The following is a 141405-nucleotide window of genomic DNA, read 5'->3' on the forward strand; positions in this document are numbered from 1 at the left end:
ATTGGGGAGTTTTTATGAAATAAAATTAATTATTATATAATTCCTCTATAAACGCTTAGTTTTAGTCCAACTATTCCGGTTTAGTAAAAATATTTTCTTTTCATTTTTCAACAAAAATATTTGGAGTCGACACACAGTGAAGGAGGGAAACTGATTCCTGAAGGTGACCATTCGGCGAAAGCCGGAACACAGTGAAGGGAGAAGGTTGCAACCACCACTTGCGAGCGTGTGGTTGGACGAAGGCCGAGGAGGCAAGAAGTCCGTAAAACGCGATAAAAGCTCCGGAAGGTGACCAGTCGACAAAAGGTATACTGTTGATTTATGATTTGAATTATTTAGAAGTTGTACGGAAGCATGTTGGGCCTGATTATGTCTTAATTGAATCATGATAATTTGAACATAAAACGGTTTATTGATGGATTTGTTGAGGATTTGTTGAGGGGTAGTTTTGGCATGAATGATGAGTTGGATATGGTTGATAGGGGTTTTGTGAAAGTGGGTATTTTTGATAGATAAGTTATGAAGGTGGGTATTTTAAATTTTGACCCATCTTGAAAAGGGTTTGGCTGGTTTCGAGGTGAAATCCCAGTTCTTGAAATTTGTCGACAAGATTGAATTTTTGTGAGAATACTTTTTGTTGAGCTGAGAAATGGCAGCTGAGGAAGAGAAAAACAGTGATTTCTATGCTGTTATGGGGCTGAAGAAAGAATGCACGCCAGCTGAGCTGAGAAATGCCTACAAGAAACTTGCAATGGTTAGAATTTGCAATTACTAACTTTTTCTTTAAGTTTATGTTTTATACTAGTTATTAGTATTTGCAAGTTGAAATAAGATTTTTGAAACATAAGGTATATAGAGGTGTGGGATTTCGTGGAATATTGATTTCAAGAAAAGATTACTTCTTTTGATGCTGCTAACAAAAGGTCATGAATCATGGTGATATGAATAAATTGCAGTTTATGCATGAAGATCGTGATAAAATTTCTTTTGCTGATCTAAGTGATGGGGGTGTTTGTTTACATGTTTATGAATTGAGCTTTGTCTTTGTTTTTTGCTTTTTTTTTTGTGTGGTAGAAATGGCATCCGGATCGTTGCAGTGCTTCTGCAAATCAAAAGTTTGTGGAAGAGGCAAAGAAAAAATTTCAAGATATTCAGCAAGCTTATTCTGGTATTTGGAGCTTCATTTTTCTTGCTTTCTCTATCTTGATTTCTAGAAAATGTGATGTTTTAGAATAAATCGTGTAAATCTTTGGATGATGGGAACGTATTCTGGGAAAAAGAAGAAAATTTGGGGCTGAATTCCTTACTCTTCACTTATTATGGAGTGCTTTTTGTAGAAAGATTTTATTGTCAATAATCACAATGCATATTTCATTTTATGATTAATAATTGATGATTTGTTCTTGATTATTTTCTGAGACTTTAACATGATAGCAAGTGCACATATTCTTGTATGATGATTGGACTCACAAGATGCTTATGTTATTAGTTCTTTCGGATGCAAACAAAAGGTTTCTGTACGATGTAGGAGTCTATAACAGCGATGATGATGATGACGAAAATGTGAGTTCTAATTATGCTACTGCCCATTTCACCTCACCCTAACTCCTCTTTAATTCAAGAGACTGCTCTCTTACTTAGTGTTTTGGGGTTGCGTTTTCTTTCTACCCCGTCTCCGGAAGGAGGCGAGACCTTTGCAAAACCCTTCTAATCCATCTTGGTTTGCATTCTACCAATCAGGCCTGCTTCTATGACATTTTTATTATTCATATTGGTATTGGAGGTTAAGATAAATTGTTGTCATTGGTGAAGGTTCCCTTAAACAATTGATTAGATCATCTTATTTAGTAGCCAGTGTAACCTCAAGAAAATGTGGAAATGGCACTTAATTTAGATCTATGCCTCAAAAGAAATGGTGGCGAATAAGGATCATAAGAAAAGAAAATGGAAAATGGCACTTTAGATCTATGCTTCAATTTACACTTGTTGTGTCAGTTCTTCAATTAAAATGAATATCTTTTATTTCATTTGCTTGAAGATTGATTTAGTTTTCGTATATGATGCAGGGTATGGGTGATTTCTTGAATGAAATGGCAACAATGATGAACCAAAATAAGTCAAATGTGAGTTCTTTTTACCATTCTTCTTATATGTTGTATCCAATGCCCTAATATTCCCCTCCCAAATTAGCTTATGCAATTTTTGGCCAACTCCAACCTATCGTCTAGCGCCAATTCATAGGTTCACATTGCATTAACTATTGGATGCCATCTGTATATTTTCTTTTCTTGGATGGCTATATGTCTAAGTTGTGAAAATATAGTGACATCTGTCTATATGATTGACAGGAAAGTAGAAACGAGAGTTTTGAAGATCTGCAAGTTCTCTTTCAGGAGTTATTCCAGAGTGACACTGATACCTTCGGCTCTTCTTCTCGTTCAACCACTCCTCCCACGTGTGTCTCATCCCAAGATTCTTGCAGTGAGACATCAAGCACCTCGAACAAGAGGAACTCCTCCGAGATGAGCTCTAGAAAGTTCACCACTGAAGCCACACGACCCGAGGGATTCTGCATAAGGGTATGCATGCAAATCAATCGTGTTTCACATACATCTACTTGATTACTCCCTTGTTTGGACACTGGGATTCATTTGGTGATTCTTTGCAACAAAGACAGGCGGAGCATCAGCAAAACGCAGGGAGAGCATCCGGAGAAAGAATGCCAAGAAGGGCCAGAGGTAGCAGCAGGCGGGATGGCCGGAAACAGAAGATCTCGAGTGGTCACGATGTCTCATCTAGAGGCATATCTGCCTAGATATGCTGCACTGCAACATCAAGCTCTGGTATGGTTGGAAGTTTTGTTATACTGAGCTCTAACATTTGCCTAATCCTACATATTATATACTCAACAAATTGAGATGCGAATTCCGCACTCGTTTGTGTTTGAAGCTGTGATGTGCTAAGTGTCTCTTGGCATATTGTTAGTTGATTTTGTGTTTCATGTTTATTTTCTTCGCTTGTATTTGTGTATGGACGCATTTGAAGTTCATATGTATTGATGATCAAGCTTTCTTCTTCTTTTCTATCTGTTGATTTATTATGTTTCTGTTTCTACTTCTTTCAGTTTTGCCCTTTTACTTTTAGGATCTTTTGTTTTCAATCATATTACTTTTAGGATCTTTATGCTAACAAAAATGTGTACATTGGTTTCTTAGAAAATAGATAAATAAAAATTGCTCGGGTCACAATTTATCGCAAAAATAATAAAAATTACTCTTTTCGTCCCACGAAACTTGACACGTATTCTTTTTTGGACCGTTACACGAATCTTGACACATTTCCAAATAAGGTAATAATTAGTGTAAAAATAAAGGGGTCTTAATTATATTATCTCTTATAATTTATCACTTTATTACCTTATTTCTTATACTTTATCACTTTTATACTTTATTGCCTACACTGCTACACATTTAAATCATTAATTTACAACTTCTTAATTCATGTGTCGAAACCAAACGTGTCAAAATTCATGGGATGGAGGGAGTAATTCACGTAATGTATAAATAAGAAAAATGTGTACATTGGTTGGATAATAGTACGTGTAATTTGTGAATATTGCCATAAAATCAATATATAACAGAAGTTATGGGTAAATACTAAATACATTGTTGTGAATTTTGCATTAATTCTACTTTTTCTTTTTTGAGAAAAGTATTAATTATACTTTTAGTATATTGTATAACATCCGAACAAAAAATTTGGTAGGATTTTGCATATGATAGATGTCTAATGTCGTTTACATTATGCTTAGTCATAAACTAGTTAAATAAGAAAAAAAGTTATTTAATCTTTTAAATAGAAAAATAATTTGTATTACTTCATGTAATTATTTTTATAATTAATTGTATTTAAACATAAAATAAAAATAAAAAATATATTAAAAAATACTAGTTATAATAAGAAAAATACAGTAGAATAGTTATTTCTCTATTTAAAAAAACTAATTAGATGAATCAAATTTTTTGTGATTAGTAATGCGGCATCATGTATTCATTTATTTCGAAATGTTACTTGATCAAATCTTATATTTTGACATTTTTTAGTTTTGCTCAATTTGTGTTGCCAATTACTCTTATTTGTTTTTTATACTCCTAGAAATCGGTCTCAAAAAAAAAAAAAGAATTATTGACCGGTGTTGGCTTTATGTCACCGACACGTCGCCTTGGTTTCTGGATTCTTCAATCCGAAAAGGTAGTGGGCCCCAGGGATCAACAAGTTGCAGTAGTTTAGTCTAGAACTTTGCTTTATTCCACATTTCAGCCCACTTGCATTTTTCTTTAATTACATATCAACCCCCACTTGCACCTTCATCTTGTACAAATTTATTGTCATTCACTCCAACTTGGACGACTCCGATACTGTGTTGTGTTTTGACTTTTGCAACAAATGGTCAATCAAATAACGTAAAATAACATATTGAAATGTAACATTACTCTCAATATTATCAACTTATTTATTTATTACTCCCTCCGTCCACAAAAAAGAGTTCCATTTGGGACTCGGCACGAGTTTTAAGAAAGTTGTTAAAGTAGGTGTAAGTGGAGAGAGAAGAAAATTTATAGGGGTAGTGTTAATAACAATTTTAATTGATTAATCCTTTATTAATGAATTTCAACAACAAATTCAAATCCAACAAGAAATGAATTTCAGCAGCAAATTCAAACAAAATCAACAAATCGATTCCACTAACAAATTTAGAAAATTCATAACAACAAATTTCAACAACAAATCAATTCCACCAAAAAATTTAAGAAATTCCTAACAACAAATTTTAGCAACAAATCGATTCCACAACAAATTTAAGAAATTACAGTAAAAAATTCAATCAAATTCAACATAAAGCACAAACAAAGAAGAATGAGCAAGGCGGTGATTTGGGGAAGGCGGGAGGTGGCGATTTGAGGGAGGCAGTGATTTGGGGAAGGCGGTGATTTGGGGAAGGCGGGAGGTGGCGATTTGAGGGAGGCTTGCTTTGAGGGAGGCGACGGCCCCTTAGCGTGAATAGGAAGAATGAGCAAGGCGGCGAGATCAGTGGCTGAAAGCACAAACGAAGAAGAAGAAGAAGGTTTAGGCTTTAGAGGCGGTTACCTGAGAAATAGAGAGAGCGAGGGATTAAGGGCGACGCAGAGAGAGGCGGTCAGCGGCGGCGTTGCTGTGTGGCCTCCGGTCTCTTTCTTCCTCGTCACCATAGTTCAAGAGGTAGTGCGAGAGCGAGGGACTTGCAAGCTCCCAGCGGCGGCGCCGTCGTCCTCGTCGGCGGAGGAGGCATTTGCCCTAGGCTTGGAGCGCTTGGTCCAATAGCAGCGGCGCCGGCAATCTCTTTTGCTCAAGAGTCGAGAATAAGAGAATAGATAGGGATTTTCGAAATTGGAAGATTTAAAAAATTAGGATTAGTGTTAATTAAGGAATTAAGTGGATTATTTTTAATTATTGAGGTAGATGAACTAATGGCAAAATAATGTAAATATTGAAGTCTATAGAGGGTAAAATTGTACCAAAAGTGAAACAGGACTCTTTTTGGTGGACAAAAAAAAAGAGGAGAAACATGACTCTTTTTCGTGGACGGAGGGAGTATATCATATATGGTCCATCACAATTTTTTTTATTATTCACTAAATCACTATTTTTAAGGGTGAGACTTTTTCTTTTCTCACAATATACACTCAACTATTTTTGTTTGCACTGATTTCAAAAGAACCATTTCCATACATTGATAGTTTGAGTCTCTGCATTAGTGTATGAGATACTAAAAAAGGATGAGTATGGTGAATAGGTATAAAGAATTACAGATAGAGCTTATAAACTTACCTAATTTGAATATTTTAATTTTATTTTCATGAAAAAAATATTTATCTTTTCAATGAGTCCTTTAGTCTTATAAAGGTTACCGGCATATGAGGATCGAGAGGTGTCAGCTCAAAACTTTTGGTTTAAAGATTTAGTTAGTGAAGCCCATTGCATGGTACTTCTTTTAAGAAAAAAGACAATGATCACCTTAAATGAATTATTCACCCGAGTTAATTGACTTTAATTGTTGCCTCTAACGAAAGAGCAGTGTTATTTGGATAAAATTTATCCGGATAAAAAAAGATTAAATACTTTAAAAATTAATTTATTTAAAAGATTTGGTTCAAATTTGAAAGGAATTTAGTTACTTCTATTGTTTTCTCAACATTGTAAATTTTTTGTAATTTTGTAACAATTTTTTAAATTTTAATTATTTTTTTTTTGCAGTTTTTATACTTTAAAAATAATAATAATTCAAAAAGTTATTAAAAAATTACAATGTGGTTGGTGAGGAGCAATATATGCAGAGTAGGGAGAGAGTACAAATCAGAGGAACCACTCTCATCAGAGGAGCCGTATGGGTCAGAAGAACCATTTATACCAGAAGGATTTCATCCATCAGAGGAATGACTCTAGCCAGAGGAGTCATCCGCACCAGAGAAGTCATTCTTGACAGAGGAGCCCTCTCCTCCAGAGAAATCATCCGCGCCGGAAAGGTCACCATCGTCAGGGAGGTCATCGTCATCAGAAAAGTCAACTCCATCAGAGAAGTCACTACCGCCAGAGGAGTTCTTCATGACAGAGAAGACGTGTTTATCAGAGGAGTTCTTCATGACAGAGAAGACGTGTTTACCAGAGGAGTCCCTCATGCCAGAGATGTCAATATCACCAGAGAAGACGCCTTCGCCAGAGAAGACATTTCCATCAGAGGAGCCAATAAACGCGCGGGAAGGTCTCCCGCGTATTATCGAAATTACCAACGTACCCTTCCACCACGCAGGACGCATGCACCGAAGATGTTTTTACTATTTTACCCCTCCGCTTGTAAATCTATAAATAGGGTCCGAGCTCGTGTATTATTTCTTACGCTATCTCTTATTTTCCAAATACAACAGTCATTTTTCTCTCGTATTAAGTTTCCGATCATTCTACTTCGCTCCTTCCGATCAGTCCCAATAGGTATAGTTTACTGTTTCATCGTATAGTTTTAGGTGTTGGTTTCGTTAAACACCAACTGGCGCCGTCTGTGGGAAAAAATGGGCTAAGGCGTGAGAATTCCACCCCCTGCGTATGCAGATCCGGAATCGTCGCCGGATTTGCATGCGTAGGTCCCAATTACGCCATCATTCGGAGGTTTCAAGTTATTGTAGATCAGTTTTTATGTTTTCGTGCAAATTTACTTACAAGTTCGGGAGATCTACGTTCAATTGTGTTTTTGTGCATGGGGAAAAGGTGGCGACGGTTATAAATTATGAATTAGGGAAAATTTACGTTTCTTCACTGTGGATCGGGGTAATTATGGGCAAATGTGAGTTTCCTTTGGAGAATGGAGAGATTATTCGTAGATCTAACGGTTTTATCGGTGAATTATGGAATTTTAGCTCTGTTTTTGCTTAATGATTGGCTCTGTGTTGGGGATTTGTGGGTTTGCAGCGATAGGGTGTTAGTTAGCACTCCATTTTGGTTATGATTGGGCTTGCGTGGTTGATCTGTGAGTGTTTGTTGTTCGCGGATGGTGCTTATCAGTATTTTCCATGTTTTTATGGTTAATCCTCGTGTTTTATCGGTGGATCGGGGAATGGTGTTTTGTTTCCGTTATGATGAGGCTGATACTGTTAATTTACTGGTATTTTTCATTTAAGAAGGATGTTTATCAGTGTTTCCATGGTTTCTATGGTTAGTCTTCGTTGTGCTTGGGCTCGTGTGGTTAAATCTGTGGGTCTTCTCCGTTTAAGGTTGATAATTACCGTTACTTCATTTGCCTGAATGACAAATCTTCGTTCTATACCGTTGGATCGGAGTTGCTGCCCTGTTTTTGTTATGTTGGCTCTGTGCTGGGGGTTTATAGACGCTTTTCGTTTAAGGGAGGGGGTTTATGGGCGTTTTCCATGATTTTCGTGGTTAATCTTCGATTTCGGTGATTGAATTGGGAAGTTATGCTTTGATCCTGATGTATTGGAGTTCTTTGTTGCGGATTTATGGGTTTTTGTGGTTAATCGTCGATGTCGAGAGTATTTATTGTCGTTGATACAAGAGTTTTACCTCAATAATATGATGATTAAACACTTTGTCTTAGTTATGGTGAGATCCATATTGTTGTTTTGTGAATGATCTTCACTTATGGGAAACGATTATTCATGCTTCTCCATGTTTTCCTTGACTAATCTTCGAAATTATTAGCTTCGTCTCTTACATAATTCCTTTTCTTATCATGTTTAATGCAATCGTGCTAACGTATCTTCTGGTGGTAGCTCTGTTTGTATTTATCCCTGGGTATTTTGCGTCTGTTGAAGTTTTATTGAGGGCTCTGTTTTCTCAATCTATACTCTGGGTTTATTTCCCCGAGTGTAGAATTACTTGGAAGGGAATTTTTTAACGGTCTCTGCACCGGAAGCCGGGATTTCTTATTGGATTTCTTACATTGGGACCCCAATCGGTAACAAGGGGTTTATTCTTTCGTCGTTAGAATAGCTTCTCACTTTGTTTATGTGTAGGTACCATGGGATCATCAGATGCACACCGCAACCTAGAAAGGGAGTTCGACTCCGCTGCTCTCACCACTGAGATGCCACCTTCATTGTTCCCGGGCCTCCAGGGCAATGCTACCTTCACTGCCCCACCAGGGTTTCAGGCTATCCCCGCCACTCCGTTGACAGGGTTGAATGCAAGCCTCCAGAGATCTGCTCTGGTGACTCCAGGATCTGACATGCCATGCTTAACCCCCGCGTCTGGAGCGGGACAAATCACGTTTGGATCGATGGAACAGATGATGGCGCTGCTTCACTACTCCGCTGTGCGTCAGGCACTAGGAACTCCCATGTTGTCCGCTGTTCCCACTGTAGCTCCACTGGTGGGAACGGCTACTCTGCAGGGCGCTGAGGCCCCACCTCCCGCTGCTCAGGAGGTAAACACTTTAGCAATCAACAAACAAGCTGCGGTGCCTCTGGAAGTACAAGGGGACCCTGCTGACAGGGAAGTGGAAAGAAGACCAGAGGGGAGCCGGGTCAGACTTAACAGTGTGGTGAGAAAGGAGAGGGTTGACGAGTCTGATAGTCAATCCGTCTCTTTGGTGTTCGAGGAAGAGAGACCGAGGGAGAAAGCTCGGCTAAAAAACCAAGTGTCTCAGCTAAAACATCAACTCCAGGATCTGGAGGAATCACTGAGGGAGAAATCCCGAAGGGAGGACAGGGAACAAAGGTCAGGAAAATCGCACCGGGTGGAAAAGTCCCATCGATCGGAAAAATCACGCTACACAGAGAGGTCAGAGGAAAGAGAGCCGGAGTATTCCTCTGGCAGACATGAATATAGAGTCCACAAGCGCCACGCTCATGAAGTACCCAGGGACAGAAGGGAACAGGGGAGGCATAAGGGGGACAAGAGAGCTAAGACATCGAGGTTCCACCCGATCCACAACCGCAGTCCTTTCTCGGACGATATTTTGGCAGATGCCTTACCTAGAAGCTACAAGCCCATCTCACTGGATTACGATGGCACTACCGATCCGGAGGTACACCTCAATCGGTTTGAAGGGTTGGTTACGTTGCACATGTACACGGAGGGCATCAAGTGCCGGATCTTCTCCACTACCCTTACTGGACCAGCCCAGTTATGGTTTGGGACGCTGCCCCCAAATTCCATTCACTCTTTCGAAGAATTACAGACTCGTTTTTTGCGTCAGTTCGCGAGTTCACGGAGGGTAGGGAAATCAGCCCTTTCGCTGATGGATATTAAGCAGGAGCAAGGAGAAACGCTTCGGGAGTACACAGCAAGGTTTAATCTTGCTGCTCTGGAGGTGCCAGAGGCAGAATCGCAAATTAAAAACTGCGCCTATGTCAGAGGACTCAGGCCAGGAATCTTTTTTGACGAATTACAAATTCGACCAGCAAGGGATTTTGATGACATCATGGCAAGGCTGCCGGGGTATCTACAGTTGGAGGACGCCAAAATGGCGAGGAAGGTGGAAAATGAGAAACACAGAGTCAAGAAAGCTGAGGAAGCACCCGAACGACAAAGACAGCAAGATAGGGCCCCATTCAGAGGGTTGCCTCCTAGGGTACTCCCACCCCAGGGAGGAATGCCATCTAATCAACAGCGCACAGTGAATGAAGTAACGCGGTTTACCGAATACACGCCCTTGATTAAACCACAAGAAGAAATTTTTCATCTAATAAAGGATCAGCCGTTCTTTAGGGCACCAGGGACCTACCGGACTGGGCCGCCGCAGGAAGGGCCTAACAATAAGTTGTGTGAATATCACAATTCCTTCGGGCATTACACGAAATATTGTGGACATCTTAAGCACCAATTGGAGTTATTGGTGCGCCAGGGGTGTCTCGACCACTTCATTGACAGGGGAAATGAAGGTCAGAGGAGGACTGATCAGAGGGATCAGCGGGATCAGAGAGATCAGCGAGATCAGAGGGATCAAAGAAATAACCGGGATCAGCGACGAGAGCAGGGGAACAACAACAGAGATCGCAGGCTCGATGATAACCAGGATAATCGCAGAGAAGGGGCAGATAGACAAAATCTTCCTCCCCCCCCATATAGAAGGGAAGTTCACATGATTTGTGGGGAAAACGGGATGCCCACATCAAATAGGGCTAAAAAGCAAGTCGTCAGAGCAGTCAAAGCAGGGTATTATCCTAAACGGGTCATGGAAGTCACCAGCGCGGCAGAGGAGCCGGCAATCACTTTTGGAGCAGAGGATATACGCACATTAATGTATCCACATGATGATGCGCTGGTCATCACGGCAGACATCGCCGGCTGCATTATTCACCGTATTTTCGTGGATTCGGGCAGCGCTGTAAACATCTTGTACAAGGAATGTCTCCAAAATATGGGAATTAACGCTCATGTTGAGCCGACAAATGCTCCTCTGTTTGGGTTTGGAGGAGAGATGGTCATGCCCCTAGGGTATGTAGAGCTGCCGTTGATCCTTGGCAGTACAGTGGCGGGCAACAAAACAAGGATGGTACGTTTCTTAGTGGTGGATATGCCCAAACCCTCGTACAATGTCATACTCGGCCGGCCCGCCTTGACGGCGTTCAAGGCGGTTATCTCTTTGTTTCACCTAAAAATGAAGTTTCCAATCGAGGGTGGAAGAGTGGGAGAAGTTTGTGGCGATCAGACGACATCAAAAGCATGCCACGTGCAAATGCTCACACAGTCAGCAGGGCAGAAAAGGGAAAGATGGACAGAGGGGGCGAACGCCCGGAAGAGGGGGAAAGTGGGCGAGGTGCATGCCCCAGCAGAGGAGCGCCAAGAGTTGGCGGATTTATTAAAAGACAGAGACTCCACAGAGAAAACCGCGCTGGTGTCCACTAGCGATGTTTGCAATATGATAGAGTTATTTCCAGGGAAAGAGGGTTTCCAAACTAAGATTGGATCGGCCATGAGTGATCAAGTCAGAGAGGAGCTCATTGGTTGTCTCCGGCGAAATGCGGATGTATTCGCTTTCAGCACCGCAGATTTGAAGGGAATCAATAGAGGGTTGGCAGAGCATTGCCTCAACGTGGACCCTAAGGTCAAGCCGGTAAAGCAACGGACAAGGAATTTTGGGGCTGAAAAGGACGCGGCCATCAGAGAGCAGGTCTATGAACTATTGAAAGCTGGGCATATTGTGGAAGTGCAATACCCAGAGTGGATCTCAAACGCAGTGATGGTACCCAAGAAGACAAACACCTGGAGAATGTGCGTGGACTTCCGAGATTTGAACGCCGCTTGTCCGAAGGACCATTATCCTCTGCCGAGGATTGACCAATTGGTGGACTCCACTTCAGGATGTGCTTTATTATCCATGATGGATGCGTACCAAGGGTATCATCAGGTAAAGATGAACAGGGGAGACATCGCCAAAACGGCCTTTGCCGTCTGTTGTGGCGTATATGGGTGGAAGAGTATGCCGTTCGGTTTGAAGAATGCAGGAGCCACATATCAGCGGATGATGGAGAAAATTTTCAAAGAACAGCTTGCTAAGAATATCTCAGTATACGTAGACGATATGCTCGTACGGAGTAACAGGGCAGAGGACCATGTGGCGGATCTGGAAGAAATCTTCACGGTAGTCAGAGATCACAGACTCATGTTGAACCCAGCCAAGTGCACTTTTGGGGTCACAACAGGGAAATTCTTGGGGTATAAAGTCACACCAACAGGGATTGAGGTCAACGCCGACAAGGTCAAAGCTATTTTGGAAATGACACCGCCTAGAGGAATCAAGGAGGTGCAGACTCTGAACGGGCGTATCACTGCCTTAAGCAGGTTTATATCGAGATCGGCAGAACGGAGCATGCCGTTTTTCAAAGTACTGAGGAAGGGAACCAAGTATTTGTGGACAGAGGAATGCCGCGCGGCGTTTGAGGATCTTAAAGTATACTTAGCAAAACTCCCAACTCTGACCAAGCCAGTTCCGGGAGAAACGTTGTATCTATACATAGCTATGGGGGAGGAGTCAATCAGCTCTGTGCTAATCAGAGAGGAGGGAAGTCATCAGAGACCCATCTATTTTGTCAGCAGAATTATTCAGGGCCCTGAGCTCAACTACACAGAGATCGAGAAGGCGGCTCTGGCGGTCATGATCACGGCAAGAAAGCTGAGGCCTTATTTCCTTTCACATCGAGTGGTGGTACGCACGTCTTTACCTTTTAAACAAGTTTTGGGGCGCGCGGATTTGTCGGGAAGAATGGTCAAATGGGCTGTGGAACTAGGGGAATATGATGTAGAGTACGAGCCACGAACGGCGATCAAGGCGCAGGCATTGGCAGACTTCATACAAGAAACAACTCGTCGTCCCATACCAGAGTTCTGGGTGGCTTATGTGGATGGGTCAGTGACAAAAGAGGGGTGCGGAATCGGGGTTTATATTACTTCGCCAGGTTATGGGACATACCAGTTCGCCATCAAATTCACCTGTCGGTTATCTAACAATGAGGCGGAGTATGAGGCCGTGGTCAGAGGGGCTCATATCCTGTCAGAGCTTAAAGCTGAGTGTGTCATTATAAAGACAGACTCCCAGTTGGTTGCACAACAATTCTCGGGAAGTTACAGTGTCAAGGATCAGAGGATGAAGGCGTACCATACCAAAATTAGCGAAATGAAAGAAAAATTCATGGAGTTTAAGCTCGAACAGATTTCTCGGGAGGAGAACACGAAGGCCGACCTACTGGCGCGCATGGCTAGCGCAGTAGAGCAAACTTGGAGCGACGAGATCATTTTACTCTGTGATACCAGAGAGATGGAAACTTCGCAGGTGTTCTCGGTAGAGATCAGAGATGATTGGCGGGCTCCGATTATACACTTTCTGAAGACAGGGGAACGACTAAGCAGAGAATCCAACCAAAGGGCCCGCTATGAAAATTACTGCCTAATCAATGATCAACTCTTCAAAAGATCTTTTACTCAACCTCTGCTAAAATGTTTATCGCCAGAGGAAGCTAACTTTGCTCTGAAAGAGATTCATGCAGGTTGCTGCGGCGGGCACACTGGATTTCGAGACCTTGTACGCAAGATCATTCGGGCAGGTTTTTACTGGCCTCACATCAACCAGGAAGCCAGAGAGTTTGTCCGCAAGTGTGAAGCTTGCCAGCGGCATGCCGGGAAAATCAACATACCAGGGGAGCCCATGGGTGTAATGTACGCCGCTTGTCCGTTTGATAAATGGGGCATTGATATAGTTGGGAAGCTGCCTACAGCACCTGGAGGGAAATGCTTTCTCATTGTGGCAGTGGACTATTTTTCCAAATGGGTCGAAGCTGAGGCCGTGAGCAAGATCGATGAAGTTACAGTGGAACGTTTTATCTGGAGGAATATCTGCTGCAGATTCGGAGTGCCACTCATCATCGTGTCTGATAATGGGACTCAATTTACAGGGCAACGGGTTGCGGACTTCTGCGATCGAATGGATATCACACAGCGTTTTGTCTCGGTGGCTCATCCACAGGCAAATGGACAAGTAGAATTGGCTAATAGGACCATATGTGAGGGCATCAAGAAGAGGCTAAATCAGAGCAGAGGGAAGTGGGTGGAGGAGCTGGATACCGTTCTTTGGGCTTACCGAACTAGTCCAAAAACGGCGACAGGGGAGGCACCATTCACACTGGTGTATGGATCCAATGCGGTGATACCAGCAGAGGCACGACTAGAATCATACCGGATTACCACGTACGACACTGAGCACAATGAGGAGCTCCGCCGAGCAGAGCTGGACTTGGTGGAGGCACAGAGGGAGGAAGCCCGTGTTAGAGCGGCCAAGTACAAAGGCATTATCAAAGCGGGATATGATAAACGGGTCAGAGTGAGGAAATTGTCGAAGGGAGATTTGGTTCTCAAGCGAGCTGATGCATTAAAGGCGGTGGGTAAGTTCGAAGCCAATTGGGAAGGGCCATACATCGTCACAGAGGTTTTGGGAGGCGGTGCGTACATATTGTCGGATTCAGACGGCAGAGCTCTACCCAGACCATGGAATATAAACACACTCAAAAAGTTCTATGTATAACTGCTTCTTAGCAGGAGTAATCACTTGTAGACCGGATACTCTTTTTCCCCACAGGGGTTTTAACGAGGTCCGGGGCCATAATATCAATAAAACAGATATGTGGTTCTAGGGAATTCCCTGGTGTTGTGTTTGTTTATTTCAATTTTTGTTTTCTTACATTACATATGCTACCTAACATGTTCGTGCAGAGCACTGCACATGTCACCAGAGGGGGGAGTAGGGTGTATACCCATAATCCTCAATTTTTAAATTCAAAATGCAAACTGCTTCTTAGCAGGACAAGGGAGAAAAAAATACAAAAACTGCTTCTTAGCAGGCCAAAGGGAAAACAAGCATCAGGGATGGACGTCTCTCTTTCCACGATCCAACACTCCGAGTTCTTCTTCGTGGCTGGGACACGCTCACCTTTCAGATCTACTCCAACTCTACTCTGTGTATGCAGAATACCAAGAAAAACAACAAGTCAAAATGCCAAAAAGAAAGAATACAGAGGAGGAACAAACTAGAGGCCAGATCTGAGGAGCCAACGCTCAGATCCGGAAACCCAACGCCCAGATCTGGGAAATCAACGTCTAGATCTGAGGAGCCTGGTTATAAAACACTCAAGCAAGGGAACTCCACTCGTTACAACCACAAAGTTAGAGATCTACACCAGAAGCACAGGGGAAAAGGCGGAGCCCTCGGGGATGTGAGTGTTTAGAGGGGAAATTCCCTTACTTGAGTGCCTTACAACCGATCTAGGGAGGCAAAACATCAACAGATCCAGGGTTTGAAGGATCGGAAGAGGATATATATAGAAGCGATACTGGGATCAAGAAATGGGCCAAGGGGTAATGGGCCCGCATGAGCTTATGGGTCGGAGAAGGGAGTAAGAAATAATTGGGCCAACATGTTCATAACAGAGTATTGCACATGTCACCAGAGGGGGGAGTAGGGTGTATACCCGTAGGTCCCAATTTTTAAATTCAAAAATTGCTTCTCAGCAAGATTAGGGCAAACCAGAGGAATTACGCTCCACCAGAGCAGAGGGGTCATGCTCAACCAGAACAGAGGTTGCTGACAATCGTAAGCCGCGAAAGTTGGTTGTGCCGCCCGGGCCCTCCATGCTCCGCGCAGAGATAGCACTTAATCATAAGCCGCGAAAGTTGGTTGCACCCCCCCGGGTTTTCCATGCTCCGCGCAGAGGTTGCTTTAACCGTAAGCCACGAAAGTTGGTCGCACCCCCCGGGTTTTCCATGCTCCGTGCAGGGTGTTCCTGTCAATCGTAAGCCGCGAAAGTTGGTTGTGCCGCCCGGGCCCTCCATGCTCCGCGCAGAGATAGCACTTAATCATAAGCCGCGAAAGTTGGTTGCACCCCCCGGGTTTTCCATGCTCCGCGCAGAGGTTGCTTTAACCGTAAGCCACGAAAGTTGGTGGCACCCCCCGGGTCCTCCATGCTCCGTGCAGGGTGTTCTTTCAATCGTAAGCCGCGAAAGTTGGTCGTGCCAACCGGGCCTTCCATGCTCCGCGCAGAGGTGGCACATAATCGTAAGCCGCGAAAGTTGGTTACACCCCCCGGGTCTTCCATGCTCCGCGCAGAGGTTGTCCTTAACCGTAAGTCACGAGAGGTGGTGTGCACCCCCCGGGTCTGCCAAGCCTCGTGCAGGGTGTCCACTTAACCGTAAGCCATGGAAGGTGGTGTGCATCCCCCGGGTCTGCCAAACTCCGTGCAGGGTGGACCTTTAACCGTAAGCCACGAAAGTTGGTCGCACCCCCCGGGTCTTCCATGCTCCGTGCAGGGGGTTACTATTCAATCGTAAGCCGCGAAAGTTGGTCGCGCCATCCGGGCCTTCCATGCTCCGCGCAGAGGTGGCACATAATCATAAGCCGCGAAAGTTGGTTACACCCCCCGGGTCCTCCATGCTCCGCGCAGAGGTTGTCCTTAACCGTAAGTCACGAGAGGTGGTGTGCACCCCCCGGGTCTACCAAGCCTCGTGCAGGGTGTTCATTTAATCGTAAGCCGTGAAAGTTGGTCGTGCCACCCGGGCCTTCCATGCTCCACGCAGAGGGTTACTATTTAATCGTAAGCCGTGAAAGTTGGTCGTGCCACCCGGGCCTTCCATGCTCCACGCAGAGGGTTACTATTTAATCGTAAGCCGTGAAAGTTGGTCGCGCCACCCGGGCCTTCCATGCTCCACGCAGAGGGTTACTATTTAATCGTAAGCCGCGAAAGTTGGTTGCACCCTCCGGGTCTTCCATGCTCCGCGCAGAGTGCTCAAGCATGGATGGGAAGCAGCATGGATGGGAAGCACGAAATCGCCAGCAAAGAAATCAACCAAATCCTCGTCAGAGGAGGCGGTGAAATCCTTCCTAGAAGAGTTAACCAAATCCTCGTCAGAGGAGGCGGTGAAATCCTTCCTAGAAGAGTTAACCAAATCCTCGCCAGAGAGGTCATCACAATCCTCGCCAGAGGAGTCATCTCAATCCTCGCCAGAGGAGTCGTCACAATCCTCGCCAGAGGAGTCATCTCAATCCTCGCCAGAGGAGTCATCTCAATCCTCGCCAGAGGAGTCATCACAATCCTCGCCAGAGGAGTCATCTCAATCCTCGCCAGAGGAGTCATCTCAATCCTCGCCAGAGGAGTCATCATAATCCTCGCCAGAGGAGTCATCACAATCCTCGCCAGAGGAGTCATCACAATCCTCGCCAGAGGAGTCATCTCAATCCTCGCCAGAGGAGTCGTCACGATCCTCGCCAGAGGAGTCGTCTCAATCCGCAGAAGAGGAGTCATCACAAGAAATTAAAGCAATTCCAAGGGAGGGGATTAGAGAAGCATCAACAACAATCATAATAAACCAATTCAAATCAACAGGGGAAAGACGGAAATATAAACCCCACCTCAACAGGCAGCGAAAACAACACAAATAACAGAGATAAAAGAAGCAAGGAGGTGAACGAAATTTCATTAAAGCACGCTCAAGAAGCAAAGCTGTACATCAAAAACCGGCGGTAAGTGTTTAATTGGTACAAATTAAAGAGTTACAAAATTCTCTTTTGGTAAAGTCAGGAGAGAAAGGGGAAACATCAAGAGGGAGGAACAGGGGCAGCTTGGGCAACAGCAGAGGAGACGGGAGCAGAGGCAGAGGGAGCCCGGGAAGGAACACCACTTGCAGAAGCATGACCCGAAATAGTTTTCTCTGAGAACACGGGCAACAGGCCAGTCTCCTTCGCTTGGGGAAGACGAACTCCCAAATCCAACAACGGTGCAGCCTCCTGCACATACAGATCCTCATTCTGGTACAGATTGAACAGCTGTTCCACCGCGGCAGAGGAAGAGGCAGAGTCGGTGAAGGCAGAAGCCGCTAAGTCAGAGGGCAGGGGAGGCTCCAGGCCGAACTGAGAAAATGTTCGGAACTCTCGCCAGAGGGATCCCGCAGCCGGTTCACAAAGCGCGCCAGGGTAGCAGAGAACGCAGGCGCATATATGGGAGCAGAAGGTAGCAAGTCAGATCCAATCCCAAGAGAAAAATAGGGAATGGCTTTCTCTAGCACCGGGTACCACCACTCTGGCTTCTCTGGAGAATGCGCAGGGATCCCCATCCGCTTATTTATCTCCTCATCCTGGAGATTATCCATCAGGGCTTTGAAATTCAAAGTGGCAAGTTGCTCCGGGGTGGCCCCCGCCATCTCCAATGCCTTGGAAGCTGTTTGCTCTATCACATAAGCAAAGAGGGGTCCAAAATCCGCCAAATACTCGGGAGTCTTTTTGAAAGCATCCAGAGTACCTTCCAGCATCAACCCCAGGAAATGTTGACCCCGTGGAGACAAGAAATATTCCAGGCGTTGATCTCGAGCCCCCAGAACGAACGCGCGGTTCTGAGCTTCCACAAGTATCCTCTTCCAACCCCGCCTGGCTTCCCTGTAGTCTCTTTCATAACCAGCTTTGAACTTGACTAAGCTTTCGTGGCTCTCCTTTGTGGCTCTCAACAACTCGGAGGCCAAGGATGCTCTCTCCACCTCCACCTGAGCTAATTTATCTTTCAGATCAGCGATCTCCACTTCAGCTTTACTCAGACGCTCTACTACCCCGGCGACATCATCATCACGCTTGGCGATGTCCGCCTGTTCCTTCTCCCGTTCTTTCTCAGCCATTTCGTAGTCATGGATGCATTTAACAGCCCCCCACATCCCTGACTCCACCTGCAAGAAGATAAAATGGGTTCCAACAAAACCATAAAAAGGTTAGTAATTTAAAAAATTCTTAATAAAGAGCATAACATGCAGGATACCTGAAGAGCCAACCGGCAGAGCTGAGTAGCTAAAGCCGGTCGGGTCAGCTTCCCCATCTTCTCTTGGTCCTTTGAATGGACACGAGCTATCAAGGCGTCAATCAATTCCTGCCCCGATAAGCTCGAAATCGGTCCAGGAACAAGATCCTCTGGTTCGTCAGCCGAGGGCATTGCAGCTTTGCCCTTACCCTTTCCACCGACAGAGGGGAGAACCTTGGAACCACCAGCTGACTTCTTCGCTGGCCCTTTGCCCTTGTCCCCAGCAGGAGTGAGAATCTTCACACCACCAGCAGACCTCCTCGCTGGCTCTGAGGACTTGCCAGTCTTTTTCAGGCTTTCCTGTCTCTCCTTCTCACCCATAGAGATCAGGGAACCTCTCTTCCGCTTCTTCGTAAGATCAGCAAGGGTGGCATCTGGAGCCGAATCAGGCGAAGGAACCTCATCGGTAATATCCACGACTTGGATATCTTCTTCGCGGGAGCCAGCGGCATCACCAGCACTGGAGCGCCCACTTCTGTGAACAAGAGCCCCCACATCAACTTCCTCCGCATCAAAGGAGTGCGAGGCTTCCACATTTCCCTCTGGGATTTCAACTACAGGGGGAATGGGGATCAGTTGGGAACCAGCAGGCTGCTCCGAGGGACTTGTTCTGGAAGCAGAACCGCTTGGGCCATGTGCTCCGCTGCCAGCAAGAGAAGGGGTGTCAGGCAAATTGTCCCCACATTTCGATCTCCAAGACATATCTGCAAACCAAAAGTTCACATCATTAAAAGCAGGGTAACAAAAGCTAATGTGTTTTCTAATGTATATTTTTTACCTATTGATCTCGCTGGATACAGGGGAAACAGACCATTATATGCCAGAGAGGAATTGTTCTCGGCCAGGTACTTACAGTCTAGAGTCTGGGCTTTATTCATAGCATTAAGGTGAGTTATAATACTCTGGTCACGGGTAGAAGGGACTTCGGGAGAGGCTGGCTTATAAGTAGTGCGACTTGTATGCCATTCCAGCTCCGAAGCACCATAATCGCGCCAGTTGCCGAAAGGGGTGCGCACATAACAATAGTATTCCAGGAAGCCCTTATCGAAAGAATTCAGAGAGGAAAGGAAGGTGATAGGATATTTCGGGTGGGCAGCAAAGCTATACAAGGGATTGCCCTGCATACGAAGGGTCTGGGTCTGACAGAACAATTTGGCGGTGTCCCCAACACCGTGAGCCCGACACAAAACATGAAAGGCATATAATCTCCGAATAGCAGAAGGAGCGACTTGAAAAAAGGGGATGTGAAAATAGTTACAAACATCAACCAGCAGAGTAGGAGGAGGGAGTCTCAAACCAGCATCTATTTGAGCTTTCCAAACAACTATCACCTTGGGATGACGAAGGCTTTCAGGAGGCGTTGAATCCTTACAAAAGGCCTCGAATTTTAAACCATCAGGACACCTACATTTGCTTTTCAATTTTTCCACCTCCGCGACACTAAGGCGGGATGGAGGAATACGTTTGGGGGGTAGGCGGGGCTTTTTCCCTTTTTTCTTAGGTGGAGAAGGAGGGGGTGTAGTTTGAGATTCATCAGAAACAGAAGGGGAGGGAAGATTTTCAAGATCTTGCTGCGACGGGGAGGAAGATGAAGGGTCTTGGGCAGAAGGAGAGGGCGAACGAGAGGGTTGAGGGGCGGAGGTGCAGGCCATGATGGGAGATGTTAACCCTAGGGTTTCTAGCACGCTCAATCAGAGCACCAACAGTTATACCACTACACTACGATTAAACACAAAATTGCAGTGAAGAGGATACTGTGATGAAAGTTACTCTTAAACTTCGCATCGATCACCTAATCTCACTCAAGCTCAGAACAAATCAAGTGGATTCACAAAGAATACCTGCAAATCACAATACGAGTGCTCGTGTGCAGAGAAGAAGGCGAGACCTAAGAAGCTCAAGAAAGAAGATTGTATAAACGAAGGAAAACCAAGTTCAGAAAATATCATACATGATCCCTAATCATTTGAGTTTACTCTACTTATAGTAATCTCGCTAATAACCGCCTCTAATATGACAGCTATTATAACAACTCCACGTGTACTCTTTCTTCTCTTCAGTTACTTCCCTGCTATGTATGCTTTGTATACAGTTCCTACTTCTACCCTTACATATATCCATGACAATTACCCCCCCTTACACTTGACTTGTCCCCAAGTCAAACAAAAATGGGTACTTGGACTCCATAGCTTGAAAATCTTCCCAGGTAGCTTCCTCCTCTTGAGTGTGAGCCCATTGGATTAAGACTTGAGTGCTCGGACTGTTGTTCTTCTTAATGATGCGGCGTGCTAGAACCTTTATGGGATGGAAAAGTATCGTACCATCTTCATCAAAGTCAGGCAATGTTGCTGTCACTGAGGGATCACCATGAATGCTTCGTTTGAGTAAACTCACATGAAACACTGGATGTATCTTTGCTGTTGAAGGTAGAGCGAGCTCATATGCCACTGATCCAATGCGTCGAAGAATCTTGAAAGGTCCCGCGTACCGTGGGCTGAGCTTCCATGCCTTATGAATGCGTAGTGAGTGTTGTTTATATGGTTTGAGTTTGAGATAAACCCAATCATCAACCTGGAACTCTCTGTGCTTTCGTCTCTTGTCAGCTGCGTGTTTCATTCGATCTTGGGCTTTCTGCAACAACCGCTTAAGTTTGAGCTGGATGTCCAACTTTTCTTGAATAGTGGCCTCCACTCCAATAACCTGTGGTTGAGTGTAGGATGCGAGTGCGAGAGGTGTAGGCTTATACCCATATAATGCTTCAAAAGGTGTTAGTGACAGTGATGTATGGAAAGAGGTATTGTACCAAAATTCAGCTAAAGGCAACCAACTAGACCATTTTTTAGGAACCTGACTACACATGCATCTCAAGTAAGTTTCGAGACATTGGTTTACTCGTTCGCTTTGGCCATCCGTTTGTGGATGGTATGCGGTACTCATATGATGCTGGACACCTAAAATGTGAAACAACTCCTTCCAAAACAAGCTAGTAAAAATCTTATCCCTATCTGACACAATACTAAGTGGCAAGCCGTGCAGTTTGTATATAGTGTTCAGAAAAGTGTGTGCTAAGTGTGAAGCTGAAAAAGGATGACTTAAAGGAGTAAAGTGAGAGTATTTTGTAAACCTGTCGACGACCACCCATATTGTGTTGCTGCCTTGAGAAGACGGTAATCCCTCTATGAAGTCCATCGTGATATGTTGCCAAGCTTGAGAAGGAATTGGTAATGGTTGCAAAAGTCCGGGAGATCTCACATTTTCATGTTTACTTAGCTGACACACATGGCATCCCACCACCCACGCATGCACCGCACCACGCATATCGGGCCATAAAAAACATGATCGCAATCTTTGATATGTAGCATTGATGCCAGAATGTCCACCAAAACTTGAGCCATGCATGAATTCAATAATTTTCTGTCGTATATTGCCAGCACTGCCCACATATATCTTGCCCTTGTACCGCAAAAGACCTCCCACAAATCGAAAAAAAGACACATTGTAGGGTGTTGTGGTACACTCAGCTATAGCTTCTTCCGCCACCGAATCATTTTCATAGCTTTGCACGATCTCAGTCATCCATACTGGAGAGCAAACTGATAAAGCTTGCAAATCTGCCCCACGATCCCTTCGAGATAAAGCATCAGCCACCCTGTTATCGACACCCTTTTTGTATTCTATTTTATAATCAAAACCAAGCAACTTTGTCATGTACTTGTGTTGCACTGTAGTAGAGATTTTCTGCTCCAATAAGTGTTTGAGGCTTTGATGGTCTGTTCTGATAATGAACTGATTGTGTAGCAAATAGGACCTCCATTTTTCAGTGGCTAAGATAATGGCTAAAAACTCCTTCTCATAGATCGACAAACCTCTGTTTTTCGGTGCCAATGACTTGCTCAAAAATGCTATAGGATGCCCTTGTTGCATTAGCACTGCTCCAATTCCATCATAACATGCATCAGTTTCTAAGATGAATGTTAAGCTGAAATTTGGCAAGGCAAGTACCGGAGCAGTCGTCATGGCGTGCTTAAGAGCCGTGAATGCTTCGTCTGCTTTATCATTCCAATGAAAGTTCCCCTTTTTTGTCAGATCATTCAAGGGTCTTGCGATTCCCCCATAGTTGCGCACGAACTTCCTATAATATCCTGTTAATCCCAAAAAACCTCGCAATGCCTTGAGCGTTTTTGGCTTAGGCCAGTCTATCATCGCTTTAATCTTCTCAGGATCGGCAGCAACACCTTTGTCACTGATTATGTGACCAAGATATTCCACTTGAGACTTTCCAAAGGAACACTTAGAAGCCTTGGCATATAATTGGTGCTCAGTCATAGTTTCAAAGACTTTCTCCAAATGTATAAGATGATGTTCCATGTTACTGCTGAATATAAGTATATCATCAAAGAAGACCAATACGAACTTACTCAGAAACGGTTTAAAGACTGAATTCATTAAGGACTGAAATGTAGCAGGAGCATTTGTCAACCCGAACGGCATCACCTTAAATTCGTATAACCCGCTGCAGGTAACAAAGGCTGTTTTGTATATGTCTGATGTATTCATCCTAATTTGGTGATAACCAGCCCTTAAATCAATTTTGGAAAATACAGTTGCTCCTCCCAACTCATCCAACAAATCATCCACCAATGGTATGGGAAAATTATCTTTCACAGTTAAAGAGTTCAATTTCCTATAATCCACACAAAATCGCCAAGTTCCATCTTTTTTCTTTACTAGTAATACAGGTGAGGAGAATGAGCTGGTACTTGGCTGGATAATTCCTGAATCAAGCATCTCTTGGACCAACTTTTCAATCTCTATGCGTTGTAGGTAAGGGTATCTGTAGGGTATTTGTTTGAAAGGATTAGTATCTGGTTTTAGTGGAATTTTGTGGTCATGGCTGCGGGTAGGTGGAAGTGTGGTTGGAGTTTCAAAAATAGGAAGGTATTTAGATATCAAGGGTTGGATTTCCTTAGCTGGTTTGCTGTCCTTGATGACTTTCTCTGCAGAAATCATGAACAGGCATCCAAACAAGGAACCTTTACCTTTCCTCAAGGCCCTTTTAAACTTCTTACCTGTGATCATCTTGAGTGTCATTTCTTGTTTAATCCCCTGGAGTAATATCTCTCTGCCGTCTTTGGTGAACTTTATATTCTGCTCAGCAAAATTGAAAGTGACTGGACCCAGCTGCCTTAGAAGATCCACTCCAATCACCATGTCACATCCTCCCAATCGTAGTAACCTCATTGCTGAACTAAAGTGACAATTCCCCATTTCCCATTCTAATTTCGGGCATCTTGTATTGCATTCGAGCTTCCCGCCATCAGCCACTGTAACCAACAAGGGATTAGTACACTCCAATTCGCAGCTTAGCCTCCTAGCAGCCATTTCATCGAGAAAACTATGGGTACTTCCAGTATCTACCAGTATCGTAATGTTGTGTCTGCCCACCTTGCCTTGTAATCTTATGGTGTCGGGAGCTACTTGGCCGGCTAAGGCATGGACTGAAATCTGGAGCTCATCTTCTCCACTTTCTACTTCATGTAAAACCAACTCTTCATCTTCCTGCCCTCCTTCACAGATTATAGTAAAGAGTTTCTTGCATTTATGACCCAGTTGGTAGGGCTCGTCACAGTTGAAACACAATTTTTTCTTCCTCCGAATCTCAATTTCCTCCGGTGTGAGTTTCTTGAACGTGGGCTGTCTGACATCTCCATTATGTGATACTGGTCCACCTTTATGATTAGTGATTTCTTGGGGTTTCTTCCAGTTGCTTTCTTGTTGTTTATTGAAATGTTTTGGACCTCTACCCAAAGCCATTAGCTGCAACTCCTGTTTCTTAGCTAAGTGAATGGCTTGGGATAGATTTGTAGGTCCAAACATATCTACCATACTTGAGATTTCCTCTTTCAATCCACTCAAGTAACTTTTGACAAAGTATTCTTCCTTCAGACTTCTGTTGTCCCCTACCATAAAAGCTTTGAGTTCTTCAAACTTTAATGTATAGGACATTACATCAGCTTCCTGTTTCAGCTTATTAAACTGAGCAACTAAGTTTTTTCCATCAACATTGTTGAATCGATCGATTACTAAATTTCCAAATTCTTCCCAAGTTATTTCTCCCCTTCCTTCAACATACTCCAAATACCACAGGTCTGCACTACCCTCCATATACATTGCAGCAGTAAAAAATTTTTCAGCATCGCTCATTTGATTAACAGCGAAGTACTTACTGCATTTCCTAATCCACTGCATTGGATTCTCTCCACAAAACTTAGGAAATTCTAGTCTAGGCATGCGTGACTGAGAAAAATTTCCAGGAGTTAGAGAATTACCCTGATTCTGAAATTCACGTTCATGTCGTTGATCCCTATCAACATTATCATGCCTCCGTTCCCCTTCCGAAACGCGTTCTCGTGAATTTCGTCGCATTTCCTCCAATTGTTGCTTCATCATAGCCATCATCGAGGTCACATCCTTCTTCACCGACGCTATATCGGTCTTTACTGATGTCAAATCCCCTTCCAATTTACCGATCTGACTCTCTACCCCTTCCATTCGTTGCTCCATTTTGTTGGTGGTGCGCGGCATGCGTGGATTTCAGTGGCTCTGAATACCAAATGTGATGAAAGTTACTCTTAAACTTCGCATCGATCACCTAATCTCACTCAAGCTCAGAACAAATCAAGTGGATTCACAAAGAATACCTGCAAATCACAATACGAGTGCTCGTGTGCAGAGAAGAAGGCGAGACCTAAGAAGCTCAAGAAAGAAGATTGTATAAACGAAGGAAAACCAAGTTCAGAAAATATCATACATGATCCCTAATCATTTGAGTTTACTCTACTTATAGTAATCTCGCTAATAACCGCCTCTAATATGACAGCTATTATAACAACTCCACGTGTACTCTTTCTTCTCTTCAGTTATTTCCCTGCTATGTATGCTTTGTATACAGTTCCTACTTCTACCCTTACATATATCCATGACAGATACGCGAGTTACCTAGACCGGAGAAAGATGGACGGTAAAACCTGGAGCGGAAAGGTCGCGGGAGAATGCCGGAACAGTGAGGAAATCGCCGGAAAATGCAGAAAATTCGCTCGGAAAACTTGGAGAAGAAGAATAGGGAAAAAAGGGGAGTTCGAATCGGCTAAGTAAGATTGTACGCGGGTAACCACCAGCACGCGGGATGAACGGCACGTGGCATACGGAAGAAATCAACGGATGAGAATTTTTACGGAAAGGCGAAAGGACGCGAAGGTTAAAAAGTAACCTCGGGGTACGGGGAAAATACTGTAGACTGGGCAGACATTTAATGCGGATGACGTCATCCACGCGGGCGAGTCCTCTGACTAGTTGCATCTCTCCAGAGTGAACTAGCCAGACCAGGGGGTGGGAGTAACAAAAACGCCAGAGAACAATTTACAGGGCTTCTTTTTATTCTCTCATAATGTCAAAATGCTTATGTCTTTATGATTTACAGGGGCCAAGGAAAATAACAAAGCTTTGATGCTGATAACACACCACTGGTTGAACGCGAAGAATACCCGGTTCAACCAGACTAGAGGGGGGAGTGGTTGGTGAGGAGCAATATATGCAGAGTAGGGAGAGAGTACAAATCAGAGGAACCACTCTCATCAGAGGAGCCGTATGGGTCAGAAGAACCATTTATACCAGAAGGATTTCATCCATCAGAGGAATGACTCTAGCCAGAGGAGTCATCCGCACCAGAGAAGTCATTCTTGACAGAGGAGCCCTCTCCTCCAGAGAAATCATCCGCGCCGGAAAGGTCACCATCGTCAGGGAGGTCATCGTCATCAGAAAAGTCAACTCCATCAGAGAAGTCACTACCGCCAGAGGAGTTCTTCATGACAGAGAAGACGTGTTTATCAGAGGAGTTCTTCATGACAGAGAAGACGTGTTTACCAGAGGAGTCCCTCATGCCAGAGATGTCAATATCACCAGAGAAGACGCCTTCGCCAGAGAAGACATTTCCATCAGAGGAGCCAATAAACGCGCGGGAAGGTCTCCCGCGTATTATCGAAATTACCAACGTACCCTTCCACCACGCAGGACGCATGCACCGAAGATGTTTTTACTATTTTACCCCTCCGCTTGTAAATCTATAAATAGGGTCCGAGCTCGTGTATTATTTCTTACGCTATCTCTTATTTTCCAAATACAACAGTCATTTTTCTCTCGTATTAAGTTTCCGATCATTCTACTTCGCTCCTTCCGATCAGTCCCAATAGGTATAGTTTACTGTTTCATCGTATAGTTTTAGGTGTTGGTTTCGTTAAACACCAGTGGTAAAAATAATAAAACTAACTAAATTCTTTTTTATTTAGAAACAAAAATTTTAAATAAAGTTATTTCTTAAAATATTTAACCATATTTTGTCCGGACATATTTTGTTCAAATAGCATTATTGTTAACGAAAATGGGTAAAAATAATGCGGATGGTACTATCTTTATTTTTTTCAAAAAAAATTAAAAAGTGGTACCCACCAAAAAAAAGATGTAGGTTCATATAATTGGGCCTTAATCCATATAATCCGATTTAAGGACGTTCATCAAATAGCCCATACCCATAATCCATCTTTAGAATATTGGACATTGGTCAATCCAAATAGCGGTAGATATAATTTTATACTTTTTTTGTTGATAAATTAATAATATTACATAAAAAAAAAAATTAAAGATCACGTCACGAATCACGATGAACTCAAACCCAAGACCTTTGCCCTTTGGTATTAAGCATTAACCACTCTGTCGTTTGACCAACACATGCACACTACACATATAATTTTATACTTTTATGTCCAATTTGAGTGGAGAGAACCCACTGAAAATATCCAATTAAAACAAAACGTATCGACATTATTCAATACCAAGATTATGGAGTTCCAAAATCAACCGGACTATTGATCAAGAAATTTTTGACTTATTTACCTACAAAAAATGTAGTCTTCAATTATTAAAAGTCAAGGTTGCTCACGTGTTGGTAATGAATTATCAAATAAATTATACAATGGAAAGTGTCATCAAGATAAACTATAAAGTAGTAGGAAAAAATAAAATAGACACATGCAAAATAGATGAAACTAGAGAAAGAGTTTTGTATGGCAAAATAAATTACTATTACGAGCATCCACGCTAGAAAATGAGTTATTTAGTGAACTCATTTTCATTACTTTGATTATACTATAAAAGAACACAATAAAAATCTACAAATCCTTATCCTTTAAAATAGTCATCGGGGAGCTATACGCTACATAGTTACTCCTAAAATGAGGGTTATCAAATTCATGCTATTTAATTTGGATGATGGACACAATTTCGGGTCGGGTTGGGCTATAACAAGAGATTTGATCAATTTTTGGGTCATTAATTTCGATTGGTTTGTCCATTTGATCGACGAGCTTGGATCTAAAAAATGTACATTACTATTTAGTTTTTGGGTTGGAACGACGACTTTGATAGCTCTAGTAATATCTTAATTTTTTTTTCTTTTTCTCCTTTTTGTTTAGGCATTCCAACATATCATATTTTAGTAGTTACACTAATTTGTATCATCAATGTTATACTATTAAATAAATTAAAAATAAATACTCCTATGTAGGATGGGTCGAAGGGGAATCACTTTGAAGGGGAAAAAGAAAAAACTTTGTAGGATGCACCATCCCTATCACGTGACTGGAGGTGGGGCCTACAGCACTGAATTTTTCCACACCAAAAAATAGGTGGATTTCAGCATCAATCTTATCCGATGACGTGTTCAAACAAGTAAAAAAAAATTGAGCCCAGCTAAGCTACTAGGTCAACTTCCCCCCTTTAGATCTATTGAATCGTTTATCTTTATTTTTCTAATCACGCAATTATTCGGTTTGATGAATTCTTATCGTCGTGGTCGTAATCAAGAACGCCTCTTCATATTTTTTAATACAATAATTTTTTATGGGTGATTCTATTCATAGCTCCCATTTTACTCCTTACAGCCCATTTTAAAAATATTATTAATAATTAATTAAAAGATTACTATTTTACCCTATATTGTATAGCCTCCAAATTATATTAAAGTTTAAATTAATTCATCACTTCAACTCTTTCTTACTATCTTAATATCGTGTATTAGTTTGTAGCCCCCATTTACCACCGCCCTAGAGCCCTTCCGCCGCCAGCGATGGCACCACCGACCAGCTGCCACAGATTGATCTCGATACTTGTCGCTAGACTCGCAATGGTGCCTTGTTGAAATCAGTGCTTGAGTCAATGGATTTGAATGACAGAATGAGTCTTTGGATTTGAATCAACATAATCATTACATCAACTCAAAGCATATAGCAACTCTAATATACTTAAAAAGTAGTAAAATTTTAAATTGTTATCATCAAGAATACTCACATATTTTCTTTTCGATCGAATTGCGGCTGACATATTTATAAACTTGATAATGGCTACAAAATTCCTAATCAAAACAGAAATCAGCCATCATCAAGCGCGAATTTCTAGAAATGAAATAAAAAGAATTGATCACAAATAAAAAATGCTCACCTTTAGGAACCGTAATCAGAATTTTAACAGGATCGCAAATTGGGCATACAAAGTCAAAACTCTAATTTCAAGTACCAGAGTGTAATGATTGGACAAGATTTAGATTGAGGAATTGTAATGGGGATTTGAATAAGGATGAGAAAACGTAGTTGGGGAAAGAAGGATGATTATTGGGGAAAGACGATTGATCACAAATATACGCAATTAATGTGAAGGATTAAAGGATAAAATAGTCAATTTCTAATTAATTATTATTAGTATTTTAAAGAAGGGGCTACAAGGAGTAAAATGGGGGCTATGAATAGAATCACCCATTCTTTATTTATGCATTATTATCATAGATTGGAAGTTACTCTACTTTCACATCTGCATAAATAAGGTATGGGGAAGGGCTACGGTATAACACTTTTTAACATATACAAAAAAAACTAGTTAAAATGTATAAAATTTATATAGAACACGTATGAATTTGCTGTGTAAATATATGAAATGCGAAAAATAATTTTTTGCTACCTATGAAATTCGAACTCAAAACCATGAATTCATCCAACAAGGGGATAAATCAACTGTAGATCTCGATGATCTAAGAGCTGAAAATAACTCCTATTTTATATTCTAAAATTGACGTATTTTTATTTTAGCTCTCTGATCCGTCCCATTATTCTTGGCTCGTTTCTTTTGGGTACGAGTATTTAGGAGATCACAATTAAGGGAAGATAGGTGTGATCTATATGTTTAATGTTATTTTTAATTATTTTCAGTAGTTGTTAATCAAAACAAGCAGAAACCCCATATCTATCAATGGTGAGGAAAGAGTCGCGCCGCGTGAGTGGTCGTTGCCCTCCCTTTCCTTTTCAGATTTATCAATGGTGAGGAAAGAGTAGTGTCGCACCCTCGCCTTCGCCTCTCTACCGCCCGCCAAAGCTCCTTGTCGGAGGTACTGTGGTGGAGCGATATGAGGCACAGAGTGGGACGAAATGGTGAGGCGGTGAAATGGTGAGAGAAGTGTAGAGAGAGAGAGAGAGTGAAATGGTGAGAGAGAGAGAGAAATATAGTAAATTTTACACCTAATTTAATTATGTAATTAATCAAGCCCTAATTATAGCTCAAAAAGGAAACGAGTCATATTATATGGGACGGCTCAAAAATGAATACGAGCCAATAATATTGGGACAAAGGAAGTACTATATGTTATTAGTTATTATCAATTATTTGATTAGGTATCATCTATCATGAGTACCATTGATATTAATCCATGTTAATAAAATTAATAAATTGTAGTAATTTATAAATTTAAAATCATAATCGTTTTTATGAGATACAAAATAAAAATAAAAATACTAACATGAACTATATGTATATCAACAACACTCACAGTATTTATACTAAAAATGATAGTATGTAGTACTCCCTCCGTCCCACGAAGCATGACACAGTTTTCTTTTTGGTCTGTCCCACGAAGCATGACACGTTTCTAAAAATGGCAAAAAATTTACCCTTTATTCACATTTTCACTTTTTCACCTACCACATTTAACACACAAAATACCAATTTCTTAATTCCCGTGCCGAAAAGAAGTGTGTCATGCTTCATGGGACGGAGGGAGTATATCACTCTTCATTTTATAGAACACCAACTATTTAACAAACATTGGTGAACGCATGCATGTGGGGTGAGGAGCGAGGGGGCTTAAGCCCCAACCAAACTAATTTTTTAATAAATTTTTCTCCTATAGTATTTTCAAATTTATTCAAACACTATGCAGACTGTTATGCAAAAGCATTCGTACATCAATAAATTTAATCTTATGAAAATTATTTCATTCGTCCATGAAAAGTTAGTACTTTTCGTCATTTGATTTCCACAAAAAATATACTTTCTCCGTCAACGAAAAAACTTTTTAAGAGAGAGTGACACGTATTTTTAAAAAAAGATTGTTAGGTATATTGAGAGTGCGAAAAAAGTTATTGAATGTATTGATAGTGGTAAAAATATGATATAATTAATATTGAGAGTTGTGAAAAAAGTGAAAGTAAGAGTAATTATAAGTGGTGGGTATAGTCAAAAAATAGGTATGAAGTTTTTTTGTGAACGTCCCAAAAAAGAAAGATAGGAAGTTCTTTCATGGACGGAGAAAGTAACATTTTCATTTTTAGAACATGACTCCACATATTTTCTTTATTTTTTACTTTTGCAAATATCCTTATTTACCAAAAAAAAAGTTCATTCAATCTCAATTTCAATCATCCTTACTTTTTGCCATGTTTTTGGTGGATGGGGGGATTATATTGAAATTTCACATGCCATCTATATATATATATGTGTGTGTGTGTGTGTGTTTGTGTGTGTAAAACTAGTACTAATATGTATTATCCTTATCCACAATATCATTGTCATATATTTTGTGGACGACACAAGTTTTAAAAAAATGGTGGATACTAGTTGATGATAGTGAGTATTGTTGTGACACAAAATCTTGGGTACACCTGAGTGTACCGTATCCAACATAGTATTATTTATATGAGTTGAGTCAGAATATGTGTTCTAATCAGGGTGCGGGTCATAATCAGATTGTACGGTACACTCGGGTGTACCCAAGACCACCTCTTGTTGCGAGTGGATAGAGTTTGTGGATCCTACTTTATAAATGAAAGTGACAAAAATATGATTGACGGACCAAAACCACAAAAATGGCAACGATCTTATATTATAGATCCATCACGTATAATATTTTAATGCCCCCTTCGTATTCATATTCAATATACATTATTGCTACAGTAAGAATACTATTGCTTCGGAGCATCCACAGTGGAGGTGACCTGATTGCTGATCTGATAGAGAGGGGACCACATTGGGTCAAGAAGGCTGCAGTGGGATGATATGATAGCTGACCTATCTTTTTAGTTTTGATTTTTATATTTTTTATTTAAATTTAATTGCACAAATTTAAATAAGTGGGTGTATTTATGGAAGGAAAAAAAAAAAAGAAAAGTGGGGCAAACGGTGAAGCCGTGGGCATAAAAAAAAAAAGGAAAATGGGGTTAATGGCTATTTTGGCTGATTTTTTATTATTACTAGTATGTGCCCGCTCGTGCGATGCACGACCATCATCGAAATTGAATGATAATTTAAATAAATAAATAAAAATGTTAAACATAATATATATATATATATATATATATATAAGTAAATATAAACATAAATGATCTCAATAAAAAATAAATTATTCACAATATAATCTCAATAAAAATATCAATCTGAAAACATTCGAATTTTCAATTATTGAAATAGCAATTAATTGATTTAATTGATAATGTGTATAAATTTATAAATAAATAAATTATGAAATATCAAAAGCAAGTATAGATGATAATGAGTATCATTATGGATCATATAATATTCTAAGATGTACAAAACTATTTATTTACATATAGTATAACTGTAGTTTAATATAGTTTTCGAATGCATATTTATGAGGTCATTTTGTTTATGCTCAAATTTTAAAATAAAGTTACAATCTATACATTTTTTTTTTCAATTGGAAAGTGAAAAAATAAAGGGTTTAACATGAGATATGTGTCGTTCATTTTCCAAAATAAAATGTATACAATTTCAGTAAATTTAAATAAATGTGCTACTAAAAAATTAAACTCTTCAATTTACTTTTATTTTTTATTTTTAAAGAAAATCAATAATTGTTCTCTAATTATTGATTTTCCAATGAGTAATTTTGAAGCTTAAAAATTCGATTTTTAAGATATACTCCTATATATTAGTTATTTATCTACAAATTTATATTAATATAAAGTTGACCTTTAAAAAAATATTTTTAAGCTAAAGATTTCTAAAATGAACAAATATGAGTTTCATCATTGTAATTGCATTAAACTGATATAATAAAAATATAAATAGTAAAATATAAAAAATACTGATCTATAGTAAAAACATAAAAAATAAAATTAAAAAAAATATGGAAAAAGGAATGAAAGAACCGTGAATTTTAAAAAATGAGAAATGAGAGAGGAGATGATAGAGGAGAGAAGAGAGAGGAGAGAGAAACAAATAATTTGGTGACTTTAAACTATAATAACTTATTGGTTTTAAATTTATTTTTTTATAATTTTTACATTAAATTAAAGATATCGTCATTATCTTTAATTTAACATCCATATTGAATATTTTTTTATAAATTAAAGTTGATGAATTTAAAAGAAAATCAAATTGAATAAATATATTTGAATAGTGTTTTCTAAGTAATTAATATATTTTGTTGAATTAGTGTGAACGTGTGAAATGAGTTAGTGGTGTTAATAATTTTTTTTTTAACCTTCATATTAAAAGTATTATCAAAATTGCCATTCAAATCAATTTCAAATTGATTTGAAATCAATTTCTAATTGAAAACTCCTGTTTTAATATAGTATAGATTAGGGGCATGTAAAGCAAGCGCCCGATTTAAAGGATATCAAGTTTAACCTGATAGATCAGATCACACTCGAGTGGGAGGAGGTTGCAGCGGGGCACCCATTGGGGGTGCTCTCTTAAAAAGATACTGTAAATAAAAATAAAAACTGCAGTTAAATAGAGAATACTATTGTTAGCTTATTCAAGCCATATCATCTCTCAAAGAAGCCATAAGATAAAAGTCACCTAACTTTCTCTCTATCTCTCTCTCTCTCTCTCTATAAATTACCTACACCCCCAACTCCCACTCCCATTCCCACTCCCACAGTCCCACTCATTTCTCATTTTATTTACTCCTTTTTACCTATCTTCTTCGTCTTCAACAAAAAATATCTCTAGCAAAAACATCCATCGATCCTATTTTTCAAACCAACAATAAAAATAAAAAATAAAAGAAATTGTATAAATCCAACTTAATTTTCTGCAATTTTAGCAAAACTACTTTCAAACCTATCTGGAAAAAGAATATCTCATATTTCCAATATTATGGGACTTCTCGACAAGCTATGGGATGAAACTCTAGCTGGTCCAACGCCGGACTCCGGCCTCGGGAAACTCCGCAAATACAACTCTTTCTCCGCCAGATCTGCCTCCGCACCGCCGCCGGATCTGGTTCCTCCGCCCCCGATCAACAAGGTTTCTCCGAGCATCCCCGTTCCTCGAAGTGATATTGCTAATTATCGTAATCTTACTGTTTCCGTCGACTCGCCGCCGCTCCCGTCGTCTCCGTCGTGCTCTGCCACTCCGACCTCGCCCTTTACACGTAAGAGTTTATAAATCGAGATCTTCTGTTTCAGATCGTGTTTTGTCGTTTAGCCTGAGCGAGAAATGGAATATGGTTTGCACTTTGCAGTAGAATAATTTAATTTTCTTTTTCGCCCTAATTTTCTGCATGGAAATGTTTGGGGGCGTGTTGAAATTTTTCTGGGGCTATTTCCTAATTTTTGTTTGTTTTGGGGCGTTTTCAGCAAATACCCCTGGAGGGAGTTTTAAGAAGTTGACGAGGAGAAAATCGGCAACTGCTGCTTTGCCAAATTCTGTGGCCAAGTCTCCCACTGGTTATGATTGGTGGGTATTTTTCTACACTTTTGACTTTCGCTGTACCCTTCTATCATTTTTGCTAATTAGTCCTTCAAAGTTCAATCCCAATTCTCTTTGTTTAATTTATCAGTAAAAATAAAATATATTGAGGGGGTTGGGCTTCGTTTAAAACTAATCGTATTGTATTTTAATTGTCAATTAAATATTATTGTAATACCTAAAAAATATCTTTGTATGCGGACAAATCATTATTAATTCAAAATTAATAATGATAATCCATCAATTAAAATCTATGAACTAAATCAATTCTAATTACCCGAATCAATTTTCACATAATTATATCATCCCACTATATATACCATATAAATTGTTATGTGTGTTTGTTAGATAACTACAAACTCATTTCATAGATTTGTATACTGCTTACAAATTAAAAAATATGCAAAACCAGACTTAAGATTGTTTATTAGTAATCTTTATGCTATATTGTAGTGTACTCATAACTTTTTATATATGAACGTCTTCATCGATGTATGTGAGAAATAAGATTGTTTATTAATTTTATGCTATATTGAGATATTCATTAATTTCAACGTTCGTGTGGTTCGTGTAGTGTGAACCATTCACATATTCTAATATGACACTCATGTGAGCAATTTGTATTATGCGGGCATCCGTATAAGAGAGCTCCCCTTACATATTCCATACTTTATTCTTTAGTTAGAACGCATGCATGATATTTATTAATGAAATTGTAGTATAACTCCACGGGGCTATTTAGAGATAAAACAAAAAAATACTAGATTTCTCTAATTGCATGGAATTGTGAGAGTTATTATTTCTGACATATTATTTGCCGTTATTAATAATTATACATGACTTAATTGTGAAATTCTAACATAATTGTTATTTTAGGATTGTGCTGAGTGCTTTGGATCGTTAAACATCTTTTTTGGGGCGTGTTGATCTTTGGTGGCGGCTTTGTGCATCCATGTGTGACGGCTACACGCGTCACATGGATAAGATCGATTGAAACCGATCTTTTGTAGGCTCGGAAAGGGAGAGTTTATCGAATCAAACATGTCTTTGTATAAATATATTATGATATATGCCCCTTTTATGTACATATTGTTGTAATAAAAATGGTTTTCTTATTTAAGTTAATTCGTGAGCTATTCAAATTTGAATCAGTCTATATGCATGTGTGAGTTGCTGTTATTAGTATTTGATTTGAAAGTTCGTGAGTTTGATTAACTTGTTTTATATAGTAAGAGTTACCGAGAATTTGGAAGTAAAATATCATGTCTCGTATTTTATGCTTATGTTACGTAAACATGTCAATTTCAATAATTTCGCTTTATTGAAATTATATTTTATCAATTGTATTTAGATATTCTATATTGATCTATAATCAAATAACTACATTTCTAATTCTTTAAATCGTCTTAGTATATTTATGCTCTATTAAAATCCTTAGGATTAAAGAGCAAATCTTGAATTTTCCATCTTTGAGCTCGAATTTAGTGACTAAAAGGTCACGAATTACAATTCCACCAATATATATTAACAATAAGAATACGCACTATGATAGATGTTGCGGATAGTAACATACTTAGGGCATGTTTGATTTCCTAGTTTAGTCCTAAATAGATTAGTAATCTAGTCTAATAGTGGTGATTGGTATTTTTTTTAAAACACTTCTCGGCCCTACACTAATAGAAGGCCCGTTCCTTTTCTCCTGTAGCCTTTTGGGTAATTAATCCTTCAACCCATATCCGATTATTTGACTTGAAATGAACAGTATTAATTACTTAATCACATTTTCTCACTTTTGCCCTCATTTTCGATATCTACATCTGTTACTCAGGCATTCTTTTTCTTTCCAGCAGCGCCGATTCACGATTCCTTCTTTGTGTGGAGAACGAAACCATTGATCGTCGTCGAAGCTCCGATTCGCAAGATTGCTGCACCCCTCTCGCATTCCAAACACGATTCAAGGTTGTATATTTCTGGTTGAGAAATACTGGTCGTCGGGACGCGTCCGTCTAGGGTTTTAAATCTGCCCCTAATTTATATTCAAGGTTAATTTATGTCTTCACTTTGGTTTTCTTGTTGATGGTGCGTGTTTGTGTGTGTGTTTGGTGGGAAAGTGAGAAGAAGAGGTTAATAAAATTGTGACTAAAGAGTTGAACAGATTGTTTTGTGTTCTTACCAGTTTTATTTGAATCAAAACTAGAAAAAAATCAGATGATGTTTCCTTTTCCTTTCTTTTTCCAATTATTTGTCTCATCATAAGCTCATTATTCTCTCTTTGTTTCACTATTAATTTTGAATTGATTTTTTCAATTTCATCAATTGAAAAGGGTGTTTTTATTGGTTTTGAATCATGGTATATATTATTCTTTCAATTCTTTAGATATATACATGGTGTATAAGTGAGTATTGAAGTATACTGTTGATATGATTAATTTGTTCACGGTGTTTTATATCATGTATGAAATTTGGTTTTATATCCATGGGAAATAATGCATAAGAGAGTGAATTTAAATGATGAAAGTAAATTCTGTTTTGTGATTTTTTTTTTATTTTTTTGTTGTTGCTGTCATTACTTTGATATCAGTTTTTTGGTGTGATACAATGCACTGCTTATGAGAATTATCTGCTATTATTGGCATTGCTTCCTATAGCTAAGAGTATATTATTTTACTTCCAATTATATGCAGAATTTTGTATACCTATCCATCCACAGTAGCCAATGACGCGCACTCCTAGAGATGTTGAAATTGTCCTATTGATACAGGAGATTGTTCATGAGTTTTTGATGCAAATGATATGTGTAATTGCAATTCTAACTAGATTGAACTATCGAAAGAGGAAGCGTAGTAATATAGCTAATACATATTCTTTGATCCAAAGAATACCAGACCAAATTAAGCACTTGAACAGAATGGTAGGACTTACTGATATTGATTGCATGGCAAATCTTCGCATGGATCGAAACACTTTCGGTAGATTATGTCTTTTATTGCGACAGTTAGGGGGTTTGACTGATGGGAGATTTGTTAGTGTAGAAGAGCAAGTCGCAATGTTTATATCTATTTTGGCACATCACCAGAAAAATAGAATAATTGGGTTTAATTTCTCGCGGTCTAGCCAAACAATATCCCATTACCTCCATGTTGTTTTAAAAGGTATTTTGAAATTACATGGGATATTCTTGGCCAAACCACAGCCTGTCCCAGAAGACAGCAATGACCCAAGATGGAAGTGGTTTAAGGTATCTCGTTCTAATATTCTTTAATAGTTATGTTTAGTTTAATGTAGGCTAAATTGACTCTGTCTCTTGTTGTGTATAGGGTTGCTTAGGAGCATTGGATGGCACATACATTAATATTGTAGTGCCAAACGTAGACAAGCCGAGGTATAGGTCAAGAAAGGGTACCATTTGTACGAATACACTAGCCGTATGTGACAGAAATATGAAGTTTGTTTACATATTAACTGGTTGGGAGGGATCAGCTGCTGACTCTCGGGTTTTAAGAGATGCTGTCAACCGAGTGCACGGACTCAAAGTTCCAAGAGGTATATATACTTATGTAAATTGTTAATTAACGCATCTTTGTTATCATTTGTGGAGGACATATATGCTAACTAGGCCTCATGGTGTGTTTGTGTTTGTTATTCTTTAGGAAATTACTATTTATGTGATAACGGTTACGCGAATAGCGAAGGGTTTTTGTCTCCATACAAAGGTGTTAGGTATCACCTTAAGGAGTGGGGTCCTGAATCTGTGAGACCTCAAAACGCCAAGGAAATGTTCAATATGAGGCACACTAAAGCTAGAAATGTGATTGAGCGTGCATTCGGACTCATGAAGATGCGATGGGCGATACTTCGGAGTGCGTCGTATTATCCTGTCCATGTTCATAATAGGCTGGTTATGTGTTGTTTTCTACTGCACAATTTCATTCGTTCAGAAATGGTGCATGATCCACTTGAAGCACTGGTTGATAGACAGCCTGGTGCAGATGCCTATGAAGAGCATGGAGACGAAGATGATGGTTTTGTTGATGCTATTCAAACGTCTCCCCAGTGGAATCGCGCTAGAGATGCAATCGCTGAAGCAATGTGGAGACAACCTTGATCAGCTTTAAGGAGACATTAGTACTATATTGTGCTTAGTTTATGCATAATAAGGTGTGTTTGTGTTGTCATAAGTGAACAAGTGGATTATGTTTGGCAAATATGTAAAGGGTGGCTGCAATTATGTGATTGTGATTATTGGCCTTGTTTAAAGCTTTGTTTCCAATTGTATAATTTATTTTTGGCTGATTTAAGAGCTCAATGAATAAATCAGCAGGAGCTCAATAATATAAGTTATATTTTTTGGCTGATTTGTCAGGCTTCCTGTTTTAGTCAAAAACCAGCATGGGCTATCACTTCTCTATCTTTCAAAAACGTGCTGTCATGCATTGCAATTTTCCTTTATCTGCAACTTGGTTGAAAAGAGTGTGTTTTGTCATTTCTACGCAGTGAACTTGATAAAACAAGTGCTAAGACTTGTCATTTTACTGTCTGATATGAAATGCCAGCATGGAATATCACCCTGTTACAAATTACCTTCTATAAAAGCAACAATAATGTTTCTCTACTAATTACAACACACTCATTTCCATTCTCATCCCTCAATGTCTCTCTCTAAGATTAAACCACAAAAGGAGTTCTTCTATGGCTCTAAGTGGAGCCGTGAAATGGATAGCGTCCTCTTGGCAAGCCTAGCTCGGCAAAGAAATATTTATCAATGGAAATCATCAAACATCCCTGCTGAAGCCATGACTTACGTGTGTTTTGATGTAAATGAAATGTTTCCAGGGATACTCCGATGGGGCGAAGTTTATGAGCGCAAAGACCACTTGCTATCACGTTATAAGACGTTCATTGAGATTTTGAAAGTCCCAGGAACACAATGGGATATTCATCAGCACTGCATTCACGCCGCCGACATTGTCTGGAAGCAAATATTCCGGGTTAGTATTTTAACATAAATACTTTTGCTCATTTGCCTACTTTGAAATAATAGATTACAGTTGCTTAACGATTTGTAGGGAAACTCCTTCGCGAAGGCATACTACTATAATGATGAGCCCGAGTTTGACAAGTTAGCGACAGTATTTGGAGATGATGAAATAAAGGCGGAGAGTGGGCAAACAGTGATAATTATAAGCGACACGACACAAGTCGTAGTGGAAAATCAGGAAAACAACGCTAACGTCTCAGACGATGAAGAGGTGATGTCGCCGGACGTTGGCAAAGCACGTCGGAGATTGTTCAATGATAGGGGTCAGATGCAGGATGTTCAGTCCACAAATAAAGGTGACGAAACACTTCCACTGATAAATGCTTTCCCGATGCCAAATGCGCGGAAAACGGCAGGCTCTAGCTCTTGTGCATCGTCTAGCCCTAGCATATGGTGGAAGAACAGATCCCTGTAGAGGGTTAACAATGTGGTGCTGCACGTGTGTCTTGATGTTGCTCATCTGCCTTGTTTAAAACTAAGCTTTGTTGTAGGCCTTTTAAATTCATGTGTTAGATTGCCTGTGTGTCTGCATTTATCTCTTTCTTGTTGTTGCCCTTATGGCATGATGATTTGTAGTTCTTGTTGGCTTTATTTTAATCTTTTGTTGGTAAGCTTGAAGCATTTCTTAATTAATTTGCATGCTATGCTTAGATATGTTCGACAAAACCCCCAACCAATCTGTCTTGAACTAACCTGCAAATTCTGAAACTTTTTTTTCAATAACACAGCCACACAATTCTTAAACAATCCTTAAATCACAGTACAAGATTCACCATGCATTCCAAAATAAATGCTTAAACAAGTACATTAGATAGACATAACTAACTTCAAGCAAAAGGTTCATCAGCCTACAAGATTACTTAATTACATAATTCCCTGCTTGAACCATAGGGGATTTCTAGAACTGAATATAAGGATTACATAATTGTCTTCCATGCTGTAAAAAAACAAGCACATATCTAGTTACAAAATCAAAAGTTTAAACCAAAAACTTCAAGCTCGTCTGCCCTTCTTCAGTCATTACAATCCAAGCAACTTCTCTATCTTTTTCTAAGAAGACGATACACATAGCTTTCCCGAGAACTTTCTGGTAAGCTCCTGAACATCTCAAGGCACGACACTTTCTCGTTTAAAATTTCGCAGACATCAAACTTTTCATCTTCGGAGATACCTTGCATGTTACTCAGGCATTCGAACGCATCCTTCCTCGCCTTTGCTAAGTCATGATCGTAGCCAATTCTACTGCACATTATGTCCATTCTAGATGCTGTTTCACGGCCAATATCACCTATAAGTGCGAACAGATTTTCGAGGCCATCTCCTGATTTGCGTTTCTTGCTTTTAGACTTACAAACTTGCTCAGCTTGTTGGCCTATAGAACTATTTTCACCATTTTCTGTTTCAACTTGCTCATCCAATGCTCTGAATTCGCTATCTATTCCATCTTCTTCCAAGTTGTCGTCACGTGGCAACTTACCGAGAGCATCGAAAATGTCCTCAGCAGACTGGCCAGTTGCCCTGTCTTTCCCAAAAATCTCTTTCCAATCATCCAGATAAGGCCAAGGCTTAAAGCGCATGTTCCTCGCATTATTATCCTTCTGCCAACAAAACCATGTATATACAAAATTTAAGGAGTCTCATTCCCAAAATAATTATGTTAATAAAAAGAAAGAGAGCATACTCAACAATACCAACATAAACAATTCTATATACTGGGAAAATAAACTTGAACAATAATATCTAACCATGACAGCTATAGAAACTCATGAATCTAAATAATAAGATTAACTTCTTTGCCTTTTTCTCATGTGATGATTACCTTTAGAACTTCATCCCATTGATGATTATCAATATCAATCATGAATGTTCCTTTCAGATTGAACCCAACTCCACTCGGCTTCAAGATTTCGATTAGAGAATTGTAATTTTTCTTCCACGTACACAGCTTAGAATTGATATGAGGTGTTCCTTTCAGGTCCGTCCCAGGAAACTCTCTTTTCATCGTGTCTTCAAGCTTCTTAAGATACCCACCTCGAAACCCATTGTCTGATTTCCATCCTTGAGCAACCAGTTCTTTAAGCGCTGCAATAAGGATGTCTTCCTCGCGTGGGGACCAAATACGTCTGGTCTTATCGGTTTTGTTAGCCTTGCCTCCATCTCCGCCACTAGCTGTATCCAAATCTCATGAAAATGCGCAGCACAAGTATTAGATAATCTACAAATATATGATTTTTCTAAAAATTAAAAAGCTACATCAACGAAACAACGATTTTCTGTACTAGACCACAATGTTAGGGTAAAACTGATAAATTTGACAAAGTACAGAATCGATCGTTTCGCTTAACAAATCGAGGTCAATTAGCATGAACAAGTGATAAATGGACGATTATTATGAAGCAAAAATATTGTAAAGGAAATCTACATACCTTCTTGGGTAGAACTCATGTCGAACGAAATCGAGAGCACCGGTGCCAAATTTCCAGAGGAGAGTAGTAGGGATGTGAGCGATTTTGGTAAACTTCAACAATTTCGCTGCTTGAAAATGGGGTCACGCAGAGATTAGAGCCATAGCTTGAGGAAGATGGAGAAATTGGGAAAACCCCACCCGCCAAAATTTTCATCTGCGTGAAACTAGTTTTGATTTGGTAAATGGAAAGGTAATTTGATAAGTGATAGGCACTCTTGTAATTTTTTTATTTTATTAAGGGCATTTTTGTAAAACTGTATATTAGTCTTCAAGTTAAACAAGGAAACCAAACTCTGTGTGTGTGTTATCTAAGTTTTTAATATTACATATCAATCACCTAAAATATAATACTAATCTACTAGAGCCATACTAATTATCTCAAGTTTAATTAACTAAAGTTAATTTGCGATGGAAATCAAACATGCTATTAGAATGTGACGGGGGAGCTTCAACAAACCTAACCCTCTTTCTTATACTTACTTTCTTCGTCCACGAAAAATCTGTTACAATTTTCTTTTTAATTTATTCACTTAAAATTTGTAATTTTCATTTATAATAGTATGGTTCATACAATTTCACTCACATTCAAAGAAGATTCCTTATTCCACTAATAATTTCACACACATTTTATAAAAACTTATGGCAAATTTTTTGTACACGGATGAAGTATATTTTTAACTTAGTTCAGTGATTTTTTAGCACCTCTCATCTCATTAAAAAAAAAAGGAAAAAAAGAGTAGTTATCCGATATTGCTTTTCTGCGTCCAAAGCTGCTAAAAATGGGTAATTTCGCAATAGCCACTTTCTTAATTAGTTTGGGCTGAGTAATGTTTTCTGGAGATCCAAATGGACCAAATTGACTTAAGAAGTTGAGAAATGAAATTTGACAGTTAATCCGTATTGGGCCTCGGCCATTATTATGTTTAGTGGGCTGCAAATAGCCCATATCAGATCAGTCGCTTTCAATTCGTTACTTTGTATCATCATGTATGAGTTGATTTAGAGTGAATCCAATACAAATTATACAATCATGCATGTATTTTTGTGGATTTCTTTTTTTAACAGTGATTCATTTTAATCGAGAGGCCGATTAATTGGCCCCACTCCTTGATATAAAAATAGATACATGTAAACAAATTTATTGTAGTGATTCATGATATAGACGGTATACACTAAACTACTTAAGATTACGTGAAAACGAAAGGAGGAAATCGGAAAGGACGAAGAAGAAATCCAAAGTTGAATAGATTAATGAGACATCTGATATAGGTATTGATTTTAAATAAAGACTAGTGTCGATTTGATAGGTAGATCAAGACTTATAAATGAATGATGTGCTGTTGTAATTGGGTGTATATCAATAATATATTTATATAATCATTATTTATTTGTAAGCATGAATATTGAGGAGGCCTCATGTAATTTGTAAACAGTAAAATTGAGACACTAAAAATTCTCATTTGGTTCAAGACCCAAGGACATAACCATTTCAATACAAAAATCTGAAATATTGTGGTGATTGCAGTTAACTTGATTGTTTAATTTATTTGTTTTTTAAAAAAACTTGATAGTTTATTCATAATTATCTTGTTTGGGCATAAATATAAACTAGAAAAACTATTTGTGTGATGGGCAGTAATAATTATAGCTAATATATATAATAAAAATATAAATTATATTAAATGAGATTGTATATCGATTTACTGTTTTTTAAAATAAAAATATTTGATATGTTCTTATTTTCATACACTTTTTAGTAAAAATCTAACTATTTAAAATATTATTAATGGTGGAACCAACCCACTTATACACTAACTAATTTAAAATAATCATTAAATATCTTTCATCAACTTACTTTTTTTTTTTTTGATCGGACAAAGTCATGTTAGATGTTAGTAGTTAGTTCCCCATCCACTCCAAGAACCACCTTATATCTCCAATCTCCAATTCACTCCCAAGAGGGATCGAACCCGGGTCACTTCACTTAAGTGAGGACCCGGTGGCCAGTGGGCTAAGCCCCCTGGTTAACTTACTTTATATACTAACTACACTTTTTATTAATCTTCATGCCTTAAAGTAATAGAACACCGGATATTACTAATGGGATGGAAAGAGTAGTTTTTTTTTTCATTTAATTTATCTTTTTGATTTATATTTAATCATGTTTTGAATAAAATTAGCATTTGCACCCATGCAATGCATATATTTTTAAAAAAATTTTTCTTTATATATATATATATATATTTGATACCAAGTCAGTTATCATATTTATAAATATAATAAAAAAATAATAATTTTAACCGAAGATATTCGAGCTAAATATATAAAAAACAAAAAAGATTCCATGATATTATTAAGAAGCAAAAGCATTAAGAAAATAAATAAATTAAAAAGAAAAAAAATAAAACTAAAAATAATTAAAAATAATTTTATTCAAATAAAGATGAGAGAGAACAAAGAATTTTCTTTAAGTTTTAATATTTAAATAAATATGACTTTTACATTTTAAATCGAAAATTTACATAACATATACCAAATTAAAGTTTTTGTCGTGATCTTTAGTTTGACATGCATATCAAATACTATTTTATAATTAGCCTAATTTTTCAATTTTATAAAAGAACTAAAATAGAAAATTAAGAAGACAAAGAAAAATAAGATAAAAAAGAACATTAATTTACAAAGATACCTTCATCTTTATTATAATAACAAAATTGTCACTCAATTTTGAATTTGATTTCAAATTGAAAGTGCCTTATTATAGATATGTAATATACCTTACGAATGAAAGATCATAACCTTTAATTTGATACTTACTATGTTCATGAAACATCTTCCTAATTTTCATTTTCGCCTGTCCACAAAACTTTTTTTATTAGTTTTTTAAACATAATATTTACACATATTGCCGTTAACGGATCACATAAATTCACTAATTATCACAATTTTTTATTGTTAGGACTCCTTCTACACTCACCAAATATACAAATAACTTTTCTTAAAATCAGTATCTCTTAACCGAGGAAAATACTTCGTTGATGGATGAAGTCTATGATATTTACAAAATAGATTTAAACTGAATAAGTTATGATAATTTAAAATTCTTAACATAATAAATAATTTATATTTTTAAGTAATAAACTGAACAAGTTATAATTTTGAATATTTTTAAATTTTATATTTCTTTTAATTTTAATAATATATTTTTTAAAATTATGAATTTTTATTTGTTTTATATAAAAATTTATTAACAGGGCATTATACAATTATGATAGAATAACAATGTTTAATTTAGTTTAAGAAAACTGAATAAATATATAATTTTATTTAACATATTTATTTATTTTATAACTACAAGTCTATAACTATCACCATGAATCACACTAATGACAGTTCTAGTTAAATGAAAATGGAAAAAATGTGCTCTATCTACAAAATGAGAAAAAAATTGAAGAAATTAAAAATGAATAAATTTAAAATTTAAATATTAGTGAATTGAGGGGTTAATGAATTGCTAATTTGATTTTCATGTATATTTTTTATATTTATTTTGCATGGATTATGACATTCATTTCTAGGTATTTGATTTGAAATTAATTTAAAATAGATTTAAAATTGAATATTCACTTTTTAATATAGTATGTATGTCAATTTATTTCAAAATTGATTGATTAATTTGAATTAACATAAAAAAGATTAATTAAGGTCGAAATTTTATAATTTAAAAACTATTCAATCCGAATAGAAAATAACTAAGCTTGATATAACTTCGCGAATTGACGTTCCAAAGCATAAGTTTCCCTTTTGATGTAAGTTTTGTTTCTTTTGGTATAATGGAATAAACCTGTAAAAACAATTGATTACAGAAGCGATTTTTATAAGAATGAGCAGAAGAAGGTGGGATTCGGCGATTTGGTCAGATTTGTCAGAATTTAAAATAATCAATTATTATGTTTGAGATTAGTTAATAATAATAATAAATCAGAAATTTTAAATTGTAAAGTTTAAATATGTATATTTAGCAAAGCATGTCTCTTGAATTTTGTTTATTTTCCTTCAAATATACAAATAATTCTATAAAAACTTGACAAATATAAATACTCCACTAGATTCCGGGGTTTAGTTAAATTATGATCTTGCCAATCATAATTTAAGTACCCTAATTTATTCAAGGTGCTAAAAAATGTTTCATTTAGTAAAAAATTAAAAATATTCAAGCTTGAAAATTAAGTACCTCTCGAAACTGATCATGCATGCATGGTTTAAAATGAAAATACTACTACTATTTTGACTTTCGCAATGCAATATACATTGAGGATTCATATATATAACCTATAATAACGACTTCGAACAATGTTGAAATTTCTTAATTTCAGTAAACATAACTATTTATCATTCTCAACTTTGTGTTGGTTTAATTTGGTCGATACGAGTATTATTTGGAGGGGCCTTGCCATCGTTGTTCATTTCATAAATTTTGTTAATCCACCAAATTGGAAAAAGGTCTCAAATTTCACGACAGTGGAAGTCATGGCCGATGCCATCCCATTCAATTAATAACTAATTACTATTTCGAATGAAATTATTAGATTGTATCATTGTATGCATATGTAAAATTTCCTTTTTCTTTTTTTATCGAAATATCCAAAAACATGAAAGAAATTCCACACATAAATTAGCTTCTAAGATTGCAAAAACTTAGCACTCAATGCAGGTTTTCAATAGTCTAGAAAATATTCGTTTGGTTATATTTTTGTAACCTCGTAGTTAAGGCACGATAAATAAGATCACCTACAACTATATCAAAATTAAAACAAAATTAGTGCAATCATAATCGACTTTTATTTTATAGTTATAACTTATAAGGAGTAGAGTGCAATAATAAGAGAAAATATAGGGGGGTGAATGCAATTTGAATAATTTTATAATGATGGTAGTATCATGTATTTTTAAAGGTAGAAAAACATCCACAGTTCCACAAATCATCAGAGACTGTCTCCTTTGTCTTTCATTCGCAGTTAAAAAACATTTCTACAAATAACAAAAAGTCCAGCAAAAATAGAGTAATTTATATTTTTTCAGAAAAAAAGAAGATAAAGAATTTTGATTTTTATTGTTTGAAATCACATACTGTAACAGCATCGAACGCCATTTCCATTCTTCTTCTGCACTCCACCCTCTCTCTCTCTCCCTCTAAACACAGTTTTCTACGTCTCGCCGTACGTATATTTAGAGAGAGAGAAGCTGGAAGAAAAAGAAAGAGTCATATATTCATATACATACACACACCACATATATTACATTGCTATTTTTATTTATTTTTACTAAAGAAAGGAGTAAAACCTAAGACCCTTTTGTAGGGTTCTTTCTTTTTTTTAATTATTATTTGAACTGTAAAGCCCCGAAACCCTCGCATTTCTTTTGAATATCGAATTGCATTTTGATTTCGTGGGTGGTTGAATTTGAATCCGACGATCGGCTTACCGAACTGAAGATCTCCGCATTGGCATTGCTGAGGTCAGCTCCTGATTTTGCTCAATTGGTTTGGTGTTTAGTTGATTTGAGCTAATACGGATTTTCTGGGTTTGTAAGTTTTGTTGCTTAGTTGCTGTAAAGGTTCCATTTTTTGGCATTGCTTGTTTTGATTGAGCTGATGTTTGCGTCGGGATTATTTCGAGCTGAATCTGTGTTTAGCATTTAATTAAGGTTATTTACTTTTTTCTGGGTTTATTCAGATCTGATTAAATATTAGTTATTTGTTAAAGATTAGATTTTGAATTACGATCTTGCTCGTGAGCTATCATCTTATTGGTTTGCTTACTTTTAATCTCAGTATATGAATATTTGCGGAAGTGCATTGCGTGAGTTGGATTTGATTCCATCTAAATTAATGAGTTGGGACATGATTTTTTTATCTAAATTATCTCAATTAATGCATTTGGGCTTGCTTATAATCTAACTTATCTGAATTTGCTTTTAATCTAACCTTTTATACTCCTGATACAGGCTGCAACAACTTGGAAGTACAAGTACCTTAATTTTGGTATATCTTGGCAATGGAATCGCATATGTGAAAGAGACCAAGAAAATATTGCCTTTCACTAGTATGGCAAAGCTGAAGTCAGATGCGCCTCTTGATTATGCTGTATTTCAGCTTTCTCCGAAGCGCTCACGGTTAGATAAGCATAATGATTGTTTTCGTGATGATTTGACCATTTCCAGATGTTAGATATTCACTATGATATCCTTTTGGCCAGATGCGAATTGTTTGTTTCGAGTGATGGGAGCACAGAGAAACTAGCCTCAGGATTGCTTAAACCATTCGTTTCACATTTACAGATTGCAGAGGAACAAGTTGCCTCTGCTGCACAGTCGGTTAAGCTTGAAGCTAGTCGCCATAAGAATGCTGAAGCGTGGTTCACCAAGGGTACACTAGAGAGGTAGTGTGATTCGCAACTTACTAGTAAACCTTGTTATGCATGCAACACCAAATCTAATGTGTGTGTTTAACAATTTTAATATCTAGGTTTGTAAGATTTGTGAGCACACCTGAAGTTTTGGAACTGGTCAATACCTTGGATGCTGAGATGTCTCAGTTGGAAGCTGCTCGAAGGATATATTCGCAGGTTATTTATTTCTGTAGCAGAAGTTTTAACTGGCAACTCTCTTGAAGAATTTTGTCTAATTTCTCTTCTTATCGATTTCAGGGAGCAGGAGATCAACTTTCTGGTATGGTTTCCTATTACTTGTTGATATATTTTCTAGTTTATCTATATCTTCTATTGCTATGAATAAAAGGAGCTTGCATGTCATGTTTGTTTCTTTTTCCTCCTCTTCTTTATGATGAAATAAAAGGAAACTGGAAGATGAATGTTGAAATGAGATGCATTCAGCATGAACAAAGGAAATTAGATGGCCTGAAAAAAATTAACAGTATAACTCTATAACTATATATTAGCTCTAGATCATTTTGTTCTAGACGATTGTCTATGTACAATTCTCTTGTGATAGCTATTTGGTTTAGTTTATGTTCTCTAGAAAGTAAACCTACTCTTCCTATGATTAATGCAAGAACTTGTGCTTTGGCTTGCACTGACTCATTAGCAGCTATACCTCAAGATAAGATTTTGCATTAATTCATCGGTGTTCATGAATCCTCCTATCTTTTGAATGCTTGATCTAAAAACAAGTAAGCCTTCTATTATAAAAAGAACATACCACAAAGTATCCTTACGTTGGTTCTCCTAATAAAATAGCTTGCACTGTCTCACTTCCACATAACACTATAACTTATATACTTAAAAGTTTCGGGCTAGTGCTCGACTCATACAGAAGGCTATGTTTTACTGGGATTGTATGAAGCTTTTGCAGTTCTGTTCTATTAACATCATCTGTAAATGGCAAATGGTAGGCCTGCCTGCCAGCAGTGTGACATTGGCTTACTTTAGAAAACTTAATTGACATTTGATAAAGATTGCACTTTAATTTAATTGCATTACCTATAACCTACTTATCAATCATAAGATATTAGGGGCAGTTGGAACATTTCTTGGCATGGGAAATTTCCTGAGCTTTTCAACTGTGTTGCCTTGCGTATAATATCATATTCAGGGTTTTTATTAAACCAGTTCTCTTTTTCTCACTGGTGTTATAAGTAATATATGATGATCATCCCGTTAGTCATCGAATCTATCGTTTACAGGTGGAGGTGGTTCTGGGGCGACATCTGGAGATGATGCCACAAAGTATGAGCTCCTAACTCCTTCACTGTTGGTTTATTTCTTGAGTGCTAGTGTGAATTGATTGATGATGATATTGTATTACTCAAGGTGGTTTTAATAATATTATTTTGATAAATTGATGACCCTTTTACAGTTTTACTGTGTAACAAATGAAAAACTAGTTCAAACTGTCACATATTTTAAGGATTTCAGCATAGGCTATTGAGGAAAATGAAATTCTTTATATCTGCTGCCAAGCTGGATATAACTCAATGTTTGCAGTTCCTTAGTTTGTGTTTTCTTTCCTCATTCTCCCTACGTCGACTGCATCTTGTTCTGTATTCATTGTTGTCATGAATGCAGGAAGGAGCTTCTGAGGGCTATCGACGTGAGGCTCGTTGCAGCCCGTCAGGACCTATCGAATGCCTGTGCTCGCGCCGCTGCCGCCGGCTTCAATATTCACACAGTCTCGGAACTTCACAACTTTGCAGATAGCTTCGGTGCTCATCGCCTTAAGTAAGGACTCTTGAAACTTGCACTGTCTTCTCTATTTGTACGGTGTTTAAAATGACATTATCCATATACTCAGTTACGTTAGAGAAGAGAAGAAAAGTTTTAATACTATAATAAACGAATCCTCTGTAATAAGGCAGGTCTAAACTTGTCTCAGGTTATGTTTATAGTTCTTTTTTTTTTCCTTAAGAAAATGAAAAGGAGCAATAATAATTTTCCATTTTCTCAATGGTGACTCGAACCCGGACCTTGAGGTTTATGTTATCATTTTCAAAATTAAGAAATACTCCCAAAAATATTGTATAAAAGATATGGGCCTTGCGAATTTTAAGAGTGTCTTGGATGCATATATATTGGGCCCAAAGATATTAAATTGGGCCTTAGTAATTGGGCCATTCCTCTCTCTGAAATCTGATCTGTGTTTTCAGCGAAGCATGCGGCAAGTTCAAATCGCTAAACGAGAGACGGCCCGAACTCACCCATCCATGGAGATCTGTGTCAGACGATCGCGCCTCCTACGGCTCCGACATGTCCATCGACGACGACGACGACGACGCGCCACCTTCTCCGCCGCCGCGCCGCGAACGCGCGGATCTCCCCACACGTCGCGCTTTCAGCAGAGAGTCCAGCGTCGAGAGTGAAGCCGGAAAAAAACCAAGCAGCAGCGCCGCTGCAGAAAAAGGTGCCAAGGATGAGAGCTCGACCCCCGATCAGGTCCAGTCGATTCAAGCGAGTCAGCCGTCGAGGCGGCTCAGTGTGCAGGACCGAATCAACATGTTTGAGAATAAGCAGAAAGAAAATTCCGGTGGGAAGCCAGCCGTCGTGAAGCCCGTCGAGCTGCGGAGGTTGTCGTCCGACGTTTCAGAGAGGGCGGTTTTCAGAAGGTGGAGCGGCGCTAGTGATATGAGCATCAGCATTGATCTGAGTTCCGACAAGAAGGATGTCGATAGCCCAACCTGTAATACGGCACCTGCAGCGGCTTCTTTGGACGGGAAAGTTTCGACTTTGAATGATGATAATGCATCTGCTGCTAAGCCGGAAATGAAGGTTTTGCCTAGCTCTGGTCGGGATGGGGACGGCAGAGCGAAAGGTGTTGCTTTTTCTAGTTCTGAGCAATTGATTGAGTCTAAGAAGAGTATTTCCAATACGGCATCTGTTGAAAGTGATGTTTTCAAAGATCAAGAACGTGGAAAGACTCAGTCAAGGTCGTTTATAAACAGGTTTGAGAATAAAGAAAGAGCGGAGGATGATTTTAGAACAACGGATACGGGTAAAACTGATGGCGTGACTGGGTTCGGGAAACAAGGCAAATTGAGGGGCGAGGAGTTCAGTGGCGGAAAGACACATATGACTGGGTTCAAGGATCAGGTTTCGTCTCCGTCTCATATTAGGCGTATGCAGAGCAAATCTGCTCAGCAAAGTGAAGGTTCGGATCAAAGTGAAAGTTCTGAATCAAGGGATGAGTCTATCATGGAAGTTAGGGTGAAATCTGCCCAGAAGGCTGTAGCTGGAACCGGGGTAGTCGATGGTGGTGCTGGATCAAGAATCAGGCAGGCCTTTGCTTCCCGTTATAAGGGGATCGAAGGGGATTCTTCGCCTGCCCAGCAAGAGGTGAGGTCTGTTAGGGAAACTGAAGTGGCCGAAAAGAAAGAATCCCGCCTATTTGAGAAGGCATCCCGTGAGGTGACACCATTGGGAAAAACTGAAGTTGTTGGGAAGAAAGAATCCCACGTATCTGAGAAAGTATCAGATACTCGTGTGTCGAATCTTGAAGACTCTGGACCTCAGAGATTGAAGTTCAACAGACAAGTTTTGACAGCTGAGCTGGGTAAGAGGGCACGAGTGCAGCGAGATGATGCTAGTTCTAGTGGAAACAACACGGTGCAATTTTCTGGCCAAGTAACAGTAGAGGCTCAGGAAGATTTTGATTCTTTTTCAACGCCCACAGGCCAAGCTCAGAGAGTGAGGCAATCAAAGGGTAATCAGGAACTTGACGATTTGAAGATGAAAGCAAGTGAGCTTGAAAAAATGTTTGCTGAGCATAAATTGCGACTCCCTGGAGACCAATCCAACTCTGCCCGTAAAGGCAGGTTAGGGGAAACGTCACGTGAATCATCAAGTAGTTTACAGTACACAAAACCAATAGCAGATGAAAACAACCAGTCATCTCAACCTAGTAGGATTTCTAAGAACTCAACCAAGTTTGATACGGCCTCCCCCATGAAAGCTGTTGATAGCCAGTACGACAGTGATGCTATGAATAAGCAGTTTTCTGATCTTAGTGTTACAGAGAGCTCCCGAGGGAAGCTCTATGATAGGTATATGCAAAAGAGGGATGCAAAGCTGAGGGAAGAGTGGAGTGCCAACAGGGAAGAGAAAGAAGCCAGGTTGAAATCTATGCAGGATAGCATTGAGAGGAATAGATCAGAGATGAAGGCCAAGTTTTTTGGATCTGCAGACAGACAAGATTCTGTATCAAGTGCTCGTCGACGTGTTGAGCGAATCAGATCATATAATAGCAGGTCAATTATGAAAAGGGAACAGGTAGATTTATAGTTGTGTTATAGAGATATATGTCTCTAATGAATGCAACCATCTTACTTCTATTTTCTAATTTTAGGATTTACTGGAGTTAGCCTTATGTTGATTTTTAACCGACTATATAAAAGTTTCCTTTTGACAGCAACACTTAGATTTTGGGGACAGTGACGATGATAAGGAAGCATCAGACTTTGCAGAACAGAATAATTTGATTGAGAATAAGGGTTTGAATGATGCCTCATCTAGAGATGGTATTTCTAGAGGTGCCCCGGGGAAAAAGCACTTAGCCATTAATAGAAGTTCGTTGTCCACTCCTCGCACTGCAGTTCCTGTTCCAAGGTCTGCTGCGAAAAATTCTAGCATTAGTTCTGGGAAGCGAAGAATGCTACCAGAGAATCCACTTGCACAATCTGTTCCAAATTTTTCTGAAATGAGAAAAGAAAATACCAAGCCATCTGGAGCCAATAAAACAACACGTACACAAGTTAGAAGCTATGCCCGCAGCAAAAGCTCGAATGATGAAGCGGCTGTTGTTAGGGAAGATAAGTCACGTCGAGCACAGTTGCTCAGGAAAAGTTCTGCAAATCCAATCGACTTTAGAGAAATGTCGTCCATGGATTCTGATGGTGTTGTATCCACACCAAAACTCAATGAGGAGATCCAGAAAAATGTTGTAGCCAAGCCTTTTCTTAAGAAGGGCAGTCGAAAAAGCTTTGTTTCTCAATCGAGCATTGCAAGGGAGAAGGCCTTGGGGGTATCTGAGCTTATACACAATGAAGATGAAAATTGTGATATAGAATCTGGAGCTGAGGAGTTTTTAAGTACGGTTGACGATGATGGAGAGGAAGAACTTGAGAGCTTAAAGACTGAAGGTCAGGGTGTTTCTGACAATGAGGAACTAAAACAGGGCCTGGAACCAGAGAATTCTGTAAATTCTGGGTCAGAAAATGGTGATGGTGCTTTAACTTTTTCTCTTGTGGACCAAGCTTTAGGTTCTAAGTTGCCTATTCCTTCGAGCTTCCACCCTGTTGAATCTATACCAGATTGGTCGGGGGAAAGTCCCGTGTCATGGAATTCACATTCTCAGCATCCCTTTTCTTACCCTCATGAGATGTCTGATATTGATCCTTCGGTGGACTCTCCCGGAGGAAGTCCTGCCTCTTGGAATTCACACTCCTTAAATCAAATAGAAACTGATGCTGCTCGAATGAGGAAGAAATGGGGAACTGCACAAAAGCCCGTGTTGGTTGTCCATTCCTCCAACAATGTACCCCGCAAGGATATGACACGTGGCTTCAAACGGTTACTGAAGTTTGGAAGGAAAAGTCGTGGTTCAGAGAGTTTGGTTGACTGGATCTCTGCGACCACATCTGAAGGAGATGATGATACTGAAGATGGAAGAGATCCTGCCAATAGGTCATCTGAAGATCTGAGGAAGTCGAGAATGGGATTTTCTCATGCTCAAGCTTCTGAGGATGGCTTCAATGATTGCGAGTATTTCAATGATTCAGGTGATTCTTGATATATGTTCGTATATTCATGTTTACATCTCTATTCATAAGTTATGATATTTGTTGTGTCAAACTCTCCATATGTGTATGTATATCTTGATTTCATAGTTTTACTTCCATGTGCTGACTTCTGCATATACCACTGGTAAGTATTTTTGTATCAATAGTGCAATCTCTTTGAATGAATGTGCGTTAAATTTATCCAGGGCAGAACATTATGTGATGGTTGAATAATCTTTTCTCGGTGTTTGAATGCTTGTTTTAGCTCAAACGACATTCCCACTTTTATGGCTCACTGTTGTGATTGTGCACATAAACACACTCGATCATCACTTCAGTTCGTCAAGTCATATCAATGTCGTTTACCTTTCAGCTCATAAATCAAACAGGGTATAGAGCTTTTCGTCAGTGTCTGTTTATGCAATATAATTATTGGAAAGATTGGTTGCTCTGCATATGGTTATGGTGCAATCTTCTCGAAGCCTTTTGAACTGTTCACTTTGTATTCTAATACTTACTCTTTTTTGCACCTTATGTATCATAATGATCTGGTTTGAGCATTTAAAGGTTTGTTGTTGACGTGTGACCCTTTTTATTACACAGTTCAATCTTCGCAGAATTTGATCCCAGCACCTCCAGCCAACTTCAAACTCAGGGAAGATCACATGTCTGGAAGCACCATCAAAGGTAAAATTTACTTTACCACATTTTTTAAGACTAAAAACTTAAATATTATGAAACGTTGCCTTGGTTTTGATATTATGACATGAATCATTGTGCTACAAGAGTCATAAGTTGTATTTCACATCAGATTCTTTTCCATTTCTTGTTCTTGACTTCTTGGTGTGGTGCTATTTTTTTGTTTTGAGGGGGGTGTGGTGCTATTTATCGATACTAATGATGCACGCACATACCGGGTAGTTTGTCTTGCTTACACACTGACTTTTCAGCTCCAAGATCGTTTTTCTCATTATCAACATTCCGGAGCAAGGGCAGTGACTCGAAGCTTCGATAATCTCGTCTCTGAAAACATCTCCACCGTACAAATGCATCATCCGCCATTGCAATCCATAGATTGCTATTGTATAATAAGCACCCCACTGAGCTCGGCACTCTCTACCTGCACAAGATAAGTATCGCGGTACACTATGTGGCTTTCCTCCGGATTTAGCTATATCTTGTAGAATTTAATTGTTATGCTGTATATGTGATGAATTCATAGTTCCAATTGGTGGAACAACGATGTGATTTTGGTAGCTAAGAGCATTATTCTTTTCTGCAGTCAGATCTTTTTTGCTGCATGCTAATGTAAAAATGTAGTTTCGACAATTGAATATGAATTATCATGTTAAATAGCTACTGGTTAATGGCTGGTGTTTTGCACTTCTAGCTACATGCAGTCGCTATTCACAAATGTGCTCGTCACTCTACTAACTAGGGCACCTTGATAGACTTTTGTGCAATAAATAATTATGGGATCGAATTAATCAACTAAACGTGCAGATGTTTCAATGATAGCAAATTACTATTTTATCGGATGCTTGATTACCGGTTAACTCAAAAACCAACGCATGAAGGTGGTTATCATTGGTGGTGATCCTCCCACGACAAAAGCACTTAATCTAACATAAACATAGATTGTTTGTTTGATCATTATGCCTAAACTGGTGTCCTTGTACGTAATAACAAGATTCGAATTCGGTCGATTTGGACGTGTATACTACATAAGTTGCTATGTATTTCTACCTAACTTTTTTAAAAAAAATTGTACTCTACCTAATATAAAGTATAATAATGCATGGGATACACCTAAACCATGTTATACTAAGAAGGAAAATACGACGACTTTTTAAGTATTCAAACATCATCATGAGCAAATGATACATATATTTGAGTTTAAACAATACTGTCTTGGCCGCAGAAACGAGAACAGAACAATGACAAGGTTGGTGTATCCAATCTTTTGAAAGCTGGTTATAAAATCCAATCAATCATGTCGTGGGTTTCTGATAGCCTAAGATATTATAATTACTCTCGAGTTTTGACAATTAATTAAGCCACTCCTCCTTGATCGAAAAGGAAAGGGAACCAAGCTGTGATAGTGAAGGGCAAAATCGTAAATTGAGAGTGGTTGTGAAGAGGGAGGAGAAGATTGTCCCTTGGCTTGAAAGACAAGAGGAAGTTGTTGATCATTACGTGCCTCCCATGTAAAGTAATGCACATACTTCATTCATGCCTTCCACCACCTTCACCCCAAATATTCTCTTTTCAAGTTTTTTCCATTTTTTTATTCGAATCTCTTTGGAACTAAGTTTTACTGCAACCTATCTCTCTGCTCAGGTATTTTTGTGCAAGAATCTTTACTATTTTCTTGCAAATATGCTCGCTTGTCAATCGTTTGGTTTGAATAATGCACCATGCTTCTAAAAATAGATAATACCTAATTGTTTTCTTTTCTTACTACACTTTCTTTATCTCCCACTCTTTGCTTTTCAAGATATACACTAATCTCTTCCATTTGGATCACCTGCTACCAGATTTGATCTTTTTCAGACAGGTATATTTCATTCTTTTTGCCGAAGACTCAATATTAATTACTTTGTGCAGATGAGAAAGTGCACATATATTTTGTTGATGGTTTTTGTACATTGATAAAGGTGCAATAAATGGCATCTCTAGTGCCAGGAGTGCTAATGAAGCTCCTCCAAAGCATAAACTCCAACCTAAAAGTTCGAGGGGAGTATCGATCAGCTCTGCTGCAGGTGATCAGCATAGTTCCCGCCATCTCCGGGTCGGAGCTGTGGCCGGATCACGGCTTCTTCATCAAGGTCTCGGATTCCTCCCATTCAACATACGTGTCTCTCTCCAAGGCAGACACCGATCTCATCCTCAACAACAAGCTGCAGTTAGGCCAGTTCTTCTACGTGGACAAGATGGAGGCGGGCACCCCCGTGCCCACCCTAGTAGGGGTAAGGCCGGTCCCAGGGCGGCACCCCTTTGTCGGGAACCCCAAGGATCTGATGCAGCTCCTGGAGGGCGGGAATGAGAATGTGGAGGGCAAGTTGAATGAGAATGAGATGGTGGTTGAGGCCAAAGGGGAGAGTGGGAAGAAGAGGATTGTGATCAAGGAGGAGAAGAGTGGAGTTGCGTCTAGGTATATGCAGGCTGTGGTGAAGCACAAAGCTCAAGGGAAAGAAATGGATGGGAAAGAGAATGAGAGTGAGAGTGGTGGGCTTGCTAAAAAAGTTGCATCTTTGAGATCTATGCACACAAACATTGAGGTGAGCCTTTTGCAAAAACTGAACCGAATTGAATACTTGCTAACATGGTTTTGTTACAGACAAGGGAATCTAGTCCAGAGGGATCAGCAAAGAAATCAGAAACACAAGTGGCAAATTCCAAGATTCTGACAGCAAAATCCTCAGACAAACAAGAGTTGATTTGTTTGATGAATGGCAAAAACAAGAAGCAAGAATGTGGCGAGGCAATCATCTCATGGTGCAATCTGCCACCCACCCTTGTCAAGCCTGGAAAGGTATATATACTTAAATCTCGTATTTATGAGAAGCTCACCAGCTTATCTGATACATATATTTTGTCACAAGGGAATGCTCAGAAAGGGTCAGTTGGCTTCTCTTGTAGCAGCACAAGCTCAGAAAGAAGCAAACTTGGCAGCAAATCTTGCCAAATGCCTAAGGTTACCACAATGCCTCCCTCCATGCAAATCATCCCTATTATGTTCACCTCATCACAAAACTACTTCGTTTCAATCTACTTTTGCAGCATGTTTGGTGATCTCTACTCGTCCGCCACTCCCCAAAATCCACATCTTCATCTATCAAGATTCTTCACACTGCAAACTATGATCGAAAAAGCAGACGCATCAACACCGACACAACAAGTCTGGGACAATCTGCACACAAACTCATCAACACTGCAAGAAAAGGACAAGCCTAGCAGAAAGCACGGCAAGAACACGACCAAGACCACAAGGATCTCATCACAACTCAGCAATGCTGAGAAGCAGGAATGGTCCAAGCTGGACAACTCAAAAGAGATGATGGAGCTGTTGAGGATTCTAACAAACGAGACACGGTCTTGGTTCTTGAAGTTCCTCGAAGAAGCCCTTGAATTCGGATTCCGGGGTAGCAGCAGCAGCCAGGAGAAGAAGGGGAAGGAGAGCTTGGCGCGAGTTCTTGAGCAGAACAACCACATTGCTCTAACGTTGTCGCAGCTCAAACAAGCTAATGAGTGGTTGGATAAGGTCAGAAGCAACTCAGGATTGGAGAAAGGTGAAGTCTTGGACAGGATTGATGAGTTGAAGCAGAAGGTTTATGCATGTTTGCTGGTTAATATTGACCTTGCTGCATCAGCCTTGGATACCAGAAAATAAAAATCTCTTTGATCACATGTTATTACCAATACTAAAGGTGTAAGATGTGGATAATTTATTCTGATTTTTTTTTTTTGTAAATTAAGGCTGCATTTTCTGTCGTTTAAAAGTGGCCAAACATCTTTGTATTGGAAAGATTGATGAAGTGTTGCCCTGCTTGAGTTCTTACAGCACAGAGATTTAAATCTTGAGAGAAAAGGTTTATACGTATTCTAGCCTCCGGGGACCCACAGGCATGAGTCCGTGGGTCCACCTAAATTTTGTGACGCATTTTGATTTTGAGTTTTGTCAGATGGATATATTCAAGTTCATTGAAGTGGACGTTTCAAGGATTCTTTTCGTTTTTTTAGCGCTTCGTGTAAAATTATTTCTATTCTTTTTATGACATTATGAATTCACAATAATATGAAAATATGATGAAACACTGCCTCTATAGGAAGATATTATCTGGTACAAGCAAAAGATCAAATGTTATGCTTTGCATGGGACAGCTAGTGTTAATGGCGAATTCAGAAGAACATTTGCTATTGAGATTATGATTATGATTATGATTATGATTATGGCTAAATACTCCATTTATGATGTAGATAGATCAACTAATAGAGCTGCTAAATCTTTAGCTCAATTTGATAAAAATTGTTTACACCCAATTCGTTGAATGAGTGACTTTCATTATTAGCTTATGGACATTATAACAGATGACATTAGTTGAACAAAATTATAAGGAATAACCTAAAAAAATCAAATAAGTGCCTTATTTAATTATTTAATTTTGCTTACAATTATTAGTGGCGAGTCAACTAAACAGATATATTTCCTCTACTTTCATTTGTTCAGATTTGCCCATGGTAAAATATCCATTTATAGTTACCGCTAAAACCCCAAAATTCTGTTCTCATATTGCATTTCCCCCAAAATCAAATTCTGTAAATTGTACTTTATTCATCACAAATCGTTCCCGCAGATCGTTCAAATTTCTGGCCGACGATCCGATTGAAAGGCTGCGATTTGTTGCTGTTGGTTAACCCAACTGCAGTTCGGGTATTTGCGTACGCATCAAACGAGGCGCTCACCTTCGCATGTGTTCGGTATGCAACTTCTTTTATGCATTTCTGTTTCTGACTGCTGTGATGGCGGATTCTATCCGTTTCCTCTAATGATTATGTCCTGGTCCTGAAATTAAGCTCCAATGCCTGTGTGTGTGGTGCGTGTTTTGTTGGATTGACTTGTTTTGAAAATGAGCCGAGGTTTTGAGATGTGTAAGTGTTTGTTGCTGTTGTTCGATCAGAAATCAGAAATTAACAGAGATGAAGTGAGCGGAAATAAGAGCTGTTGATTATATATGCTGTTAGTATTTGTTTAGTGTGCAAGACATGGAATTTGTAGTGCATCTTCTCAGCATTGTTTGACATGTGTTGAATTTGAACACTAGGTCATCTTATGTTCTGATCTGCCGCTGAGGAGTCTGTTGCATAGGGCTTAGATTTTGCCCGATGTGCTCACACTAGTAATTCCTCATTTGTTTGCCACTTTTTGCTTGCTTGATGTTCTATAAGCCTGTTTCCTTTTCCCTAGTATGAAATGTACAACTCATCACGACTAGAAAATGGACTAGAAAAGGAACGCTGAATTGTTTTACTGCTCACATTATTGTTCTATTATTTATGCTGGTATGGTCTCTTCCTTTTGATAATTCTAGGTATTTTGACATCAAGTCATCAATAGAAGTTTTTCTCCGAAAACTTTTGATTTCCTCTCTAATCTCATCTCCATTTCTTAAGATAATGGTAGAACTGTATGCAAAAACATCTATTTATTGAACTGTTGGAAATATATATGATTCATTTGCAAATTTAATTTGAATCACAAGACTAATTATTTTTATATTAATTATGTCGCAGCTGTAAGACGTAAGAAAGATGGTGAAACTGACAATGATAGCTCGTGCCGTTGATGGCCTTCCGTTAGTAGAGGGATTGGATGATGGTCGTGACGTGCCAGATGCTGACTTTTACAAACAGCAAGTTAAAACTTTGTTCAAAAACCTTGCAAGAGGACAGAATGAGCCATCGAGAATGTCAATTGAAACAGGGCCGTATATATTCCAGTATCCTTGTGCACATTTTGGTTGAGTTTTATAAGTTTTATGTGCTTGTGCTCATTAAGGGACTTGGAGTTTACAGTGGGCGACAACTTTGAGTGTACTCAATTCGCAAAATGATTATCAGTGACAAACCTACATTTCCAGTTTACTCATTCAAGTTTAGTAATAAAGGGAACCATTCAACATTGTTTCTGACTTGATAAATTTCACACCATTTGCATTTGAAATCTTCATTTCGGGAATGATTAAATATTAAAGCAGTTGCCACTGAATCTGTTCTTGGCTTATCAAGGCTCCTCAGGTTATGAACAGTAACGGAAATGCATGTATCACTGCATGTTTGACACATCAATTGATATTTTCAGTTCCTAACCCTATTCTGTATGCATTTGATGTAATAAAAGTCCATTGCTGCTTTGGTGTGATGGTTTTGTTAGCATGCCATCAGATAATTTTCAGACTTGGTGGTGTTATCAGTTTTTCCTCCTTCACTTAAATTAAGACCTTAACTTGAGTCTAGTTATATCATTGAAGAACGTGTATGCTATTTGACAATGTGCGATCGTGCTTATCCTAAGAAACTTGCCTTTCAATATCTAGAAGACCTCAAAAATGAATTTGAACGCGTATATGGGAATCAGATAGAAACTGCTGCAAGACCATATGCTTTTATCAAATTTGGTAAGCTATTGCACAGTAATATGCTTTCTGTTATTTGTATTTGTTGTAATATTTTGTTACTTCTTTTCATATTCAATCTTTTTGATCATCTGCTCTATGACATTTTCTAGATACATTCATACAGAAAACAAAGAAACTGTACCAGGATACTACGACTCAGCGTAATATTTCAAAGTTGAATGATGAACTCTATGAAGTTCACCAGATAATGACACGCAATGTACAAGAGGTTCTTGGTGTTGGTGAAAAGTTGGACCGTAAGTGATCGTCTCATCAATTTTTTCATGTTGTCAATATTCATATGAACTTGGCTTAGCAGCTTAGTTGTACTTGTTAGCATGCTTTCCCCTAGTTGAACACTTGTGTTATGGAAATTTTTACTTGGGAGCTCTAGGCATCTTGATAGTAGTTGGCATTATCATGCCTTGGTCTTATGTTTTCAGTTCTTGGGATCAATATGTTTTGTGCATTAAAATAGTTGATCTTTCCGATATATACTTTGCAGAGGTTAGCCAGATGTCCAGTCGCTTGACTTCTGAATCCCGCATGTATGCAGATAGGGCAAAGGACTTAAATCGACAGGTCAGTTTGATAATTTTCTCTAGAATCCTGGGAAAAATCTGATGAACCATTTGAAGGCATCAATCCTCATGAAAGAGATTTCAATATTAAAAAGCAGGTTGTAACTTCAAAATTCTCTTTGATTTGATCAGGCTCTGATTCGGAAATGGGCCCCAGTTGCTGTTGTTCTAGGAGTGGTGTTCCTGCTCCTCTATGTCAGAAATAGGTTCTGGTAATGCTGCGGTTGATGGAGCTCCATATTTAAATACGGCGTTGTGCTTAAATTTGTTAAAAAAGACAGCGCTTTAGTTTTAAGGATGTATCAGATTTCACTGTCTTGGCTATTAGCCATGCTTGCCTTGATCCTCCCTTATTAAAATCATGTGAAATAATCGATCATAAAATTTTATCACATAAATGAATAACGAAATCCGATCACCATCGTCAACGGCATTACAATAACAAGTCATAATCAATGCATAAAAAAAAAAATATAGAAAAAAAGAGCTTCATGCATTCACTAGATTACATTGTACTTTGTGTGAATCATGCGAACAAGCCATAAACATTTCAACTGAGATCAGCAGACTAGATCTTAATGAAGGGCTATGAGATGAAATTAGAGCTTTGAATTTCTGTACCATAGTAGTGACTTGTAATGTTGCTTCACTCTTGTTCTGTGAATGTGTCTATGCAAGTGAAAAGAATTCAGCCTGCTTTGCTGCCCAGTGTGCAGAGGGAATTCCCAATTACACTACTCAAGATCCATCTCACTTATTGCATACCCTCTCTCAAACATGAGGAGTTCCTGCATGTACACGTATGTGCAATATTAATCACCCTGATAAATTTTTAACTTGTAGCTCAAGGAGGGCTTTAGAAAGAGGTGAATTTGGAGAAAGAATAAAGAAAGAGGTCTTATTTGTTCATTTGTTTGAATCAAAGAACATGATATGTTGTGGTCAAAAGACAATCACATAGTAAACACCTTCAGACATTTAAGTTAGCCTTGTGTTCAGTGGGGGATGTAGAAAAGTCGAGAGGAAATTTACCTGCAACTGCCCCTGGCTGAATAAATGGAGAAAATCAGTTTCAGGAGAGGTGACAAGCTCAATTAACTCGTGATGCCTCTCTAGTCGATAGCCAGACTCCATTAGTGAAACAGATACCTATAACATCCACAAATACATTTATTACAAGTATCAAAAGCACATTTGCCCTATAGAAAATGGTGAAGTTATGCAATGAATAGTCTGATAACATGTATGAAAAATATTAAAAGGCAGAATTTTAAACAAACGCAACACTTATCCATACCTGATTGAACTCGACAGGAATAAATAATTAGAAATTTGCATTACCTGCATACATCGAAGAACAATCTCTGGAATGCAACACTTGCGACACAGGCCACGAACTATATATGTTGCTGGTCCATTCAGAGAACCATTGGCACTTGAATACCAAGCATCCAAGCGGGAGATCTCCAATGTTACACCAGCTTGAAAACGAGCAAGCTCTCCTGACATAGAGAATTTATTTAGTGGTGCACACCTCATATATATATCAAGAACTGAACAACAATGTCCCCTTGGGATGGCCTAGTGGTTAGGGTGATTGCCTGTTGTCCAAGAGGTCACAGGTTCGAGTACTCTCGGCCACAATAACCACTAGGTGGGGTGTGTGTGTGGTTTGTATTATTTATAATGTAATTTCATCAAAAAAAAAAAAAAAAAAAGAACTGAACAACAATCATGCAAGCAATTCTGACTATAGATACAAAGACTAATCTGAATCAAAGTTGTCCATTTTCACTCTAATTTGAAATCAACTAGGTCAGTGACATTAAGAATTAAGAACCCACGTAATGCTCAGAAACAGAGGCAACAAAAGACCTTATGGTACAACCGCACAGAGAACCATATATTTCACCCATGCAGATTTAAAATTGACCCAGCAAGTAGTTCTTGTCCAAGAGAAATCAGTTAAGTCCAATATGCCTATCTTGCAATAAGACGATGACCATAACTTGGACAGCCTATACCTTTGAAGCCAGCAGCCACGACAGCAGCCAGAATTCCACCATCATTGAGGTCATGTAGTCCAAGCCCATCGCCCTCTGCCGCCATGCAGCGAAGAACAACTTCAATACAGGAGTTGTCTCCAGGAGAGATGGCCACATTTGCCTGCAGATTAAGATACAACTCATAAACTCAAAGTTGATTCTTAAAAATTGTCATTCAGAATTTATGATTATATATAATCTGGTTCTTGATGGATTTTGGTGATTTATTGTTTTTGTCATTGTTTTCCAGTCTATATGAGCAGGTTTTGATGCAATAATTACAAAATAATATTAGCTGCTTTCATTACAGCATTTATCCTCAGATGTAGGCAAATGGCTAAGCTATATTTATATTTATGTTTTCCTTATCATGAACTATTTCCCAAATTCAAAAGATTAATAAGCATCTACAACTAGAACTGCCAAGGACGGAGCAGTTCAAGCACATGTCAATAACTCAATCAACAATTAGAGTGGGAAGCAAATCACATGAACTACGTTTGGGCATCCACCAAAATATAGTAGGATAGCTCAGCCACAAGTAACATTTATACAGATAAATGCTTAAGAGCAGCAATCTGGCACATATGGTTTGCTCAAATTCCTTACAAACAGAGGAAAGAATTTCAAGATGAAGTATAATGTTTACCATCAATTGTCGATGCAGAACTTCCTCCTCACTTACTGATGAGTATAGGGCACTTGTCAACGTTGTGCACAATGTAACATCAGGTGTCATACATTCGCCAGAAGACAGTAATAAAACAGCTGTAGCATGCAGTTCCAGGTACATAGGTTCCATCGATTCGTGCAAATGATCTTGAGTTGGAATGAGCCAAGGATCATTGTTTCCTGAATGACAATTACAAGTATGAACAACTGTTAGTTTGCAGCATCACACAGTTTTCTTTAGATGTCTCCCATTGGACATATTCATCATGAAATGTAGACCAGCAGAGTGAAATAGCTCACGTTGTAGCAGAGAAAATGAAGACTCAAGAGATTCCCTAGCTGCAATAACTTCGCTCCGTTTTTCCTCGAGTGAAAGTTCATCAGGTGAAACCTCATCATTTTCTTGTTTGATATTTAGCCACTTGCGATATTTTGCATCGCAAGAGAAGTACTCGCTCTGATTATTACAAGACCAGAGGAGTCAGCAATAGAGGTTATTATGTTATCACTAACAGCCAGACTTAATGTGAAAGATATACCCAATCCTGGAATTCTCTGAAACTCTCAGAAACATCATGATCCTCATCAGAACGGAGAACTTCTGTTTGTTGTTTCAAAGGCTCAGCAAGTAAACTAAGCACCGTGTGAGCCCCAATAGGTACTGCAGCTACCCTCCACATAGAAATAAGAGCGAACTCCCGGAACAGCAAATTGCTATATCACCAAAAGCAACCCATCAAACAACTAAAATGAAAATAAAAATAAATAAACAAACACACAAATGAAAATTACGATTAAATGAAGCAAAAAAATCGAGAGGTGTGCACTTTATAGAACACTTTTTACTGAAGCAGACAAGAAAAGTAGTAATAGACAAAATTCAATAAGTAAATCAAGTGATACAATGTAAGTATGTGGTGTGAATGTCACAAAGAAAATGCAGGACTTTAAAAATTACAGAAGATTCAATGAAATTTCAGCCTACTGTGAAAATATTACAGTTCAGATTTCATTCAAAATTGAACTACTTGAAGAATAGGATAGAGAAACCAACTACCTGTGCATTAGTGCACGAAGGACAAGTTTTGTAGTAACAGCTTTGGCATCATTAATTGTGGAAGGAGGGGTAAAGCAAAGCCACTGAACAACCATAGCTTTCTGTTGGCTTTGCAAGCGATGTTGCTCTGCAACATCAGAGGACTTGTCATGCTTTCCAGCACTAATTTCACGAGATCGGGACAAAATTCTGTGATGCCAAAACATTGACCATATGAGCAGTTCGTCCAATGACAAAATTGAAAAAAAGAACAAGAAAAAAAAAAAAAGGGTACCTCTCAATGATTTCCTCAAAACTGCCTTTCAAGCCTTCATCGGGAGAAAAAGGTAAATACTCAATAGCTGAAAGAAAGATCTTGTATCTGACATGCACACTGTATATGGAGAACACGGAAGAAATTATACTACTAATTCAGGAGCTATATGATGAAAAGACAAAATGAATGATGCTTCATACAATCCCAGTTATACAGCAACATTATTGTACATATACGGCACCCATTGATAGAGTATCCATCTAGCGCCAAGGGGTCTTGAATGTAATGACTCCCAATGCATATAGAGTAGGATGAGAAACATTCTTTTGTGAAGGCCAAGAACTAAAATTCTAAAAAGTAGATAAAAGAAAATCACATAACAAAATCAAAAACATCATAATTAGTACCCTTCACTGCATACCTGCTATTAAGCCTCAACTCCATCATATGGACATATAGATCAACACAGCGATGGCGGGCAAGCTGAGAAGCATATATTCCAACCAACTCCTCATGCTGGGTAGTGAACAGGAACATTGCATACCTGAAAGACCATATTCCAACAAAACACACAAACCCAAAGGGAGAATAAATTTCAGGGTGACATATTAGCATCTAGAGAAGCCAACCATCAGACCATCTAAACAACAATCCACTCACATGTGAATAATTAAATCACCAACTGTCATAATCTTCTCTTTGAAAGTATCTTTCAATTGATCTGCGAGCAAGTGGCGAAGCACCAACACTAAATGTGCACCAAAGCGCATCATCTGTGGGTCACCATGAGGCCTGAGAAACGGGACGCATGTCCAACAGAGTTATATTAATCATTATTCCCAAACAATAAATAATGAGATTCGCATGGTTCAGTGATGCATCTACATTTATTTATATAGTGACAGATTGTAAGTACTACCTGAAAATATCTCCATCATCCTCTGAAGGTGATATCCAAGAGTAAATGAGGTCTAGCAAATGAGGTATGTCTCCTAACATAAGATTCATCTGTATGAAGGATATTGTCATGATTCGTACCAGTAAACTGGCATATTGTGTGATATCGGAAATTCGCAGAAATAAAAGAGATTTTGTCCATGTCCATGAAGTGAAAAAATGTGTCAGCATATGACCTAAAAAAGGTAAATTTTGTCCATGTCACGATATCGATCTCGGAGTAGGTCATTTCACTTTGCCTCAGTAAGCCATAATGCAGAAATGAAAAGAAGAAAAGTGAAAAAAAATAAAAAAAAAATCAAAGACTAACTCCAAATTCTAGGTGCAATTGCAGGTATAATGTCAATTCAGTCATTTTGGTGAACAGTTAGTAATATGAAATGGGATTGACAACTATGAAGAACTAATCACTTGAGGCACAGAAAAATGCCCCGTTTGCAAAGCTTATTACCTCAATTTGCCTTTGCTGATCCTTGCATGCTCGAGTAACAGCTTCATGTACAGTATCACTAATAATATGCAAGATGCCAATATCAGTTGTTGACAATAAAGGAAAACTTAAATTCCAGAAGCCAGATGCATGTACCTTGAATGAAGCTTCTGTAGCAGTGACGAAAGATTCATTGGTTGCTGATTCAGCACATGAAGTGGCCAACTATTTGGTCCACTGGGCTGAGATACAAGATCTCCTTGTCCTGGACTTCTCTCCATTGCTTCTTCAAAATTCTTGAATTGATCGTCTTCACCTCGTCGCAAGCGAGCTATGTGTATATCAACTTGGACATCAAGCCATGATTTAGCCATTGCCCAGCATGCAGACTGGAAAGACAAAACGATAACATGAATAAAAGCACAAGTACGTCAGAAGTGCTATACCTACAAACTCAATTTACCACATAGGCTGCGTTTACTTTGATGGATAAATTTATCCATGGAAAAGGACGGATAACAAAAATTTATGCCTTTAAATGTCTACTTTCTTTTCCAACATTTGACACAAAAGCATTTTTCTTTCCTTATTTTCACTTCGAGGATGGATAATATTATCCACCCAAAAATAGAGGGATAATATTATCCATTCTTGAAGTGAAAATAAGGAAGGAAAAATGCTTTTGTGTAAAATGTTGGAAAAGAAAGGACACATTTAAAGGCATAAATTCTTATTATACATCCCTTTCCATGGATAAATTTATCCATCAAAGTAAACACAGTCTTAGTAGAAAGTATGATTCTCATGGAAATATCACCAAAGAGACACACCACTACCACCAGCACAACACAGAAGAGGTACCGCAGTGGGAGCATATCTTTCACAGTAAGTGCATGCGTATGAATCTTTGATTTTTTATCTTGGGTGGGGGATTGGGGGGACCAGAAAATTGTACTAAAATGTTTCCACAGATTTAGAGAGACAAACCTCCCAGTCAGTGCAAACTGGAAGAAGGCGCCTCAAATTGCTGCATTTGGCTGCATATACTGCACTTTCATATTTTGCACAATCTTGCTCAGCAATTTTCTCAAAGAGAACAAAACCAGGAGATCAATGTCAGTTCAACAGTACAATATAGACCATGACTATGCAGGCATGCACATCATAAAAATTTGTAAATTTGCATCCCAAATTAAATGTGTTAAATTTTATAAGTGGTTTTCAATACAGGAAGCTCAAGAGAGAGGAAATTTAAGGATTGGATAAAGCAATGGCAGATTCCAAGTCCGTTACTATTTAAAGAAGCAGCTTTATAAAATCCAGCAGTTTATCTATGTCTGTTTACATCTCATATGAGAAACCGTAAAGCAATGACTTTGACGTACTACTTACTTCAGATGCACAATAGGAAGCCCATTTCCAAAGATGCCACTGATGACCAATTCCACTTTCTAGTTCAATGGCCTGCAACGTTCTGTTCTTGCCATTTTTCTCTAGGAGTTCAAGTGACGGTAATAAATTGGAATCCCCAAAAGGACATAAACTTGCAGCCCTCCATGGCTGCCAAGGCAAAGTTTCCACCGGGCATAAGGAAGTCTGGTTTTCAGCATTTGGAATAAAGAACAGAGATAAATAAATCTAAAACTTCTGAAGAACTTACCTGTCCAGCAGACTGGCAAAGATTACAAGCCTCTTCAAGTCTCCCAGCTCTCAGAAGAGTCCAGACATCTTGCAAAAGGGCTTCATCTTGTTTCTATTATTAAAAAGACACACATTAATATGAATCAGCATGCAACAATTATGACCAATACAAGGTACTTTGACATAATAATGTGGAACCCATATTATGGTTAACAATTAGTAGTGTTACATCATATGAGAAGGCAGCACTATTCATCAAAAAACAGCCTTCTACTTTCAGAAATCCCAAGGAAACAGAAAAATATTAAGACAAAAGGAAAAAGAATACGGCAGGATGCAGGCACAGAAAACAGTGTGATAAACACAAGGAAAATCTCTGTAAAGTTCAGTAATAGCACGAGGAAATTAACCTCTGTAAAGTTCAGTAGAAATCATCATACTATGTTCCGCACTTCTTTTTCCTATTATCTATTTATCTTAATTACATTCTCTTTCTTCTTCCCAAACGAAACTACAAGATCCAATGCCCTCTTGCATTCTTTTAGTTATTGTTGTCTCTTGATTGTATTGACATTCTTGAAATAATTGCTGGTTAATTGATTTTAGCTACCATCTAAAACTATTAAGCATTAAAGAGAGACTTTGAATAGAATTTTAGTATTATTCATAAACTTTATTTAAAAAATCTACAGTATATGAAAGTCTCTGATAAGCTCCATACAGCTCTGCCAGGTAAAAACCCAACGAAAATACAATTTCTGCTAACAATCACTTTACAAGGATGTAAAACAGCATTATATTACAACAAAGAGTTAAAGCAACAAAGCACAAGAATAAACAAGCAATTGTGATGGAATTGGAGACTAACAATCACTTTACAAGGATGTAAAACAGCACTATATTACAACAAGGAGTTAAAGCAACAAAGAACAAGAATAAACAAACAATTGTGACGGAATTGGAGACTAACAACCAAACAAGTTAAGCATTTACAGAAAGAACCATAGATTAAAAGATGGTGGCTGATGTAAGTGAAGCGACAGTTTGGCCTTATCTATATATTTATTCATATACCAAAACTGTTTGTGCAGAAAAGTACTTTGTCATCAAGCAGCTGCTGAGCACGTTCACGTGTTGGTGCATCAAAATCCAAGTGATGAATTGTCTTTAGATTTGAGGCACCTCTTTTAAGATGTCTTTGAGTATGATGCCAAAATCCAGAGCTTGGGAGGTAAGTGCCAACATGAGACCCCCTGACCTGAAGGGAAAAAAATAAGGAAAATTGACAATTTTTCATGAGGAAGTCGTCTTTCGAAGCCTCAGAAAACTTTGCATGGGGCATTGTACTGACGTGAGGCACAGGACTGCTGTAAATGCTATGGTCCAAGAGCAGATAGTACTCAGTCCAATGTAAAATTATGACTAGCTACAAATTCGAAACTTAGTTATATATCTTAACGAATTTGGCAGGTCTAATATTAACTTATGCATGTAGTTACTGGTCTTGATTCTGTACTCCATAGCTGGAGGCTATAGAACAAAGATAATATAGTTTTCCACTGACAAGTGACATCAGAAGATTTAGAGAATACATTCAAGTATGACCTGTCTATAAGTTAGACTATTCTAATAGAATTAACTTTACACCTGATTATATAAGTATATAACAAATACGCTATGCAACCCTAAATATACATATCCCTTTGCTTGATATAGTTTAACATCAGATTAGCACGAAGTATTTCTCATAAGTTATAGGCTCCACCAGACAAGGTGGTAAAATATCCTATGCCATAAACAGTACTACCTCATCATCGCTTTGTTTTCTCGATGTCAATATTATTATCAACTACTTTAGTTCCCTAACAAGAATAATTTTTTTTGGTATGACCATTCCAGAATCATTATTCTTAGCCACAGAACATGTCCAATAAGCAACCAAGCAAGAATTGAATATCCTATCAGAAGATAACATTAATAAACTATTGACATAACATACAATGACTCCAAGAAGAGGCAATCCATCCAAGGCAACAAAGAATGACACCATGAGGAACCAGTACTAAAACAAGCACATGCACAGCCACAGAGAAGAGTGAAATGCTCGTATTCTTATAATTATCTGATTCTGGTACAGCCATGAAAGTATCAGTACACATATCACCTTATTATCCAAATCAAGCGCTTTAGAAGCTAAACCTTCCAGCCACTGAACAATCCTAAGGCATAACTGTGCTGTATAATCTTCTATAACAAATTGACACGCCTCCAAATGCGAAGTTGTTGGGAACTGTCATAAAGTAATTCATTTAGCTTGGGTATAACAAAACCAACAAGAATATGTCAGAACTGAGAAATCCAGCGATGATCCAAGGAAAACTATATAATAACTAACATAAACTTAAAGTAAATCCAATCATGCTACACAAGATGTTGTTAAATTATGGATACCAGGAGTAGATCATTTGTGAGTTCTTCATTTCCTGAAAGAAAATTAGAAAATACCTTAGATTAATATGTTGACCTTCAGAAACATTACAGAAATACAAAATCATTAACATGAAAATAAACAAGGAACAAGCTTGAAGGCTGAAGTGTTTGATTCAATATTAAGACAGATAACAAGATGCTTCAGGACAATATCAGGTTAAGAGTAAAGAGTTTTGAAAAAGATAGTTCCAGAAATAGATCCAAGAACAAAAAAAAGTTAATTTCAGTGAAGTACATTACCTGTTCCGTATATATACCATAGAAGAGATCCAAGAACAAAAAGATTTAATTTCAGTAAAGTACATTACCCTTTCCGTATATATACCATAGAAGAGACCATGAAGCAGCTTCATCAAGCAAGAATCGAGCTTTCTGCCTCATTAATTTATCCTCGATTATTCTATACCTCTCATTGGCACCATATCTGCACCCAACAACAGATTGACCATTACACAAAGAGGTCTCTAAAAACTATTTTATCTTTTTCTTCACCAACCAAAGGGATCAAATAGTGGCACACATGAAATGAACGAACAAGCCAAATATAAGCAGTCATAGAGACAGTTTTGCATGGGTAATGATTTTTCAAGGTTCAGCCAAAAAAAAAAAATCAACCACCACTTCACACACAAAGGATGCTATTTAGCATTCATCTAAATACATTATGATATGTAACTAATATGAACAGCATCTAGATAACAAGAGAAACTATGCACCAAACACAAATTCTCCCCAACGCCCTAAAAAATGAAAGAAGGAAAGAAAAAAAATCTTTTAGCTGATGACAGTCATAGTTAAGTGCACAAGTAAAGACCTAATTGACTCTGAAACACTGCGGCATGAACTCTCAAAACGTAGTATCAGATCAGGGATAGGCATCAACCCTGCAGAACACAAACAGCAAACTAACAAGTTAATTCCTCAAAACAAATATGGCCATTGACATAAAAATGTGCCAAAAGCTGTAAGTAAGCTCCTATGTTACAACAGAACAAACAATGTGTCTGAAAATGTCGCAGAAAATGAACATTTGCTTATCAACACAGATAGGCCAAAATGCAAGTGTGACTTACAGATGCATATAGTAAAATAAGACTCCCATTAATTTATCATAAAATAATAAAATAACCATCTTATTGCTTCGTTTAATATGCATCTATGCCCAACTAACATTCTTTCTTGTTGCATAATAAACCCATTATTCATCACAGAAACTTCAGCACCTATCTCCAACATATCATGCTTTGCTTCTAGGTCTTTATTACCTCCCCAGTTACCAGTGCATAGATCTCATGACATGTGCCTGATCATCGTCAGCTTAAAAGGCTCAATAGAGAGGAAAATAATTGCACAATCAAGGTCTCTAGAAATTATCCATATTTAATCAACAAATCAACATAAAATCTATCATTCCATACAGCAAACAGCTCATTAAGGACTTCAACATAATTGTACATAGAACAATATCCAACAGACGTATAGTATAGTAACTTCCACCAGACGTCAGCCAAAGTCAGTTTAAAATAATGATTTGGAATGTTTGTATCTGCTGCAAATATTCCACATAACCTCAACACAAGTTGAAAAATTATAAGCCAAGCAACACGATTAAGTACCTTGAAGACCAGAATCCAGTAGAGATGCAAATAAAGAGAAAGTCGTATCAGCACTTTCAATGTGCTCATCTTCTTCCTTCTTACAGACCTTAAGAGATTCACTTCCCCTCCTGCGTATCATGTCAGTGTGACCATCAGCTGCGGAAACTCCATAACCATCATGGTAAGATCTCCTTTTAGCAGAAGATTCAAAAGGTGTTCCTCCAAAATCCGTCTCATGCATCTCGACCTCATGTTTAATGTTTTCAAGAAATAGTGCAGCATTAGTAAATCTTGAAGCCGAATTATCATGATGAGGGGACAGGCTAGAGCCTGGATGTCTTTTCCTGCACGTGTTGAAATCTTTTTAACTCCAGTATTCCATCACATAAAATGCAAAAAACCCAGAGACAGCACCTGTATAACTAGTTTCTAGAATATCTCTGAAATTTAAAACTTGTGGAGTGACAACATTCTATAGTTAGCTCACATCACCGTAACTCAATACTAATACACTCTGCTCTTAAATAAGTGCATGCAGCGTATAAAAAAATAATATAGCTCCCCATAAAAGTACCTCCGGCTCTGATCCTTATAATCCATTACACGAACTTCAAAAAGTTATGGAAATACATCTCCCAAAAAGAAGCAGGAAACAAAGACAAAGTCCCAAATTTTCAGGAAACAAACACTATCCGAGCATTGCAAAACGCCACCCACTAACTTAAGGAGCTCGAAAGTTGCAAGTGCAGATCCTAACTCCAAGCATACCGCATACAAACTCCAATCATACAGCAAAATCGATGTCCACAATCAATAGAATCAAGAATTCTTTTACCTTATAAAACAGAAATAGGAAAAAATAAACACAAAGTACCCGTATCGACGGAAACGCTCTCTACTGCTAAGGTTCTCTGGGTCGAAATAGCTGGGAGAAGCATCCATATCCACCTCCATAGCTAGAGAAACTAGCTGAAAATGACGATTTTCTGAGGATGATTGAGGTTAATTAGGGTTTTACAGGCGGGAAGGGTTTTTTGATTCCGGTGGACTTAGAGTGACTATTTTTTAAAGAATTTCGTGAGTGTTTTTCTTTTTCATTTTATAATTTATAATTGTTGGGTACGAAAGTACAAATTAATTTGGAAGTTGGAAATTGTTGAATTTTCTTAAACTGTTTTCTGTATTACTTTTAAACTTTTTTATACTTTTTATTACCAAATTTTTGTGAATTTTTTCATATGGAATATTTTTTTGCATATTACTTTTAGAGCTTTTTTATATGACCTTCAGAAATTTTAAAAGCTTAATTTTTATATAAACTTTTTAGAAAATTCATAAATTTCTTGTAATTTTTATATTCATTCAGTTCTTGTTCTCTTGAATATTAATAAATTGTCATGTTATAATTTGATTCACGAATCATAGAAAATTTAATTTATTAAAATAATAAATAAATAATGACATTTTTTGTCAAAAAATTAACAGAAATAGAACTCATTATTAAATGATTGAGAATATGAAATACCACCGAAATAGGGAAGAATAGCTATGATGTGCTCATGGGATTAACATTCTTCATTGATAAAATAATTCCTAAAAGAATAATGAACATTCGATGGACAATATTAACTCATTAGAATAATTCATTAGTTACATTGTTACGATCTAATCGTAGAGTAATTAAATACCTAAGATCAAAGAAGTGAACTCAAAATCATGATTATATTCCACCATACCCTAAAATCTTGTTTGCGTTGAGTAGCATAGCTTTAAACTTTAAAGCAATAACCAAATTCAGACACTAATAAAATCATCACATGAAGGCATAATAAAATTCATGATTGTACAATGTTAAAAATAAGAAGTATATAATCCGAGTGTTTCTAGCTTCAAAGTGAGGAAAAACAGTGACAAATTTCTCAAATATGCCACACAAAGTTCATTCCTACAAGACTCCAAACATACATAGCGCAAGATGATACACAACACAAGGCCAGCACAATATAAGTTGAGAAGACACCCCCTCTGCAAACAAAGATTTTACACAACATCCTAGAAAATATTAAGAACTCGCACACGGGGCGCCATAGGCCGGAACATTCTACATTATGCGTATCAAATCTCAACAGATTACTGGTAGTACATAAGCTGCTGGGCGGCAGCTACATTCTGATAACCACCATCATAGATGGCCTGACTAGCGCCTGCACCCATTCCCATGGTTGCTGGCTTCAGAGCGTGTTGGCCCTGGTGATGCATGAGGGCAGGGACGCCGCCCATCTTGCTCATTGCAATTTGCCGCTCATACGCTAAAAGGTCTGCAGCAGAGAGGCCATGCAGCGGTGCGGGGACAGGTGGGACGAGCGGGTTTGAGCTAGTTCCGGGCGGAGTTGGTTTGTTACCCCATGAACACTGAAAATGGATAAAGCATGAACAAAAAGTGACAAGATCAATAAAATTCGAAAAATATTGCTTCCAACAACCATGACATTTTGGATATAAGTGTAACGTGAGGGAGAAAGATCATTATTTGTTCAAAACATTCCACAGCTTATATTGAATAATAAACTGCTGATTATGAAGGATAAACAGAGTCACCATTGTTTTTGAGGTTAAGTGCAATAACAGAAATCAAAGGCAAAACAGAGGTGATGGAGCAAGAAAGGAAAGATGGAAGGAAGTATGGCAAGTGGCAAGTGGCAAGTGGCAAGTGGCAAGTGGCAAGTGGCAATGTACTGGGTAAATCCACTGAAATTCACAATTTTACTTTTTTTTGATAAATTACACAAGTAAATAAAGAAATTTAAAGACCGCACGACGGTGGACTCAAATCCAAGCCTCAGGCCTTGGGCATTAACCACCTACCGCTAGGCCAACATACGCGCACACAATTTTACTTTCTTAATTCTACATTTGGCAGTCTTGGACTACAAAGTCAGACAGCAACTTTCACGAGATGACAGATGTTCAAGTTTAGGTTACCTTCACCTTACAGACAAGTGGGGATGAAACAAACCTTAATTTGTTTGCCACAGAGATATGATTGAGCATTTCCCAATTGAATGGCCATAGCAGCCTCTGCATGGGTGCTGTACCTCACAAAGCCAAATCCTTTATCACGCTGCACCCTAACTTCTTCAATTGATCCCGCACCAAGTGCATGGAAGTGGCGGTGGAGGTCAACCTGGGTTACCTGGCAGAATAGAACCAAGGAAATAAATTTTGTGAAACCAAAATGCTTCTAATTGAAAGAGTTCTAGTCAAACTAGTCAACAGGTGAGATATATTGAAATTAAATTGCTCTCCCTGCTATCCCTTCAGTCCAATCAACTATCCAAATCAAGTAAATCATCACGCAAACCATAAAGGAACCACATACTTCTCCATATCATGGCTTATTGTATACTCTTCTATATAGCTTGTTTAGACCTTTAAAGAGTTGCATATCCCAGCACTTGGACATAAAGTTCTATCCTGAACTCATAGGTGACAATCTATTTCTGGGTAGTGGAGAAGCAAGCAAAAGAGGACTTACTTCTGGAGCAAGATTACCGACATACACAGTGGTGTATTGAGGGTTATTCTCAGGAGCATCAGTGCTTGCTGCCTCCTTAACCTCTTCTGTAAAAGTACAAGTCTACATCAGATATGGTCAAACCAATATGTAGTCATCACCTAGTACTACAGCAAGTAGGCACGAAAGGAATGTGATAAGGAAACAGATATCTAGTTTCTTCTAGTGGGAAACCAACAACAACATCCTCAGAGATGTTAGGCTAAAAAGATGGTTATTAGGTCAAAACATGCATTTTAATAGTGCAAGTGTGCAACTACCAACTAAAGAGTTAGTAAAATCTTCTTAGTTTCAAGCAACGACTAAAACTTATAGTCTCCCCAACATACTCACCAGAAGAGCCGTTCGTTAGTTCCACAACACTTTTAGCATCTGAATTCTGCTTTTCATCAGTGGTACCAGCACCCTTTGTGGCCCAGTTACAACGTATCTGCCGGCTACCAAGCCATTTCCCTGCAAAGTTTCCATATAAAGCAACCTTAAGATCTCTGTTAATCGAAACAGACAATGTTTATTCTTAGGAATTAACCCAAACCATTCTCACCAGTTAAATCATTTATTGCGCTTTGAGCTTCCTGAGGGAAAAAAAAAAAGAGGCTAACTCAAGGATTCTGTATCATGAAAATGAAAATTTAGATATCACATGAAGAAATATACCTGTTGGTTGCGGAAAGAGACGAATCCAAACCCCCTAGAACGGCCAGTCTTTTGGTCCCACATAACCCTTGCATCACTAGGATAAAAAGAGATAGTCAATACCTCTTAGAACTAATGAGCACATGACCACAATAAAAGCATTACTTTGACAAACATGAGCAAAAGAAATAAATTTGAGAGAGGGAAAGATGCTTACGAACAGCTAGAATAAACAGAAAAGCACGCATACAACATGGCATCAGTAACCTCAGGGCTGAGATCACCAACAAAAATGTTATAGTGACCTGCCAATAGATATAAACTTCAATGAGACACTCAGTGGTCATGCAAAATCATAAGCTAATTTAGTAGATGCCACATGTATAAAAACATTAAAGACGAAGCGCACTTGATGTGTCTTCCCTCTGCCCACTAGCATATGCCCAGTTAACTTTGATAGGCTGGCCAAACCTGAAATTCACAAAAGAATATTATTGTGAACCGCCCAGCACTTTGAAATTGAATCTTCAGTAATTACTACTCACAAGTGCCTTCCATTGAGAGTCAATATTGCAAGTGAAGCACATCTACGATCAAAGTAATGAATGAACCCATAGGATGACTGCACCATAACATCAAAGCAGAGAATGTTAACGTAATCCTAAATTTAGAAGTATGTGAATAACCAGAAGGCCATATTTAAGAGCAGTCACACCTTTTCTTTTCTAACAAGCTTGCAGCTCTCAACTGGACCAGTACTTGCAAAAACTTCTTGAAGAAGTGGTTCTGTCACCTGCGTGTGAATGTTCCCGACATACCTGCATTTTCTCAAAAATAAAAAACCTAGAAGTTTAAAAAGAAAAGAAAACAAAGAAAAATAAAGGAATTTATAAGAATCTTCCCAAGAATGACAAAATGATAGCACATTTAATAGCAAGATAGAATATATATGTGAAGGTGCCAGAGTATTCCTAAAAAGGGTAAATAAAAAGAGGCCGTATATGACTGCCAGCATCAAATAGATTATTAGAATACATACATATGTGAATCTAATTTCAGAGCAAAAACTTATTTAAATCATTATGTAACTGAAATGTTGGGCTAGAACATCACAGTATGTGCAAGCTAATCACAGAACACAACAAAAAAAAGGTAAGACAAAACCAAAAAAAAGAAATCCTTAAACAAACACTTACACACTGCGGCATGTGCTTGGGTCAAACCCAGGAGGCAGATTTCCACTAGGAATTGGTTCAATCTGTAAATGGAGAAGCGAAAATGAATTAAGGTGAAAAGGAAAAAAAATAATTTCCAAACCAACGGCCAAACAACCAATCACCCAAAGGAAAAAACGAAAAGATAAAAACACCATGTGTGCAAAAGTAAAACTGTAAAAGTTTGGAAGGAAAAGATATAGGCAGGAATGCGAAGCAAATCCATTCAAGTTCCATCAGATTTACAACTCTAAAATGCACAGAAACTACTAAAATGCCACCAAATCTGCTTCACATGTGACATGTGAAATACCACATACTTTCTGAAATAGTGGGAGGCACAAAAATCAGGCACCAATATTACATCTGTTTTAGACTTCCAGCCCAAAATTTGATCTAAACTCCTTGGCCGAAAAGAATTCTTGATCAGGTTGATGAACTTTGAACCAACTATATTTTATCCTTTGTTAGGGAACCCAATTGATTGCAGTGTTGGAAAATATGCTTACCCAGCAACACAGTCTGCTTCTCATTTCTCTCTCTTTGCATGAGCAGTGATATTGTATTTACTTAACCAAATCCACTTCCAAGTTAGTGATGAACTTAATGCCTAAGTCCAAAGGTCTTGGGTTCGAGTCCACCGTTTTAAATTTATTTAAATAATACTGTTAATCTATCAAAACATTTTCTTCATTGACCAGGTAACTTCTTCTTGCGATGACATGGCCTTTTAGATCAACTACTCACCTAGTAAAAAAACACATTCTCAAATGAACATAGATAAACCTATGCACTATCTTTCTCCCTACATTCACAACCCTTTTAAGAATGGATTTCACTATTTATTAGAAAATAACTGAATTCTGAGGTAAGTGAGATTCTGGATTAAACATAACGCAGTTTCCTAAACGACTCTGAATTAGCTTATCTTACGGAAGGCAAAATAGGTCATTAGATGAACTACAGTTTCCTCCACGACAACCTAATCGCACTCATATTCAATCCGCACTTCAATAAACAAACAACGACAAAATGGAACCAAAAATCCACCCATCCAAATTTCAGAAAACCCATCTATGACCAACCAATCAAAAACTAAAGTCTGCAACACGACAAAAGCACACAAAAGCTACCCAATTAAAGCAACCAATTACGTAAAATCTCAGTGAACCAACAAACAAAAAAAAACACCTAGATCAACACCCGAAGCATCACGAAATGCACAAATAATCTACAAAAATATCAATTAGCTCTAAAAACAGAAGGAGCTAAACAACTACAAAAAAATAAGAATAAAAACCTGCGGAGCAGCTAAGAGGCCTGGATGGTAGAGGGACTGCTGCTGAAGAAGCGCTTGCTGCATCAACGCCTGATGCTGTTGCTGCTTCAATCTCTGATTCTGCATTTTTTTGCTTGATTTTTCAACTAAAAGTCGATCAATCAAATGATCGATATGGAAAATTTTCTCGGTTTAGGGCTCGTCAAGCGAGGGAAAAGAGGAAAAGGGGGGAAATGAAGAAAAAAAAAAGAAAAACAAAAAAAGAAAGAAAAAAAGACAAAAAGAAAATGCTTTCGCTGAAAGAGGGGAAATTATTTGCTTCTCAGCAAATTTATACCTCAAGTTTTTCGACTGGGCCCCACTTCACGCGGTGCTAAATAGTGATGAATGAAATGGGTTTTCTTTCGATAAGTCCATTTTTGCCGATAAAAAGGCCCAAATAATCCAAGAAATGGATTACATATTTCTTGATCGCAAATTATTGGGTGCGGTCGGTTGACCCATTTATGCACGTATATGTGCCAGTTTTTCAAAGACAATGGAGAAAATAATGAAGTGGTGCAGTGGTAGGCGGTAGTGCCTCATTGTTTTTCGGAGGGTCACGTGTTCGAAACTCCCTTACCCCCACTTTTTCGACTTTTTTTCCTGTTTTTTTTTTTTTTTTTTTTTTTTTACGTTTTTTATGTTTTTTTTTCTGATTTTGTTTCCATTTTTTTATGTTTTTTTTCCTTTTCCTGTTTTCTTCATTTTTAGGTTTTTTGCCAAAAAAAATCCCTTTTATTTATTTATTTTAGGTTTTTTTCTGGTTTTTTCATTTCTTTATGTTTTTTTTCCTTTTCCTGTTATCTTCATTTATGTTTCCTTTTTCCTTTTCTGGTTTATATATTTACTTTTTTTTTCTTTTTAGTATTTTCTTTTTTTTCTTTTTACAGTTTTTCTTTTGTATTTTTTTATCCTTTATGGTATTTTCTTTGTTTTTCGTTTGTTTTTCTTTTGGATTATTTTATATATTTTTGTGAAGAATGTAATATTTTTAAAATATTACATTCTTCATAACAATAATTACTTTTTCTTACTACAATAATTATTTGAGCAAATAACTAAAAGTATAAGTTCTTGTGAGTGAAAATAACAATTATCGTGAACAAATGTTTCAAAATTATTACATTTGTTTATGATAATAGTTACTTTTATTTATTAGAACTTGTACTGTTAATTATTTGATTAAGTAATTATTATAGTACGAAAAAGTAATTATTCATAAGAACTTTTACTTTTAGTTATTTTCTCAAGTAATTATTTTTGTAAGTAAAAGTAATTATTGATGTGAAGAAAATTAATGGTATTTTCACTCACTATAATTTTTATTTTTAGATATTTGGTCAAGTAATTATTGTCGTAATAAAATGTAATTTTTTTTAATCAAATAAAAGTAATTATTGTCATAATAATAATTACTTTGCACTTTTTAATTAATAATATGTAAAATAATACTTATTTTCAATGAAAGTAAACATTACGTCTAGAAAATGTAATACTTATAATGTATGAAAATAGTCATTTATCTAATATTCTAAACTCAATCAATCAAGTGTTTAGGGTTTAGAGTTTAATGTTTAGGGTTTAGAATTTAGTGTTTAGGGTTTAGAAGATATAATACTTTATATTAAATGAAATTAAATCTCCTGATATAATACTTGTGTTTAGGGTTTAGAATTTTGTGCATACAAATGTATATGTTAGGCTTTATAAATGTAAAATATTACCATTAGGGTTTAGTATTCATTATTTAAGGTTTAGTATTCAGTGTTTAGGGTTTAGTATTCATTATTTAGGGTTTAGTATTCGATGTTTCGGGTTTACAAAATATTGAATGATAGGAAATACTTATATTGACATAAGTATATATTTGTTCTAACAAACGTATATGTTAGGCTTTATAAAAGTAAATATTACTATTAGGGTTTAGTATTCAAGGTTTAGGGTTTAGTATTCAAGGTTTAAGGTTTAGTATTCAGTGTTTAGGGTTCAGTCTTCAGGATTTAGGTTGTAGAAAATATTGAATGATAAGAAATACTTATATTGACATAAGTATACATTTGTACATACAAATGTACATGTTAGGCTTTATAAAAGTAAATATTACCGTTAAGGTTTAGGATTTAGTATTCATTATTTAGGGGTTTAGTATTCATTATTTAGGATTTAATTAGTATTCAGTGTTTAGGGTTTAGTATTCATTATTTAGGGTTTAATATTCAGTGTTTAGTGTTTAGTATTCATTATTTAGGGGGAGGTAATGCTTCTTTCATCGTTTTAATACCGAAGAAAGAAGGGGCTGATTCGTTGAACGAATTTCGTCCAATCTCGCTCATTACCAGCTTGTATAAAATCATTGCAAAGATCTTGGCGGGGAGACTGACGAAGGTGATGGGGTCGATCATCTCTGATAATCAAAGCGCTTTCGTTAAAGGGCGGTTCATTCTCGATGGTGCGGTCATTTTGAATGAAGTTGTTGTTGAGTCAAAAAAGAAGCGACGAAGCCGGATATTCTTTAAGATTGACTTTGCCAAAGCTTTCGACTCAGTTCAATGGGATTTTTTGGATACTTTGCTGGATAGAATGAACTTCGATGGGATTTGGAGGAAATGGATTCAAGGGTGTCTACAGTCAGCCACGGCAAGTGTCCTTGTTAACGGGTCATCAACGGGAGATTTCAAAATGGAGAGAGGCTTGAGACAGGGTGACCCGATGTCTCCCTTCTTATTCCTCATTGTTGCGGAAGGGTTGAATGCGCTTGTTGAGAGAGCAGTGGAACGACAGTTATTGTTTCCTGTTAAGATTGGTAAGGATGAAGTGCCGATTACACACCTCCAGTACGCGGATGACACCATCTTTATTTTAGAGGCTGATGAGCGTAATGTGGAATCACTGAAAAGTCTGTTGCTTCTCTTTCATTTTGTCTCGGGTCTTGCTGTCAACTTCGCGAAGAGCAGCCTGATGACGGTGGGAGTGAATGTGTCAGTCGAGAGGACATGGGCTTCGTTTCTCCATTGCAAGATTGGTTACTTCCCGTGTCTTTACTTGGGAACCAAAATTGGAGGCCGAAGCAATGGTGTTAGCGAGTGGAAGTTCTTGGTGGATAAAGTCTCAAACAAAATTGCAAGCTGGAGAAAAAGACCTCTCTCGTTGGCAGGGAGGATCACTCTTGTCAAAGCGGTGCTTCAATCTATTCCGGTATTTCAACTGGCCTATGCTTTCATTCCCAAGACTGTGCTCAAGAACCTCAATTCCTTGTTCTCCAGATTTCTGTGGGGTGGAGACTCTCAGTCGGGAAGAATCACCTGGTTTAAATGGAGCTCCTTGTGTTCCAATAACAAAACAGGAGGTCTTGGGTTTCGGGATGTGGAATTGTTTAATCATGTTCTGTTAATTAAATGGCTTTGGAGATTTTTGGTAGATGGGGGAGCTTTGTGGGCGAGAGTGATCAAATCGATTTATGGGGAACTTGTCTGGGGCGAAGAGGGGGATTGCTCGATGGTGGGAAGAAGTGGGCAGTTGGGGTGGTGGGCGAAAATTGTGGAGAAAGGGGGAGGAAGAGACGATAGATGGTTCATTGATCACCTTCAACACAGTCTCGGGGATGGGATGAATACAATGTTCTGGGAGGACGTGTGGGCTGTTAACAAACCTCTCAAGTTCTCTTTCCCGAGATTGTATAACTTGTGCTCGAATAAGAAAGCCCTCGTCGGAGAGAGTGGGTTTTGGGAAGGAGAAGAGTGGGTGTGGTCGGTGAATTGGAGGAGGGATTTGAGGGAAAGAGAGAATGGACAGGTGGAGGAACTTTTGAGACTTGTTGCTGCTTTTGTCCCTTCTACAGGTTTAACTGATGGATGGAGTTGGAGGGCAACTACGGACGGTAAATTCTCAACAAAGTCGGCTTATGATTTGGTGGCGGCTTCCAGAGAAGCGCAACAAACTCAACCGGCTGAGATGGCTATGGTTTGGGAGGCTCCAACATCGCACAAAGCCAAGGTGACAGCGTGGAGATGTCTTAGAAATCATTTGGCTACCTGTGACAACTTAAGAAGACGACAAATTCAAATTAGCTGGGAAGAGAGAGGATGCAACGCCTGCGTCGCTGGAGAGGAAACGACGGAACATCTGTTTCTTCATTGCCCGAAAGCTGCGGCGGTGTGGGACCAAATCTTCCAATGGTTACACATCAAAACGGCAAATCCTAGAGGTACTCTCCATCATTACACTTCCTTCATCTATGCTGCCAAAAAGAAGAAAGGAAGAAGATTGCTAAATGCGTTATGGGTGGGAACGGTTTGGACACTATGGGAAAAAAGAAACGAGAGTCGTTTTCAAGGAAAGATTTGGGATATTGAGAGACTTGTTTTACAGATCAAGGGTAGACTTTGGAGTTGGAATGAGGTCTATAAAGTTTTGGAGTTGAGAATCCCTTTCACCATGTGGTGCTCAAAGGGTTTCAATCTTTCCTTCTTGTTTTGATTGGCATCCCTGGTGCCTTGCTTTTTATCTCAATAAAATTTTAATTTTACCGATCAAAAAAAAAAAGTATTCGATGTTTCGGGTTTACAAAATATTGAATGCTAGGAAATACTTATATTGACATAAGTATATATTTGTTCTAACAAATATATATGTTAGGCTTTATAAATGTAAATATTACTATTAGGGTTTAATATTCGAGGTTTAGGGTTTAGTATTCAAGGTTTAAGGTTTAGTATTCAGTGTTTAGGGTTCAATCTTCAGGATTTGGGTTGTAGAAAATATTGAATGATAAGTAATACTTATATTGACATAAGTATACATTTCTACATACAAATGAATATGTTAGGCTTTATAAAAGTAAACATTACCATTAGGGTTTAATATTCAAGGTTTAGGGTTTAATATTCAAAGTTTAGGGGGGTGTATTCGTTGTGGATTTCCACAGACTTTAAAAAGTCCATGGAATTTAAATTCCATGGAATTCACATAGATTCCAGACGACTTTCAAAGAATTCGTGGTTGGATTTCACCCCGATTTTCACTGATTTTTGAAGACTTCACGGGATAATTCTGGAATTGAATTCCATGAAAACCAACGCCCGCTGAATCCCAGCACCGCTGGAAACCCAGCGACTGCTGGGAATCCAGCGAGCGCTGGAAACATGATGATTTACGCATCCCTTCGTTTAATATTGAATTTCAAAGGCATAATATAAGATGAAATTTCCAACCAACACTAACAACTGAGTTTAATGCTGAAGAAATTTGTCTCTGTAGAAACCCACAGGGACGCCCTTCGTTTGCACAGATTATTGCTCGACTCAAAGGTGTGCATCGCCTTAGTTTGATTTTCCTAAGAAATTTCAAGAAGACAAATCGTACAGATTATAAAGTTCTGATCCATCCCTGTCCTTTTCCTCCTCTTTTTTCTCACAAAATTTCCTAAAAATCTTCAAACTAGAAGACAAATCCCTCTCAACTCTCAAGAATCCATATAAATTTCCTCCATTAATTTCAGCTGTGCTGGTCTTTTAATGGTCGAATTATCTGAATAGGTTAAAATTACTGATACCCACCAAGAAATCCAACTAAAACTTCCATCTTGGTTCATAAATACTCGAATCCAGAGAGTATTTGTTTATTTGGAGAGGGGATTTGTCGTTTGATGTGTGGTAGGTGAGCTGTGTGCGCCGTGTTGCTAGCCTAGAAGCGGTGAGATGGGCAAGGTAGCTGTGGCGGCGACGGTGGTGTGCACGGCGGCGGTGTGCGCCGCTGCTGTTCTGGTGGTGAGGCGGCAGATGAGGAGCTCCGGGAAGACGATGAATTGGAGAGAGAAACACACGATAGACATATCTAGCTTTGAAATGTGTGGAAAAAGCATATATCTATTCCATCTAATAATTCTTCGCAAGTTAATCCAAAGCATTCGGCCAGCGCTGGACACCCAGCGAGCGCTGGGTTCCAGCCAGCGCTGGCCTTATGATATATATATATATATATATATATATATATATATATATATATGAGCGGGCGCTGGGTGCAGCGGGCGCTGGCTTCTTGGCCGCGAGCGCTGGAACTCAGCGCTCGCTTAAAACTTCATGGATTTCAATTCTCGTGGTTCTTGGCCGGATTTCATCGTGTGTATTTTTTGGATGAAATCCATGTAAGTCATTCCGGATTTTAAGTCAATGGAATAACGAATACACCTAGATTTGTATGGATTTTAAAAAGTCTTGAACGAATACACCCAGATTTATATGGACTTTTAAAAGTCTTGAATGAATACACCCAGATTTCTGCAGACTTTTAAAAGTCTTGAACTAATACACCCAGACTTTTAAAATCCATAGAAATCTATCAAATTCCACAACGAATACACCCCCCTTAATGTTTAGTATTCAGTGTTTAGGGTTTGGTATTAATTATTTAGGGTTTATTTTTACTCATTAGATCCAAATAGTTAAGAATAAAAGTATTAACGAGTGAAAATAACATTACTTTTTTTCACATCAATAACTACTTTCACTTACAAAAATATTTACTTGCTAACGTTACATTACATCACATCAATAGTTACTTTTCATTACGACAAAATATTGAATGATAGGAAATACTTATATTGACATAAGTATATATTTGTTCTAACAAATGTATATGTTAGTAGGGCTGTAAACGAGCCGAGCCGAGCCGAATACAAGCAAGCTCGAGCTCGGCTCGTTTAAATATTCGGGTGTTCGAGCTCAGCTCGAGCTCGATTCGAGCTTTTATCTTAATGATCGAGCTCGGCTCGTCACCCACATACTAAGCTCGAGCTCGGCTCGAGTGATGCTCGATAATGTTGAATTCGAGCTTGAGCTCGAGCTCGGCTCGTTAGATGTTCGTATATATGATGTTCAAGCTCGAATTTGTTATAAATTTAAGAAAATCATCTTAATTTAAGGCTCGTGTACTAACTCGATTGAAGGCTCGAAGGTTCGTGAACAGGCTAGCGAACATGTTCGCGAACAATCGAATTCGAACATGTTCGCGAGCTCTACGAGCCGAGCACTGTCAGGCTCGACCTCGGCTCGATAAAAATTTCGAGCTCGAAATAGGCTCGAGCTCGGCTCGTTTATTATCGAATCGAGCTCTGAACGAGCTTTTTTCGAGCCGAATCTCGAATAGCTCGCTAGTAAATCTGTTCATTTACAACCCTATATGTTAGGCTTTGGGTTTAGTATTCAAGGTTTAAGGTTCAGTCTTTAGGATTTAGGTTGTAGAAAAATATTGAATGATAAGAAATACTTATATTGATATAAGTATACATTTGTACATACAAATGTATATGTTAGGCTTTATAAAATTAAATATTACCATTAGGGTTTAGTATTCAAGGTTTAGGGATTAGTATTTAGGATTTAATTAGTATTTAGTGTTTAGGGTTTAGTATTCATTATTTAGGGTTTAGTATTCAGTGTTTAGGGCTTAGTATTCATTATTTAGGGTTTAGTATTCGATGTTTCGGGTTTACAAAATATTGAATGATAGGAAATACTTATACTGACATAAGTATATATTTGTTCTAACAAATGTATATGTTAGGCTTTATAAATGTAAATATTACTATTAGGGTTTAGTATTCAAGGTTTAAGGTTTAGTATTCAGTGTTTAGGGTTCAGTCTTCTGGATTTAGGTTGTAGAAAATATTGAATGATAAGAAATACTTACATTGACATAAGTATATATTTGTACATACAAATGTATATGTTAGGCTTTATAAAAGTAAATATTACCATTAGGGTTTAGTATTAAAAGTAACTATTGTCTTGTAAATAGTAATTATTCATATGAAGAAATGTAATATTTCAAAATTATTACCTTTTTCACGAAAATTGTTATTTTTACTCACGAAAACTTGTAATTTTAATTATTTGGTCAAGTAAATTTTAGCGTAAGAAAAAATAACCATTGATATGAATAAATGTAATATGTAAAAAAAAAGCATAAATAAATGGAAAAAGTAGAGAAAAAAGTTACCTTTATCTTAATAAAAAGTGATTATTCATATGAAGAAATGTAATATTTCTGAATTATTTTTTTTTCACGATAATTGTTACTTTTACTCAGGAAATTTGTACTTTTAGTTATTTGGTCAAATAATTATTGTCGTAAGAAAAAAAAAATTAAAATTGATATGAATAAATGTAATGTTTTTAAAAACATTACATTTTTCCATATTAATAATTACTCCCTCCGTCCCAAAGGAAATGTTCTTCTTTTGGGCACGGTTATTAAGGATGCATAAGGTGGATTTGGTGAATGGAGAGATAAGGTGGTTCTTGGAATGGATGGAGAACTAATTACTAACATCTAACATGACTTTGCCCGATCAAAAAAAAAAAAAAGTAGAAACTGAAATGATGCATAATCTGTCATTGAATCTTATATGCTGCCTAATCTAGTAGAAACTGAAATTTCCTTAATATTCTACTAGATTAGGCAGATTATGCATCCTTAATAACCGTGCCCAAAAGAAGGAGGACATTTCCTTTGGGACGGAGGGAGTACTTTTTTGTCATAATAAAAATTACTTTGAAATAAATAAAATATCAAAAAATAAAATAAAAAAATATTGTAAATGAAAAAGAAGAAAAAAATTAATAAAATTAAAATGGAAACAATAAAAAACGCAAAGAAAGAAAATACAAAAGAAAAAACTGAAATGGAAAACAATGAAAAAAAAGAAACAAAAAATGCCAAAAACAAAAAGAAAAAAAACCTTAAAAAAGGGGATAAAAAACAAAAAACAAAAAAAATGGAAAAAGTAAAAAAGGCAAAGAAAGAAAAAACCGAAATAGAAAAAAAAAATAAAAAAATAGCAAAAAAATGCCAAAAAAAGAAAAGAAAAGAACAAAAAACAACCAAAAAAAGTGGTAATTTTTGGGGGGTAAGGGGTTTTTGAAAACATGATCTCTCGGATTTTGTAACACTTAAGTCAATGTAACAACCATTACACCAACTTATCCTTCTTGTTTTGAATTGTTATAACTCCAATATAATAGTATGGTTCAAAGTGAATTCAACCGCATCCTATGCGGTTGACCGCACCCAAGTCCAACTCGTTCTTGATCTTGATAGAGGTTTTATTTCCTAAAGAGAAAGTATATGGTCACATTTTATACGCACTTCACGTCAATACTGTATATTGTGCCGCATGTATAACCGTGTATAAGAGAGGTAAATTGTAGTCCAATCTATAAAATATTGATGACATTTTAATTTTAGTGTGAAAGATTCCAAGCACTTTCGCTCAACAAATAATTTGTAATTCAAGTGACCGTGTGCATCTTTATAAATTTACCATCTTATCTATTTATTATTATTCTTTATTCACTTTTTCAGTTTTAACATAAAATCATCATTTTATTAAATGACGATTTTATATAAAAAAAAGGAAATAAAAAACCTAAAAAAAAACCCTTGAAAGCACAGAAGGAGCAGACTAAGGGCCGAACCTCATTAAAACCTTTTCACTGAAAACCCAGAGGGAAAAACCGTGAAAAGGAAAAAGAGTACTCGTCTAAACACAAAACGAAAGTAGGGAAGAGCGGAAGGGAAAGTTTCCGGAACTCCGGCCTAACCATCGTCCCCAAACTATCCCGGCTCTCACCCCACGAAAAAAAAACTAAACGGGCGGTTAGAACCAAACAGCCACACATCAGCCCCAACTACCGTTTCTGACGCAGATGGCTATGCGAAGCCATGTCAAGACGAACCGCAGCCCTAATCTCCTCAATCTCGTGCGGCCACCACCCTTCCGAACGTTGTTGGTTAGCCATTAAATCGGCCGCCTTGTTTCCTTCTCTAAAGATGTGAGAAACCTGCAGCGAGAAATCATCTAACATCTTTAAAATCCTATTCCACGCCGCCTTAAAACGCCAAGGCACATTCAAAGAACGAGAATTAAGAATGAGTATCACGTAGGTGGAATCGGCTTCAATCCAAAGTCTGTGCCATCCACGATTGTGAGCAATTTGAATCGCCGAGATAACTGCCAGTAGCTCTGCTTCAAAGGCAAAACCCGAGCCACCTTTGAAGTGAAAACAACCACGCACCACATTCCAGTTATCTCTAAACACCCCACCTGCAGCAATAGTGCCCGGAGTTCCCGTCGCTGAACCATCAGTATTCACTTTGATCCACGGCGCCACCGGTGGCCACCAATGTACCTCCACAAACTCCGGAGGAGGAGCACTCCTGGTATTAACACCCACTGCCCGGAGAATCAGATAATCCGACCAAGAATTCCACATGTAGCCTAATTTAGCAAAGTTATTATCAATCTCTTTGAAAGCAACTTTCACAGTGTGGATGACACGACGTGCTTCGAACTTTTGATTATCAAAGATACAATTGTTTCTCTGCATCCAAATGGCCCAGATGACCGTGATGATACCCGCTTTCCAGAAATTACCGATGAGGGGACTAAGTTTATACTGCCAAGCTACCACCAAAAAACTATGAATATCACTCTCTTGCAACCCTTGATTGAAATTGAACCACCCAAGGAACGTAACCCAAATATTCTTCACACGCTCACAATTCCAGAAAAGGTGATCCTGAGACTCACTTCCTTTTAAGCAAAGCAAACAAACGTTAGGCGTGATCATACCGTAGCGGATAAGGCGATCATAAGTCGGCTAACTATTATGAAGAAGACGCCAACATATCAAGGAACGTCGAATGGGAACAAAGGATTCCCAAAGCCAAGAACCCCAAGACACCTTCGGAAAATGATGACAATGCTTGTTGAAGGCCAGCGCAGTAGTGACATTCCCGTGCAACGAGGGTTTCCAGAAACGCACATCTCCGTCAGTGCCCAGAGGAGTGAGCAAAATATCACACACTATCTCAGGAAAAGCATTAACAAAGGCTTGTGTGAAATGCCAGACCCCATCATAGAAGTAATCTGCCACCGATTGAGTAAGAAACGGAAGCATGAAATGTGGAATACCGCATTTATTCAAAAGATTATACCCAAGCCAGTCGTCATACCAGAACGAAGTAGAAGCGCCATCACCAATATACGAGTACGAATCCGCCACCAAACCATCAATTTCCTCACGTAAGCTCATCCAGATAGTAGAAGCAGCCACCAGAGATTTACTACGCCCAAAGCGATCGAGATATCTATCTCTAATTAAATCATATCCGAACTCACGCCCACCAACCACCTTCCACGCCATTTTCATGAGATAGCTCTTATTCATGAGCTCGAACGACCTTACCCCGAGACCGCCCTCCTCCTTAATCGAGCAGACCCTTTTCCAACTCACAGAACAAGACGGCGTTTGCTTGATGTTGCCAGTCCAAAGAAAATTACGGCAGCACGCATCGAGCTCCTTAATAAGAGCTGTCGGCCATCTATAAACCATCATGGAGTGCGTCAGGGAGCTTTGGATAACCGACCTGATCAGGCACATCCTCCCAGCCATCGACAACTGTAATCCCTTCCATCTCGCGAACTTGTTGATCACACGATCATGTATCGGTCGAAGATATGAAGCACGCACACGGCCCTTAAAGATAGGAACCCCAAGGTAAGAAATCGGAAAATTGCCTTGAGAAAACCTCAATATGCTCCGTATAGCCCTGCAGGTCTGAGATGGAACTTTGCTAGTAAAAAAAAATTGCGACTTATCCTGGCTAACAATTTGATCAGAAATTTGACCATAATACTCCATAATTTTCTGAATGGTATGAGCGTTCGTGACCGTGGCATGACAGAAAACCAGAATATCATTCGCATATAAAAGATGAGTGGGAAAATTAATTCCCTGTCTCATTTGCATCGGTGTAAGGGTGCCCGCGCTAACACAATTTGCAAAGAGCCTACCAAGAACATCCTCGGCGATTCCAAAAAGAATCGGAGAAAGAGGATCGCCCTGACGAACACCCCTTGAACACGCAAAATAGCCTTTAAGCTGACCATTGTACTTCTTATCTATTTATTATATGAAAACACAGTTTGTGACAAAATTGTAATTAAAAAATCAATCAAAGGGTATTTATAAAACTCAACAAATCTCATATCCCATATATTTTCTCTCTCCTCTCTCCTCTCTTTCATCATACGCATTCTTCAATTTTCTATTGTCTCTCTCTTTCTCTCATATTCTCTTTTTCATATTTTGATGATTTTTTTAAAAAATCAAATTTTATTTATAAAAAATATTCTATATATATCTTAAATTAAAGATGAATGCAAGATCTTTGATTTGGTATCAAATAATTATTCAACTCTTTTATTAGTATTCTAATAAATTCTAATAATATAATTTATTTTCCTACTTATCAATTGAAGCTTTTCTAATAAGATGACATAGGTAATGAGCTAACTTAGAAAAAATTAATTTTATGCATGATTAGCTTATGTTTTAAAACTATATATTGTGATGTGAAAACTCTTTTTTTTATTGTTTCTTCGTTTCTTTTAATTTGAATGATGTGTTTATTCTATAATTTTAAGGAAGAAAATAAAGTTTTCCATCAAATAGATGGAAAATTAAAAATGATACTTTTCAAAATTATAAAATAAAATTAAGGAGCTTTCCTGAGTTATTGATGTAGATTATTTTATTTTTTAAGAAAAAATAATTTACATTTACTTATATTCTAACTATATTTAATATTTATTTTTTTATTTATTTGATACATCATTTAATTTATTTATTTTTGATAAATTAACATGATTAAATAAAAAAATTTAAAGGCCGCGCCACATGGGCTCGAACCCAAGACCTTCGATTTTAGACATTAAACTCTAATCGCTTAACCGATACACACGCTACATCGTTTAATTTTGATGCAAAACTATGTTCGCGTGCATCGCACGGGCGAATGTACTAATTTACAATACAACCCAGTTGAGATAGACTCGAAAAAATTGATTTTGTAAGTTAAACAACCCGACCTGGAGTCTATTCATTAAAAAATAATGAACAAACAAGCATACGATCCCGAATTTTCAATTTACCATATGATTTCTAATTACAATTCGGGGAAATATAAATTCAAAATAAGGTAATAAATTGGAGTCGCCATGCCTTTGGGAAACAACAAATTCAGTATGTTAAGAAGATTACTAAGTCGATCAACTAAGAATATCAGATCAGTTGATGGAGTTAGTCAATTAATAGGGTCAACTTATATCAAATAGTCAGCTGATAGAGTTATCGAACGTTTATTAACTGATGACGATTACATTTGTTTTTTTTTTTATAAATTGTCATAGTCATGTTTTGTACAAAGGAGTCATCTTTTTGTTTTATTCATTTTCATATGAGAAGCTAAAAGAAAATAGTTAAGAGTGATAAATGAGGAGCATAACTGGTCTTTGTGGTTGAGAGCTGGGTCTTTGTGGTTGAGAGCATATTCTTATTATATACTCCCTCCGTCCCCAAAATAAGTTCCTCTTTGGGGACGGCACGGGTTTTAAGGAAAAATTGTAAAGTGTATTGATAGTGGATAAAAATATGTTATAATTAGTATTGGGAGTGGTGAAAAAAGTGTTATAATTAGTATTGTGAGTGGTGAAAAAGTGAAAAGTAAGAATAAATAAAGTATTATTAGTGGTGGGGTAGTTGTCCAAAAATGGAAAGAAATAAAGAGGAACTTATTTGGGGGACGTCCCAAAAAGGAAAAATAGGAACTTATTTCAGGGACGGAGGAAGTATTTTATAATTGTAATTTTTTTTTTTATTGATAATAAATTTTCTCCATTAACCTCATGTGGATATAAGTTTTATAGCCGAATCAGGTATATCACCGAGTATCATGTCTTTCATTTATAGTTTTCTTGTTTATATTTTGATACAATTCTGTAAGTGAATCTTTGATGCTACAATTGCTGCGATGTGGAGTAATTCTTAACATATGCTATTGCAGCCACTGCAAAGAGACTTCACCAGCGGCGAAAACGTTATGGAAGGGAAGGAAATAGTTTGGGATAGTGAAGCAATGATGATTGGGATATATACAATATTTCAATATTTTTTTCAATAATATATCAAACGGTGTAAACTCCTGTCTGTAAACAATGAGGTTTAGGGTTCAAACCCCACCGTTCCCCTTCCCCAAGTCAAAAAAAGAAGTCCAACACATGTAATTTTACCGAAGAAAATAAAGTTCGAGATGTATTATTATATGCTTAAAGCATACAAAAATTGTTTTATAACACTTTCGACGTGTTCAAATCCAATTTGGGAATCTAATTTGAATCTTCATAAATAAACCTTATATCTAACAAATATTAAGAAAGTATGTATAAAAAATTCATGAACTACCATATAAGATTAAGATTATGATAATCTAAAGAAAGTTATGATTGTTTAACTGAACTGTGTCAATTTTAATGAACTAAATAGTTGAAGAAAAGAGATTTGCAAAGTACTAGTAATATTTTGGTCTTTGTTGCTTGTGTTCTATGAGATACAAGTTGTGAGGCCATAATAGAAAATGTCAATCGTGTTTATATTTAAAATTATTAGGGGGGCATTAAAAGGGAAAAAAGAAGCTATGAATGGGATTAAACTAATAAAATTAATATTTTTTTAAATGACTAATATAATTACTTAATAACATAGCAAAATATATAAATTTGGAATGTGTACCGTTCTTGTGATAGGCCAAAGATCTCAAGTTTAAGTTCATAGTGATGCATGCAACTTTTAAAATTTATGTCTCTTCAACAAAATTAATATAGATTTGAGCGACCGAACAAAAATTAGAGGTTCGAAAAAAATCAGACATTAATAATCTAACCCCAACAGCTGTGTGCGAATATTTTGATATCTCTAGTCATGCCGTAGGTCCATAGAGACGGGGAAGTTGGGCACGGCAACGTCCTCACTTTGCTAGAATGGTCTCAGCGTCCGGGAACGAGATTCCAAGCTTTATGCATTATGTCGTCATCTACAAACGGCCGCAGAGACCACATCTGGCAATAGGTCTCCAGTTCTCCCTGTGAAGACTTGTGGTTAAGGGAGGAGACTATTCGGACCTGCAAAACATGGTTTCACACTCGGGGTCAAGAAACATGTCGTGATTGTCGTGGCCAGCAAGAAAGTGATTTCTACCTGCATTGTGTGGTCTTGTTTCACCATGCTGTATATAATAGCCATCATGCTAGCATAGTCTGCAACATCAGGTCTTTCCTGTAGAGAAGATCTTTTAAGACCATGATCTAGGGGCGGGGGGAGAGAGAGAGATGATTTACTTGGTCAATTGAAGTAATGCACGAATCTAAGTTGCAACTGATATCTTCATCTTTCTCCTTTGCAGTTTGCAGACTAGAAGTAATACATGAATCTGAGTTAAAGCTAATATCGTCTCCACCTTTCGCCTTTGAAGTTTGCACAACAGATGCTGCATTGCCCAGAAGGAATTCAAGTTCATCGACAACTTCTTTAGCTGCAGCATCACATTCAGATTCCGACGATTAGCTAAAATTGGAAAATCACCCCCCCCCCCCAACAAAAAAAAACAGAGCTACTGAAATACAGAACAAATAAAAGGAATAAATAATTGAAGGCGCTCAACTTAGATAAGGAAGGGAGGAACGACAGATCACTCCGCGAATAGTTATGCAGATTGATTACTTCGAGAAATAATATGATTATTACGAAACCTAACGTCCAACTTAACAAAAGAACTAAGGCATCTAACATTAGCATCACCTTATTTACAGACTGACGATACTCATATTCTGAAAACCACTTTGTTATTGATTCTGGATTCATATAATGATATAATTCTAAAATTTCATCAAATCCACAAGCTTCAATGATCAAAACTGTAAGTTAATACATTGCAACTTAAGGAACGATTTGTCATTAATCAACCAAGCTATAAAGCCCAGCACGAATTATATGCTCTAACATGTGATTCAAGAAAATAGACATAGATGTGGTAAAAGTACAGTTTTTTGCGTTTTTAAGGCATTGATAGATAACTAAAAGAAACTATAATGTAGTAACATGTATGAATTCCCAACCACATGACTTTCCAGAAACTATCACTGTTTGCATTTGCGTTTGCGTTTGCATTTTTTTCATGACGAATACCAAGAGAAATCTTGCTATTTTACATTTATATAATATAAATAAACCTTGCAAAATCTGAAAAAGAACTACCTTTACTTGTATAGTCCTGAAGTCCAACGTGGCATGTATGCACTTCTGCAAGAAATTTGCAAATTATTGAGGAAAATAACAGAACCAACAAGATTGAGTTGCAATACAAAAAAATAGAGCAACGGCAACATTGGCAATACTGCCCATATAAACAAAATATTAATGTTGAATTTCCTCCCTAAGCCTGGTCATCCCAGAATTTCAGTAATTTGAGCTCCAATCCTCCCTCTTCTTTGGAAAGTGACTCATTTCTGAACTACAAGAAGCAAAGGGAAAACAAAAGGAAATAGATAGTTCAAAAGATTTCTAGTACTCCTATCTGGCATTCTTTTCTATTGAAAGTAGTGGTATAATATTGAATCATGAACCGTCTCAAAAAAAAATATTGGATCATGAACAAGCATGAATAACCATAGGGACCTTCTTATGAGTTCTTCGTGACTTGTTATGTGTATCCTAACCACTCAATCGACACTGAACAGAAACAGGACAAGATAGCATTTACAGAAACTGGAAATGGCATAGAGTAGAGCTGGAGTTCTGTTACCATATGAAATGCCATTCCCTTCGAAGAATGACTATCAATTACAATCATACAGTCAAAGGCAAAGTACCATTTCTCATTGGGGCAACCTTGAATGAATGTCTCCATTGCTCATCCGTAATACATACAAGTCTACCCCAATTGTAACCACATAAGAATCTCAAAAATTTAGTGCTAGCGTAATACTCCATATGAAAAGACCTATAGAGAGAGATTGAAGGTAGTGCTAGACCTCTATCGTATCTTATAATAGAAGATATGATAACAAATTATTCAAATACAAAACCACAAAGATACATATATGAAGGATCATGGTATCTGAATTGTGAGAAGCTGTTTCCATATGAGACATTAAATAGATAGATAAAACTGGATGCATTATTTAACTCACCTAAACATGTATACAAAAAAAAGTTCAAAATGCAATAGCGTACAATACTCTACCAGCTTTAACTCATAAACTTAGACAAACCATATTTGGCCCCTATTCTCTAAATCAGATGGAAATTTTAACAGACTTACACTTGCTCACATTTTGTACCCTGTCATGACTGTTGGCACATCCAGCTTCAAAATAAGACAACACCCTTCTTGATCCATGAGCATTGATAATGCGTTCCACCAATGTAGACGTCTTATCAATTGGAGCCCGCCCTAAGAACCCTGGCCAGATAATAGGGAGATCTATTAACTGTTTCTGCTGATATTTATCTAACAACAATCATCAATCAATTATAGCAAGATTACAATCAAGCTATCCAATTCTCGAATTGTACTTGTGTTGGCAGTGTTGCAAATAGTTAGAATAGATTTACATTTTTCAAAACCCAACAATGTGACTAATTCCACCCAATATGAGTGATGAAAACATAATAGACAATAAATTGAAAGCACAAGCAACTCAGACAGATCCACTCACCAAGTGCTTGCTGAAAGCTAACAACCAACCGGCTACCAGTAGACACTAGTTCATCATATTGTCCAATTCTAGCATTGAAGAAAGGTTATAAATGAGATTCACTCCAAATGACAAAAAGTACAATCACCATCAAAAGAAACATAAGCTATCAAAAAGAAATCTCAAGATAGAACCGAAACACACTGCACAAGAGTGGAATTTAACCTCCTCATAAAATCTGAATAAATAGCAACGATTTTCTCCTTTGATTCACTCTGCCTAAATTCTCCATTTTCCATTCTGCATTGCAAAAGAACATTAATAGCCCAATGTTCATGTCATAAGCATATAAGTTATACAATGTATAACCCAGTGTCATATAGGTAAAGTCACGAATTCAGCGTCTAGGTAAAGTCCAGAATTAAATGTCCACCCCGATACCTCAACTCAAGAAACAAAAATAAAGAAAAGCAAAAAGTCAATTTTCATGTAACTCAACCTTCATACGGACATCTTTTCAAACACATAACGGGCTACCCCTTAGGAGGTGTGTACTTAAAATGTATTGAGTAATTACCTAGGTGATAAAACTCAATAAAAATTGGATGGTATTTTCATGGCTAATAAATCGGTGACAAATAAACTTCACCGAACAGATATCCTACCTTTGCAATTTACTTCCATGAACATAGTTGATCATAAGGAGCCCAACACCAAACTACCCTGGAAATAGTGCCCCAAATTTAAACATTTTAACACAGATGACTTCTGAAGGTAATAAATCACAACAGCAACTCAAAATTTCATCTTTGTTTCAAGGAAGCGGAAGAAAAGATTGAACTTATAATAAACCACTAAAAATCTCCTCCCATAATTAATAAAGGGTATCTATTCCTAAATGATTGACAGTTGAAAAAGGGTTTCAAGGCTAGCTACAATACTCCTCTACCAATTTAACTGATTGAAACTAATAAATCCAAATGTGAAATCTCATTGCAAACTTAAATCTTTTCACTTTTCCTCTAACCTACCTCAGAAAATTCTACAAACTAAATTCAGAACTTTTAAACATACCTAACTATATTCTCACAATAACAATTAACAACCATCAACTTAATTTCTCTTAAAATTTGTTAATGCCATTTTGCAGAAAATATAAACCAACAACATAAATATATAAATACATAAACTAATTATTTCATTAACAAGAAAATATCACTTTATACTCTAATGTTTGATTATATTTTTTTTAACAATTGTTTCAACATATACAAAATCACAAGTTAATGGAGTACTTATATGTTAATTGTTAGGTATGCTGAGTGCTCATTAGAAACACCAGCAATCGAAAATCGAATTACGATTAAATTATGAAAACAAATTAATAATATTAGTATCAGTTTATAATTTTGCATATATATGCCATATATACTTGTAGAAAAATTAAATAACAGAGTATAAAATTTTGACCTTTTTTAGATTGTCTTCCTCACCCTTCTTCTCCTCAGTCCGCCACTCGCCGTCGCCGCCGTCTTCACTGCCGTCTTGGTGGAGATTGAGGGAGACCCAGCGGCGCTTTCAAAAATGATCGAGAAGCAGCGAGACAGCGACAGCGTTTTCACCCAAATCCATGGGTAATGGGCTATTGGTCCTTCTATGGGTATTATTGGGCCTGTAATGGGCTATGGGTCTTTAAATTATCCATGGGTAATTAACCTACCCAACCCATTCACTTTATTATTTCATGGTCCAGGTTCGGTCCGGGTCCAATAAGTATTGGGTAGGTTCTGGATCCAGAACCATAACAATTTTAACGGTTCCGATCCGGGTAAAACCCATCCATTGACATCCCTAATATAGAGAACGAACATGCAAAAGAGATCAGTCAGAGCAGGAACATGATATCATATAGAACGAACATGAAAAGAGATCAGTTAGAGCAGGAACATGATATCATCTATATAAAAGCTAAATTAATTGCTCAAAATTTCCCCTGAAACTTTATCAATATCACCATTAGGAATTTAGGATTAATTTTATTACTATTTCCATTAATATATATATAAATTATTTAAAAAGTATCTATATTTAAATCAATTAATCAACTTAATTTAGTATCAATTAATAGATTTTCGATTTTAATTATTATTTGCATGTTTCTTTATTTAAATGGTAATTAATTTAAATATAAAACTAGCACACAACAAACAAGTGTAGATATTTACATACGTGTGGGCCTATATTAAAATGTGATAGTCAAATTAGATGTATATAATTCGTAATTAAATTAATATGTTCTATATAAAATGTTACAATAATTATGAATTTGAAAATATATTAAATTTAATCACCCGATTAAATTCGACAAGATTAGACTTAATATCGGGGAGGGTGAGAGTACAAAATTTTGGAGCCATAGATGGGTGGGGCATAAACCTCTTAAGTTTGTTTTTCCTAGACTTTACCATCTTTGTGCCAATAAAGATGCCCTCATCAGTGAATCGGGGACTTGGGAGAACGGGAGATGGAAATGGCAGGTGGCGTGGCATCGTGAGTTGCTTGAAAGAGATGTGGAAAGGGTTAATGAACTCTTTAATGTTATTGCTTTGGTTAATCCAATTGCAGGTTCGCGTGATCGGTGGTCTTGGAGTGCTTCCAGCGACGGTATTTATTCAACAAGCTCAGCGTACATGACTATCAAAGAAGCAGACCACGAGATGCAAAGGGCAAACCACGAGATGCAAAGGGAGATCTACACCAAGAATATTTTGCCAAAGGCGTGGAAAATTCCTGCTCCTCATAAGGTGAAAGTCACGGCTTGGAGAATATTACAAGATAGATTACCTTCTTGTGATAATCTCAGGAAAAGAAATATTAAGTTGACCATTGAAGAACTTCACTGCAATGCATGCTTTTTTCAGGTGGAATCGACAAACCATATGCTCCTTCACTGCCCAAAGTCAGTGAAAGTTTGGGACGAAATTCACAGGTGGATCGGTGTTTTTTCGTTCGCCCTCAAGACGTGGTTTCTCATTTCGTTGCTTTTACAGGTTTGGGAAACTGTAAGCGGAACAGAAAATTCCTTTCGGCGCTCTGGTGTTGTGTCAACTGGGTGCTTTAGAAGTGTCGGAACGAGAGCCGCTTTGAAGAAAGAGTTTGGGAGATCCAGTCCTTGATCTTGGAAGTTAAAACAAGAATGTGGAGGTGGGGTAAAATCTTTCTTTTTTCAGATTTTGGATCCAGCTTTAAGAACTGGATTACCGGTGACCCACCTCCTTTGTTTTTGTAATGGCTTTGCTCTGGCCTCTGTTCACTGGTACCCCTTGTACCTCTTTGCTTAAATAAAGCCTTTTTTCTTATAAAAAAAGAAAAAATTAATCACCCGATTCATAATGTTAGAATTTGGATATCATTTCATTTATGTGAGAGCTATTTTATATAATATAAAAAAATTATTTAATTTTATTCATTAGATATAATATTTTAAAAAATATATATTATTGTTATTTTACTATTTTAATTAAGTAGATAATAATAAAACTAGTTAAGAAAGGCCACGTACGGTGAAATCGCATCATAGACTCTGATGTAATGATGAACTCTGGTAACCACAGTCCGTACAGTCATGATGTCTCCACGGTGAATGCCAAAACTATCGTAATCCAGCTGCGCATGCAAGAAAAGGCGAATCGGATTGTAGAAGTATTCATAACCATCTAGTGGGCTATACAACACCATGACGGTTCCACTCATTTTACCAGAAGGTTACATTGTCAGAAAACTGCAAATTGGGCCAATGTGTGTTTAGTAGATAACGGAGAGGATGTCCTTCGGGAATCCCTCTATCCTAAAAAATAAACAAAAATTTAATTAAAAAAATATACAAATAATAAATAAATTATAACATTCAAATTTATATACCACATTGAACCGACGTCGATGCAAATATCGCATACTCACACGGAGTCAGAGCCCTTGAATTATGAAACATCCACGAACTCTGTCCCATTAGACACATAATATTGTCCGGAAATGAAACACTATTCATACAAAAAAAAGAGAGAGAATAAGTTACTAACATCAAAAAACATATGTAATTTTTTGTTACTTAAAAATAAAAATCGTCGAAAGTTGTCGAATGTACCATATGTGTGGCCCGTGAATAGAGGGGGTGGAAACACGAAACGGCGATGTCGCGGCGGAGGCGGCTGCGCCATGTTGTAAATGAACAACAAACATAAATAACAGAGTATATTCACAACTCTATTTAACCCACTGTTGTAAAATCCAGTTATATATACACCATCATATTAAAAATTAATGAAAAAAAATGTGAGAACAAATAGACTGTTGAGTGTAAACCTAAAGCGTAATCAAATTTTCAGATCTTTGTTTAATAATTAATTATTTTAAAAATATATAATAACTCAAAATTTTCAATCTTTAAATTTTAAAATCAAACTGCACCTTTATACTTATAAAAATCGAATCAAATTATCATTTTTTAGTTCGATTGGATGGTTCCGAATCTTCCGATTCAATTTTGTTCAACCCTAGTCACAACCCTTGTAAGATGATTTTGTATAATTCATTTTTCATAAAAGATAATAAACGAAAAACTAAAGTTAATGTATTATTTTTTGGTATTATATAGTTGTCAATATAAATTATATAGATATAGATATATAGATTTTATTATTTATTTTTTAAACAAAAATATAAACTAGAATCTTCAATTTCCCTTTCTTATAATCTTAATAATTTTCTTTTAATTAAGCTCCATTGTATTTTTTATATTTCCATTTCCTTTTCTTTGAACTTTTTTTTTTTGAGGCGCTTTTCTTTGAACTTATCATATGAGATCTTTACTAATCTATATATTATATAAAAGAGCAGTTTAACAGCTATTTTTTCCCGCCTCAATTTAAAAGTATAGTTATTTTTTAAATTTCAGTTATAAAAGTATATTTCCACTCAATTTTACATTCATGATTTATTATACAGATAGATTCGGTGGTGGCATGGAGCAGTTTTTTTTTTCAATTCAAACTTATTTTCTTCTTTTCTTTTCTTTTATTTTTTACTTTTTCCTTTCTTTCTTTTTGAAAATCATGTAATGTGAGTAATGATAAAATATTCAAAATGCATATAAAATTAAAGATCATAAAATTATCTTTAATTTGATATATAATAATTATAAAATAAATTTAAGATGATAAAGATATTGAAATTTAAAGTTTCAAACTAAATTATTTTCTCTCTCCTCTCTCTTATTTTACTTCTTTTTCTTTAATGATCTGTTTTCATTTGATTTATTATATTTTGTTTTCGTATATCATTCACTTATTTCTTTTACATTTAGATATTTTTTTTATTTTCTTTTTGCTTTTCGGTTGTATATATTCTCTTATCTTTTTGCATATCATGTTTAAGTATTATTTCATAAATTCTCAAAAAAAAAAAGTATGATTCGATAGGTATAATTGTAATTTTTTTATTGCTACGATTTCTTATGAATTTTTAGACCTTTAAAATCATAAAAAAATAAATTTAAAATGTATAAGTCATAGTAGTTTAAAATTTTAAAATAATTTTTTGTATGCTTCCTCTCTACTCTCTTTATTGTTTTTGTTAATCCTCTCTCCTTAATGACATGTTTACTTTTTATACTATATTTATATGCATGGGCGGAGCTACACTATGAGGTGGTGGGGCAATTGCCCCCCCTCAAAAAAAATTTAGCATACTTACTATATTAATATATATGTATAATTTTTTTATTTTCTTTTAGTTTGCCCCACCAAAATTTTGAGAAAAAGGGGCAAAATGTGGAGATTGGAAAAAAATTGACTTTGATAAACTACGTTCTTTTTCTTTTGTCTAACGTGGAGATCGGAAAGAAAATAAAGAAGTTAAATTTGCACAATTTCAGAAGTCTTGCAATGGAGATGGTGAAGACAAAAAGAGATTGGTGTTTACGGAACCAACACCTAAACTATAATATGAAAAGTAAAAGCTATACCTAGAGATGATCGGAAAGAGTGAAGTAAAGCAATCGGAAAACTGGAGCCCAAGAGAAAAACTGACTGTTGTATTTGAAAATATGAGATAGCGTAAGCAATAATACACGAGCTCGGACCCTATTTATAGTATTTACAAGCGGAGGGGTAAAATAGTAAAAACATCTTCGGTGCATGCGTCCTGCGTGGTGGAAGGGTACGTTGGTAATTTCGATACTACGCGGGAGACCTTCCCGCGCGTTTATTGGCTCCTCTGATGGAAATGTCTTCTCTGGCGAAGGCGTCTTCTCTGGTAAACACGTCTTCTCTGGCAAGGGCGTCTCCTCTGGCGGTAGTGACTTCTCTGATGGAGTTGACTTTTCTGATGACGATGACCTCCCTGACGATGGTGACCTTTCCGGCGCGGATGATTTCTCTGGAGGAGAGGGCTCCTCTGTCAAGAATGACTTCTCTGGTGCGGATGACTCCTCTGGCTAGAGTCATTCCTCTGATGGATGAAATCCTTCTGGTATAAATGGTTCTCCTGACCCATACGGCTCCTCTGATGAGGGTGATTCCTCTGATTTGTACTCTCTCCCTACTCTGCATATATTGCTCCTCACCAACCACTCCCCCCTCTAGTCTGGTTGAACCGGGTATTCTTCGCGTTCAACCAGTGGTGTGTTATCAGCATCAAAGCTTTGTTATTTTCCTTGCCCCCTGTAAATCATAAAGACATAAGCATTTTGACATTTTTACATTATGAGAGTAAAAAGAGACCCTGTAAATTGTTCTCTGGCATTTTTGTTACTCCCGCTCCCTGGTCTGGCTAGTTCACTCTGGAGAGGTGCAACTAGTCAGAGGATTCGCCCGCGTGGATGACGTCATCCGCATTAAATGTCTGCCCAGTCTACAGTATTTTCCCCGTACCCGAGGTTACTTTTTAAACTTTGCGTCCTTTCGCCTTTCCGTATAAATTCCCATCCGTTGATTTCTTCCTTATGCCACGTGCCGTTCATCCCGCGTGCTGGTGGTTACCCGCGTACAATCTTACTTAGCCGATTCGAACTCCCCTTTTTTCACTATTCTTCTTCTCCAAGTTTTCCGAGCGAATTTTCTGCATTTTTCGGCGATTTCCTCACTGTTCCGGCATTCTCCCACGACCCTTTTGCTCCAGGTTTTACCGTCCATCTTTTTCCGGTCTAGGTAACTCGCGTATCCTCTTCACTGCAATTTTGTATTTAATCGTAGTGTAGTGGTATATCTGTTGGTGCTCTGATTGAGCGTGCTAGAAACCCTAGGGTTGGCATCTCCCATCATGGCCTGCACCTCCGCCCCTCAACTCTCTCGCTCGCCCTCTCCTTCTGCCCAAGACCCTTCATCTTCCTCCCCAACGCGGTCAGATCCTGAAAATCTTCCTTCCCCCTCTACTTCTGACGAATCTCAAACTGCACCTCCTCCTTCTCCACCTAGGAGAAAAGGGAAAAAGCCCCGCCTACCCCCCAAACGTATTCCTCCATCCCGCCTTAGTGTCGCAGAGGTGGAAAAATTGAAAAGCAAATGTAGGCGTCCTGATGGTTTAAAATTCGAGGCCTTTTGTAAGGATTCAACGCCTCCTGAAAGCCTTCGTCATCCCAAGGTGATAGTTGTTTGGAAAGCTCAAATAGATGCTGGTTTGAGACTCCCTCCTCCTATTTTGCTGGTTGATGTTTGTAACTATTTTCACATCCCCTTTTTTCAAGTCGCTCCTTCTGCCATTCGGAGATTATATGCCTTTCACGTTTTGTGCCGCGCTCACGGTGTTGGGGACACCGCCAAATTGTTCTGTCAGACCCAGACTCTCCGCATGCAGGGCAATCCCCTGTATAGCTTTGCTGCTCACCCGAAATATCCTACCACCTTCCTTTCCTCTCTGAATTCTTTCGATAAGGGTTTCCTGAAATATTATTGTTATGTGCGCACCCCTTTCGGCAACTGGCGCGATTATGGTGCTTCGGAGCTGGAATGGCATACAAGTCGCACTACTTATAAACCAGCCTCTTCCGAAGTCCCTTCTACTCGTGACCAGAATATTATAGCTCACCTTAATGCTATGAATAAGGCCCACCCTCTAGACTGTAGGTACCTGGCCGAGAACAATTCCTCTCTGGCATATAATGGTCTGTTTCCCCTGTATCCAGAGAGATCAATAGGTAAAAAATATACATTAGAAAATACATTAGCTCTTGTTACCCTGCTTTTAATGGTGTGAAATTTTGGTTTGCAGATATGTCTTGGAGATCGAAATGTGGGGACAATTTGCCTGACACCCCTTCTCTTGCTGGCCGAGGAGCACATGGCTCGGGCGGTTCTGCTTCCGGAACAAGTCCCTCGGAGCAGCCTGCTGGTTCCCAACTGATCCCCATTCCCCCTGTAGTTGAAATCCCAGAGGGGAATGTGGAAGCCTCGCGCCCCTTTGATGCGGCGGAAGTTGATGTGGGTGCTCTTGTTCACAGGGGGAGGCACTCCAGTGCTGGTGATGCCGCTGGCACCCGTGAAGAAGATGTCCAAGTCGTGGATATCACCGATGAGATTCCTTCACCTGATTCGGCTCCCGATGCCACCCTTGCTGATCTTACGAAGAAGAGGAAGAGAGGTTCCCTGATCTCTGTGGGTGAGAAGGAGAGACAGGAGGGCCTAAAAAAGGCTGGCAAGTCCTCAGAGCCAGCGAGGAGGTCTGCTGGTGGTGTGAAGATTCTCACTCCTGCTGGGGACAAGGGCAAAGGGCCAGCGAAGAAGTCAGCTGGTAGTTCCAAGGCTCTCCCCTCTGCCGGTGGAAAGGGTAAGGGCAAAGCTGTGGTGCCCTCGGCTGACGAACCAGAGGATCTTGTTCCTGGGCCGATTTTGAGTCTGTCGGGGCAGAAATTAATTGATGCTTTGATAGCTCGTGTCCATTCTCAGGATCAGGAAAAGATGGAGGCGCTGACGCGCGGGGCTTTGGCCACTAAGTTGTGCCAGCTGGCTCTTCAGGTATCCTGCCTCTTGTATTTTTGTTATAGAAAATTTAAGTTACTAACCTTTTGATTGCTCTGTCATTACCCATTTTGTTTTCCTTGCAGATGGAATCCGGGATCTGGGGAGCTGTCAAGTGTATTCATGATTATGATGTGTCTGAAAAAGAGAGAGAGAAAGAGCAAGCGGACGTCGCTAAACGCGATGATGATGTTGCTGGAGTTGTGGAGCGCCTAAGCAAGGCTGAAGCGGAGGTTATTGAGTTGAAAGCTAAATTAGCTCAGATGGAGGTGGAGAAGGCGTCCTTGGCCTCCGAATTGTCGAGAGCCACAAAAGAGAGCCATGAATGCCTGGCCAAGTTTAAAGCTGATTATGAAAGAGACTACGAAGAAGCCAGGCGGGGCTGGAAAAGGATACTTGTGGAAGCTCAGAACCGTGCGTACGTCCTGGGGGCTCGAGATCAACGCTTGGAGTACTTCTTATCTCCGCGAGGCCAACACTTCCTGGGGGTGATGCTGGAAGGCACTCTGGAGTCTTTCAAAAAGACTCCCGAATACTTGGCAGATTTCGGACCTCTTTTCGCTTATGTGATAGAGCAAACAGCTTCCAAGGCATTGGAGATGGCGGGGGCCACCCCAGAACAACTTGCCACTTTGAGTTTCAGAGCCCTGATGGATAACCTCCAAGACGAGGAGATAAACAAACGGATGGGCATCCCTGAACACTCTCCAGAGAAGCCAGAGTGGTGGTATCCAGTGCTAGAGAAAGCCATTCCCTACTTTTCTCTTGGGATTGGATCTGACTCGCTGCCCTCTGCTCCCATGTATGCGCCTGCGTTCTCTGCTTCTCTGATGAACTTTGTGAACCGGCTATGGGATCCCTCTGGCGAGAGCACCCGAACATTCTCTCAGTTCGGCCTAGAGCCCCCTCTGCCTTCTGACTTAGCGGCTTCTGCCTTCACCGACTCTGCCTCTTCCTCTGCTGCGGTGGAACAGCTGTTCGACCTGTACCAAGATGAGGATCTGTATGTGCAGGAAGCTGCCAAGTTGTTGGAATTTGGGAGTGCGTCTTCCCCAACCGGTGGAGACTGGCCCGTTGCCCGTGTTCACAGAGAAGACCGTTTCTGGCCATGCTTCTGCAAGTGGTGCTCCTTCCCTAATTCCATCTGCTTCTGCTCCTGTCTCCTCTGCTGTTGCCCCAGCTGTCTCTGTCCCTCCCTCTTGATGCTCCTTACTTCTTTCCTGTCTTTATCAAAAGAAATTTTTGTAACTCTTTGATTTGTATAAGCTGAATATTTACCCTCAAATTTTGATGTGTAGCTATGCCCTCCGGGCACATTTTAATGAGATTTCCTTCCCTTCCTTGCTTCTTTTATCCTTATTGCCTGTATTGTTTTCGTTGCTTGTTGATGACTCTTCTGGCGAAGATTCTGACGATTCCTCTGGCGAGGATTTTGACAACTCCTCTGGCGAGGGTTTTGACGACTCCTCTGGCGAGGATTCTGATGATTCCTCTGGCGAGGATTCTGATGACTCCTCTGGCGAGGATTCTGATGATTCCTCTGGCGAGGATTCTGATGGCTCCTCTGGCGAGGATTGTGCTGACTCCTCTGGCGAGGATTGAGATGACTCCTCTGGCGAGGATTGAGATGATTCCTCTGGCGAGGATTTGGCTAACTCTTCTAGGAAGGATTTCACCGCCTCCTCTGCCGAGGATTTGGTTGATTCCTCTGGGAAGGATTTCACCACCTCCTCTGATGAGGATTTGGTTGATTTCTTTGCTGGCGCTTTCGTGCTTCCCATCCACGCTGCTTCCCATTCATGCTTGAGCACTCTGCGCGGAGCATGGAAGACCCGGAGGGTGCGACCAACTTTCGCGGCTTACGATTTAAATAGTAACCCTCTGCGTGGAGCATGGAAGGCCCGGGTGGCACGACCAACTTTCACGGCTTACGATTAAATAGTAACCCTCTGCGTGGAGCATGGAAGGCCCGGGTGGCACGACCAACTTTCACGGCTTACGATTAAATAGTAACCCTCTGCGTGGAGCATGGAAGGCCCGGGTGGCACGACCAACTTTCACGGCTTACGATTAAATAGTAACCCTCTGCGTGGAGCATGGAAGGCCCGGGTGGCACGACCAACTTTCACGGCTTACGATTAAATAGTAACCCTCTGCGTGGAGCATGGAAGGCCCGGGTGGCACGACCAACTTTCACGGCTTACGATTAAATGAACACCCTGCACGAGGCTTGGTAGACCCGGGGGGTGCACACCACCTCTCGTGACTTATGGTTAAGGACAACCTCTGCGCGGAGCATGGAGGACCCGGGGGGTGTAACCAACTTTCGCGGCTTATGATTATGTGCCACCTCTGCGCGGAGCATGGAAGGCCCGGATGGCGCGACCAACTTTCGCGGCTTACGATTGAATAGTAACCCCCTGCACGGAGCATGGAAGACCCGGGGGGTGCGACCAACTTTCGTGGCTTACGGTTAAAGGTCCACCCTGCACGGAGCCTGGAATACCCGGGGGGTGCAACCAGCTTTCATGGCTTACGGTTAAGTGGACACCCTGCACGAGGCTTGGCAGACCCGGGGGGTGCACACCACCTCTCGTGACTTACGGTTAAGGACAACCTCTGCGCGGAGCATGGAGGACCCGGGGGGTGTAACCAACTTTCGCGGCTTACGATTATGTGCCACCTCTGCGCGGAGCATGGAAGGCCCGGTTGGCACGACCAACTTTCGCGGCTTACGATTGAATGAACACCCTGCACGGAGCATGGAGGACCCGGGGGGTGCCACCAACTTTCGTGGCTTACGGTTAAAGCAACCTCTGCGCGGAGCATGGAAAACCCGGGGGGTGCAACCAACTTTCGCGGCTTACGATTAAGTGCTATCTCTGCGCGGAGCATGGAAGGCCCGACTGGCACAACCAACTTTCGCGGCTTACGATTGTCAGCAACCTCTGCGCGGAGCATGGAGGGCCCGAGTGGCACAACCAACTTTCGCGGCTTACGATTGTCAGCAACCTCTCTGTTCTGGTTGAGCGTGACCCTTCTGCTCTGGTGGAGCGTAATTCCTCTGATTTGCCCTAGTCTTGCTGAGAAGCGCTTTTTGAATTTAAAAATTGGGACCTACGGGTATACACCCTACTCCCCCCTCTGGTGACATGTGCAATACTCTGTTATGAACATGTTGGCCCAATTATTTCTTACACCCTTCTCCGGCCCATAAGCTCATGCGGGCCCATTATCCCTTAGTCCATTTCTTAAGCCCAGAATCACCTCTATATATATCCTCCTCCGATCCTTCCAACCCTGGATTCTGTTGATGTTTTGCCTCCCTAGATCGGTTGTAAGGCACTCAGGTAAGGGAATTTCCCCTCTAAACACTCACATCCCTGAGGTCTCCGCCTTTTCCCCTGTGCTTCTGGTGTAGATCTCTAACTTCGTGGTTGTAACGAGTGGAGTTCCCTTGCTTGAGTGTTTTATAACCAGGCTTCCCAGATCTAGACGTTGACTTCCCTGATTTGAGCGTTGATTCCTCAGATCTGAGCGTTGGTTCCTCAGATCTGACCCTTGGTTTGTTCCTCTTCTGTATTTCTTTTTTGTAGCATTTTGACTTGCTATTTTCCTTGATATTCTGCAGACACAAAGTGAAGTTGAAGTAGATCTGAGAGGTGAGCGTATCCCCGCCACGAAGAAGAACTCAGAGTGTTGGATCGTGGAAGAAAAGACGTCCATCCCTGATGCTTGCTTTCCCTTTGACCTGCTAAGAAGCAGTTTTTGTATTTGTTTCTCCCTTGTCCTGCTAAGAAGCAGTTTGCATTTTGAATTTAAAAATTGAGGATTGTGGGTATACACCCTACTCCCCCCTCTGGTGACATGTGCAGTGCTCTGCACGAACATGTTAAGTAGCATATGTAATGTAAGAAAACAAAAATTGAAATAAACAAACACAACACCAGGGAATTCCCTAGAACCACATATCTGTTTTATTGATATTATGGCCCCGGACCTCGTTAAAACCCCTGTGGGGAAAAAGAGTATCCGGTCTACAAGTGATTACTCCTGCTAAGAAGCAGTTATACATAGAACTTTTTGAGTGTGTTTATATTCCATGGTCTGGGTAGAGCTCTGCCGTCTGAATCCGACAATATGTACGCACCACCTCCCAAAACCTCTGTGACGATGTATGGCCCTTCCCAATTGGCTTCGAACTTACCCACCGCCTTTAACGCATCAGCTCGCTTGAGAACTAAATCTCCCTTCGACAATTTCCTCACTCTGACCCGTTTATCATATCCCGCTTTGATAATGCCTTTGTACTTGGCCGCTCTGACACGGGCTTCCTCCCTCTGTGCCTCCACCAAGTCCAGCTCTGCTCGGCGGAGCTCCTCATTGTGCTCAGTGTCGTACGTGGTAATCCGGTATGATTCTAGTCGTGCCTCTGCTGGTATCACCGCATTGGATCCATACACCAGTGTGAATGGTGCCTCCCCTGTCGCCGTTTTTGGACTAGTTCGGTAAGCCCAAAGAACGGTATCCAGCTCCTCCACCCACTTCCCTCTGCTCTGATTTAGCCTCTTCTTGATGCCCTCACATATGGTCCTATTAGCCAATTCTACTTGTCCATTTGCCTGTGGATGAGCCACCGAGACAAAACGCTGTGTGATATCCATTCGATCGCAGAAGTCCGCAACCCGTTGCCCTGTAAATTGAGTCCCATTATCAGACACGATGATGCGTGGCACTCCGAATCTGCAGCAGATATTCCTCCAGATAAAACGTTCCACTGTAACTTCATCGATCTTACTCACGGCCTCAGCTTCGACCCATTTGGAAAAATAGTCCACTGCCACAATGAGAAAGCATTTCCCTCCAGGTGCTGTAGGCAGCTTCCCAACTATATCAATGCCCCATTTATCAAACGGACAAGGCGGCGTACATTACACCCATGGGCTCCCCTGGTATGTTGATTTTCCCGGCATGCCGCTGGCAAGCTTCACACTTGCGGACAAACTCTCTGGCTTCCTGGATTGATGTGAGGCCAGTAAAAACCTGCCCGAATGATCTTGCGTACGAGGTCTCGAAATCCGGTGTGCCCGCCGCAGCAACCTGCATGAATCTCTTTCAGAGCAAAGTTAGCTTCCTCTGGTGATAAACATTTTAGCAGAGGTTGAGTAAAAGATCTTTTGAAGAGTTGATCATTGATTAGGCAGTAATTTTCATAGCGGGCCCGTTGGTTGGACTTCTCTGCTTAGTCGTTCCCCTGTCTTCAGAAAGTGTATAATCGGAGCCCGCCAATCATCTCTGATCTCTACCGAGAATACCTGCGAAGTTTCCATCTCTCTGGTATCACAAGAGTAGAATGATCTCGTCGCTCCAAGTTTGCTCTAACTGCGCTAGCCATGCGGGCCAGTAGGTCGGCCTTCGTGTTTTCCTCCCGAGAAATCTGTTCGAGCTTGAACTCCATGAATTTTTCTTTCATTTCGCTAATTTTGGTATGGTACGCCTTCATCCTCTGATCCTTGACACTGTAACTTCCCGAGAATTGTTGTGCAACCAACTGGGAGTCTGTCTTTATAATGACACACTCAGCTTTAAGCTCTGACAGGATATGAGCCCCTCTGACCACGGCCTCATACTCCGCCTCATTGTTAGATAACCGACAGGTGAATTTGATGGCGAACTGGTATGTCCCATAACCTGGCGAAGTAATATAAACCCCGATTCCGCACCCCTCTTTCGTCACTGACCCATCCACATAAGCCACCCAGAACTCTGGTATGGGACGACGAGTTGTTTCTTGTATGAAGTCTGCCAATGCCTGCGCCTTGATCGCCGTTCGTGGCTCGTACTCTACATCATATTCCCCTAGTTCCACAGCCCATTTGACCATTCTTCCCGACAAATCTGCGCGCCCCAAAACTTGTTTAAAAGGTAAAGACGTGCGCACCACCACTCGATGTGAAAGGAAATAAGGCCTCAGCTTTCTTGCCGTGATCATGACCGCCAGAGCCGCCTTCTCGATCTCTGTGTAGTTGAGCTCAGGGCCCTGAATAATTCTGCTGACAAAATAGATAGGTCTCTGATGACTTCCTTCCTCTCTGATTAGCACAGAGCTGATTGACTCCTCCCCCATAGCTATGTATAAATACAACGTTTCTCCCGGGACCGGCTTGGTCAGGGTTGGGAGTTTCGCTAGGTATACTTTAAGATCCTCAAATGCTGCGCGGCACTCCTCTGTCCACAAAAACTTGGCTCCCTTCCTCAACACTTTGAAAAACGGCATGCTCCGTTCTGCCGATCTCGATATAAACCTGCTTAGGGCAGTGATACGCCCGTTCAGAGTCTGCTACCTCCTTGATTCCTCTAGGCGGTGTCATTTCCAAAATAGCTTTGACCTTGTCGGCGTTGACCTCAATCCCTGCTGGCGTGACTTTATACCCCAAGAATTTCCCTGTTGTGACCCCAAAAGTGCACTTGGCTGGGTTCAACATGAGTCTGTGATCTCTGACTACCGTGAAGATTTCTTCCAGATCTGCCACATGGTCCTCTGCCCTGTTACTCCGTACGAGCATATCGTCTACGTATACTGAGATATTCTTAGCAAGCTGTTCTTTGAAAATTTTCTCCATCATCCGCTGATATGTGGCTCCTGCATTCTTCAGACCGAACGGCATACTCTTCCACCCATATACTCCGCAACAGACGGCAAAGGCCGTTTTGGCTATGTCTCCCCTGTTCATCTTTACCTGATGATACCCTTGGTACGCATCCATCATGGATAATAAGGCACATCCTGAAGTGGAGTCCACTAATTGGTCAATCCTCGGCAGAGGATAGTGGTCCTTCGGACAAGCAGCGTTTAAATCTCGGAAGTCCACACACATCCTCCAGGTGTTTGTTTTCTTGGGTACCATCACTGCGTTTGAAATCCACTCTGGGTATTGCACTTCTACAATATGCCCAGCTTTCAATAATTCATAGACCTGCTCTCTGATGGCAGCGTCCTTTTCAGCCCCAAAATTCCTTGTCCGTTGCTTCACCGGCTTGACCTTAGGGTCCACGTTGAGGCAATGCTCCGCCAACCCTCTATCGATTCCCTTCAAATCTGAGGTACTAAAAGCGAACACATCCGCATTTCGTCGAAGACAACCAATGAGCTCCTTCTCTGACTTGATCACTCATGGCCGATCCAATCTTAGTCTGGAAACCCTCTTTCCCTGGAAATAACTCTATCATATTGCAAACATCGCTAGTGGACACCAGCGCGGTTTTCTCTGTGGAGTCTCTGTCTTTTAATAAATCCGCCAACTCTTGGCGTTCCTTCTGCTGGGGCATGCACCTCGCCCACTTTCCCCCTCTTCCTGGCGTTCGATCCCTCTGTCCATCTTTCCCTTTTCTGCCCCGCTGACTGTGTGAGCATTTGCACGTGGCATGCTTTTGATGTCGTCTGATCGCCACAAACTTCTCCCACTCTTCCACCCTCGATTGGAAACTTCATTTTTAGGTGAAACAAAGAGATAACCTGCCTTGAACTGCCGTCAAGGCAGGCCGGCCGAGTATGACATTGTACTGAGGGTTTAGGGCATATCCACCACTAAGAAACGTACCATCCTTGTTTTATTGCCCGCCACTGTACTGCCAAGGATCAACGGCAGCTCTACATACCCTAGGGGCATGACCATCTCTCCTCCAAACCCAAACAGAGGAGCATTTGTCGGCTCAACATGAGCGTTAATTCCCATATTTTGGAGACATTCCTTGTACAAGATGTTTACAGCGCTGCCCGAATCCACGAAAATACGGTGAATAATGCAGCCAGCGATGTCCTGCCGTGATGACCAAGCGCATCATCATGTGGATACATTAATGTGCGTATATCCTCTGACTCCAAAAGTGATTGCCGGCTCCTCTGCCGCGCTGGTGATTTCCATGACCCTTTTAGGATAATACCCTGCTTTGACTGCTCTGACGACTTGCTTTTTAGCCCTATTTGATGTGGGCATCCCGTTTTCCCCACAAATCATGTGAACTTCCCTTCTATATGGGGGGGGGAGGAAGATTTTGTCTATCTGCCCCTTCTCTACGATTATCCTGGTTATCATCGAGCCTGCGATCTCTGTTGTTATTCCCCTGCTCTCGTCGCTGATCCCGGTTATTTCTTTGATCCCTCTGATCTCGCTGATCCCTCTGATCCCGCTGATCCCTCTGATCAGTCCTCCTCTGACCTTCATTTCCCCTGTCAATGAAGTGGTCGAGACATCCCTGGCGCACCAATAACTCCAATTGGTGCTTAAGGTGTCCACAATATTTCGTGTAATGCCCGAAGGAATTGTGATATTCACACAACTTATTATTAGGCCCTTCCTGCGGCGGCCCAGTCCGGTAAGTCCCCGGTGCCCTAAAGAACGGCTGATCCTTTATTAGATGAAAAATTTCTTCTTGTGGTTTAATCAAGGGCGTGTATTCGGTAAACCGCGTTACTTCATTCACTGTGCGCTGTTGATTAGATGGCATTCCTCCCTGGGGTGGGAGTACCCTAGGAGGCAACCCTCTGAATGGGGCCCTATCTTGCTGTCTTTGTCGTTCGGGTGCTTCCTCAGCTTTCTTGACTCTGTGTTTCTCATTTTCCACCTTCCTCGCCATTTTGGCGTCCTCCAACTGTAGATACCCCGGCAGCCTTGCCATGATGTCATCAAAATCCCTTGCTGGTCGAATTTGTAATTCGTCAAAAAAGATTCCTGGCCTGAGTCCTCTGACATAGGCGCAGTTTTTAATTTGCGATTCTGCCTCTGGCACCTCCAGAGCAGCAAGATTAAACCTTGCTGTGTACTCCCGAAGCGTTTCTCCCTGCTCCTGCTTAATATCCATCAGCGAAAGGGCTGACTTTCCTACCCTCCGCGAACTCGCGAACTGACGCAGAAAACGAGTCTGTAATTCTTCGAAAGAGTGAATGGAATTTGGGGGCAGCGTCCCAAACCATAACTGGGCTGGTCCAGTAAGGGTAGTGGAGAAGATCCGGCACTTGATGCCCTCCGTGTACATGTGCAACGTAACCAACCCCTCAAACCGATTGAGGTGTACCTCCGGATCGGTAGTGCCATCGTAATCCAGTGAGATGGGCTTGTAGCTCCTAGGTAAGGCATCTGCCAAAATATCGTCCGAGAAAGGACTGCGGTTGTGGATCGGGTGGAACCTCGATGTCTTAGCTCTCTTGTCCCCCTTATGCCTCCCCTGTTCCCTTCTGTCCCTGGGTACTTCATGAGCGTGGCGCTTGTGGACTCTATATTCATGTCTGCCAGAGGAATACTCCGGCTCTCTTTCCTCTGACCTCTCTGTGTAGCGTGATTTTTCCGATCGATGGGACTTTTCCACCCGGTGCGATTTTCCTGACCTTTGTTCCCTGTCCTCCCTTCGGGATTTCTCCCTCAGTGATTCCTCCAGATCCTGGAGTTGATGTTTTAGCTGAGACACTTGGTTTTTTAGCCGAGCTTTCTCCCTCGGTCTCTCTTCCTCGAACACCAAAGAGACGGATTGACTATCAGACTCGTCAACCCTCTCCTTTCTCACCACACTGTTAAGTCTGACCCGGCTCCCCTCTGGTCTTCCTTTCCACTTCCCTGTCAGCAGGGTCCCCTTGTACTTCCAGAGGCACCGCAGCTTGTTTGTTGATTGCTAAAGTGTTTACCTCCTGAGCAGCGGGAGGTGGGGCCTCAAGCGCCCTGCAGAGTAGCCGTTCCCACCAGTGGAGCTACAGTGGGAACAGCGGACAACATGGGAGTTCCTAGTGCCTGACGCACAGCGGAGTAGTGAAGCAGCGCCATCATCTGTTCCATCGATCCAAACGTGATTTGTCCCGCTCCAGACGCGGGAGTTAAGCATGGCATGTCAGATCCTGGAGTCACCAAAGCAGATCTCTGGAGACTTGCATTCAACCCTGTCAACGGAGTGGCGGGGATAGCCTGAAACCCTGGTGGGGCAGTGAAGGTAGCATTGCCCTGGAGGCCCGGGAACAATGAAGGTGGCATCTCAGTGGTGAGAGCAGCGGAGTCGAACTCCCTTTCTAGGTTGCGGTGAGCATCTGATGATCCCATGGTACCTACATGTAAACAAAGTGAGAAAGGATATCGAGGACGAAAGAACAAAACCCTCCGCTACCGACGGGAATTCCGGTATAAGAAACCCAATAAAAAATCTCAATCATCGGTACGAAGACCGTTAGAACATTCCCTTCCAAGTAACCCTACACTCTGAGAAATAAACCCAGAGTATAGTTTGAGAAAACAGAGCCCTCAGTAAAATCCAGCAGATGCAAGATACCCAGAGACAAGTACAAGCAGAGCAACCATCAGAAGACATGTTAGCACGCCTCATTAAACATGATAACAGAAGGAATTATGTAAAATGCTACTATAATATGAAGATTAGTCAGGGAAAACATGGAAAGCATAAATAATCATTTCCCATAAGTGAAGATCGTCCCCAAAACAACAATGCGAATCTCACCACAACAAATACGCATTCATGCCGGTAAATACCCTCGAAATCGAAGATTAGCCACGAAAACCCATAGATCCGCAGTAAAAAACCCCAATATGCCAAGAACAGAACATAATTTCCCCACTCCATCATCGGAATCGAAGATCAACCACGAAAATCACGAAAAACACCCACAAACCCCCTCCCTTAAACGAAAAAACGTCTATAAACCCCCGGCACAGAGCCAACATAGCAAGAACAAAGCATCAACTCCAATCCAACGATATAGAACAAAGATTTATCATTCAGGCAAAGGAAGTAACGGTAATTATCGAACCCCAGTAAAGAAGACCCACGGATTTAACAGCATGAACCCAAACACAGCAGAAGTAAAGTACTAATCGACGTATTATCGATGCAGACCCATGGATTAACAGTAATAGCCACACGCTTGACTGAAAATAGTACAACATTCGGTAAATCTCTAGTATAATTCTAAGATTATCGGAGGAAACACGTAAATCGCCCACAATTATCACATTGACACGTAAAACACCCATGCACAAGTGGCATATACTCAAGATATCGAAGATCCATAAGAAAACGACGAACATAATTGGAACAGAGCACCAAATTATAATTTCTTCATGCAAAACACTGGATCGGTGAAGAAAACGTCAATTCTACGAGAGAACCCCTTATTTACGGACAACTAGTCCGGATCAACGGTAAATAAACGTAAATTTCCCCCGATTCATGTTTCATACCCGTCGCCACCTTTCCTCATGCACTCAAAACATAAATCAGCGCAGATTAAAGAAAATTAATGACATATTGACCCGGAAAACACAATTTAAACAATCAAAAACAACTAGTTGTCCCGATTATCGGACCCATCGGTGCCGACGCCCACAAATCCGATTGGATTTACAGATCTGCGTACGCCGGCGACCGTAACCTCACGTCTTAATTCAGTAGCTTTCCCACAGACGGCGCCAGTTGGTGTTTACGGAACCAACACCTAAACTATAATATGAAAAGTAAAAGCTATACCTAGAGATGATCGGAAAGAGTGAAGTAAAGCAATCGGAAAACTGGAGCCCAAGAGAAAAACTGACTGTTGTATTTGAAAATATGAGATAGCGTAAGCAATAATACACGAGCTCGGACCCTATTTATAGTATTTACAAGCGGAGGGGTAAAATAGTAAAAACATCTTCGGTGCATGCGTCCTGCGTGGTGGAAGGGTACGTTGGTAATTTCGATACTACGCGGGAGACCTTCCCGCGCGTTTATTGGCTCCTCTGATGGAAATGTCTTCTCTGGCGAAGGCGTCTTCTCTGGTAAACACGTCTTCTCTGGCAAGGGCGTCTCCTCTGGCGGTAGTGACTTCTCTGATGGAGTTGACTTTTCTGATGACGATGACCTCCCTGACGATGGTGACCTTTCCGGCGCGGATGATTTCTCTGGAGGAGAGGGCTCCTCTGTCAAGAATGACTTCTCTGGTGCGGATGACTCCTCTGGCTAGAGTCATTCCTCTGATGGATGAAATCCTTCTGGTATAAATGGTTCTCCTGACCCATACGGCTCCTCTGATGAGGGTGATTCCTCTGATTTGTACTCTCTCCCTACTCTGCATATATTGCTCCTCACCAGAGATGTTGTGTATTCATTGGTGTATAAGTTTATTAAACTGATACTTGTTTTACCTGTGACAACTACAATTGTGGAAATAGTTTTTTCTGCTATTTAAATTGTCAAAGTCAGCTTCGAAATCGAATGGGTGATCGTTTGATGAATGATTGTTTAATTAGTTACTTATACTGAGAAAGAAATTTTTGAGACAGCTGATAATGATTTGATGTTACGTCGCTTTCAGAATATGAGTGATCATAGAGAATTATTTTTATCAAAGTTATTTTAAATTTTCTTATCATGTTCTGCCCCCCTTGTCTTTAGGGGCCTGGCTCCGCCCCTGTTTATATGTATTTATTTTTGTGTTTTTTAAGGGAAAATAAGTAGATAGCATATTTTGTGTTTTACATGTTTTTTTAATTATATCAGTTTAGAATGTAACAAAGGTGAATGAAAATATATTGGTTCATAATATAACTCTTTTTCTAAATATTTTTTTGTATTAATTTTAATATAACTTTGTAGATTATTATTAAAATGTGATTTTATTAAAAAGAAGAAAAGAGAAAAAAGAAACCTAAAAACCCTTGAAATATATATTAAATATATATAATTTCAAATATTAGTTATGTATATATATTAAATATATATATATATATAATAGTTATATATATATATTAAATATATAATTTCAAATATTAGTTATGTTTTTGTATCAAATATAACGTATAATAATAATAATAATAATAATAATAATAATAATAATAATAATAATAATAATAATTATTATTATTATTATTATTATTATTATTGTTATTATTATTATTTTTATTATTATTATTATTATCATAATTATCAAATATTTTTTAATTATTTAATAACTATAATTATCATTAAACTTTATATAAAGTTAAAAATTTAATGTTTTCAAATTTGAGTTTTTTGATTAATTCGTGTTCGTTATATTATTTTATTTTTAAACAAAATTAGTATTTTTCCATATTTTGACTCTCTTTAATATTTATATTTATTTATTTATTTTAATATTTCGTTTAATTTATATATTTTCCGTGCATCGCACGGACGGGCATACTAGTGTGCTTAGAATGTCAATTTTTTTCTTTTCTAATATGTATATTGTCCCGCAAAAGAAAATCACCGCAGCAGCACAAATAAGTAAATTATTGATTTTACATTTAATAATAAATGCTACATATTATAAAATCCATCAAATATAGCACTTAATAAAATAGTAATTATTGTTGACATTTTCTTTCAATATGGAGTAATAATTTTATCCTTTTAATTGAATTTATTTACAAAATCATCATTTAATTGATTTCACCTTAAAACTATGATACCCGTGCATCAGATAAGATGAATGCAAATTATATCATAAAAGTATGTTTGTTTTAAACACGTGTGTTTAAATTTCGATTTAATTCCTTACAATTGAATAATTAATTTGAGAGGCATCAACTTTTTTCCTATTAATTGATTGCATGACTCTAGTACACAAGCTTATAAAGCTAAAAATCTTCAACAAATCACTCAATCAAATGCTAGATAGATTATACAATAAGCCATAATAATTGAACCCTATTATATCTAAGACAGTCACAGCATCATAATTTGAGCTCAAGCTGTTCATCTCCCTTTGAAGAAGAGCCTGGATGTTCTTGAACTTGATGATAAGGCCCCCTAACCACAGATCTGCAACAAATAAAATGTTACATTTCGTGTTCTATTGTATATAAACATTTAACGTGAAATATTCCAAATCTACTTAGTTTTAGGCTAAGGTTTAGTATCAAGCGATTAATTCACATTCTCTATCTAATCAAGTTATACTTGCAAATGATTTTTAAAGGTAGTGTTCAATTTTAAAACCGAAAAATACATTTTGAGAGTTTGAGACACTCAATAATAATAAAAAAAAGACAGAATACAAACATACCGATCTTTCCTCTTCTCAAGAAACCGATGGAGTGACGATCTTCTTGCAATTGGCAGATCTACAACACACCAAAAACATCCATCAACAATCTCATAAAAGAAGAAAAAGAAAAATTCCAACAAATTCAATTTACCTGAACCATTAGCGTCAGTAGTAGTAGTAGTAGTAGTGCTGCTCTTTTTCTCCTTAGAGGCGTTGGATGAAATGGCGGCAGCCTTGTGGGAGCCGGTACCGGCCTGATGAGGCCGTGGAGGCAGCCCATCTCGCGAGCTAGAGATGGGCCCACCAGCAGCGTCCATGTTGCTCGAGAGAATGCTGCAGGAGCTCTCCTTCTTGGCAAATGCCACGAGCTCTTCAACCTTGTTAGATGGATAATCATCAAACACCAACACTCTGCCTGAGTAGAATATTGTCAACTGGGATGGCTTTGCTGGATCCTCTTTGCAGCTGGAACGAATTAATCAATCAATCAATTTTAATTCTACCAAATTTCTTCCAAATTTCACTCTCAAAACTCGAGAAAAATTAATGTATTTTTGCTATGCAATAACATGTCTATCTTGTTCTTTGATAAATGATAATGAATTAATTAATGTGTACTTGTGGTGATTGAGATTCATCAACTCAGGAAGGGATTAGACTATAAACCCCATTTTCAAATATAAAATAAGAATTAACCAGTACAAAATGTCTGAATTCTATATTAAACATGTCCATAATCGCAATGTAAACCTCTAAATTTCAAAAATTAAAATTTTCGCTCCCTAAATTTGAACCTTGATACTTACATTCATCCAATAAAAGTGATGAATCATCCATAGATCTTGATGATCAGAGAGCTATTTCTTATATTTTATTTTAACTCGTCCTCGTCAACTCTCACTGATTCACTATCTGACATTTTAAATTATTATGTGTAACCTTGCCGTATAATTGATAAAAAAAATGCTCGAATTTAAATTTAACAAAATCCAAAAGATGTGGTTTATGTGAAGATTTTGTTTTAGTAAAAGGTCCAAAAAGTTTAAAACCAAACACAACAATACAAGAATTATGTAAGATAATCGGCCTTATTCAGCACTAACAAAAAACGAAATAGTAGATCCAAATCGAGAGAGTCAAGTGCAAGAGAAAAGAACCTCGTAGGCGCATCAACGGACGATTTCGGAGCCACGAATGGCTGTTGTTTAATTGAAGATTGAGTTAATACAGGCTTCACTGCAATCAAACAGAAAGGGGGAAAAAAGGTCAAATTCAATAATTATTCACCTTTTTATGAGATTAATTTTAAGAGCCACAAAAGTCCTGCAGATCTATCCAGGAAAAACTAAGCAATTAATGAACCAAGAAAAATCATGGTATTTTTTAACTTCACAATATATTAAAAAGGAAACTAAAATTGCCTTAGGAATTTTCACAAATATATGCAACTATGCAAGCTCAAACTCAAGAACACACACGCACACACCACAAAAACAAAAACTTTTATTACCTATGTGTTCAAGGCTCTCTGCTTTTCCACCAATTTCGATATTCAAATCTCTGAGACTCCCTTTTTCCTTAATATAACGACTTAAGAGATTACATGTCTGCACAAAATTTGATCTCCCAGGCTGCCTCCTGCCATCAAAAACCATTCTTGAACTAGACATGTCTAGAGAGAGAGGGGGTCTGCAATCTCAAATAATTTTGAGCACCCTTTTCTTCAAAATAAAGCTGAAAGAAGAAGATACAGAAATTTTTTCACAGAAATGAAAGAAAAGGGTTAGGAGAGGTGAACAATTGATCAAAGCTTATCAAATGTTTATTGTCCATAAAAGACTGTTTTTTTTTAATGACTACAATAATAAGCACGTGAAAATTGCCAAGGAAATCTAAAGTAAGAGAGAGATAGAAAGAGAGGACATATCTTCTCCACTAGTCTAGTATCGTGCAGTTAATCTACCCATTTGCACAGACTCACCAAATCTGCGCATAAATTCAAGGGAAGAATATGTGGGGTCTACGCCAAATAAAAAAAGATTTGATGGAAAACGAGTTTCAATATTTATATTCTACTCGATAAAGAAGTGTTTTTTTTTTTTTTTTGAGAGGGAGAAAGAAGATTTATTTATTGAAGAGGGCTGTTGATTTCCACAATGAGCTGTCGCCATTGGATGGAATTGAACGGCAAATGTGACGCTATGGTGGAAATGGAATACACGAGCGAGCTTTTTGACTCAAGTCGCCAAATTCGAATCCTATTTTTGTTGCCTTTTTTTTTTAATGATGGTTTTGGGTACACCGAGTGTACCGTACAATCAGATTACACATTCACTTAAATTTTGATCCGTACTTTGATTTCAACTCATATTCTAATCTAATTCATATAAATAATATTATTTTAAGTACGAATCAATTCGATTGTACGATACACCAAAACGTATTCAAAATTTTATATTTTTTATTTTTTCCCACAACGAGGTTAACTCAAATTCAAACTGCGCCCTAATTAAAAGCTCTAGTTGCTATACATAGAAGAGCTAAGCAACCATAAAAATTCGAGATCATAATTTGATTAAAGTGTCATGTATGTGTCTTCACAGGTCTCAGTCGCTTGGTAAAATCTTCATTCTTCGAGATACTCACTAACCAAGTATGTTTTATTTCAACTATTTATATTTTTTGATAAATTATATAAATAAATAAATAAATTTAATTATCACACGACGATAAACTCAAACTCAGAACTTCAGGACTTGAGCATTAACCACTCATGATTAAGCCAAGACAAATTTTGAAATGTTGGATATTAGCTTTCTCTAAATCAATGTTTTGCACCTCCCTCATGGACACAAGAAATGTAAATCACGCTACGAAGCAGAGGCACGCGCTGGATAATATTGTCGCTTATGTAGGGCCAAATCAAAGTAAATTGGGGTGGGGGCTTCAGGGTGAAACTAAGAGCTAGTATACATCAAATAAATTCTGTACAAGTTCATTTGAACTTTATTGATTCGTCAATTGTACTTGCTAAATTTTTATAATTAAAATGTTTCAACATATTACTCTTTAATAAATATATAACATCAGTCTTTAAGTAGATAATATATACTTATACCATCTAATCTATATCTTGTGATATAATTAATCTTAAATAAGATAATTGATTTCAATTTTTAAAAATTACTACTTTCTATCAAAGTTACTGTCATATTAGTGAAGTTCTACGAGCAATATATGCATTAGGGAATGAGTCAATTTTTTATATATAATTCAATATATCTAGTGGTGTATTTGTTTTTATGTCCAAAGTGTCTATCAACACTTTTAGTTATGAAAATAAGTACAATCTATGAATATCTAAATGTTCTTCAAATGGTAGATAGTTTTTAATGTTTTGACATAATGATCTAAGTTCATCATCATCGTAGATAAAATAAAATGCTAAAACAATTTATAGATCAATAGAATATAGATTTCTAAACTTTCTTTTCATTTATTAGGGGGAACTTTCTTTTACTTTTAAGTATAAAAGCAATTAATGATTTTTGAAGATTATATTTCCATAAGATTTAGTCGTATGGTAATATAAAAGTAAATAATCATAATTTTACAATGAGCCAATGAGGCTTAGCTCAAATGACGAAGTTGGGACACACAAATACTCTTTTTTGTAAGAGGTCTTTGAAAGCAGGCGACTCACTGCAAGTGCCAACCGGCGCCAATGCCTACAAACCATGCATAGAGGTAAATCGCTACGTAAAAGCTCTCGCTTATATATGTGCAATAGTATCACATTAAACATTTGATATGACAAGTTCGACCTATAAAATATTGTTGAAATTCAAATTTAAGAAATTTAATTATAAAAATACGCATTCCACTAGTAAGTAATTTCTTATTGAATCCAATTTCTTTCCTTTCTAGGAGACCGAGTAGTAGTAGTAGTAGTAGTAGTAGTAGTAGTAAGACTCTCTCCCTTGTTGAGAGCTTTCGTATTTCTCTCCCCTGTTGAGAGCTTCCGTTCTTTCTGCTTCTTCTCTCTTGCGTAGGTTTTTTGTTGAGTGATGGAAGCACATATGGCAGGGCTAAATATTCAGGGCGAAGATGATGAACTTCTTCTTGATGATGAAGTTGCTGGTGATTCTTCTGTTCCAGCAGATCTCTGTCTGGTTGGACGTTTCCTAACAGAACAACCGATCAATTTTAATCTGATGAGGAGCCGCTTGGCTAGTATATGGCGGCCGGGAAAAGGGGTATTCATGAAAGATATTGGAGGAGGCAGATTTATCTTTCAATTCTTCCATGAAGTGGATCTGGTCCGGGTTTATGAAGGAGGTCCGTGGGCTTTTGGAAATTTTCCTTTGATCCTACATCGTCTGAAGCGGGGTGAGTTTCCGTTATCTGTTCCGTTAGACGTGTTACCTTTTTGGGTGCAAATCCATGATCTGCCGGCGGGTTATCTTACGGAGGGGATAGGTAAACTTTTGGGAAATTTCATCGGAAATTTTTTGGAATATGATTCAACCAATTCGACTGGTGTTTGGCGACAATATATGAGGGTTCGGGTGGGAATTCGAGTTGATGAACCCCTTAAAAGGTCCAAGAAAATCAAGAGTAAAGATGGAGCTACGTTTGTTGTTACCTTCAAGTATGAGAGGCTCAATGTCTTTTGTTTCTTATGTGGGCGGATTGGCCACTCAGAGAATTTCTGTGAATTAATGTTTAATGATGAGATGAAGAATAAGGAGCGCCAATGGGGTGTGTGGCTGAAGGCGGCTGATCGGCGCGGCCAAAACCTCGCAGGGGAGAAGTGGATTCGTACTGATGGATTGGCTGGGAACCCTAGTGGGGTGGCGGCGCCGACTAGGGTTTCGCAGAATCCGCCCCAAGATGAACCAATTAGGAAGGAGCTTGTTTTGCGGGATCAACCTCTTTTGGTTATCTCATCACGAGATTTGCGTGATTCTATCCCGCAAAATATGCCGCGTCAAATCTTGAAGGATATTAGTTACAAAAATAACCATCCGGATTTCATGCAAATCTCTGAGTCTAGTGCGGTAAATCTGGATGATCGGAAACGGAGACGTGGCGTTACCTCTGAAAATATGGATACTACCCCAACATCTGAGTTTTTTCTTGCTGGTTTTCCCGGAGATGGATCGGATGTTTCTACTTCTTTATCGGCAGGCTCCGAAGATGGAGCCGGCCGGTCGCAATGAGTTCCCTAAGTTGGAATTGCAGGGGGCTGGGTCATCCTCTTGCGATTCCTACGTTATGTGAGCTTGTTCGTGCTCACAGGCCTGATTTTATATTTTTATGTGAAACTCTTGCTAAAAGACAACGTGTGGAGTTGATTCGTTCTCGTCTTAATTTTGAAGGATGTTTTGTGGTGGATTGTGTTGGTCGGAGTGGAGGGCTTTGTATGTTTTGGAAAGCCTCATCTTCTTGCAAATTGTTGAGTTTTTCTTCGAACCACATTGACATGCAGGTTACTGATACTACTGGAGAGTGGCGTTTGACTGGTTTTTATGGCTATCCTGAGCGTGGGAGACGTCGGGATTCTTGGAACCTTCTCAGGCGGCTGAAGGATGTTAATACTCTTCCCTGGGTTGTGATGGGGGATTTTAATGACCTCTTGGACCCCGGAGATAAGCGTGGAAGTGTCCCTCATCCCAACTGGCTTTTCAATGGTTTTCGGGAGGCTACGTTAGACTGTGGTATTACAGATATTGCTCTTAATGGTTACCCCTTTACTTGGTCTCGTGGGATTGGCACTCAGAATTTTGTTGAAGAGCGTCTTGATAGAGCTATGGCTACGGATAATTGGAAATCTCTTTTTCCTAACGTGATTTTTATTCCTGTCACGGTTACTATTTCAGATCACACACCTATTCTTCTCAAATGTGATGGGATGTATGTTCCTCCTCCTCGGCGTAGGTTCTTCTTTGAGAACAAATGGTGCACGGAACCAGAGTTGCCACAAATTATTCGAGACTGTTGGATTAATCTTCGTGGCATAGATATCATTGATCGTTTAGCGGCGGTGTCTGAATCCCTCTCTACTTGGGCCTCGAATCAATACAAGCATGATAGGTTGCTTAAATGGCGGCTGAATGATAATATCCGGCGTCTTCAAGGCAGGCATGATTCTTTGTCTATTGATAGTCTTTTGCAGGCGAAGAAGGCGTTGGCTGCTATTCTAGCCAAAGAAGAGGAACATTGGAGACAACGGGCAAAGCAATTTTGGCTTAAAGACGGGGACCAAAATACTAAATTTTTTCACTCAATGGCGTCGGCTAGACGGAAAGTGAATACCATTACACGTCTTCAGCGTGATGATGGCAGTTGGGCTTCTACGCAAGATGAGATGAGGAACACGGCCAAGGACTACTTTACTGCTATATTTGAGAGGTCTGATGGTGTGGGCGATTTCAGCCAGGTCTTGGGGAAGCTTCGGCATTGTATTGATGAGAGCAAGAATGTGGAGCTCACCCAGCCTTTCACGCCTAAGGAGTTTACTGATGCTCTTAACCAAATGCATCCAGATAAATCTCCGGGACCCGATGGGTTTAATCCGAAGTTTTATCAAAGGTTCTGGAGTATTATTGGGAGTGATGTTGTCCGGAGCTGCTGTGAATGGCTGAATGCCGCTGCTCTACCCCCTCAGTTAAATCGTACTATCATTTCCCTCATCCCCAAGGTGACTAATCCGTCTAATATGAAGGATCTCCGCCCCATTTCTCTGTGCAATGTGGTTTACAAGCTGATTTCTAAGGTGCTCTGTAATCGTTTGAAGAGTGCTTTACCTCAGCTTATTGATCGGGCACAGTCCGCATTTGTGGAGGGTAGGCTTATTCATGATAATATTCTCATTGCCTTTGAGGCTATTCATTCAATGAAGAAAAAAATCCGAGGCAAGTTTGGGACGATGGCTTTGAAAATTGACATTAGCAAGGCGTATGACCGTGTTAGTTGGGAGTTTCTTGAAGCCGTTCTTGATAAGCTGGGCTTCTGTTCTCAGTGGAGAAACTGGATTTCTATGTGTATTCGCTCTGTCTCGTATGATGTCCTCGTGAACGGTACGTTGGTCGGCCCGATTATTCCTGGGAGAGGTTTACGGCAAGGAGACCCTCTTTCTCCCTACTTATTTATTCTTTGTGCAGAGGGGCTGTCAGCTATGATTAATTATGAGATGGCGAGGGGCAGCCTGCATGGTATTCAGATCAGTCGTGGGGGTCCGGCTGTTTCTCATTTGATGTTTGCGGATGATAGTATTTTCTTTTGTCGGGCTTCAGCTGAGGAATGCTTGAATCTCAAGAGGGTCCTTTGTGATTATGAGAAGGCCTCGGGTCAGGGCATCAATTTCCAAAAGTCGGGGATTCTTTTTAGCGCAAATGTTTCAGATAGAGACAAAGATGAGCTGTCTCATATTATTGGTGTTTGGTCGCCTCTCAACACTGGACGGTATCTTGGTCTCCCTTCTCTTATTGGTCGGAAAAAGAAAGAAATTTTTCATTATTTGAGGGAAAGGTTATGGAGTCGAATACAAGGGTGGAGCGGCAAGAAGCTATCTAAGGCTGGGAAGGAAATTCTTATCAAGGCGGTGGCTCAATCTATCCCGACTTATTGCATGGCGGTCTTCTCTCTTCCGACGGGGCTCACGGATGATATGGAGAAATTATTGAACAAATTTTGGTGGGGTAACAAGGTGGGAGCAGGTCGTGGTGTAAATTGGTCGAGTTGGCATAAGCTTTGCGTGGACAAGAATTCTGGTGGTATGGGTTTTCGCAGTCTCCAGCTTTTCAATGTGGCGATGTTAGGTAAAACTGCGTGGAGGTTGCTACATGATCCGGAAGCACTTGTTAGCCGAGTCTTGAAAGCTAAATACTTTCCAAATGGGGATTATCTTTCTGCTAAACTTGGGCATAACCCCAGTTTTACGTGGCGCAGCATTCATTCGGCGCAAGAGCTTGTTAAGAGAGGGATTCGTTGGAGGATTGACAAACATGGTTTTCGTACCTCAATTCCACATGATTTGTTGTCATTTCCCTTCATATTTTGCTTGCCAATGCGTGTTTGTACCATAATGTTGAGTTTTATGAAGATTTGATGTCTTGGTGTAGTTTTGGAGTAATTTCAGGAAAAATCAAGGATTAATTGGAGGATTTTGAAGATATTATATTGAAGTACGTCTCGAGAGGAATCCGTGAGCGCAAACGGCGATCAAATCCGAGTCCGGACGAGGGAGAACGGAGCAAAACGAGCGGACTGCGCATAACGCCCAGTAGCCCGCGGTCACCACCCGCGGCCGCGGGGTGGGACCGCGGGTCAGCTGCCCCCGACTCAGGAGACACCCCGCGGTCACCACCCGCGGCCGCGGGGCGGGACCGCGGGTCCCCTGAGCATCCCCCACGTTTGAAGGCCGCGGACGCGGGCCGTGACCGCGGGAAAAGGGCGGGGCTCCCCCAAATGGACCCCAAACGCGATTTTAGCCTCAAAACTCCATTTTTCTCTTCCTTTCCCCATTCATTCACCACACACACCCACTTCATCTTCCCCAACTCTCCAATCCCAAACCCTAGCCTCCATTCTCTACCATTTTTTCTCTCTTCCACACACAAAAACAACACCAAAATCAAATAAAGAAGGGGAAGACTTGGAAAGGAGCTCATCAAGACTACATGATTGAAGATCAAGATTATAGGATTTGTCTATGAATCTCTATCTCTCTATATCTTTATTTATGTTTTCTTATGACTTGAGATTTGCTTTTATTATGAATATGCTTGGCTAAAATCTCTTATCTTAGGGATTAGATTAGATGGATTTGTAATGAATTGATTTCTTTGTTCAATATATATCTTGATTGTGCTTATTGTTATCTTTTCAAGTCCTAGATTTATCTCTTGTATGATTGGTTGGCCACCTTTTGTGCATTTCTAATTTGTGATTTGAATCGGGAGAGGATAATTACAATAGATTAGGAGTTTGATACATATCATCTCAATAAACCGGGAGGTTGAGAGTTGGGTGAGGGCTTGTTGATCCTTTGTGCTCTTGGGAGTTATAGGTTAGAAATTGACCGGGGACGGCAATTATGACCCGTAATCTACTGTTTTAGTCGTCCGGGAGGGGGCTAAAACTAGTGGGGAGATCGCCCTAGATAAGTAGGCCATATCAAGATTTAAATTGATTTAGATTGAAGTTCATTACGATCTATCGAAATCTAGTCCCTAGGATAACTTTCATTCAAGTCATTCCCCAATTTATTCACTAAGTTTATGTTATTGTTATTTACTTTTCTTGCTTTATTTAGTTTTGTTTTAGTTATCAATACCTCTTGAACTTTGGTTGTCTAAATAGATTGAAAACAACTTATTAATAATATTTAGAAGTTTAAATTCACCAATCCTTGTGGAATACGACCTTGCTTCCCTTATATTGCAACTACACCGTACACTTGCGGCGTGGTGAAAATAATAGCGAACAAGTTTTGGCGCCGTTGCCGGGGATTGGTTGAGTTTTTACTTTTGATATTGTGAAAAGTTGTTTTTATCTAATTTAGATATTGTTTTTATGTTTGTTTATTTATATGTTTATTTACTTTTGCTAGAGAAAATTGCCGCACAACCGAAGAAGTGGCACCAAAAAGAAATTAAATGGATGATGGAAGGAATGAGTTGGTTGAGCAACTCCAACTACAATTGGCGTTGATGCAACTTAAGTTGCGAGTTTTAGAAGCCAAAAGAAATTGTAGGCAACCATTGATCCAAAAAGCCTTCCAACCAACACCTTCTTATGGTGGGTATTATGACATGGGGTGCAATGCCATGGAGTGGCAATCACCATTGGAGTATGAGGACCATTTCAATAGTTGGAATTATGAAATTTCTTATTCCACTCAAGAAGGCTTCCAAGGGGGAAATCAATACTATCAAGAGGAGAAATCAAATTCAAAAGACGATCTCCTTCAATGCTTCATAGCTACACAAGCTTGGATAGAAAAAAGTCTAGCAAAATCGGAGGTTATGCTAGAAGAGCAAAGAAGGTCTTTGGCTACCACTATGGAAAATCAAAAGCGAATTGATGATTTGTGCATGGCCATTAGCCTTCAAAATGGAACCTTGTATGAGGAACCAATGCCAATGCTAAGTGAAGAGCCTCAAGAAGTTGAAGAAGAGTATGAAGAAGATGAGGATCAATTCTCCAAACCCCTTGAAGTCGAGAGCCCAACTTTTCCGACACAACCTCTACAATTTCAAAAAGATGAAGATTTCACAAGCTTTAAAGAAAGCAAAGTCAAAAATTTTGTCGATCCTTACCTCGCCACAGGCGATTCTATGAAGGCTTGCTTCTTTCACTTTTATTTATCTTCATCTTTTGATTTTCACTTTGATTTGTCTAATAAGGAATTGTTTGAGTGTGGTGGTACTCTAGATGGTGAACGAGATTACCATGACGCCCGGGATGTCTCAAGAATTGCAAAGCCACCATATTTTTGGGTCGCGGTGGATGGAGCATGCAAATTTGATGAGAAATGGCCACCACCTAAGCCTCCACCTCGTTTGTGAGTACGAGACAAGTAACCATTTTCTCCTTCATCCAAACTTATTTCTCCTTTGTGTGAAATAAGTTTGGGGGGAGGGTGAAGATGGGTTACTTATCTCGTTTATCCGTTGTTTATTTATTTAGTTAGTTTAGTTTTCGAATAATGAGATTTTGTCTCTGTTTTTGAGCTTTTCCTTGTCTTTTGTTTTTGAGCTTGATTGTTGAAAAACATGAGTTGGATGAAATGTGTGTTGGGCTTATGATATGAATGTTGCTTTTGAAAAGAAATTGTGTGTATCACTTGTGGATTATGCATGAAAAGTTTGAACTTGTGACAAGTGAGTTAAATGTTTTGCCTCCAAGAACTTGATAATGAGCTTGTAAGATTTGAGCCATTGATTGTCATATTATCACAATCTCATTTTGTTCTTGAGTGTAAATCGATTGAGCATGTATGTTGGTCTCTAGAACTTGCCATGAGTCCTCTCTTGAAAATAAAAGTAGATGTGTTGTTAATATTGAAGTGATTTAAGGCCATCTTTGTTAGCCACTTGACCCCAATTGTGCCAAATTCTCATATGATCCTAGTTTACCCCTTTTGTGCCTTGTAGCCTTTCTTTGAATGAACCAATGATAAAGGGGTAGAACTTAGAGTGTTAGTGGTTGCTTTGATGAAGAAAAAAGTTTGGGAAATGATTGAAATTGCTTATCAAGCTTTGATTGTGTGAAAATCACTAATCCCCTATGAGCTCAAAAAGAAAAAGAAATGAAAATGAATGTGAATAAAAGAGCATAAAGGGGAGTGATTTGCCTTTTGAATCATAGCCATGATAGATATCACTAAGGATGAAAAGATGAAATGTAGGGATTTTGGTTTTTGATTGATAAGAGAAATAGTAAAGTCGATTTGTTCATTATGATTATTTGATCGTGGGATGAGTCACTTTGCCTAAAAACACCTCACCTCACCAAAGAGCCCTCATTACAACCCAATGAAAGCCCTTGTTGATCATTATTTATAACACATTGAAGTATAGAGAGTTAGGATAAATGGCAAGCTTATGGTAGATTGTATACATTGTTTCAATTTGAGTGCAAACACGTCCAATCTAAACACTTGAGAGTTGAGTGCATCATTGAAACATCCACATTTGTGAGGATTCAAGCTTGGAGGCCATAATATTGAACTCTTCATCACTTGTGATTTTTTGGAATGCATTTCTACTTGTGATACACTTTTGAAAGATTTTTGAAATTGTTGAAGCCCTTGAAATGACACCAATTCATTCTCACATGTTTGTTATCTTTTATTTCTCTTCTCTTTGTTGTTTGGGGACAAACAACGCTTTAAGTTTGGGGGGGGTTGACAAACATGGTTTTCGTACCTCAATTCCACATGATTTGTTGTCATTTCCCTTCATATTTTGCTTGCCAATGCGTGTTTGTACCATAATGTTGAGTTTTATGAAGATTTGATGTCTTGGTGTAGTTTTGGAGTAATTTCAGGAAAAATCAAGGATTAATTGGAGGATTTTGAAGATATTATATTGAAGTACGTCTCGAGAGGAATCCGTGAGCGCAAACGGCGATCAAATCCGAGTCCGGACGAGGGAGAACGGAGCAAAACGAGCGGACTGCGCATAACGCCCAGTAGCCCGCGGTCACCACCCGCGGCCGCGGGGTGGGACCGCGGGTCAGCTGCCCCCGACTCAGGAGACACCCGCGGTCACCACCCGCGGCCGCGGGGCGGGACCGCGGGTCCCCTGAGCATCCCCCACGTTTGAAGGCCGCGGACGCGGGCCGTGACCGCGGGAAAAGGGCGGGGCTCCCCCAAATGGACCCCAAACGCGATTTTAGCCTCAAAACTCCATTTTTCTCTTCCTTTCCCCATTCATTCACCACACACACCCACTTCATCTTCCCCAACTCTCCAATCCCAAACCCTAGCCTCCATTCTCTACCATTTTTTCTCTCTTCCACACACAAAAACAACACCAAAATCAAATAAAGAAGGGAAAGACTTGGAAAGGAGCTCATCAAGACTACATGATTGAAGATCAAGATTATAGGATTTGTCTATGAATCTCTATCTCTCTATATCTTTATTTATGTTTTCTTATGACTTGAGATTTGCTTTTATTATGAATATGCTTGGCTAAAATCTCTTATCTTAGGGATTAGATTAGATGGATTTGTAATGAATTGATTTCTTTGTTCAATATATATCTTGATTGTGCTTATTGTTATCTTTTCAAGTCCTAGATTTATCTCTTGTATGATTGGTTGGCCACCTTTTGTGCATTTCTAATTTGTGATTTGAATCGGGAGAGGATAATTACAATAGATTAGGAGTTTGATACATATCATCTCAATAAACCGGGAGGTTGAGAGTTGGGTGAGGGCTTGTTGATCCTTTGTGCTCTTGGGAGTTATAGGTTAGAAATTGACCGGGGACGGCAATTATGACCCGTAATCTACTGTTTTAGTCGTCCGGGAGGGGGCTAAAACTAGTGGGGAGATCGCCCTAGATAAGTAGGCCATATCAAGATTTAAATTGATTTAGATTGAAGTTCATTACGATCTATCGAAATCTAGTCCCTAGGATAACTTTCATTCAAGTCATTCCCCAATTTATTCACTAAGTTTATGTTATTGTTATTTACTTTTCTTGCTTTATTTAGTTTTGTTTTAGTTATCAATACCTCTTGAACTTTGGTTGTCTAAATAGATTGAAAACAACTTATTAATAATATTTAGAAGTTTAAATTCACCAATCCTTGTGGAATACGACCTTGCTTCCCTTATATTGCAACTACACCGTACACTTGCGGCGTGGTGAAAATAATAGCGAACAAGGATAGGGGATGGCGCTAAGGTTCGGGTTTTTCAAGACCCTTGGATTCGTCGTGATAATAACTTCAGGTCTTCTATTCCTCCGCCGCTGGGTTTGGAAGATTTGCGTGTCGCTGAGCTGATTGATGCTTCGTCTAATGAGTGGAATGTGGAGCTCATGGAACAGCTTTTGCCAGCCGAGGATGTAGCAGCTATTCGAAGTATTCCGCTTTGCCCAAATGCTGGTACTGATCTCCCTATTTGGCATTATTCTGCTAGTGGTTGTTATACAGTTAAGTCCGCGTATAATATTGCGAGTGAACTGGTGTTGACTCCTAGTTATAAAGAAGAGGGCCCTTGGCCCAATATTTGGAAGCTCGTTGTTCCTCTGAAAGTGAAGTCTTTTCTTTGGCGAGCAGCGAAAGATAATCTCCCGACTAAAGCGAAGCTCTTGTCCCGAAGCATTCAGGTGGGCGGAGAATGTGGGATCTGTAAAGAGGGCTTTGAGAACTCTTGGCATATCTTTATTGCTTGTTCTTTTGCTGAGCAATGTTGGGAGGCTGCTGGTTACTCACTACTCTTGACAACTATTCGGGCGCATTGTGATTCCTTCAAGGAAGCTATTACGACCATTATGACGATGGCTGATAGGGGGTGGCGGCGAAGGTCGGGATGCTTCTCTGGCACGTTTGGAAGGATCGGAATAAGGCGGTGTGGGAGGATGTTGTCCCAAACCCTCATCGCACGATTATTTAGGCGTCTATTTGTAGGGAGGAGTGGTTGTCAGCTCGCAATAATCCTTTGTCACCTGCTATGGAGAGCGTAAATGCTGTGCAGCGCATGCCGTGTGTTGGTTGGCATGACATCAGTGTTGGGTGGGTAAGGTGTGGTGTTGATGCAGCTTTTTTTGCCGGTGATAATTCTATGGGGATTGGCATTGTGGTGAGGAATCATGTTGGGGATTTCTTAGCTGGAAAATCGATGAAGTTCCCTGGCAGGAGAGATGTTGTTGAAGGTGAGCTTATGGGAGTGAAAGAAGCTTTGTCTTGGTTGAAAAATCTCGGATACTTGGTTGGCTTTGTGGACTGTGACAGCAAGATTGCGTGTGACGCTATATTAAAGAAGACGGAGCTTATTAATGAAAGGGGCGTTCTAGCTGATTTTTGTTGTCGTGAACTGTCTTCTATGCCTGGTATTAGAATTTGTAATGTTCGTCGTACTCAAAATGCTATAGCCCATTGCTTAGCTAAAGCTGCGAGAGATGTTGGCACGTTGCGTGTTTGGAATGAACCCCCGTTGTTTGTGGAGGGTCATCTCCATGTTCCATGTACGTGTGATGAATAATATATCTCTTTCTTCCTCAAAAAAAAAAAAAAAAAAGGAGACCGAGTAGTAAAATTCAACTCGAAACATTTAATTACATAAGAGGTTTATGCTTTGATTACTTTTAGAGGGATTAAACCATGCATATTGGTTTTATATACAAATTTATGTGTGACAAGTGCGGTTGGGCTATTTTGTATTTTGTAGGAATGAGGTTTCTCGAGAAAGACGTGTAAACTTTTCACAAGAAATATTTTCTTTTATGACCAATGAAATCCGCAAAGGCTATATTGTCCCACAAAGAATCAAGAATCAACGAACCCCATCAAAATTCACAAGATATTTTGAGATTTACATATTATTCAAATTTGTCATAAGTGATCAGGCTCAAAATTTTGAATGGAAGGAACTATTCAAATTTGAAATGCAGCACTATTGTTTTGTCGCAAGTAATATGGAAAATGTGCGTTAATGACGTAGGAGCAGTTCATCGAGCTACTGTAATAATTATGCAGAGTAACTATTTTGCTATCATAACTGTGAACGAGTTAGATATATTTTCATAAGAAAAATAATAATATGAAATTTTTATTGGCTTATTCTTAAATATTAGGGTAAATGTCACTTTATGTCCCATCGTTTGGTCGAATTATCGATTATGTCCCAACTTTTCAATAATATCTAATCGGTACCCAACCTAACAACATTTTTTTAATTGTGTCCCCTAAAAAATTTTCGGCGCCCTGAAGTTGACGTGGCACGCCGGAAACTGTGACGTGGAAATATTAAAACAGTTGGATTTGCCAGCTATAATTATGTGGCACTAAAACAATACTAACGAGTGTGAAGAAAAAAACCCAAATCAACACTAAAAAGTTCTAAAGTTTGGGAAAAGTGAAGAACTCTTCGTTGGGCAAGGGCACCTATGCTGGCCGCCGCTCCAAGCTCGTCGCCATTCACCCGCGATCTTCGCCGCCACAAAATACACATTCGACGCAGTGGCCTATCCTCTCAGGTATTCCTCCGCCGCCACGAAATACCTTTCCTCTGTTCCAATCGTGCGATGATTTCGAACCCTAACGTCAATTTGATGTTCTCAGAGGACAGGGAGATCGACGGCGGCGGCGGAGAGAGGCGGCGAGAGGGAAGAAAGCACGGGGCAGGGGAAGCGGCGAGAGGCAGCACCGCAGGAGTGGAGGTCAGCGGCGAGGCGGAGGCGCAGGGGAAGAGGGCTACATGGTAGCAGAAGACGTCATGGAGATTGGGGGCGGAGAAGGGAGTTAGGGATGTCGCAAAATCGTATACCCACCAAAATTCTATCAAGATTTTCTCTTGCTCCATTCTCTATTCATGATTTACTTCAACTATTACACAATAGATAATTTTTGAAACAGAAATCGAAGAATGAAGAGAAATCGAAATATAAGGATTTATAAACAAAATTCTTTGTGTTGATAAGTATTGGGGAGGAGGTGGCCGACTGTTCTCGTCGTCGGAAACACTACGATGGCGGGGAATGCGGAATTCCGCTGGATATGGTAGACGACCTGTGGTGTTTCGTGGAGAGTGATGAAATAAGGTGAGGAGAAGAGATGAGTCGACAGTAGGCTTGAGATGGTAGACGGCCTTTGGTGTTTCTGCGGCGCTGACGGTAGGCTTGACGGTGATGGTGGTGGTGGCGGCAACGTCACAGGAGTGGAGGTCGGCGGCGAGGCGAAGAAGGAGATGATGTGATTCTTTTGGCGCAAGGAAAGAGGATGAGGTGATATGGATTATGTTAAGTTTTTTTATTAAAATATAATGAATTTGACAATTTCAAGTGGATTAATAAGTCCACGTAATCAAACTCCGGCATTCCACGTCAACTTCCGTGCGTCGAAATTTTTTTACGGGACACAATTAAAAAAATATTGATAGGTTGGGTATCAATTAGATATTATCGAAAAATTGGGACATAATCGATAATTCGGCCAAACGATGGGACATAAAGTGATATTTACCCTAAATATTATATTCACATGCCTTTAATTTTAAGGATTAACCTTAGAATGCTGGAAATGGAGCATATATTTACACTATTTTCCTACCATTTTCATATGTTTTGTAAGAAGGATAATTTTCTCTAGACAAAATAGAAAAAAAAAAATTGGGTAGCTCCTTTTTCTCATTTTACCCAATTCATGATAATATTATCACAGAAAATTAATGTGATAATATTTTTTTTTTGGAGTATTAATGTGATAGACTGTGTTTCTACCTTAAAGATTATGAGATAAAAAAGATGGAGAAGATAAAATGTTTCAATCTTTTCTTATCCTTCATTTTCTAATAATAAATTTACAATCAAAGAGAATACATCCTTAATGGATAAAAATAGTTAGTAATATTAATATCTTGTTTGCTTAAATGAATTGAGACTTTAAGATATCTTAATTTCATTGATTATTTCTATCATTTAAGCTAATTTTATTTGATTTATATTTCATTAAAAAGATGAGATTTATCTTAATATCTTGTATATTTTAAAAAATAAATGTAATCAATTATTTATTTTATCCATCATGTAACGTGAACGTGGACCCAGTAAATAAGTAAACACTTTCTTGCCTTGTGAGATCTTTCGAAATGGTATTCGGTTTATTATTTTAAAAGAATTGTCTTCTATGCTAGTCACTACTCACTAGTGAATAATTTTGAACTTTTTGAAAATTACATTACATGTGATCAATTAAGTAAAAGTGACACATCATTTTGCGATTATTTATTTTGTACAAGTTGCCGACTGATTTATTGATGTCTCCCGTCCCCTCTCCTCCTTCCCAAAGCTAAAGGTTTTTGTTTTCTTTAGATGATGCAATTGCAAGTAGCCTGTCTCCATCATTGAGTAATTTATTTTCCCCTCTTTTTTGGTTCTATTCTACTATTAAAAGAAAGCTTTAAGAAAATTTTCCATTTGCTTCAAAGGTTGTTCACACTTCAAGAATAAAAGAAACATGTAAATCAGATAAGGTATCCAAGACTACTTGCAAGCTGTATTATTTTAAAAACTAAAATGAGAAAATTCTTAATTGCTTGTTATGTAAAGTTTGGCATGCACAAATAGAAAAAATAATGCTTCACAAAAAAAAAAGAATGAAATATAAGAGGTGGGAAAAAAAATTATAGGAGTATGAAATTGAGATGTCTTCTTATAAGAGTAGGTTAGAGTATTACCCCAATAAAATAAAGATGTTAGCACCGGAAACACGTTCGAATTTTTACAATAAAACAGAATTACAAATTACGAGAAATATACTAAGAAAATAGAGGAATTAGCAAAACAATAAAATGAAAACTGAATTACAAATGAGGAACAAACTAGGATGAATGCCGAGTCGAATGGAACTCTTCCTGCAAGAAGAATATCGCCCCGATAGTGCTCTCGGTTAAGGCGATTCTTCCCCAAAGATAAAACGACAACTTATAGAATTTGAATAGAATTCAGTCTGAACGTTTTCTGCAGTTATAGAAGATCCAAGTCCTTGGTCGGACCGAACCTGACCCCTAACCCGCAGTAGCAGATGTGTGTGAACGTTTTCTGCAGTTATAGAAGATCCAAGTCCTTGGCCGAACCGAACCTGACCCCTAACCCGCAGTAGCAGATGTGTGTTCGCGCGAGGCCTAGGCCTTCATCCAAGCCCACTAGCATGCAAACCCACAAGTTATTAGCTCCATGAGCTTAAACTATTCTTATACTAGAGAGAACATATCTCCTTTTTCAATGTGGGACAAATAACACCTTCAAGTGTTGTTTCCCTACAACCTCCAAACTTTGACATACAATATCTCACTCACCCTAAATCGATTTTGAAACTTCAAGTATACCACGTTCATCTACTTGAGACATAAATTAACATTCAATAATTATTTTAATTATTTCCAACAAAAGAGATATGAAATCCACAAAATGACAATGGCCCAACAAAGATAAGATATTCTTAAATTTATCTTGTTTAAAAATAAAAATCAACAATATTGAAGAAGACGTAAAGATAAATGATGGAGTAGTATAAAGTTATTAAATTAAATATGAATTATATTTTACAAATTATTTTTTATTGCATAATTTTACAGATCGCTAGTACTTCGATTACATCTTTAAAGAAAATATTTATATTTCTTCTGATAAAAGATTAAACAATAATGACTCTTTTGTTTTTTTATCCAAAACTAAAATGAAACAAAAGCACAAAGAAAAAAGAAAAAAGCAAGGCCATAAATGTCATTTTCCACAAGATGAGGACTCGAGTAAAAAACATACTGATCACCACCACAATTTCATTAAACCTAACGTAGCGACTAACGAGTAACGAGTAAGTAACGAGCCTCTTATTGAAACCCACCAATCAATTAAAGGACATAAATGCAAATTGCAAAGTGGTCCCTTTACTTGTAAAAGTACTCGCATCTACCAAGTATAAATATCGCGTGTTTTTTTGTCTCTCTGCCTCAAATTGGATGATCAACACACGTGATTGAGAACATGTTTTAGTCATTTTATATATTAAAAATCAACTACTCCCTTCATCTACGAAAATAGGTTCCAAGCGAGGATGACACAAATTAAAAAAAAAAAATAGATATTTATTTAATAAATGAAAAAGAGCCACATATTAAAAAAAAAGTAAAGAGGATTAAGCAGAGAAAGGGCCCTATAAATTAAAAAATGGTGGATACATAAAATGGCTATGACATATTTTTATAAATGGACGAAAATAATAAGTTATGACCTATTTTTATGGACAGATGAAATATTAAGTTATACTCTCTTCCTCCCATTGATAATGACTCACTTTCCTTTTTTATATGTCTCATTGATAATAGTTTGTTTCGAAAAAAAGGAAATCAACTTCTCTCAGAAAAAATTGTGGGCTCCACCACTTTCTATCACTATTTTTCTTAATATTCATACCGAATAATAATGAGTCGTTATCAATGGGACGTAGGGAGTAACTATTTATAGGGTCAAATGCATGTAAAATCACAAATTTTGGTCAAAATACGTTTTGCCCACAAACTTTGAAAATTCTATTTTGTTTTTCAAAAACTTTCAAAGTTATTAAGTTTATCACCATTTTTCAATTCCCTCAATTCAAGAACGATGTGGCAGTTATGTGACTCGTCGGCATGCGCCACAATTTTTCTCATCCGAGAACTTTAATGCAACCTTTTGTAACAGTACAAAACTACGTCATATTTATTACTCCCTCCGTCTCACTCTAATAGGCTCACTTCTTTTGGGCACAGAGATTAAAAAAACTTACTTTTTAGTAGGAAAGTGGTGTGGTCCACACCAATTAAGTACAACTTTTTTTACCCAAAAAGAAAAATGAGTCTATTGGAGTGGGACGGATGGAGTATTTGTCTTCTTCTTCTTCTTCGTCGCGTCGCGCTTCACTGCAACTAGGAGAACTCTCTAATTTCTTCGTCTTCGTCTAGTCGAGCAATATAATTAACTTGCTTCATCGTACGTGGTCAAAGCCAGAAAAACACAAGAAAGGCTAATATATTCGAGTAACTCATTTGGACTGAATCTAGATCCAAATATGATATTCAGAGTCCCAACCAAAATCCAACTGATGAATGAAACAAAAAATTTTAAGA

The 141405-nt window shown here is 38.8% G+C and overlaps 12 protein-coding genes and 1 long non-coding RNA gene across 23 annotated transcripts in view; 7 read left to right on the top strand and 6 right to left on the bottom strand.

Moving 5' to 3' along the window:
• LOC131013089 (uncharacterized) overlaps positions 1-3083 on the top strand; it is a 10865-nt gene extending 7782 nt beyond the window's left edge. The window contains exons 2-7 of one of the 4 annotated variants that reach the window (XM_057941092.1): positions 560-754; positions 1075-1168; positions 1490-1563; positions 2067-2123; positions 2349-2579; positions 2678-3083. In XM_057941092.1, the coding sequence (XP_057797075.1) occupies positions 650-754; positions 1075-1168; positions 1490-1563; positions 2067-2123; positions 2349-2579; positions 2678-2815 (699 nt within the window). In that variant the 5' untranslated portion in view covers positions 560-649 and the 3' untranslated portion in view covers positions 2816-3083. Of the gene's footprint in view, positions 1-512; positions 755-1074; positions 1169-1489; positions 1564-2066; positions 2124-2348; positions 2580-2673 lie in introns of those variants that run through there. The other 3 variants (XM_057941095.1, XM_057941096.1, XM_057941093.1) reach the window with 3 other exon arrangements.
• A 25745-nt stretch (positions 3084-28828) lies between these two features.
• LOC131013091 (uncharacterized) lies at positions 28829-29613 on the bottom strand. Its single transcript, XR_009097582.1, has 3 exons — positions 29424-29613; positions 29274-29337; positions 28829-29116 (listed from the first exon to the last, which is right to left on the bottom strand). It is a non-coding gene; the product is annotated as an uncharacterized LOC131013091 (long non-coding RNA).
• Positions 29614-33914: 4301 nt separating this feature from the next.
• On the top strand, positions 33915-36092 carry LOC131013092 (dormancy-associated protein homolog 4-like). Of its 2 annotated transcripts, XM_057941098.1 has the most exons (3): positions 33915-34650; positions 34856-34955; positions 35844-36092. In XM_057941098.1, the coding sequence occupies exons 1-3, from the start codon at positions 34374-34376 to the stop codon at positions 35869-35871; spliced, it is 405 nt and encodes a 134-aa protein (XP_057797081.1). In that variant the 5' UTR covers positions 33915-34373; the 3' UTR covers positions 35872-36092. The 2 variants fall into 2 exon arrangements, with proteins under 2 accessions (XP_057797081.1, XP_057797080.1); XM_057941097.1 differs by having other exon boundaries at positions 34856-36092.
• A 524-nt stretch (positions 36093-36616) lies between these two features.
• LOC131013093 (uncharacterized) lies at positions 36617-39218 on the top strand. The gene is made up of 4 exons (XM_057941099.1): positions 36617-37009; positions 37652-38205; positions 38285-38510; positions 38618-39218. Exons 2-4 carry the CDS (start codon positions 37684-37686, stop codon positions 39070-39072), a joined length of 1203 nt encoding a protein of 400 aa, XP_057797082.1. The 5' UTR covers positions 36617-37009; positions 37652-37683; the 3' UTR covers positions 39073-39218.
• A 1541-nt stretch (positions 39219-40759) lies between these two features.
• LOC131013094 (uncharacterized) lies at positions 40760-42897 on the bottom strand. The gene is made up of 3 exons (XM_057941100.1): positions 42432-42897; positions 41825-42174; positions 40760-41603 (listed from the first exon to the last, which is right to left on the bottom strand). The coding sequence occupies exons 1-3, from the start codon at positions 42448-42450 to the stop codon at positions 41046-41048; spliced, it is 927 nt and encodes a 308-aa protein (XP_057797083.1). The 5' UTR covers positions 42451-42897; the 3' UTR covers positions 40760-41045.
• A 4555-nt stretch (positions 42898-47452) lies between these two features.
• LOC131013096 (uncharacterized) lies at positions 47453-56125 on the top strand. Its single transcript, XM_057941101.1, has 11 exons — positions 47453-47989; positions 48479-48646; positions 48730-48912; positions 48999-49098; positions 49180-49201; positions 50175-50217; positions 50557-50709; positions 51135-53250; positions 53390-54758; positions 55362-55445; positions 55709-56125. The coding sequence occupies exons 2-11, from the start codon at positions 48579-48581 to the stop codon at positions 55771-55773; spliced, it is 4203 nt and encodes a 1400-aa protein (XP_057797084.1). The 5' UTR covers positions 47453-47989; positions 48479-48578; the 3' UTR covers positions 55774-56125.
• Positions 56126-56538: 413 nt separating this feature from the next.
• LOC131013097 (uncharacterized) lies at positions 56539-59361 on the top strand. 5 transcript variants are annotated; one of them, XM_057941107.1, is made up of 6 exons: positions 56959-57098; positions 57256-57315; positions 57416-58039; positions 58099-58293; positions 58364-58455; positions 58542-59361. In XM_057941107.1, the coding sequence occupies exons 3-6, from the start codon at positions 57425-57427 to the stop codon at positions 59149-59151; spliced, it is 1512 nt and encodes a 503-aa protein (XP_057797090.1). In that variant the 5' UTR covers positions 56959-57098; positions 57256-57315; positions 57416-57424; the 3' UTR covers positions 59152-59361. The 5 variants fall into 5 exon arrangements, with proteins under 5 accessions (XP_057797089.1, XP_057797085.1, XP_057797090.1 ...); XM_057941106.1 differs by having other exon boundaries at positions 56539-56970; positions 57296-57315; positions 58375-59361; XM_057941104.1 differs by having other exon boundaries at positions 58375-59361.
• A 455-nt stretch (positions 59362-59816) lies between these two features.
• On the top strand, positions 59817-62909 carry LOC131013099 (25.3 kDa vesicle transport protein SEC22-1-like). The gene is made up of 6 exons (XM_057941109.1): positions 59817-60239; positions 61053-61258; positions 61776-61936; positions 62047-62193; positions 62442-62518; positions 62650-62909. The coding sequence occupies exons 2-6, from the start codon at positions 61071-61073 to the stop codon at positions 62731-62733; spliced, it is 657 nt and encodes a 218-aa protein (XP_057797092.1). The 5' UTR covers positions 59817-60239; positions 61053-61070; the 3' UTR covers positions 62734-62909.
• Positions 62887-74743, bottom strand: LOC131013098 (nuclear pore complex protein NUP107). Its single transcript, XM_057941108.1, has 24 exons — positions 74538-74743; positions 73682-74007; positions 72880-72949; positions 72374-72489; positions 72027-72058; positions 71740-71865; positions 70675-70833; positions 69595-69687; positions 69327-69494; positions 68922-69020; positions 68091-68323; positions 67956-68013; positions 67467-67555; positions 67208-67339; positions 66969-67091; positions 66566-66664; positions 66292-66480; positions 65774-65948; positions 65535-65691; positions 65212-65414; positions 64542-64683; positions 63859-64019; positions 63550-63666; positions 62887-63305 (listed from the first exon to the last, which is right to left on the bottom strand). The coding sequence occupies exons 1-24, from the start codon at positions 74615-74617 to the stop codon at positions 63252-63254; spliced, it is 3201 nt and encodes a 1066-aa protein (XP_057797091.1). The 5' UTR covers positions 74618-74743; the 3' UTR covers positions 62887-63251.
• A 746-nt stretch (positions 74744-75489) lies between these two features.
• Positions 75490-80807, bottom strand: LOC131013100 (oligouridylate-binding protein 1B). The gene is made up of 12 exons (XM_057941110.1): positions 80388-80807; positions 79070-79131; positions 78589-78691; positions 78419-78495; positions 78283-78344; positions 78091-78178; positions 77895-77970; positions 77782-77812; positions 77571-77690; positions 77199-77284; positions 76680-76856; positions 75490-76075 (listed from the first exon to the last, which is right to left on the bottom strand). Exons 1-12 carry the CDS (start codon positions 80490-80492, stop codon positions 75794-75796), a joined length of 1269 nt encoding a protein of 422 aa, XP_057797093.1. The 5' UTR covers positions 80493-80807; the 3' UTR covers positions 75490-75793.
• A 14255-nt stretch (positions 80808-95062) lies between these two features.
• LOC131013101 (uncharacterized) lies at positions 95063-99626 on the bottom strand. Of its 2 annotated transcripts, XM_057941111.1 has the most exons (9): positions 99472-99620; positions 98667-98724; positions 98227-98301; positions 98023-98090; positions 97626-97766; positions 96560-96601; positions 95644-95837; positions 95504-95581; positions 95063-95427 (listed from the first exon to the last, which is right to left on the bottom strand). In XM_057941111.1, the coding sequence occupies exons 2-9, from the start codon at positions 98699-98701 to the stop codon at positions 95293-95295; spliced, it is 768 nt and encodes a 255-aa protein (XP_057797094.1). In that variant the 5' UTR covers positions 98702-98724; positions 99472-99620; the 3' UTR covers positions 95063-95292. The 2 variants fall into 2 exon arrangements, with proteins under 2 accessions (XP_057797094.1, XP_057797095.1); XM_057941112.1 differs by lacking the exon at positions 98667-98724 and having other exon boundaries at positions 99472-99626.
• Positions 99627-120581: 20955 nt separating this feature from the next.
• LOC131013102 (protein TIFY 10a-like) lies at positions 120582-123227 on the bottom strand. Of its 2 annotated transcripts, XM_057941114.1 has the most exons (5): positions 122567-123227; positions 122214-122292; positions 121208-121521; positions 121075-121132; positions 120582-120830 (listed from the first exon to the last, which is right to left on the bottom strand). In XM_057941114.1, the coding sequence occupies exons 1-5, from the start codon at positions 122724-122726 to the stop codon at positions 120743-120745; spliced, it is 699 nt and encodes a 232-aa protein (XP_057797097.1). In that variant the 5' UTR covers positions 122727-123227; the 3' UTR covers positions 120582-120742. The 2 variants fall into 2 exon arrangements, with proteins under 2 accessions (XP_057797097.1, XP_057797096.1); XM_057941113.1 differs by having other exon boundaries at positions 120582-121521; positions 122567-123078.
• A 3047-nt stretch (positions 123228-126274) lies between these two features.
• LOC131009894 (uncharacterized) lies at positions 126275-137496 on the top strand. Its single transcript, XM_057937297.1, has 7 exons — positions 126275-128982; positions 134530-135105; positions 135210-135766; positions 136658-136777; positions 136863-137001; positions 137222-137341; positions 137418-137496. Exons 1-7 carry the CDS (start codon positions 126275-126277, stop codon positions 137494-137496), a joined length of 4299 nt encoding a protein of 1432 aa, XP_057793280.1.
• Positions 137497-141405: the final 3909 nt, after the last annotated feature.

This window comes from Salvia miltiorrhiza, chromosome 2 (assembly GCF_028751815.1).
Source record: "Salvia miltiorrhiza cultivar Shanhuang (shh) chromosome 2, IMPLAD_Smil_shh, whole genome shotgun sequence".
Lineage (NCBI taxonomy): Eukaryota > Viridiplantae > Streptophyta > Magnoliopsida > Lamiales > Lamiaceae > Salvia > Salvia miltiorrhiza.

What these genes read in the sequence shown, in the direction of transcription:
- LOC131013092 (XM_057941097.1), top strand. Translation starts at nt 34,374, where the DNA reads ATGGGACTTCTCGACAAGCTATGGGATGAAACTCTAGCTGGTCCAACG. An exon ending in TCCGACCTCGCCCTTTACAC is followed by an intron (nt 34,651 to 34,855) that starts GTAAGAGTTTAT and finishes GGGCGTTTTCAG; the next exon opens with CAAATACCCCTGGAGGGAGT.
- LOC131013093 (XM_057941099.1), top strand. Translation starts at nt 37,684, where the DNA reads ATGACGCGCACTCCTAGAGATGTTGAAATTGTCCTATTGATACAGGAG. An exon ending in CAAGATGGAAGTGGTTTAAG is followed by an intron (nt 38,206 to 38,284) that starts GTATCTCGTTCT and finishes TGTTGTGTATAG; the next exon opens with GGTTGCTTAGGAGCATTGGA. An exon ending in CGGACTCAAAGTTCCAAGAG is followed by an intron (nt 38,511 to 38,617) that starts GTATATATACTT and finishes GTTATTCTTTAG; the next exon opens with GAAATTACTATTTATGTGAT.
- LOC131013094 (XM_057941100.1), bottom strand. An exon ending in AATGGGATGAAGTTCTAAAG is followed by an intron (nt 41,604 to 41,824) that starts GTAATCATCACA and finishes TTTTGTTGGCAG; the next exon opens with AAGGATAATAATGCGAGGAA.
- LOC131013096 (XM_057941101.1), top strand. Translation starts at nt 48,579, where the DNA reads ATGGCAAAGCTGAAGTCAGATGCGCCTCTTGATTATGCTGTATTTCAG. An exon ending in CGAGTATTTCAATGATTCAG is followed by an intron (nt 54,759 to 55,361) that starts GTGATTCTTGAT and finishes TTTATTACACAG; the next exon opens with TTCAATCTTCGCAGAATTTG. An exon ending in GTCTGGAAGCACCATCAAAG is followed by an intron (nt 55,446 to 55,708) that starts GTAAAATTTACT and finishes CTGACTTTTCAG; the next exon opens with CTCCAAGATCGTTTTTCTCA.
- LOC131013097 (XM_057941106.1), top strand. Translation starts at nt 57,425, where the DNA reads ATGGCATCTCTAGTGCCAGGAGTGCTAATGAAGCTCCTCCAAAGCATA. An exon ending in CTATGCACACAAACATTGAG is followed by an intron (nt 58,040 to 58,098) that starts GTGAGCCTTTTG and finishes GTTTTGTTACAG; the next exon opens with ACAAGGGAATCTAGTCCAGA. An exon ending in CCCTTGTCAAGCCTGGAAAG is followed by an intron (nt 58,294 to 58,374) that starts GTATATATACTT and finishes GGGAATGCTCAG; the next exon opens with AAAGGGTCAGTTGGCTTCTC.
- LOC131013099 (XM_057941109.1), top strand. Translation starts at nt 61,071, where the DNA reads ATGGTGAAACTGACAATGATAGCTCGTGCCGTTGATGGCCTTCCGTTA. An exon ending in ACAGGGCCGTATATATTCCA is followed by an intron (nt 61,259 to 61,775) that starts GTATCCTTGTGC and finishes ACTTGAGTCTAG; the next exon opens with TTATATCATTGAAGAACGTG. An exon ending in ATATGCTTTTATCAAATTTG is followed by an intron (nt 61,937 to 62,046) that starts GTAAGCTATTGC and finishes GACATTTTCTAG; the next exon opens with ATACATTCATACAGAAAACA.
- LOC131013098 (XM_057941108.1), bottom strand. Translation starts at nt 74,617, where the DNA reads ATGGAGGTGGATATGGATGCTTCTCCCAGCTATTTCGACCCAGAGAAC. An exon ending in TTGTTCTTCGATGTATGCAG is followed by an intron (nt 63,667 to 63,858) that starts GTAATGCAAATT and finishes TGGATGTTATAG; the next exon opens with GTATCTGTTTCACTAATGGA. An exon ending in TCAGCCAGGGGCAGTTGCAG is followed by an intron (nt 63,306 to 63,549) that starts GTAAATTTCCTC and finishes GTGTACATGCAG; the next exon opens with GAACTCCTCATGTTTGAGAG.
- LOC131013100 (XM_057941110.1), bottom strand. Translation starts at nt 80,492, where the DNA reads ATGCAGAATCAGAGATTGAAGCAGCAACAGCATCAGGCGTTGATGCAG. An exon ending in CCAAGCACATGCCGCAGTGT is followed by an intron (nt 78,692 to 79,069) that starts GTAAGTGTTTGT and finishes GAGAAAATGCAG; the next exon opens with GTATGTCGGGAACATTCACA. An exon ending in TCGGTAATCTTGCTCCAGAA is followed by an intron (nt 76,857 to 77,198) that starts GTAAGTCCTCTT and finishes CTATTCTGCCAG; the next exon opens with GTAACCCAGGTTGACCTCCA.
- LOC131013101 (XM_057941111.1), bottom strand. Translation starts at nt 98,701, where the DNA reads ATGATCAACTATGTTCATGGAAGTAAATTGCAAAG. An exon ending in TATTCAGATTTTATGAGGAG is followed by an intron (nt 98,091 to 98,226) that starts GTTAAATTCCAC and finishes CTTCAATGCTAG; the next exon opens with AATTGGACAATATGATGAAC. An exon ending in TCAGGACTATACAAGTAAAG is followed by an intron (nt 95,838 to 96,559) that starts GTAGTTCTTTTT and finishes GTGATGCTGCAG; the next exon opens with CTAAAGAAGTTGTCGATGAA.
- LOC131013102 (XM_057941113.1), bottom strand. Translation starts at nt 122,726, where the DNA reads ATGTCTAGTTCAAGAATGGTTTTTGATGGCAGGAGGCAGCCTGGGAGA. An exon ending in AGAGAGCCTTGAACACATAG is followed by an intron (nt 122,293 to 122,566) that starts GTAATAAAAGTT and finishes GTTTGATTGCAG; the next exon opens with TGAAGCCTGTATTAACTCAA. An exon ending in TCCGTTGATGCGCCTACGAG is followed by an intron (nt 121,522 to 122,213) that starts GTTCTTTTCTCT and finishes AATTCGTTCCAG; the next exon opens with CTGCAAAGAGGATCCAGCAA.
- LOC131009894 (XM_057937297.1), top strand. Translation starts at nt 126,275, where the DNA reads ATGAGTTCCCTAAGTTGGAATTGCAGGGGGCTGGGTCATCCTCTTGCG. An exon ending in TATCTTTCTGCTAAACTTGG is followed by an intron (nt 128,983 to 134,529) that starts GCATAACCCCAG and finishes TAATAACTTCAG; the next exon opens with GTCTTCTATTCCTCCGCCGC. An exon ending in GCAGTGGCCTATCCTCTCAG is followed by an intron (nt 136,778 to 136,862) that starts GTATTCCTCCGC and finishes TGATGTTCTCAG; the next exon opens with AGGACAGGGAGATCGACGGC.